The 104,205-nt window shown below is 43.7% G+C and overlaps 1 protein-coding gene and 2 long non-coding RNA genes across 5 annotated transcripts; 1 reads left to right on the top strand and 2 right to left on the bottom strand.

Annotated features, from left to right (window-relative positions):
• Positions 1-21,197: 21,197 nt before the first annotated feature.
• Positions 21,198-49,714, bottom strand: LOC145506516 (uncharacterized). Its single transcript, XR_014053990.1, has 5 exons — positions 49,233-49,714; positions 24,282-24,360; positions 23,408-23,605; positions 22,114-22,288; positions 21,198-21,331 (listed from the first exon to the last, which is right to left on the bottom strand). It is a non-coding gene; the product is annotated as an uncharacterized LOC145506516 (long non-coding RNA).
• RXRG (retinoid X receptor gamma) lies at positions 32,933-88,031 on the top strand. Of its 3 annotated transcripts, none has more exons than XM_081491345.1 (10): positions 32,933-33,113; positions 52,001-52,248; positions 67,245-67,389; positions 69,708-69,887; positions 77,165-77,325; positions 77,442-77,571; positions 79,074-79,206; positions 80,526-80,617; positions 82,139-82,244; positions 87,738-88,031. In XM_081491345.1, the coding sequence occupies exons 1-10, from the start codon at positions 33,065-33,067 to the stop codon at positions 87,883-87,885; spliced, it is 1,392 nt and encodes a 463-aa protein (XP_081347471.1). In that variant the 5' UTR covers positions 32,933-33,064; the 3' UTR covers positions 87,886-88,031. The 3 variants fall into 3 exon arrangements, with proteins under 3 accessions (XP_081347471.1, XP_081347473.1, XP_081347472.1); XM_081491347.1 differs by having other exon boundaries at positions 52,001-52,098; XM_081491346.1 differs by lacking the exon at positions 32,933-33,113 and adding an exon at positions 46,602-46,907.
• On the bottom strand, positions 43,832-46,052 carry LOC145506517 (uncharacterized). The gene is made up of 2 exons (XR_014053991.1): positions 45,856-46,052; positions 43,832-44,741 (listed from the first exon to the last, which is right to left on the bottom strand). It is a non-coding gene; the product is annotated as an uncharacterized LOC145506517 (long non-coding RNA).
• Positions 88,032-104,205: the final 16,174 nt, after the last annotated feature.

Raw genomic sequence — 104,205 nt, forward strand, 5'->3', positions numbered from 1 at the left:
ATTATAATAATATTCTAAATAATAATAATTAGTCTAATAATAACAAGAAAGTCTAAAATTATTCATATTAAAAATGTATGGAAAAATAAAGATAGCTTGGTGAAAATGTGTGGTGTAAGTCCCCCAAATTAAGGCCCAGTATTATGTGTTACCTTGGCATCAGGTGAAACTTGTAGAGTCTTAAATGGCCTAACTGCAAGTTCCCCTCCCCACTCTGCTCCCACAGATTAGGTTTCATAACCAAACCACCCTCTTTATCCAATAAACAAGGTACACTTCCTGCTTACCCCTGAGTTCTCAAGTGCAACTCCTGTGGGGTCCTTTGTGGTATGTGGCGTCCTTCCTTCCAGGACCGTGAGTGTATGTGATTAATAAACTATCTCATCTGCCCAGTATTAGTTGTCATATGTTCAGTCATCCCTGTAACCCAGGGTGGACTCCCTCCCTTACCAAGGAGATAAGAGGAGATTATAACAAGATGTCGAGCCTCTCGCCCTGTATTCCAGGTGTGCTGCAGGATTCTGTCTCCTCAGAGCTGCTGTCTGGATTGGGGTTTATCTCCTCCTGTTGCTCAGGATTTGGAGATCTGGGCAGGGAAAGGACAATGGGATGATAATCAGAGATGAGGAGGAAGAATACAGTGATGAAGAGACAAAAGAAGAGAAGCCAGGGAAAGAGTAAAAGAAAGAGATGACATACTTCTAAGATTCCACCCAAGGTTGGGGTATGCCCCAGGAACTTTAGGACAAAATTGACAACCTGGACATGCAATGGGCATTGAGTTAAGTGTCACAAGTTTGGAACCTGGTTCCCATCCCACCATCCAGCTGTATGGCCTTGGACAAGTCCTCTAACTTCTCTGACTCTAGATATTCTTAACCATGAATGAGACTAATAGGACTTGTGTGTCTAATACTTCCCTGGTGGCTTAGTGGTAAGGAATCCCCCTGCCAATGCAGGAGACTTGTGTTTGATCCCTATGTTAAGAAGATCCCCTGTAGAGGGAAATGCCAACCCACTCCAGTATTCTTGTCTGGGAAATCCCATGGACAGAGGAGCCTGGTAAGCTACAGTCCATATGGTCGCAAAGAGTTGGGCAGGACTTAGTGACTAAACAACAACAAACCGTATGAGAGTCAAATGTAATATTCTATGTGAGAGTGTGTAAAAAGTATGAAATCATATGCATTTTATAAACATACTGAGCTCATTACTTTAGGAATAAAGATGAAAGATGAAAGATATGGCTTCTGCTCTCAAGAAAGTTGTAACCCAGTAGGAAGTTGCAGTACATGCAGTAGTAACAGCAGTTTCCATGCCCATAGTTTCCATGGGGGAGATGTAAACAAAATGCCATAACAGGGACAATTCGACTGGAGAGTTGGAGAGATTCCACGGAAGAGGTATGATTTGCACTTGGCCTTGAAACACAAGTCATCATAAAATATCACACGGAGTGATGGCTATGGGTTTGGAATACTAGTATTTAGTGTCTACACTTACTAGTTCTATGACTGTGGGCACGTTTAAAGCTTTCTCAGCCTTAGTTGCTTGTCTTCAAAATGGGGATAATATCTACAGTTGTGATAAGAAGCAAATGGAGAATATAAGGGAAAGTGCTCCACAGAGTGCCCGTCATGTAATAGCTCCTCAATGAGTGTTGGCTGAGTCTGAAGTATTTGTTGTCTTAAGGCTGGGACTTGGTTTTGCTGGGCAGGAGTTGGATCCAAGGAGTGGTTAGGAACTTTACCAGCCCTTGGTGATTTACAAGGCACCAATAGCCTTAGTTTGAAAATGCTTCCCTGAGGCTGCTTTTTGTGCATGAGCCCTACAGCCTTCAGTCATATTGTAGACAGAGTGGTACATGGGTACCCAGTGATTAGAGCATGAGACTGCTGGGTAGCCCCTCCTCTTGGGTCATCTACTCTGGGGGCTGGGTAATGAGTGACACTGTTTCTGTGGCCTGGCAGGTATTGACAAGGATACCCCAGCTGGCTTGGGTGGCTTGCTACCTCAACATCTCCACTTGGACATATAACAAACATCTAAACTCAGTACATTCAAACCTGAGCTCTTGAATTCCACACCCACCTCCTCCACCTTCAGGTTATGGCACCTCCATTCTTCCAGTTGCTCAAGCCCAAATCTTGCAAGTTGCCTTGACTCCTCTCTTCTTCTCTCAGCTCCTATTCTGCCATCCAACTTCTCAGAAAATCCTATTGCCTCTACCTTTAGAATGCAGCCAGTATAAACCACTTATTACCACCTCCATTGCTGACCCTGGTTGGTGAATTCCACTTTTCACCTGGATTACTGCCACAGCCTATCTGGTCTCTCTCAGCTTCTGCTCTTGCCACTCCCTCCCACCCCCATACAGTTATCCCCAGTAGGGCATAATGCTAAAATTTAGATCATTTCAGTCCTCACTTAAAATTCTTCAAATGCCCCCATTTCTCTCAGAGTAAAGTTTAGGGTCCCTAAAATGTCCCACAAGACTGTTTGTGAGCCCAGGACTGGGCTCCTGTTTCCTCTCTGACTTCGTCTCCTGTTGTCTCCTCTTGCCCTCTGCTCCAGCCACTTGGGCCTCCCCCTGTTCCCTAGAGCCTTTGCTCTGGCTGGAAAATGTTTCCTTCAGATAGCACTATGTTAACTCCCTCATTCCTTCAAATCTTTGCTAAAATGTCAACTTCTCAACAAAGCTTGTGACAATCCTATATTTAAAATAGGAACCGCACACCTCCCTGTCTTCACCCACCATGCTCTGTCCCTGATACCCTGCAATACTTTTTTCACACTCATCACCCATCCTATCTCTTCATTTATTCTTATTTTAAAAAAAAAAATATTCTCCTTCATTTATTCTTTTGGCTGTGCCATATAGCCTGCGAGATCTTAGTTCCCCGACCAGGGATTGGACCTGTGTCCCCTACGGTGAAAGCACAGTGTCTTAACCACTGGACCACCAGAGAAATCCCTACTTCTTGATTATGTCCACTTTTGCTTTTCTGTCTCCCTTGACTAGAAATCTAAGCCAAAAGAAAGCGAGTGACTCTCTCAGTTGTGTTCACGAGAAATCCAGATGCCTCGAACACTTCCTGGTTGCTGATAAGTATTCGTTTGCTGTGCTCATCCTCAGCCTCTCTCTGTTGCTAGATGGCACAGCAGAGAAGATCTGCTGACAGAGGAGCCCATCAGTGGTCTGGATTGCAGCCCCCATTTCCCTTGAGGTATGTTCCAAGAGTGAACTGACTTACCCAAATTCTCAAGCTCAAGTTGAAGGCTCAGCCCAGTATGGACCTCAGGTGAGCTGATACCAAATGAAACTTTCACTTTTCTGAGGCCCCCAGGTTGAAAGAGGGTTGGTGTGAAAGGCAGTTGGAGCAGCAAGGAAGGGCTCCTGGGTGGTTTGGTGGTTCAGGCACCCCTGCTTGCCCTGAGTGGTGAGTTCGTCACATCTGTAGGATGTACCCAATGTAGCTCTCTCTTTTCAAAACCCAGCCCCCATCCATGCCCACTAGTTGTATGAGCCTCTGGTGGGCATCCCTGATGATTCAGTGGCTGAACAGGGTGGGGGAAGATTTAAAACATCAGAGCTGATCTTGTCCATGGATGGGTCTGGGCTCTGAGTGGAGCACAGAGGAAAGCGGGGAGAACTCTGGGACCCCTCACCCCCACTTCTAAACCATGGATTTTCCATCTGTTCAAAGGAAACAGTAAAGCCTGCCTGTCTCCCTTTCAGCATCTGAGGATCAAGTGAAATAATGTATATGAAAATGTTCCAAAAAGAATAAAGAGCTTTGCCAGGATAAAAAAAATTTTTTATTCCAAATGATAAGTCAAAGTGAGATTTCTAATAAGTCATTTGCGTGGGCTGTTCTTTTAAATCCTGTTTATTTATTTTTTTTAAATAAAAACCACCCCACGCCTGCCCTATCAATGAAGGGTGGGAGTGTGCTGCACAGCTTCAGGCCATCACTAGTCTCTCTGCAACTCGGCCCTTCTCTTCTGAAGCAGCTTGCTCCCAGCGGGGGCATGCTGTTTGGCAGAGAACCCTCCAGCTGGCACAACCCCTTGCCTGGCTGTGATGGGGCTGTAGCCTTGCTGAACCCAGGATCCACACCCCTTGGTCATGAGGTTGAAATCACTTGCCTCCAGAGCTTCACTGACATCACTGGGAGACAGAAGGAAGTTGGGTCAATAACTTGGTTTGTTCAGGATCTGAGTGGGCAGCAGTAGAAAAGAGGAAGGAAAGTCATATTGGTAAGACTTCTCTTTAAGCCATCATTACTTTGGACCATCATTACTTTAGGCCTCATGACATACTTGTGTCTCTCTAAGGTATGTTGTTATTCTTATTTGAGAAAGGAGAAAACTGAGGTTCAGAGAGGTTAATAACCTGTCCCAGGCCACACAGCTTACTGGTAACTGGCAGAACCAGCATTGGAACTCAGATCTGCCTGGTTTAAAAAGCCATGCCCTTCCCATGACATGACAGAATAGTGGATGGGGCTCTAGCTTTAGCTCCTTGCCTTAGATGTATGCTCTTAGGCAAGTCATTTAAACTTCTCCCATCTGTTTTCTCAGCCACAGAAGGCAATGATAACTCTATCCCTCATTGGAAGTTGTGATATTCAAGTGAAATAATATATGTGGAGTGATCTGAGTATTGCAGGCTGTTTCATGCAGGCAAGGAATTACTGTCACAATTTCAAAGGTGTTGCTTTCATCCGGTGACTCTCTTGCTCAAGATCTTTCAGTGAGTTACTCTTCCCTGACCCAAATGAAGACTCTGGCCTCCCAAGATCCATCTTTTGTGTTATCTGTTGTTACTGTCCTCTCCAGCTAGCCTTGTTTTTGATCTTGTAAATGGCATATTCATTACCTGAAATGTCCTCCCTGCCACCTCTCTGCCTATCTGGCTCTTTCCTCACCTTTAAAATGTGTTTGCCTCCTCCAGAAAGCCCTCCTTTGCAGTCTCACCTGGCCATGCCATGTGGATTCCAACATGCTGCTGGGCTGCTGGGTATAAGTGCTCTTCAGTCATTTCATAAGCTTGAGCACTTCTCTTAAGGAGGTTTTGGAGTCCTGCAGGCAGAGATCATGGTTCTGTGTTCTTTGTCCTCACAGTACCTTGTGCAGGACTTAGGACCCACGAGTTCTACACTCAGAAAATGTTGACTGATGGACTGATCCAGGGCACTGGACCCATGCCTCTATTGCCTCTTGTTGTGACAGGTCATGGGAAGGTCTGGCAGCTCTTCCAGTCATCCTCCTGCAGCTCCCAGCTGTTTTCTGGGAGAGCTCACACCATGCTTGCCTGGAGCTGTCACCCCCTCCCTTCTGTCTGGCCAGACCACTCTGTTCTTGCAGGGCCAACCCCCAAGAACCCAAGGACTCTGTCCAAGTCATCTGCCCTACTCTGTACTCCTTTCCAGGCCATATCTGAGTGCTGGGTTATGTTTTGGCTTATCTTCCAAAAACCTTGAGAGGATAGAGCAGCCTTGATCATCCATGAGCATGTAGTAGCTGCTTATTATACTTTACCAGGACTGCATATTGATCTCAAAGGAGAAGAGTCAGTTGAAATCTTCACACCTAGATTCCAGAGTTTCCCAGGTGCCTTTTATTATTCAGAATGAAGGCACAAGTACCCCAAAAGAGGGGCGGCAACAGAGAAAGTATGGCTCTGGTGTCAAACACGCCACTGGGTATGTTACCTTATTTCTTAGAGCCTTGATTTCTCAATCTGTATATTGTGGATGACAATAACCCAGATATTCCTAGGTTGTAGTAAGCATGGCTTTAAATTCCATCTTGAGTTTTCTCTTCAACACCATTGTTCGGGGCTCTGCTGATATTCCTAGGTTGTAGTAAACATGGCTTTAAATTCCATCTTGAGTTTTCTCTTCAACACCATTGTTCGGGGCTCTGCTTCAGTGACCCCTTTTAGAGTTTCCCTATACCCCAAGGAAATCTCTGGTCTTGTCATAAAGCATTGCGCCCTGTTAATCACCTTCCTAGCCCTTCTTACCATCTACAATGATTTTATTTGTGTGCATGCGCAGTGTCTGTTTCCCTGGTAGAATGTAAGCCCCATGAGGGCAGTGTTGGTCTCACTCACCATTGTGTCCCTGACTCATAGGTAAATGCCTGGCACTTAGTAGATGTTTAGTCAATTTTGGTTTCTTTTCTTTCCCTTTCTCAGTAAATAGCATGTTATCGGTCTCCAAGTCAGGAAGATAAAGGCTCTTTATAACCTCTAAGAAAGCTCCTGCAATGACATGAAGGTCCAAACAGGCACATATCAAGAAGAGGCTCCTACACTATAAAACCTTTCCTCCAGAAAGAGGAGGATCAGTGGGTGGTGGGGAGGGACAGGTGCTGGTGACCTTTTCATCTGAAGCAGAACGCTTGCCCCGCTTCCACTTAATGAATTGGTTTGGGGGTATCCTCTGCTTCAGCAGCTGGTCACTTGGGATCTCCAGGCCATAGGAAAGTCTGGACTGTACCCACCTGGCAACAGGAGAGTGGCATTTCTGGGGACAGGAGCCTGGTCTTGCCCTCCCCCTGTGCCCACCTCTGTCTTCCCAGTGAGCACCAGACTTCACCCTCCCTGGGTCTGCCTTGGTCATGGTCAACACAGTGGCCCCAGAAGAAATGATGAAAGCTCTGACCTTCCTTGCCCAGTGTAGGCACAAGTATGAATATAGGTGTGAGTATGAGGGTGGGAGAGAGTGTTCATTAAAATGTTTTTTTTGAGAGAAGGAAAGTGGGAGAAACAGAACAGAAAGGAGAGGGAAAGGCAAAGCCAGGAGGAGGACAAAGGGGAAGGTGAGGAAGGAAGAGAGAAATGTGGGGACAAAGGACTTTTTATTTTTATTAGATCTGAGGAAGGTTTGAACTGGTAGAGAGGGAGAGTTTGAAAATACAGAAACACGGGCAAAAAAATGCTACTAACTAGAGCAGAGTCCAGGGTGATCCCAACCTGTCCAGGATGAAGGGGTGTCCTGGGCGTGGGGAGAAGCACACAAGGGACTTCTTCCAGGATGTCCAGCAGGGCTGGCCAGGCAGCAGCCAAGAGCAGCTTTGCTGCAGACTAAGAACAGATTACTAGGAGCCCGACATGATGTGAACCCAGACCACACCCCATGTCAGCTCCACCCCAACAAAAGCGCATTCTTCACACTGGAGATGTGAGATTGGAAGTGACCTGACCACGCTCATTTTCCTCACATGAGAAACAGGGATGGTGGGTTGGATGATGTGCTAGGGGCTCTTTAGCCCCCTGAGAACTGTGAGACAATGGTATAGTTGCTTCTGCCAGGTTTAGTAGCCTGGCTAAGGTCTGCTGGCAGGAGAAAGCATCAGGGACTCCAGGGGGAAAATCTTCAGGCAGAGCTGCTTCTGGCTGTCAGTGGAAGCCTCTTCCCATCCTGCTGTGGAGGACAGGGCTTTGGGACAGCGATCCACATGTAAATGTAGACGGACCAGTGAGTGGGCACATACAGGCTTCTCCTCCCTCAGGAAACCCTGCCACCTCCGTGAGGTCTGGGTTAGCCCAGCGCTGGCACAGCAGTGTCCATTGTGATTTCATCACAGCACCATGTGGTAGGGGCTTGAAGTGACAACAGCAGGAAACGAGGGGGAGGAGGGGGCTGCTGAACTGACCAGCTTTCTCAGTTATTCCTTTACACTAACCAGTTTGGGCTTAGTGAGCACCTGGGGCTCTTTAGTTTGGGTGGGGGAGGAGGTCCCAAGAGAGGTGCTATTGGCCATCCTTCAATTTGGGCAGGTGGGGACCTCAGTGATGTATGTGCAGATAAGAAACAGATGTAACTATTTTCCAAGCTGGTGGTACAGGTCATGCCAATTGCATGAGGTTTTAAAAGGAAGCAAAGAGAAAATAAATAAGATGCATGGGTCTGTGGTAGTGTTCATGTGTGTTGTATGTTGGAGGAGGTGACTGAAATCCCCAATCAATAAGGTAATTGAGTTATTTCTATCAAGTGTTTAAGGCTATTACTTTGAGTGGACACAGGGCCGTTGGCTGTGTTTGCTGCAATCAGCTTTGGACTCATTGGGCATATTGATCATCCAGTACTACCTGGTGTTCTTAAAACATCAGCGAAACTCTTCCCCTCCACCTCTCCTCCACCCTTCTCTCCCTCCCAAGGCTTCTTAAAAGCAAAAGCACACTTCTCTCTGCTGACTGGGTTGCAAGTTTTCCACTCCACATCATCATCATCTGTTCTAAAAGCAAAATGCAATTTTCTGAGAGTCTTTACACTTCTGTGCACACACATACACATGCACACACAGCCTCTGTACTCAACAATGTGCTTTTTAGTCTAGGAAGGAGCAGAGACAACAGGTCCACTATAGTCCTACAATATCCCAGGGCAGGGGAACCATTCCCAGTCCAGCCAGAGACATTGTCCCCATTGAGGCGCCTCTCCAGCTCTGGGCAGCTCACAATCCCAACCTTTGTGACCACCAGAGAATCGTGGCCTGTGCCCGTCCCCTCGGACTCCACCCTGCTGGCCTCCAAAGGTCACTGGCAGTGATGTCACGGAAAAGCATGCGGCCAAGAGAGTCTGTCTTCGGAAGGAGTGCTGGAAACTGTTGGGTGACCCCTATCTGCCCAACCCCCAGCCTTGGGCCCTGGAGAGCTTCTGCAGCTTGGAGGCAGTGCCCCGGGGACACACTCCCTGAGTGGCTGGAGTGGGGTAGTCCACTGAGGGGCCTGGTGCTCTGCCATCTTCTCCACTCCCCATGTACGCCCAGCCAGGTCAACAAAATGGAGGACCGAGCAAGCTGGACCCCGAGGCCCTCTCCCCAGACCTCCAGCCTCTTAACCACTTTAGCTCTCTTCTTGCACAGCTGGGTTTGGCACCACTGCTTTGTGTTCATTGCCTTTTTGATTCTCTTTCCCTTGTATCACCAGCAGGACTGACATACATAGATTCACCTGTATACACACACACACACACACACTGATTACCCCATAAGCCCACTCTTTATCAGCCTCATCTAACCCCGTCCAGAGGATGCACTTCTGGGGGCACTCCGCACAGTTTCAGGTTAACTGGAGCTGTGCACGTCTCCCTGAAAGTCTGGGGACACAGGAGTCATGAGTGCTCTGGGGGAAGAGAGGACCCCCAAAGAAAACAGCAAAATGTATATTAAAATTGCATTTTCTGGCCTCTGTGTGTCCTAAGTATTTCACATACATCATTTTCTACGACCTTCTTAGCCATGCGAGGAAGGAGGTGCTTCTGTTGTATTTTAGTGCTGAAGAGGCTGCAGCACTGTGGTGACCTCCTATGATCGCCTGTGTCCCAATCTGTGACATTTTCGCTAACCTCCATCGCCCTGTCTTCCCAGAACACTTTGCACCTCTAACTTTTGCATTCTAAGCATGACCAGAGCTGCATTTTAGGACAGTCACGGAGTTGGTGGCATGGAGATGGGTTGGATGAGAGAAGAAAGCCTCAGAGAACATTAGGAGTCCGCTTTAACCATTCCAGAGAGAAACTCAGGTGGTGAGGCAAAGAAGGGTTCTGGCTGATCTTGGGGACAGGGTCTGGAGGCCAAGACCACCAGATGTACAGCTGAGTTTGACTCCAGGGTCTGATTAGGGGAGGTCAGCGGCAAGGTATGATTAAGGAAAGTTTTGCCTCCTGGCAGGGGACTTTCCTAAAAGACCTTAAGAAGACCCTTTCAACCCGTTAACTGATTCGGTTATGGTGCAGGCATTCTTCGGGTTGTTCAGAAGGCAGAAGCTCTAAAATTAGAAAGCATTATTATTACTGATTAAATTTCTTTCCACCTACAGAATTTTCTGAAAGTAATAAGAAGAGGAAGCCTGAGTCTGTGCTGAAGGGTTCAGGGAGCAGAGATGTATTGAGAGGTGATGAGAGAAGAGGGATGGCAGGGAGAAGGTGAGGCCAGGCAGGTAAGGAGGGGGTGAAGCAAAAAGACATCACTAAATGAACACGGTGATGGCTGAAGGGAGCTTTCATTACGTATCGGTGTTCAGGGGAGGTGCACACGGGGAAATAAAACATTAGTGTTTCTACTGAGGCCACTGCCTCGCTGTAGGAGGACAGAGGCCAAGGGATTCAGGGCTCTGAGCTTGCCTCTGCTTCAGGGCGAGGCACGAATGTCCCCCTGCTCTGACAGGTGTGCAGTTTCTACCCCCTTTATTCTTCTGCCTCCTGAAGTATGTAATGCTCATAAAAATTCTGAGGAGGGCACCCATGGTGATTAGGCATCTATAAAGTCATATGCAGAGATGAGTTCGAAGGAAAGAAATGGAAAATACTATATTTGTACATTTTAATGATTTATTTTTGTAATTTTGTTTACAGTTGGAACAAATGAAACAACAGAAAATGAGATCACCATGCCAGTTCATGGCCCATGAGGGTTGTGCAATCACTCCAAGCCCAGTTCTGTTCCTGCCGAGGGAGATTCTAAGTACAGAACAGTAAGCATTTTGATGGGAGCTGGAAAACAGAAAAAGTGTAGTGTGGTTTCTATAATGTCCTTGAATATCTGAATCACTTAATAAATTGATCTTTTTGCTTACATTAAAAAATAAAAAGATGGTTCCCTCAACTGAATCAGCATCAGGTCCTACAAACCTGGATCTCTGCCTTAGAATAATTTAGAATGCTGTTAATGCCTCTTTCTAATGACGTGAACAGTCCGAGTCCATGTATTTCCTGTATTTTCTCCTGTATAACCTGGTTCATTGTCCTGAGTGCTCTCTTCCGTCATCCCTCTAGAAGTATTCTCATCAGCTTGGAAGACATCAGGACTTTAAAGTCAGGCTAGAAAGCTGGCTCTTCTCATAGCTGGCTTGGGCTACTGACCTCTTAAATGGAATTATCCCAAATTGCCATTGACTCATAGGTAAAAAGTGATGGGATACCAGCATTTTCACGTGATTTGACATAACAAGTCCTCTGAGTTTCTTCTCCAAAATGGAGATGATGAAGGAGTTGTTGTTTAATGAGTGTAGAGTTTCAATTTTACAAAATGAGAAGGGTTCCAGAGATTAGTTGCCTGACAATGTGAATGTACTGTTAAACAAACTTAAACAGAGTAAGTTTTAAAGATCTTACTGGCTTTATTCAGTGATTCATGAATCAGGCAGCATCCAGTTTAGCAGAGAGAAAGGAGCTCTGGGCTGCTGTACAAGATGAAAGATTTTATAGGTGGAAGGGGACAGGAAAGAGAAAGTTATACTAGGCAGAAAGCAGACTGATTATAGTGAGGTTACTTTCCCTACAGGGGGTGGCAGGGGTTCATAAGGTAGATTACCTACTTAATGCTCATCAGGTTGGATGGTTTAAGATTCCATTTCTGGGAGAGTGGAAACTGTAATTGAGTCAAGTCTGGGTTTGGTGACATGGGGCTTAGCATGAGCAACTTCATTTGGGGGCCTGTTGTCTTGTTTTTAGCAGTGAATAACACGGCCAGGCTGTACACGTGAAGTGGTATATTTTGTTATTGTGTATTTTACTGAAAAAAAAAAAAATCCAGAAACTTCCCACTAGCTATCTATTTTACATATGGTAACCTGTGCTCTGTGACAACCTAGAGGGATGGGGTGGGGTGGGGTGGGGAGTGGAAGGGAGGTTCAAGAGGGAGGGGACATATGTATACTTATGGCAGAAAACCAACTCAACACTGTAAAGCAATTATCCTCCAATTAAAAATAAGTTAAAAAAAACAGATAATAAAGTCTGTCTCACCCGATGGTGGTGAAGATGGACTTGATGTGTATCAAGTGCTTTCCTGGCACAGAGTAAACACTCAGCTCAATAAATGTTAGCTTTTATTAGTATTAACAGTTTGTCATTCCCAAGATTGGCATTCTTTTTCCCTAGGCTAAAATCAAGTTGTCCCTGTAGTAGTTTGGGAAGGAAAAATCTACAGGGAATCATTATTTAAGAGAATCATCAAAATATTCATTATCAACATTAGGGTTTCCCTTAAGCTAGAATCTGCACCTCTTTATAATAGTAACAGCTAACACTAATCTTAACCTAAATGAGCCCATTTTAGCCACACAAAACTCTAGGGAATGGGTATAATTATTTTCATCACTTGTGTGAAGTCACACAGTTAGTAAGTGACAGTCCAGATAACCCTGTCTCTAATTTTTTTTCTTATTCTTTAATTTTTATTGGAGTATAGTTGATTCGGCAGGCTTCCCAGGTAGCTCAGATGGTAAAGAATTTGCCTGCAGTGCGAGAGACCCAGGTTCGATCCTTGGGTCAGGAAGATCCCCTGAAGAAGGAAATGGCAACCCACTCCAGTATTCTTGCCTAGAGAATTCCATGGACAGAGGAGCCTGGTGGCCTATAGTCCATGAGGTCGAAAAGAGTCAGACATGACTGAGCAACTAACACATACACACACATAGTTGATTCATAATCTTGTTAATTCCTGTTATACAGCAAAGTGATTCAGTTATTTTTCTAAAAAATATCTTTTTTATCATAGGACATGTTTTTCATTGGAGGATAATCACTTTACAACATTGTAACCACTAAATCATATAGCCTACACCCAGCCTGCCATTGCTTTAGAGTCTTCAGCTTAGAGCCACTTTTCAGGATTGGTTCCTCTTTATCTGTGGCTGGCTAAAATCATTAGGCCTTATTCTCTTGCAATGCCAGATTTGCAAGACGTTTGTATTTCAGATGTAAGAAGGGCACAGCTGGAGGGGTTCTCACACTGGGAGGAGCCTTAAGGTGCTCCATAGGTGGCTCATTACTCATAAGACTGCTCTATTCAATATGCCTTCCCCCAGAGCTCTGTGTCAAATTTCTTACCCCAGAAGTCCTGTTTGTTTAGTTTTGCATGTTCTTCACCCACTAACATACATGCAGAGAAATAAACACTCGAGCAATATAGAACAACTGAAAATGAGAGTGAAAGTGTTCCTTCCCCCTCCCTCACTTATGCCTACACTTAATTACTTGTTTCGAGTTCTTCTTGTGACTATTTCCAAACTTTAAATGCTTTTTTTCTTGTTTTCTTTTTCAACTTGAAATAATATTTACTGATTTTTCACTATGATACAGGAAAAACACATCTCATTTGTAGTAACTGTATCTCTCTTCCAAATTTTGCTTTTTTGTTGTTTTTTACTTACGTAATTTGAAATAATAAATTTAAGTTATTGTTTTTAAAAGATTATGATTCAGTATATCTCAATTTCAGACAATATTTCCTGATTCTAAACTGTAAAATAAGGACTTCAGTGCCCACCACATTCTAACTTCTGTGTTTTATCATTTTTACATTGCTGACATGAAATATTTACATTGTTCTGTAACTACCATTAGGGCTTCTGTGTTTTGTTTATATGTTGATTTCATAAATTAAAATCAACTAATATTTCCATGATAATTTGCATGGGTGCTCGGTTGTGTCTGACTCCTCGCGACTCTATGGACTGTGGAGCCCACCAGGCTCCACAGTCCATGGAATTTTTCAGGCAAGAATACTGGATCGAGTTGCCATTTCCTTCTCTAGGGGATCTTCCCAACCCACAGATAGAACCGCATCTCTTACATCTCCTGCATTGGCAGGCAGATTCTTTACCACTAAGCCACCTGGGAAGCTCATTCCATGATGATTATGCAAGTATTATTTTCTTCAGAGTCAGGTATTTGTGATTGGATCCATAGAAAAGATGCAATTCTATCTATTGTTGAAGTAACTGAACAAAGAGGCATTAGACTGAGGTGACCCTAATGCTTTGGCAGCCTACTAAACAAACCGAAATTAAGCCAGAGTCAACCCCTGTAAGTGCGCTTGTATCTGAGAAAGTGACACTCAAGGACAACAATCACAGTTAACTAGCCTTTCCCAAATAAGTCAACCATTCAAGCCTTAGCCAGTCAAATCCTTTCCTTCCTTCTGTGTCTGCCCTATAAAAGCCTTTCCCATAGTTCCCGTCAGCCCTGCACCCCCTACCATTCTCAGTTTATCTCTGCCTGATTCAAATTTATATTTGCTCAAATAAACTCTTCAAAAATTTAATGTGCCTCAGTTCATCTTTTTAACACTATGTTATTGAAACTCCTCCATTCAAAAGTGACTGATCCCAGAATCAGTCAGATGCATTCTGTTTTCATACATTCTTTTTTAAAAAGTTGATTTATTTTTTTAAGGATCCACCTGCGATGCATGAGACCAGGGTTTGATCCCTGGGTCTGGAAGATCCCTAGAGAAGGGAGTGGCTACCCACTCCAGTATTCTTTCCTGGAGAATCTCGTAAACAGAGGAGCCTGGTGTGCTACAGTCCATGGAGTCACAAAGAGTTGGACACTAGCTGAGCAACTAAGCACACATACACATTTGAGTGTGCCAGGTCTTAGTTGCAGCATGTGGGATCTTTTTGCACTTAGTTGCAGCTTGTGAGGTCTAGTTCCCCGATCAGGGATCAAACCGAGCCTCCCTGCATTGGGAGCCCAGAGTCCCAGTCACTGGGCCACCAGGGAAGTTCTTGTTTTCATACATTCTATCCATGCTCAGAATCATGACAGTTTCATTTTTGTATATTTGGATTGTGACTTTCTTAGACAGCTCTTGGCTAATTTTATTTTTTCTGGTATTTCTAATTACTTTTCTTGTTGTTCAGTGATATTCTTTTACCTTCTCAATAAGATCATCCAGCTTCTAATTCCTGTGACTTGTTACAGGACAGTTTCTTGATTCTTTAAGGTATTTCCAAAGCTCTGTCTTTCATTTCTAATGTGCTTCATTACTTTCTAGATCCTCTGAAGAACTGTCACTCTAGGATTTCATTTCATTTTACATTTTATGTCCACTCTCTCTGGGTCCCACGTTCACCACTCTTAGATTTCTGTTCTGCCTGGCCGAAGTATGCTTTCCAATGATTGTTACAGAAAGGTGCACTGGATGCCAGCTTTCTCAGTCTTTGTCCCACCACCCCCACCCCTAGTCCCTAATTTGTTTGGCTAGAGTTCTAGGTTTAAGATGATTTTTCTCTCTGCTTTAACCTCTAGTACACAATTTTAGTGGTGACAAGCTGTTACACGTTGTTCTATAGATAGCCAATTTTATTTTTTCCTAACCTATTTAGGATCTCTTTTGTCCTTGGAATTTCTAAATTTTAACTGGGACATATTTGGGTGATGGATCTAGTTTGTGGTTTTTGTAAGTTCCAGGCATTTGTCCTCTTTTCTTTCTTTTACTATTTTTTCCCTTCTATTTTCTCTGTATTCATTTTCTGGAGTTCTCACCAAATGGATGGTTTTCTTACTGTACTGAGTGACGAAGTCCCTTGATTTTTCTCTGATATCTTCCATCTCTTTGTTTTTTTAAATCTATGGTCTAGAGGATTTATTTGAATTTGTCTTTCACCTACTCTATTGACCTTTTCTCTTTAGCAATTGTCTTTAATTTCCAATAACTATTTCTTGCTCTGCGAAGGTTTTATTTTTATAGGGGAACTGTTTTTGCTTGATGAATAATATCTTCCTGAGTCTCTCTAAACATACTAGTTAGAATTGTTTTAAAAGTTTCTATTTTGTTTCCTTTGGAGTTTTTAATTTATCAAGATTCTTTTGTGATGCTGATTTTTTCAAATACCTAGTGATCCTTGGTTGGAGAAGGAAATGGCAACCCACTCCAGTGTTCTTGCCTGGAGAATCCCAGGGACGGGGGAGCTGGTGGGCTGCCGTCTATGGGGTCGCACATAGTCAGACATGACTGAAGCGACTTAGCAGCAGTGGCAGCAGCAGTGATCCTTGGAAGTTTACTCATATTTTTTGAATGAAAGAGTAAATGGATTAATTTCTGAAGCCAGCATGAATTTCCTTGGTGAATGTACGATCCTGTTTTCTTATCAGGCTTCTTTCTTAAACAGAAAACAATTAACATAACGAGATAAGTAAATATATATTTTTTATAATATTTGATGAGAATAACAGGGCTTTATGAAGGAGCATAGCTGGGAGATCTAATTTAGGTTGGAAAAGTTTTAGGGAAGACTTTTTTGAGGAGGTAACATCCATACTGGGCTCTGAAATGTGGATTGGAGTTTTAGCCAGGCAGAGTGGATATAAGGGCCTTCCAAGCAGAGGAAACAGCATGTTTAAAGGCCCTGGGAGCAGGAACAGATATGGCATATTTTAAGCATTGAAAGGAGAACTGGATATCTATGACACACACAGTGATCAAGGGCAGCAGTCCATTATTTTAGGGTAAAGAAGTAGCCAGAGGCCTGGTCATGGGACCTTGAAGATCAAGTTATAGTAAGAGGTTATTTTTCAGTGCAATGATGAATCACTGACTGAGTTCAAGCATGGTAGTAACATGATCAGACTCATGTTAAAAACATCCTGGCTGTTGTGTGGCTAATGGAATAGAGGGGTTAACAGTGGAAACAGGGGAAGAAGTAAGGACATTTTTGTAGTGGTCCAGGCAGAAGGAGATGGTAGACCACCATGGGCACATCAGAGATGAGGAGAAAAACTGACAGGATCAGATGGTGAAAGAGCGATAAGGAGCAAGGAGGGAAGCAGTCGTGGATGACTGTTGGACTTCTGGCATGAGAAAAGTGGTACATAGAGATGCTGTGTGGGAAGGAAGACCCTGGAAGAGAGGCAGATTTGGAGAGAAGATCATGAGTTTAGTTGGGTTATGTCAGGTGTAAGATGGTTGTGAGATATCCAAGTGTAGTTGTCCAGTAGTCTTCTGAATACTTGAATCTGGAGAAAATGGTGCCATGGAGTCCCAAAGAGCCTGCTTCAAGAAGGGAGGAGAAAGGTCAGCATATAGAGTGCTGTCCTGCTCTCCAAGAAACAGCTGAGACATGTTAATTCGAACTTGAAACAGAGATTTTTGATGACCTTAGAAAGAGTGATCTTATTAGAGGGGTGGCCAGACTATGTGGATTGAGAAGCAAGTGAAGGAGAGTAGATAGACAAGAGTGGGAGTGGAGGAAGGATGCTTAGACAACCCCTTGGAGACTGGCTGTGATGGGTAAGAGAGGACAGCAGCTAAAGGAATGCAGTGTAATACATATTTCCACATCATTAGACTGTGAACTCTACAAGAGCAGGGTCAGTTTCTTTTTATGCTTCTTTCTCTTCTCTTTCCCAATAGTGGAACATGGTAGATGATCAAACCAAGTTTATCAAATCTATTGTAATATACAAAGACTTTCTAAGAAGAACCACTCTAAAACAACCTAAGTGTCCATCAACAGATGAATGAAGAAGATGTGGTACATACATACAAAGGAATACTACTCAGCCATAAAAAAGAAACAGAATTTTGCCATTTGCAGCAACAAGGATGGACTTGGAGCACACTATGTTAATGAAATAAGTCAGACAGAGCAAGGTAAACACTTTATGATATTGCTTATATGAGTAACCTAAAAAATTCAATGAACTAGTGAATATAACATAAAAGAAGCAGATACACAGATATAGAGAACCAATGAGTGGTTACCAGTGGGCAGGGGAGGAGGAATACAGAGGTAGGGGAGTGAGAGGCACAAGCTGTGAGGTATAAGAGGGGCTCAAGGATGTATTGTACAACACGAGGAATATAGCCAATATTTTGTAGTAATTGTAAATGGAAAATAACCTTTTAAAATTGTATAAAAATAAAAAATTTAAAAAAGAGAGCCATTCTGCTGTTCCATGGCAGGCAGAACTGGCTCAATGCTTAGCCCCCAGTACTGTTGCTGAGACTGATCACAGGTGCACGTAACAGCAGACTGTTGATAGCTATGACTTGTGTAAACTGTCTCTGTCAGCCTGGTCTCTTGGGGATTAAGCTGCTGAAACTTCTATTAATACTTGGAAAAGATGAAAAAAATCCAGCGGGCCTGCTGGGTAACCCCAGGTACTGGATTTAGAGTTGAATGGTCCTCTCAAGATAAGAACAAGGCTTCCTTATTTTTACTGAGTACCTGCTATGCAATGATTACTGTGCCATGTGCTTTCATATGTTCTCTCATCTTTTCATGACTCTCTCATTTTCACAACTATCGTTTACCTTTCATAGATAAGAACAGGAAGACTCAGATAGAGTAAGTGTATTTTCTAAGATCATATAGCAAAGTTAGAATTTGAACCTAGGTCTTCTGATTTCATAAGACACACACCTTATGAAGGCATATGGAAAATCAGCAGGACAGAAGAGGAATGAGATGGGTTTTTAATCGTCCATGAAACTTGCTGGTGTATCTTTTAGTTGACTTTTGAGGGACATGAAAAACAGATGGTAATTAAATAATCATGGATGGGGGAGAGTGGAAGAGAGAGGGGGGAGGGGCAACTGAAGAGATTGATTCATTAATGGGATGAGATAGTCTAATATAATTCAGGTGAGGCGACCCTGAGAGGCTGTGCCAAGGGGATGCTCATAAAATGTTGCTTTTTGTCTCCAACCTTGTGGCCTTTTTAGGAAGGTAAGGCTTTCAGGCTCCTTTTGTTTATTTGTTCTGTTGTTCCATAGCTATTTGCCTTATGAAATCAAATGTAAGGAGGAAAGAGGCTGTGATTTGTTACATACCAATGGCAAAAGCAAGCAATTCTGAAGACTGAAGAATAGTTTTGCTCAAAATGTTAAAATATTTTAATTATTTTTCTCATTGTTAATATAATAGGTAATAGGCAAGGTTAATAGGTTTGTGGAAGAAAATAGAAGTCATCTCAAAATTCCATGATCCAAAGTTAATCATTGTTCACATTGTGCTCTATTTCAGGCTAAAGAATATTTTTCTAAAAATCCAAAGCTCTTTTAAATTCATATAAAATCTTTAAAGAAACCAGTAGGCAGTTCCTTCTTTTTCCTGCAGGCACATTTGATCTTATACTACTGCAGGACGGGAAGTCTAGTTTTTCTTAAAAATTCATAGAAAAGAATGTTCTTAGCCAGCCATGGTACTAGGACCCTGGTACCATTCCTGTGGATCCCACATCCTACATCCTAGTAGCCAGGGAGCTCTTTCAGTTTCCCAATCTAAATCTCTCCTCTTCCTCCTACCCATCTCCTTTAGTCCTGGCAACAATACAAACATCTATGTAAACACAAAAATAGCAACACTCAGTTTGCCATTGAGGCAGCTAATATTTCAGCCATAAGATGAGATAAAATCAAGAAGGGACTAAGCTCTCTTCACCATCATAACTGTCTCAGGATCTCAGTTATAAGTGAGGCACTAGCAAGAGGTAAAGAGAAAGCAAAGGTTAAATAGCAGACATTTAGAGACCACCGGAAGAGGAAGCTCTTTTAATAAGGAGATCATAAAAGTGTCTGTGAGCAGATGTTCTTCTCTTTGAGAAAACCCAGTGATCTCACAACTGGCTAGTGCCAAGCTGGGCCCAGAACCCGAGATATCAGACTCCCTGGCAAAAGCTAGTGCAGATAAAGTGTCCTGTCCATCGCCTGCAGCATAGACGACTCATTAGGCATGAATCTCCTTCCTTGCCCATCTAATATGCTTTCCATTGCACTGGCAGCCTTCCATGCTGTGCAGAGTCCTCAGTTGACAGGGTAATTAAGTTTAATGATTTGGACTTCAGCATTGCAATTGATCTATTAACAATGTACAAGCTTTCTAGCCCCCCAAGTTGCTAGGACTCATGGAGAACATCAACAACCAAGAGGTCATGCCAAACAGAGATATAAGAAAACTTCTTAAAGCCTTCTGTTGGTGAATTAAAAACAACCCAAAACAAAAAACTCATGTTTCTAATTTTTTAGTAAAATCACCAAAAGTCTGATTTTATCTGCACTTATGCATGTATTTATATCTTTTTTAAAAATGTCGGGGCTACCAGCTTAGGTACATGGGGAGATCCTAAACTGCAATATCAGCAGAAAATCTGGAGATGCTCAAGATACTCTTCAGCTAGCAGGGCCCAGACAGAAGAAGCTGCCTGAGAGGCAGGAACCCCAATACAGTTTGTTCCTTCCCTTTGGTGCCTACTCTGTGTCTATCTACATTTGCATTTACCTCCACCCCCATACTGTGTGCATCCCCCCGCACCCTGGTTCGCAACTGCAGGCTCCCTATTCTTATCAAAAGCTATTCCACTTCTCCAGATCATGTAATGCCCGTTACCATAGCACCCAGTACCTCACATTATTAAAACAATGTCTTTATTAGTAAGCCTGCTCCTCCCTGGAAGCCGGGCGCCTTGGAGCCCATTTGACAAGATGATGGACCTGTGTCTCAGGAGGCTTAAAGGTTTGTCAGGGGGCAGGACAGAGGGGCCCAGAGAGCTCAGACCTCACGCCCTACTCCTGGCTTGTACTCTGCTATCTAGAGATGCTCCCAGCCAAGTCTCATTTCGTTGCCTTTTCCTTTTCATCATGCACTTATAATAATTATACATGTTATCACATGTCACATTTTACAAAAGGCTTTCAAACACATCCTTTCTTTGAATCCTCACAATATCTCTGTGAGCTAAGAATTTTGTGTTCATTTTTAAAGGCTGTGCGTGGATGCTCAGTTGCTAGATCATGTCTGACTCTTTGCAACCCCATGGACTGTAGCCTTCCAGGCTCCTCTGTCCATGGGATTTCCCAGGCAAGAATACAGGAGTGGTTGCCATTTCTTTCTCCAGGGGATCTTCCCAACCCAGGGACTGAACTCACATCTCCTGCATTGGCAGGCAGATTCTTTACCACTGAGCCACCTGGGAAGTCTTTTAAAGGCTGAAGGTACTGGAAACTGACATTTCAGAGCAGTCTTGACTGTTGCAATTTGTACAGACTCTCAGGGGCAAAGTGAGGAGTCAAAAGCTGATTCTTTGCTGTCTCTACAACTGCTTCTCTTCTAGGGGATCAGCAGATAGACAAATATTCTAAGTCTTTTTGCAGAAAGGATGCTTAGCAATTATATGTTGATTTTTTGACTAATGTGTTTGCTTTTGATTCAAATGTGATGTTACTGACCCACCATCACTTGCTTCCTCTCCTCTCCTCTCCTTTCCTCCCCTCCCCTCCCTTCCCTTCCATTCCTTCCTTTCCCCTCCCATCTTTATCCCTTTCCTTCCTTTTCCTTTCTTTTTCTTTTTTTGGCACATACTATGAACAAGGCACTGGTGGAAGTGTTGGGGAAGGACAAAGAGTGTCCTCCATCTCCATATTCTTAGACAGTGAAGAGGGGATGCGATGTGTTGTCATCCAGCATAGCTTGTAATAAATGCCATTCATCCATTCACCAGCTATTTTTTGTCTACTAACTTTGTCCCGGAGTTCACTGGTGAAAAAACAAAAACAGATGTGGGCCTTGCCCTCTTGGAGCTTCTGTCTGTGAAGAGAGCAGGTGTTAAACAAACATTTATGCAATTATTTAATAGTAATCGTGATATGTGCTGGAGAGGAAGAACGGGTGCACAATAAGAGCATAGAAATGAGGCTCTGACTTGGCTGGGTGGAAGGGCTGGGGGTTGCAACGTGGAAAACTTCCTAAGGAAAAGAATTTGATCCAAAGAGGTGGGATGATATGCCTTGCCTCTGCCCCATCTCTGCCCCGAAAGAAAAGTGAGATCCTGGTCTCATCAAAATTAGGCCGAGTCTGTGGTGGAGGCTCAGGAGACAGCGTGAATTAAAAAGGTGAAAGCAAAGGGCAGGAGGGATGGGTTTTTAGTAGCAGCAAGTTCCATGATATCAGTTGGTAGGAATGCTTCACACTGAGAAGATTCAAAGGTCACATGACTGAGCTGGTTATGGATCAGGACCGAGAAGTCCAAAAGGCTGGGAGGTGGGGGTGGGAGGTGAAAGTTTCAAGGGCAGGGAGAGAGAGAAAGAGCTACAGATAGCCACACAGAAGAGGGGGAGAGAGCATGAGCTGGGGAGGATCAGCAAGAGGCAGCATTTAGGATAAGCTAGAATTCAGCTAAAGGGGTTAGGTAGTAGAGACAATGTTATCCCAGAGAGTGAAGCAGCCTAAGCAAAAGTCTGGGAGCAAAGGAGCGTGCAAGGTGTGTTTGAGGAAAGAGTACACGGTGTGTATTTCCAGAGTCTGGAATGTGCTCAGGCAAGAGGAGGCTGGAGGTGCTGGGGAGGTGGGATGAGACTCAGTGTAGATACCTTTGTGGGCAAAGTGGAGCTGTTTGGAGTGTTCGATCTGAGGAGTCACCTTGGCACTGTGCATTAGGATGATTAATCTGCCAGGAGAGCACAGGATGGATGGACGGGGGGTGGGGGAAGGTGTCAGCTTCCTTTCCACCTCACTCACAGTGTCTTCCTGGTCTACCCTGGCAAACTGATCAATAAATGGAAGTTTTAAAGCAGTCTTCTGCCCACCCTCCAATGGGAAAAGGGTGATTCATTTTTAGCACTCATCATGATTGCTTTTCTTAATTGCCAGGCATGACGGATCCCTCCCTGAAGTATTGAGAGGGTATATCACTGGCCTTCAAACAGCTGGGGAAATAATGGATGTTCAAGAACTACTTGTTGGATTTATTGAGTTTCCTCCCTTTTTGATTTTGCTTTTTGTGGCCTGAAGTCCTTGGGAGTTATTTTTACCTGCCAGGTTGTCAAGGGGAAGTCCTCTCTGCTGCAGCTGCCTTCTCCGTCTCTGATTTCACAATCCTTCCAGTCTTGGCTGGCGGAGGCCAGCAAAGGGCTAGATAGACCCAGTGCATCACCCCAGGCCAAAGGGGGAGGGGTCGATAGCAGCTCACACATAGGTCTTGACTTGGCGTCAGAAAGGCTCCAGTCCCTAAATATCTGTGCCCCAGGCTGCTGATAGTGCTGAAATTCCACCTTGAGAGTCATTGATGTTTGGGTGACTTCAGAAATAGTGTTGCATCCTTAACAGCTGCTCATGGACGAAGTCATAGGCAGCCAGCATAGCCTTCTACTTTCCGTGCCATTGCATCAGCAAACTGCTTCTCTATCTGTCCCCAGTCCCTGCCAACCCTGCAGTTCCTCTAAGTCAATCTCTTTAACTGGAGATCTTTTGGGATTGCTCTATGTATAATAAATGCTTCAAAATATTTCTTGTCTCTTGGGCTTATCTCTCCCAACCAAGTCTTTCCAAGACCTGTAGCTGCAGGGCAGCACCACCTGACTCCCACCTCACCCCCACACGCAACCTATTTTTCAGAACCTTTCTCTGACCACAGGCTGGGCTTCCTGCTTGCCAGGAACAGAAGGTGGGACAGTTCAAGAGTTGCATCCCAAAGGTGAAGTGAAGCATAGGGGAAAATGCACAGAATTTAGAATCAAAAGAATTGGTTCTCGAGTTTGATTCCACTACTTAAAAACTGTGTCTTTAGGAAATCAGTTAGTTTGTGAAAAGGCAATCATGCTGGCCTATGAAGTAACCAGGAAGGGTGCATGAATAATCTCTAATGCTAAAAGGTGGCACACATACCCAGTCAAGATTTGCCCTTCTTCGACACCATTCTGTAAGGCTGTGATCCTCAAATTTCACTGCTCATAGGACTCACTTGTGAATCTTGTTAAAGAGACACATGTCCAGGTCCTCCCTAGCAGTCCAACAGATAAGACTCTGCTTCCACTGCAGGAGGCATGGGTTCAATCCCTGGTCAGGAAACTAGGATCCTGCATGCTGCATAGCCAAAAAGAGAATAAATAAATACATAGATAGATGAAAATGTATTTTTTTTAAAAAAAGAGAGACACATGTCCAGGTCCCAAAGATTCTAATTCAGAGAGTCCAAGCGGGGCTCAGAAGTCTTTGTATTCAATAGGCTGCCTCCCTGCCACCCCATATGAATCTGATGCAGATGTGCCTGGACCCTCTGAGCAACCTGCTACAGCTTCTTCTCTTCTGGGAGTTCCGTGGTTGATACTAGCAAAACTCGCACTACTGTCTCCTATAAGGCTAATGTGTGTGTGTGTACTTAGTTGCTCAGTCATGTCTGACTCTTTGCGACCCCATGAACTGTAGCTTGCCAGGCTCTTCTGCTCATGGGGATTCTCCAGGCAAGAATACTGAAGTGGGTTGCCATGCCCTCCTCCAGGGGATCTTCCCAACTCAGGGATTGAACCCAGGTCTTCCACATTGCAGGCAGATTCTTTACCATCTGAGCCACCAGGGAAGCCCATAAGGCTAACATGATACACTAAATACAGCAATTACTCAAACTTTGTCTGATATTGCTAAATACTCTGACTTTAAGACCTTCCTTGTGCCACAACCCAGTACCCTCCCTGCTCCCAACCCCAATCAATCATCTTTTGTCTTTAGCTGTTTCTATTCATTTTTGCTACTGAACAGTTACCTGAATGCTGGTGGTTAATGCAGTTCTTATACAATTTCTTCTGAAACTAAATTCTTTCTGGCCTTTTGGGAACAGCTGCCTGGAAATAAAGGTGGTTATAGTGTGTTTGGCTTTTGGCAGGAAGAGGACTACTTCTCAGCTGACCACTAACTCTGAAAGCCTTCCCCACTAGGGAGAAAATCATTACAGCAAGATGCATTCTCATGTTTTAATATCCAGCATTCTTTCTGACTGCAGTTCCCTTGGATTTTGCTTTTAATAATATTTTGTGCTTGTTTTTAAATATGCTATAAAAGCACATTGTAGAGTATCAGGTGTTATACCCATGGGAAATTTCATTACTACTGCTTATATAATTGTAAGACCCTCCTATGATATGAATGCCTGAACAAAACAGGGTCAGTTTCACCTAAAACCTCCTTTGCTGCATCTTACACGTTTTGCTCAGTGGATCTTGGAGGGGGCAAAACAGAGATTTTTACTGCCATACCAAACCTATGCCTGCTGCTGCTGCTGCTGCTGCTAAGTCGCTTCAGTTGTGTCCAATTCTGTGCGACCCCATAGACGGCAGCCCACCAGGCTCCCCCATTCCTAGGATTCTCCAGGCAAGAATACTGGAGTGGGTTGCCATTTCCTTCTCCAGTGCGTGAAAGTGAAAAGGGAAAGTGAAGTTGCGCAGTCGTGTCCGAATCTTAGCGACCCCATGGAGTGCAGCCTACCAGGCTCCTCCATCCATGGGATTTTCCAGGCAAGAGTACTGGAGTGGGGTGCAATTGCCTTCTCTGAACCTATACCTAGGTGCTCCTAAATGAAAACCCAGTCAAATATAACAGACACTTGCCCTTCTGTAAATATAGCTCTACAAGTGGTGGGGCCTTTGGGCTGTGCCAAGGTTAATGGTGAGCTTCCTAATGTCCCTGTCTGCCCCGCCCTGCTCAGCTGCTAGCAGTGATCGTCTGCCTCCAGCAGTCACTGGACGGTATATTTAGAGCCTCTTCCCCAAGAGTAAGTGTGATCTGAAAATAGATTGCTTGGCTTGTGTGTGATTGGGTTGCAGCCTCCAGCTCTACACCTGAATACACGTAGGTGGTAGCCAGCTCAACACACGTGGGTTCAAGAGAATCCAAGTGACAGTGGCCTGCTCTTGAGGGCTGGGCTCTGGTCGAGTATTTTTCCTCCCTCAAAGGGACTTGAACAGGCCTTTCTGAGGTCTGGGGCTGACGTCCACCTCTTTGGCTGGGACTCCTTGGATCTGGACCCAGTCTGGATTAGAGTGTCCCATATTTGCATGGCTGGCCTCTCTCTGCAAGGGGCCAGATGTTTCCCTCTGGTCTCAGCCCTATTCTTCTCTCAGCAGGATCACAGTTGTTCTGTATCCTGAGAGCTCCCATGTGCTTTGCAGCTGTGGTTGAGTTGTTTATGACAGGGAGGGTTTTATGATCATCATTTGACTGGGAACCAAGAGATGGAGGCATATCCATAAATGTGCCTTCTACCTTGAAATTTTTATGACAATGTTATTTAGTTCGGAGTTAAGGATCACTATAAGTTACCCTTAAACTCTCAGCTCATAGCTCCATGCGAGCAGGGAGAGAGCCTGTTATGTTCATAGTTATAATCTCAGCATCCATTCAATAAGCATTTATCAAACCCTTACTGTGTACAAAGTAAAATGCTAGATTCTTTGATAATATAAAGATGAATAAGAGGTTCTCCTTACAGTCAGGAAGAAGATTCCAGTTTAACGAGTTATGATACAAAAGGAAATTCAACTAGTGCTGTAATAAATATTTAAGCAAGTTTTTTTGGAAAGCAGTAGAAGTACTATTTGCAAAGGAAGATTGACAGAGAAAACGGCCTTTAGATAGTGCCTTTAACAAGTAAGATTTTGACAGCAGACAGGGTGGGGTGTGAGCATGTCATGCTGAGAATACGGTGCCAACAAACCTCAAGTCAGTATATGCAAGTCTACACAGCAGATGGCCTCAGCCACCACATCTCCTGCTAAGCAAGAGCTCCTTGGGTTCATAAGCCCCAATTGTATGTACTAGCAGATGGGCAAAGTGGATCTTATTGGTTCCTTGGAACTATCTTGGGAAGTGGTTTCTCATTTTCTGCTGATGGGTTCTTCTTAGCCTCTTGTTGTAGAAAGGTTCTCTTTCCTTAAGTCAATAGCTCCCAAGCTCATCTGCATGTTAGAATCTCCTGGCATTCTTTTAACAGTTCCAAAGCACAGACCATAGCCCCAAACCAACTAAATAATCTCTGGAGGTATATTGTTTAAGTATCTAATTTTCTAATTTTTCAAGCTTCTTGGGTGATTCCAATACACAGACAAGTTTGGGAATACCTCCCTTAAGGCACATTTAACTCAGTCAGCTGGTTTTATCAATGGTTAGAGCAGTTAGCTACAATACAAACATGGCTGGTTGCAGAGCCATGGATGACACCTTGTATCATATAGTGTGTACTTTTGGACACATTTCAGGCCTTATGGAAATGGCCCAGTTTTTTATGATAACTGAAACAGTCCTAATTTAAAGCTAATCATCACTCTTTCTGAATTAGGTACCTCATTTCTCTCCTCAAAGGATCTTATTCATCAAGACTGATGTCCTGTACTAATGCCATTATGGAGCCTGTCTATACATGAGCCTGTGATTCCAGAAAAAGGAACTCATGAAAACGAAATTTGGGCCATAAAGACTGTTGGGATGTAGGAACAGTGGCCTCCTTTTGTCTAATGCCCTGAGATCTCAGCATAATCAATGAACTTAATTATTCACTAGTCTCACATGTACTAGATTTCTATTACGTGTTAGACTCTGTTGTAAAGACTTATGGGGCTACAAAAATGACTCAGACCAAGTTGACTGTTATTTAAGCTTTGCTTCTAGTAGGACAAGTTTTCAGCTGCATTCATGATTATAATAACATGAGGAGTTAATAATAATGTCTGGTGACACAAGAGTGGTCCCAACCCAACCACAGACTACAGGAGTCTAGGATAGAGAGGGGTTCAACCAAAGAGCACCTAACGGCACCATGAGAATGGCCTTGGGGAATGGGTGGTATTTGGATAGAGAACAGAAAGAAGGAAATGCTATTCTAAGCAGAGGAGCTGAACGAAGATAGATTACTGGGGTGGTGCCTTGGGAAAATGACAAGTCTTCTGAATTTGACCAGCATGTGGAGGAGAGAAAAGACAAGAAAGGAGGCTGTCAGTAGTGCACAGCTGACATGGTGTGTCGAACACCGAATTGTGGGTAAGACAATGGGATGATGGAAATCTTGACGGCTAGGTCATCTAAAGGTGAGACCTGAACATTTTCATTCCTTAGCTTCTTGAATGCACCAAGCTCACTCCCTCATCAGGGCTCTTAGATTCTCTCTTTCCTCTGTCTGGTACACCCTCCCCACCCACTGCTCTTTTTTTTTCACCTTGGCTGAATCCTACTCATCCTTCAAGTCTGAGTATAACTGTCATTTTCTCAAAGAAGTCTGCCCTGACCTTTCAACTGAAATTAGATTCCTCTGCTATAGTCTCTCATCTCATCCAATTATTTTCCTTCCTTGTACTTATCACAGATTATGATGATATATTTATGTCTGTGACCATTTGTTTGACATCCACCTCTCCCGTCAGCTGGCATAAGCTCCTTGAGGTCAGGGACTTTATCTATCTTGTCCCTTAGTGTATCCCCAGTGAGTGACAGGCAAAAAGGTCTCGATAAGTGTTGGCTAAATGATAAGCAAATGAATGAGTGAAAGCAAAGAGAAAAAACAATATATGTGGAAATCCCCTTACACACACACAGAGACACATAAAATAGAAACATATCATTAATAAGAGAAAGATTGTGGTCTGGTTCAAGATACATTGGCTAGGAGTCAGAGCTGGGGGCCCAGTGTTTATACTCATTTCTGTCACTACCTAATTGTGAGACCACATCCAAAATCCAATTTGTTAGAGTAGCTATTTTTCCTTCTCTGCTGTCACAGCCTTGGTCTCAAATTCCTCATTTATAAAACTGGGATAATACAACCTGCCCTATTTATCTTCAGTATTGAAGAAAATAACTGAAACAATATACAGTCATGCAGGTAAAGTACTACACAAATATAAAAATATGAATTCATAACATCAGTGTGGAGATATTTGTGTCTAAATCTTATATTTAATGTCTATTGGCAATTGGCAAATAAGTAACTTTGGCTTTTCAATTGCGTTCACTGCAAAATATTATTTCTATTGCCATTTACTCAAAAGCAAAAGAAGAAAAATTAAGACCAGAGTTAAATCTATATTCTTTTGTTATCACGTGAATATAAGATGTCACACTGAGTCTGTGTTGAACATACTAGTGAAAACACACGCCCTTTTCCTTTATCCAGAGGCACAAATGGCTTTCACAAAAGCAGAACATACCATTTAAGGAGAAAAAATAATTACCCTTCCCAAGAAGTAAGCTCAGAATTCTCATGAATGGATTTGCTGATTCCCACTATGGACACCGAGTATTTGGGTTTTTAATTTGACATCCTAGTGAAAATTCAGGACCAGCTGGAGACACTGGAGTGAGTGAGACACAGGCTTATCTGAGAAGGGTTTAGCTCAGGATAAAGTTGTTATATCAATAATGATCTTAAACAAGGCACAGTGGTGCCAAGAAAAAATGTGGATTAGAAAGAAAAGCTACATTCATATTTTTTGTGTTTTAGGCTTAGTACTTTGTGGCTTGTTATGGAATGTTAAACCAGATGGAAGGTAACCCATAAGGACAGCAGGCTGGGATATTTCGGGTCTAATCATATCAAGCATTTTTTAATGTGAAAATAGTTATTGAGCACCTATTGTGTGTTTTAGTGTTTATGTGGAAAAATTTTGTTGGGAGATGGTAACTGGGCATGAACAATGAACTAGAAGTAGGAATGAGCATATTGGGCTCCCACAGTGAGCAAGCAAGTTAGCCAGAGCAGAAGGGACCATCAGAGAAACGGAAGAAAGAAAAGCAAGAAAATATGACTTCCTTGTTTGCATTGAACTTCTTCGTATAAAACAAACAGACAAAACCTCAAACTAAACCAAAACGTATGCACAGCTCTCATCACATCTGATCCATAAAACAAAACCAAACCCAGAAACATCAGTGAGGTTGGCAGTGTGGGTATTTTCTGAGAGAGTAAATGAGCTTGCCCAAGACCACACAGCTGGACAGTGGGGGGCCTCACGTAACTGAACCAGCACACTTTCCCTCTGTAAAGCTCAAAAGGTAGGATGAGATGGCATGGTGAGGTCTTTCCATGCCAGACTAAGGAATCTGGTCTTTATTCTGGGAGGAAAGGAAATAGACAGGACACCTAATTTAGCACAAGGGGAAGAAAGCAGAGTCCGCCACAAACTGCCAACAGATCATCCTAACACTGACCTTGGACAAGGCTCTACAAAGAGCTTGCTAAAGGATGGCTTTGGAGTACTTGGAAGAACCCTTGCCAGCACCTGTTCACCAAAAAGCCAATTATGTTGGAGCAACTCATTTCTTTCTGTGACAGGAGTACCATAGAAAATTTAGTTGGTACTTCAGTGAGATGCTTCCTTCAGATACCTCTCTGGAGAAAATGGACAATAATGGATGGGTGGTGAATTAATTTGCATTGAATTTTTTCCACTTTATTTTACAAATTTTACTTGCTTTATTATTTTTTTATTGAAGTATAGTTGAATTACAATGTTGTATTATGTTCAAATGTACAGTAAAGTAAGTCTGTTTTGTATATATATACATACGCATATATTCTTGTCAGATTATTTTCTACTATGGTTTATTAAAAGGTATTGAGTATAGTTCCCTGTGTTATACAATAGATCCTTGTTGGTTACCTATTTTAAATATAGTGGTGTGTATATATTATAGTTTGCACTGAATTTTAAAGTTGAAGGGAATTTTAAAACATATCTAACCCTGCTCTATTATTTTACAGATGAGAAAAGGGAAACAAGGGGTTAATCGACTTGCTTTGAGCTATATCATCATCATAATCATCATTATCATTATCATCATCAAAATAGTTTACATACATAGCTTACACATTTACTGTGTACCTGCATATTCTAAGTGTTTAATACATATTGGCTTGACAGATGGCTCAGTGGTAAAGAATCCACCTGCCAAGCTGGAGATGTGGGTTCGATTCCTGGGTATGGAAGATCCCCTGGAGGAGGAAATGGCAACTCACTCCAGTATTCTTGTCTGGAGAATCCCATGGACAGAGGAGCCTGGAGGGCTACAGTCCATAGGGTTGCAAAGAGTCGGACATGACTGAGTGACTGAGGATGCATGCATGGCTGGTTTAACCCTCAAAACAAACCTATGTGGTAATGGAGGCTCAGAGAGAGTTAGTAACTTGACAGTATCATGAGGTTATAAGCAATGGACCTGGGATTTGTACCCAGCAAGGATGGCTCCTGAATTGGTACTTTCTTTTTAGGTATAGCCTCTCCAGCCCATAAAACTAGCAAGTGACAGAACAAAGTGTCAATGGCACTAATGAATGGACTTTCTAGTGGTATGCTGTAAGATGTCCTTGTTATGTCCTTTTCAATGTTGTTACCCATGAGTTGGACAAAATATGGAAAGCAGTTCATCAGATATTCAGAAGTCATTCTATGGGGAGAGGATTACAAAATACACTGGACAAAGGAAGCAGGATCTCAAAAAATCTGGGATGATGAATGAATCTAAACATTGTCATTTCAGAGGAACATAGGAAGATACTGCTTGTTGATTCTCAAACCAATTGCCCAAGAACGGAATGGGGAATGTGCATAAAATACAACTTGCGGGGAGGGATTTATCAATTCCTACATGAATAAGCATGTGACGCTGCCCAGAGCTAATGCAATTTAGCAAATGATATCCCATGTATGTTTTTCACTGGTCACGTCCATGCGGGTCTCAGCTGATGTTCTGAGACCAGAGACCTGCTAGGGGAGCTCTGGGCAACAAGACTCTTCACAGCCTGATCTTTCTTCCTCCTTCCTGACCTGCTCTCGGTCTGACCCTCCATCTTGGCCTCCTCCCCTCCTGCCATCCTGACTCTGTTCCTGCCTCTAGCCCTTTATTCTTAGCTTTTGTTCTGGGTTCTTCTACCATGTGAACCTTGTTTTTTATTTCCCCACCATGGGACACTGATTTGACTGCCTCTATGACTGTCTATGTGCAGTGCTGCACTGAAGAAAACCCTCAGAGCTCAGATTATGACCCTGACCTCTGGTGGGTGTGCTGATAGCACTCCCATTGCCCTTCCAATACATACACCATGAGGAGAAGATTTGGACCATATATGGAGTACTGTATCTCCAAGTCTGGCTGACCCCTTTCCCTACCATAAGGATATCTATGTAAATTGAAGTACATTCATAGAAAAAGGATAGATTGTGAATAGACTTGAACAGTTGGTGATATGTGAAATGAATAAAAGAGACAAGAATGCCTAGAGAATGTAGATTATGGCCTTGGGAGATTTGTCTCCGAATTTGTAGATGATTCTATTGTGAAAGACCCCACAGGCTTCTCTTGTGTGGCCCCAGGGAGTAGCCTAGAACCTGTGGGCAGAAGCAGCTGGGAGGAGACAGATTTTAGTTCAGTGAAAACTTTCTCATGAGCTGTTCAGAAATGGAATGGAATGAAATGATAGTGAGCTTCCCATTACTGGAGGTGTTCAAGTATAGGTGGAGCAGTGGCTTGTCAGGAAAACTGTATAGCAGATCCAAACATCAAAGGAATGCATAGACTTTATGATCTGTGGGTTGGTTCCACCAAAGAAGCTCTGTGTCAGTGAGGACTCAATGGCACTTTTTGAACAGGCAGCCTGATGACAGTGGTATATAAGGTGAATGCTTCCCCTCAGTGACACATCAGGGAAAGACCACCTGTCTGTCTTCCCTACCTGTACTGTGTTCTGTGTGAGTGAGCTCTGGCTCCTAACTGCCCTTCTCAAGCTTCTACCATTAGAGCACAGAACAATGCTTCCGGCCACCAGAGCAGGGGGTGCTTACCCCAAGTCTAAGGGCCACTCTGGATTAGTTTTCCAAAGTTGGGGAGGATCTCTCTCACTCTTGGCCAATCTTGGGTTTATTGAAGGGGTCTGTTCTCTCTTTGCACCATCCCCACCTCCTTTCCCAGATAGAACACCAAGTGCATTGGATAGCTAGAAGCCAAAGGGAACAAACCCTTCTTAATAAAACCCCATTGATTTTTTGGGGGGTGTGCAAGGCAAAGAAAAGACATCGAAAGAGTCCCCCCACCACGCCACTTCCCCCTCCTCTGTCCTGACCTACTCTGGGTCAGTCACACATCGATTGGCTTCCTAGATAACAGATCGTGCCACCGGTGGGGACCTCTGGGGACCAGCCGGGAGCTGTAAGAGTCGCACGCAGCAGCCCTGCCCCGACTTAATCAAACTAGCAACAGGATCTGCCTCCCGCGGCAGCGCGGCGGTGGCAGTGTGGCAGCGGCGGCGGCGGCATTATGCGTGATTACTGACAGGCACCAGCTGCTGCCGCCACCGCCGGCTCGACGCACGATGTGGACGCTCAGATCTAGAGGCAGATTCCTGACTAATCCCAGAGGGCTGGCCCAGCCCGAGCTGCCCGGGCTGCTAGGAAGCGATGACCACTCTTGTTAGCCCAAGTTGAAGGGAGCCCGGCTGCGCTTGGGAGCAGGGAGAGGCCGAGCCACTGAGCAGACGCGCCCGGGAGGACTATGAACTGAAGCGTCAACATGTATGGAAATTATTCTCACTTCATGAAGTTTCCCACAGGCTTTGGAGGTGAGTATTTCACACGGCTTCAACGCCGGGACCGTCTGGAGAGACCGAGCGGAGATGGGGAGATCCGGATAACTGGATTAGGATTGAATTGGAAAGGAGGGCATATGTGTTTATCGGCGTCTCTAGTGTGTTTCCGTGTGAGAGTGTGTGTGAGCGCGCGGGCAGGAGTGAGGGGCACGGATGGGGAGAGGGAGGGAGGGAGAGTGGGAGAGAACGGTCCGTAGGTGAGGATCTGTTTGCACATGCGAATGAGTGAACAGATGGGAGGATATGGGGATAGTCTAAGGAGAGCCTGAACCAACATGCTTGGGAGTATGTCTGAGACAAAGGTAGACTGAGAGCATTGTTCTAACTCAGTGGGTTTGTGGGGGTGTGAAGAATGGAAGAGGTAAGAGGAAATGACTGGATGAACCTAGTACCCAGCTTGCCATGAGAAAAAAAAATGAGGAAAAGGTTTTGCCAATATTAAGGGTACTTGGGATACTTCGTAACAACAGACTGATTGTTTTATTTAAAAGCAGATTTCTGTAGAATTGAATTTTTTTAAAAAAGAAAACCTAGTGCTTTAATTTGCTACCGTGTTTTCCTTCCTCTGTTTTCTCCCCTTTTGATTTGCTAATAGGCTCTTGTCCCCTCCCCTGCTGCTGTCCCCAATTCCACTTCCAGGGTCGCTGCCACCACCTCCACCCTGAGGGTCGAGATCTGGGTGTGGTGGGGGGGGTGGGTGTCTGGGCTCTCATAACAGAGAACAGGCAGCTGGAGCTCCAGGTTGCCAAGCCAGGCAGGGCAGCCAGGTGGCACTTCCCAGGGGCTGCCCTCACACCCAGGCACTTTGGTCCCAGGGCTCCTTTGACTCAGTGACAGAAGCAGCACAGTAGCGCAGCTTCGGGTAAATGGGCCTCACAGCTGACCAACTGCCTCTGACTTGTCAGCTGGTGGCAGGAGATTTGGGTTCTTAGGAGCCAAAGGGGAGAGCAGACGCTGGCAGGCACGACAAAGCAGAAATTCTTTTTAGGTCTTGAGAACTGAAAAGTCCCTGCCCTCCCCACCTCCTGTGAGGACAGATAGGCAATTCATCTGAAGGCTTGGGAGCAAAGCTTGCCTATCCCACTGGGCATGCCCCTCCATAAGGTGTGGTGGGACATTGGAAGTGGATGGGGTCCCTGTCCTGGAGACATTAAGCCAGGGTGTTTGCTTATTTATTCGGGATGCATTGGGCAGTTTTTATGGACCAAGCATGAAGTTAGGTGCTAATACAGATGTTCATGAGATATAGTCTGTACTATTTGTATTGGGCAAGCTTGTTATTACCCAGACACATTGTAATACTGCATGGTGTGTGCACTACTGGTTGCAGAAGGAGGTTGCTGCTTGGATCCAATGGGTGAGGGACCCTGGACACACTTTCTGGGGGAGATAATGTTGAAGTTACTGGGGCCAGTCTTGTGACATGACCCAGTGAGTGTGGTGGCCAAGGCTGTGAACTGGACATCTGATCTTCAGTATACAGTTGGGTGTTGTAAAAAGCCTCCTTGACTCCCATTTGGTCCCATTCTCAGCTGAGAAGCACTTTTTCCTTTTCCTTCTAAGTTCAGTTGTCTGAAGAACGTGCCTATCCATGAGATTCTTGGGACCCTTGAGGTCTGTGGGGTTATGGCTTCTTAACTGCCAAGGAGACCCTCTGAGATGGTTGGGGTGAATAAAAGGGTTAAAGGTGGACAGGTGTAGGAAGAGACAGTCTGGAGAAAGAAGGTCTAGTCCAAAATTCACTGGGAGCTGCTGTCTGGAATCTTGGGATTGTAATATCCTGAGACCTCAAAGAGCATCTTAGTCCTCTCTTAATATAGATGTGTAAACTGAGGCCTCAAGGAAGACAGTACCAGTCTAAGGTTATATGGGTTTGAGGAGCAGAGCCCTTCTAGAAAAGCCCCTGAGTCAAACTTCTAATAGTGTTCCTTCTATCTGATACAGTGAAAAGAGCATGAAAGATATCTATCTATCTACATATATATATATATATAGAGAGAGAGAGAGAGAGAGCTGCTGCTGCTGCTGCTAAGTCGCTTCAGTCGTGTCCGACTCTGTGCGACCCCATAGACGGCAGCCAACCAGGCTCCGCCGTCCCTGGGATTCTCCAGGCAAGAATACTGGAGTGGGTTGCCATTTCCTTCTCCAGTGCGTGAAAGAGAAAAGTGACAGTGAAGTCGCTCAGTCGTGTCCGACTCTTAGCGACCCCATGGACTGTAGCCTACCAGGCTCCTCCGTCCATGGGATTTTCCAGGCAAGAGTACTGGAGTGGGGTGCCATTGCCTTCTCCGAGAGAGAGAGAGAGAGAGAGAGAGAGAGAGAGAGAGAGAGAGAGAGAGAAAGAGAGAAAACTGAGTTTGGTGCCTAGGTTTATTCCTTACTTACTAGCTGTGTGACCTTAGGCAAGATATTGAACCTCTCTGAGCCTCATCTCTAAAATGTAGTTTAAAATCCCATCTCAGACCATGGTTGTGAGCATTAAACGTGCAAATGCTTGAAAAAGCAGATATAGAGTGTTGTCTACATATTTGGTGTTTAATAAAAGTTAATATTTTTGTCCCCTCTATTCTGCCCAAGTACTAACATGCAAATTAATTTAAAAATCAAAAATTACTGTAGAATAATGAATTAGGAACCTGGGGAAATAAAATTAAATTCGTAAATACCCACATACGTTGGTGGTTTAAATTTTCGTAATTGTGGAAGCTCTGGTATTTAGTGTAATTAGGTTTCAGATAAAAGGAAACACAATGGCTGGGCCATGCAAGAGTAGGCTGATATAACCATGTGGGGGCGGGGGGAAGGATTATCTAGGCTGTTGAAACGTCTGCCCTAATGCTCCTTTTCTTCCCCATTCCTGAGGGAGAACGATTATTTTGTTTAGTTGTACTGATGTTTCCCATCGTGTTTGTATTTGCCGGTTAAGAAGCAGAAACTTTGAGCAAAGGCAAGGTCCCCATCTGTAGGAAGGTCTGCCTGAGAGTTTGCAGAGGTGAGAGAGCGGGGAGGGAGGGAGAAGGACCCACCTGCAGGCACTGGGGAGACCTGAAGTCTGAAGCAGACAGAGCCTACACTCTCTCACTCCTTTTGCCCCAATGAGGCAAGTTGCACCACACATATTAAATGATTTAGTGTATAACCTCTGCCCTTTTATATATTAGCAAATGGAACCACAGAGGGCTTCCATGATTTCTGAGAATCTCTAGGGAAACAATGTCACCCTTGGGAAATAACACCTGGGATTTGTGTCGGGGCTCTGCTTACCAGATATCAGACCATCCCCCCATCAGTGAACCAGACACTGGGCAAACTGGCTGCAGGGTGGGGACTAGCTGGGTTGCAGTGGCCCCACCAAGGTGCCCACTTGCCCAGCTCTGGTCTCTCCCGTGTGATGAGGTAAGAACCTTTCTCTTCTTCTTTTCTGCCAGCTGCCCAGTAAGAGATTTGTTTGCCTGGATGAGACAGTTGCAGCCTCTAAGAAGATGGCAGAACAAATCCTGTAATCCCCCTTCCAATTGTGCAGTAATCCTCAGGGTGAAAAGGAGATCAGGGGAGAGGGGACTTGTCTCATTCCATTTAACAAGCACACAGTAGCACTTACTAAGTGCCCACTACCATTGTAAACACTTCACCATTATCATCTTATTTAATCCTCATGACAACTCCTTGAGTGGGTATTACTACCATCATTATTACACTCCTTTTATAGATGAGGAAACTGAGGCATTGTAAGCTGCAATAACTCATTTTAAGATCCCAGAGCTGGAAAATGGCACAGCCAAGGCTTTGAACCCAGGCAGTCTGGTCCTGAGTCCAAGCGGTGCTGAGCTGCCTCTTACAACTTCTATGGGCCACAGAGTTGCCACAGGAAGCTAAAGCAGCAGCACATCCCTTGAAGGGATGAGGAACCCCAAGCCAGTCACGCCACAGCCTAGCAGCTATAGACACAGGAGCCTGGCCTTGAGGAGTAAAGTACAGAGTAACTTAGCAGTCACTCAGGTGCAATGGTGGCCTCTGGAGAATTAGTTGCTGGCTTCTTCTGGGGGCCTGGGTCTTCCCTGACGGCTCAGATGGTAAAGAATCTGGCTGCAATGCAGGAGATCTTCCTTGGGTCAGGAAGATCCCCTGGAGAAGGGAATGGTTATCCACTCCAGTATTTTTGCCTGGAGAATCCCATGGACAGAGGAGCCTGGTGGGCTACAGTCCATGGGGTTGCAAAAAGTCAGGCTCAACTGAGCAACTAACACTTTCACTTCTTCCCTGGGGGCCTACTGATTTGTAAGAGCCCTACACTACTGAGTCTGACCACTTGTGTAGAATAGTCCCCTTCTTATGTAAGAATAGCCATAGAGGAGGGGTTGATTTGGAGGTGTGTGTGTGTATGTGTGTGTCTGTGTGTGGAGGGCAATATGAGGATGTGGGAGGAGGATGTGTGTGTGTGTGTGTGTGTGTGTGTGTGTGTGTTTATGTGTATGCCAGAACATATTTTTCTCCTCCACAAATGTGTGGGTGGCTAATAGGGACTTACCATGGAGGTAAGTGGTTAGGGTTTATGTAGGAAGGAATAAATGTTTATGAGATTTAGGAAGGAGTATATTTAGTATAAACTATTTTCTGAAACATTTACAATCTTACCAAGAGATAGAGAGCTGAATAGCAACTGGGGGAAGAAATTATGCAAAGAGTAATCAAAATTCTCCACCTCTTCCTTCCCCTCATTATGTAGCTTCTGTATCTGCAGAGAACTTAGCCACCAGAGTTGGGTGGCTGGGGTGCCAGGGGCTCCCGGAGGAAGCTGCTATTTTTTTCTCTTATTTGAAAGTAGAAAACACAGAGGCCCAGGGAATCTAAGAAGTGAATGTTCTAGAATGCCTGGGTTTGCGTAGCTCTCTTGAGACTGACCCAGGTCTTGGTTCAGTGGCTGGTTATGGTCTCTGTCACCACTGCTCAGCTCTTCTGTTGTGATGGGGAAGTGACTGTGGTCAAACGTATAAGCTAATGCATGGGGATGTGCTGTGTTGAGTATGTTTGCCCACCCCTAGGGGGTCATTCCAGAGAAGTTTTGGTACTCTTTTGATTGTCTCCCAGTTAACAGTGAATAACAACACTAGCTCTAAACAGCTCTTCACCCCTCCTCTACCCCCTACTCCCACCCCAGCTTCCCTGCAAGAGCTGAATCTTTAAAGCCAGAAAAAGACTTGTAGCTCATCTGAACTGACCCATCAGTTATAGATGAGGACGCTAGGGAAAGCAGGTGGGGCTTGCCTGGGACCTGTGGCTACTTATGCTCTATAAACTGGGTTCTCCTGAGCCTCCTTGGGGGCCACCTGGGGTGGCAGAAAGAAATATGGAGGGAGGCTAAGCCACAGAGAGCCCTCCCCTCATGGCTTGGTAAAATAACAATACTACCAACTATACAGGGTCAAGGGTTAGCATTCCACAGTGTAGGGATTCAAGAAAACAAAGCCTGGAAAATTGTAAACACACAATAAAAGTTTGTTTCTCTTCCCTACTTCAGAAAACCTGGAGACTATGGTAGTACATTCAACTTAACTTTTGTATGTAGGTTTTTCTTAGAGGAGGCATGCCTGCTCTTAAAGTGTCGGACTGTGCACTATGAGAGGCTGACAAAGTGAAGTAAATAAGGCATCAATTCTGGGCCAGTTACAGAAAATTATATTTTAGCAAATCATTCCAGGGCAGACACTCATGAGATCTGGCAGAAAGAGGGCAGTGACCTGGGACCTCCCATCCATGTAATCTTTAGGATACCCTCACCCCAGGCCAGTGTCCTTAGTGAGTCATATTCCCCTGAGTTTCCTCAACTTCAGATTGCACAGCCTGGGGCTGCTGGTTCCTTTTATCAGATACTGTAACTGAGAAAGGAGCCAGGGAGTAGGCAAGAGTTTGCAGGTTCAAGACCAAGCTCAAATTTCTGTTGGGATTTTAGAATTTAGCATGTGAACTTAAAAAATGGAAAAGCTTGTGATCTTTTACTCAAAATACATTTATAAGAAGTCAGAGGAATAGTAAAGAAAGTGCTTAATAAATATGTTGGGATGTTCCTTCTAGGCTGGTTGCCTGGGTTGCATTTCTGTGACTCATCATCTCTTTTGTCTCTCCTTTGGTTAGTCCCTAATGTCATGGGGAAGCAATCGCTTGGAAAGCTTGTGGCTCATGATACCTGTGTTTTCTCAGTCCCAGTGACATAGGGAACAGAGCAAAAGTTAGAGATCACCAGGAGGGAAAGAATATTCCAGACTGCTCCAGGAGTGCCTGTCAATCTTTCATTTAGCACACTTTGGCTCAGCATCTGGTTTGTGCAAGGGTTGTATAGGACACCAAGAATTAAGACCTATCCTCTGTCCTGAAGAAGTATATAAAGCAGTTACAAGCTCTGAGGTCTGTAGGATAGTTGGAGATGATTTATTCCTGGAAATTTCTTTTGGGGCTGAGGTTAAGAGAATGGTCCAAGGAATTTGGGTATTTAGGACCTGAGAACAAATAATACCATGTCCATTACCCAATGGTAACATTGCACTAAGGACATGGTTCTCTGTATTTTTAAATTAATTTTTATTGGAGTATCAGTACAGTTCAGTCGCTCAGTCGTGTCTGACTCTTTGTGACCCCATGAATCACAGCACGCCAGGCCTCCCTGTCCATCACCAACTCCCAGAGTCTACCCAAATCCATGTCCATCGAGTCGGTGATGCCATCCAACCATCTCATCCTTTGTCGTCCCCTTCTCCTCCTGCCCCCAATCCTTCCAAGTATTAGGGTCTTTTCCAATGAGTCAGCTCTTTGCATCAGGTGGCCAAAGTATTGGAGTTTCAACTTCAACATCAGTCCTTCCAATGAACACCCAGGACAGATCTCCTTTAGGATGGACTGGTTGGATCTCCTTGCAGTCCAAGGGACTCTCAACAGTCTTCTCCAACACCACAGTTCAAAAGCATCAATTCTTCAGTGCTCAGCTTTCTTCACCATCCAACTCTCACATCCATACAGGACCACTGAAAAAACCATAGCCTTGACTAGACGGACTTTTGTTGGCAAAGTAATGTCTCTGCTTTTCAATATCCTATCTAGGTTGGCCATAACCTTCCTTCCAAGGAGTAAGCATCTTTCAATTTCATGGCTGCAGTCACCATCAGCAGTGATTCTGGAGCCCCAAAAAATAAAGTCTGACACTGTTTCCACTCTTTCCCCATCTATTTCCCATGAAGTGATGGGACCAGATGCCATGATCTTAGTTTTTTGAACGTTGAGCTTTAAGCCAACTTTTTCACTCTCCTCTTTCACTTTCATCAAGAGGCTCTTTAGTTCTTCTTCGCTTTCTGCCATAAGGGTGGTGTCATCTGCATATCTCAGGTTATTGATATTTCTCCCAACAATCTTGATTCCAGCTTGTGTTTCTTCCAGCCCAGCATTTCTCATGATGTACTCTGCATAGAAGTTAAATAAGCAGGGTAACAATATACAGCCTTGACATGCTCCTTTTCCTGTTTGGAACCAGTCTGTTGTTCCATGTCCAGTTCTAACTGTTGCTTCCTGACCTGCATACAGGTTTCTCAAGAGACAGGTCAGATGGTCTGGTATTCCCATCTCTTTCAGAATTTTCCAGTTTATCGTGACTTACACAGTCAAAGGCTTTGACATAGTCAATAAAGCAGAAATAGATGTTTTTCTGGAACTCTCTTGCTTTTTTGATGATCCAGCAGATGTTAGCAATTTGATCTCTGGTTTCTCTGCCTTTTCTAAAACCAGCTTGAACATCTGGAAGTTCACGGTTCATGTATTGCTGAAGCCTGGCTTTGAGAATTTTGAGCATTACTTTACTAGCATGTGAGATGAGTGCAACTGTGTGGTAGTTTGAGCATTCTTTGGCATTGCCTTTCTTTGGGATTGGAATGAAAACACATTTTCCAGTCCTGTGGCCACTGCTGAGTTTTCCAGATTTGCTGACATATTGAGTGCAGCACTTTCACAGCATCATCTTTCAGGATTTGAAATAGCTCAACTGGAATTCCATCACCTCCACTAGCTTTGTTCGTAGTGATGCTTTCTAAGGCCCACTTGACTTCACACTCCAGGATGTCTGACTCTAGGTGAGTGATCACACCATCGTGATTATCTGGGTCATGAAGATCTTTTTTGTACAGTTCTTCTGTGTATTCTTGCCATCTCTTCTTAATATCTTCTGCTTCTGTTCGGTCCATACCATTTCTGTCCTTTATCGAGCCTATCTTTGCATGAAATGTTCCTTTGGTATCTCTAATTTTCTTGAAGAGATCTCTAGTCTTTCCCATTCTGTTGTTTTCGCCTATTTCTTTGCACTGATTGCTGAGGAAGGCTTTCTTTTCTCTCCTTGCTATTCTTTGGAACTCTGCATTCAGATGGGAATATCTTTCCTTTTCACTTTTGCTTTTTGCTTCTCTTCTTTTCACAGCTATTTGTAAGGCCTCCTCAGACAGCTATTTTGCTTTTTTGCATTTCTTTTCCATGGGATGGTCTTGATCCCTGTCTCCTGTACAATGTCACGGACCTCTGTCCATAGTATAGTTGCTTTATAATGCTGTGTTAGTTTCTGCTGTACAACAAAGTGAAGCAGCTAATAAATATATATCCCTTCTTTTTGGATTTCCTTCCCATTGAGGTCACCACAGTGCATTGAGTCGAGTTCCCTGAGCTAGGCAGAATGTTCTCATTAGTTTTCTATTTCATACACAGTATCAATGGTTTATATAAGTCAATTCCAATCTCCCAATTCTTCCCACCCCACCCATTTCCCCTTGATATCCATACATTTTTTTTCTATGTCTATGTCTCTATTTCTGCTCTATGGTTCACAATATTTTAAAATAACTACAATCTTTAGAAGACAGTCCATACTGAGAGTCTAGGGAGAGCATGGACTTTACAATGGCCAAGTGGTTAGGGAATCTGCCTGCAATGCAGGAGACACAGGAGACGCGGGTTTGATCCTTGGGTCAGGAAGATACTCTGGAGGAGGAAATCGCAACCTACTCTAATATTCCTGCCTGAAAAATCCCATGGACAGAGGAGCCTGGCAGGATACTGTCCAAAGGGTCACAAAAAGTTGGACACGACTGAGCGACTAAGCATGCACTAATGACACACTGAACTGATGATTTGTTTGGGGCTTCCCTGGTGGCTCAGACAGTAAAGAATCTGCCTGCAATGCAGGAGACCAGGGTTTGATCCCTGGGTAAGGAGGATCCCCTCAGAATGTGAACAAGAAGCCTACAGAGACAGAGAAAGAGATTGAAGTCATGGATTCAAGAGCTGGGTGTGGGCAGAATTGGTGTTCAAGGACTTCAAGAACAAGGGGTTAGAGGGGGCACTGTCAGTCAGTGCCTGGAGCTCCTCCTGGCATTTGTCCTGATGGGCTGGAACATGGCGGACCAGTGCATGGATCTGCTTTAAAGGGACAGACAGCGGGTCCTGCTTGGTGGAGCCCCTACTCTCCAGTAACCCCTTGTGCCTCCAATACGCTGCTGCTGCTAAGTCATTTCAGTCCTGTCTGACTCTGCGTGACCCCATAGATGGCATCCCACCAGGCTCCCCCGTCCCCGGGATTCTCCAGGCAAGAACACTGGAGTGAGTTGCCATTTCCTTCTCCAATGCATGAAAGTGAAAAGTGAAAGGGAAGCCGCGCAGTCGTGTCTGACTCTTCGCGAACCCATGGACTGCAGCCTACCAGGCTCCTCCATCCATGGGATTTTCCAGGCAAGAGTACTGGAGTGGGGTGCCACTGCTTTCTCTGCCAATATGTTGGGGATGGCACAATATCCATCTGTGCCAGCAAGGTTCAAATTTGGTCCTGGTAGGAAGGGTGGTATGTAAGCAAAATGCCATTAATTACGTGCAGAGAGGCTGACAGAAATTGTGCCAGACTAAACCCTGATTCTAGGTCTTTAATAATTCACAACAGCTACTCAAAAGGGTCCATTTATCATTCTAAACCTCAGTTTTCTAATCTGTCTAATGAGGATAACTTCTTCCCTTCTAACTACTCTGAGTCAGTTTGAAGCTTGGATGAAACAGATAGTGGCCTCCAAGGGCCTGCTGTATCTGTAGCACCTAGCAGGGAGGACGAGATGGTTGAATAGCATCATTGACTCAACGGACATGAGTTTGAGCAAACTCTGGGACGTGGTGAAGGACAGGAAAGCCTGGTGTGTTGCAGTCCATGGGGTCGCAAAGAGTCGGACACGTCTGAGTGACTGAACAACAGCAGCATGGAGCCTGGTACACAGTTGGGAGCCCTCATGGGAATACACAGCAGACAATTATGAAGAGTTTTGCGAATGTAAGGCAGTATGTACTGGATTGAATAAGCTTGGACATGGGAGCAGAAGACCCAGGGTTTTTGCCCGACTACACGACCAAGTCATGTAACTTCTCTAGAAAATGAAGTGGTTCCTCAAGTCCTGAAAGTCTGGTTTCTACCCCAAAACAACATGGCCTTACTAATTTATGATATTATTAATTTGGAATGGTGATTAAATTGATCATGGCAGGAACTAGTCTGTATTTGCACATTCATGAAAAATAACAACAAAAAAAGGTTTGTTAAGCAAGTAAGAGTGTGGAAGTCTTGAGCCTCTTTAAGTTACATTGGTTTCTAAGCAATTTAAAAAGAAAGCATAGTAGAAATCTCATTAGCATATTAATGGGGTGTTAATTACAAAAGAATCTTTTAAAGCAGATTTTATAAAATCCCCACTTAATAACCATTAGCTTGTGGTACTTGAAACACAAACTCTTCACGTGTGTTACTTAGAAGTAATAAAATTGTAATTTAAAAGTAATCTGCCAACTTGTCACAAATTTAGACTGATTTTTCTCTCAATTGATCCAAATGAGTGAGGTTTTGCTATAATTATATATAATGCTGGTAATAATGAGGCTGATTATCAATCTTTGCTGCTTTTCAGTACCTCCATCATTGCAGGTTTTAGGGAAAGGGGTGGGGATGGAGGGAGAAGGAGGGATGGAGGGGAGAGTGGAGGCAGAGAGGGAGGAGGGGCTGCCAATCTCGCCCTCCCCCTCATCCAAACGCTGGAAGAAGCACCCCCAGCCCCACCCAGAGCAGCCCACCAGCCCTCCTGTGGGGCCTGCAGGAACCAGGCCCCGCCAGCCCTCCTGTGGGGCCTGCAGGAACCAGGCTGTGTGGGCTCAGGCTGGTGGGCTGGTTGGAGCTGCACGCAGCTCATCAGCTGCTGCATTTGTGTCCCCATATTCCTGCTGAGAGGCCAAGCAGGCTGAGCCACAGGGGACAATGCTTGCCACCTCCATCATGTTTCTTCATTTCCCCACTGAGAAAGCCAGAAAGGACGTTGGTAGCAGAGAAGTCTTCCCGTTAAAAAATGCCGTTTCTGCTTATGCTTCTCGCTCAGTAAGAATTCAGCTGATAATGTGATATCCACATCTGTTAAAAAGTAGAGTTCAATGCCTGTAAAATACTTTCCCGTCCAGTCTCAGACGAGTATGTGAAAGTACTTTTGAAAATGCCACAGCAGTTTAAATATAAGAAATGCATATTAGCCAGTCCCGGGCATCTGAGTGCCCCTTCTGTGGAAGAAAGAGAGAGGAAAAAGCTGAGTTGAACTGAGGGCTGAGTTTCCTACCTGATGAAGGAAACCAGAGCTTGGGTTTGATGTGAGGGGCTGGAGTCAGAAGGGAAGTATCTTAGTCAGAAAGTGCCAGGTCATGTACACACTACTATATACAAAATAGGTAACTAATAACGACCTACTGTATAGCATAGGGTACTCTACTCAGTACTCTGTAATGGCCTATGTGGGAAAAGAATCTAGAAAAGAGTGAATATATGTATAGTTGAATCACTTTGCTATACACCTGAAACTAATACAGCATTGTAAATCAACTATACTCCAATAAAAATCTAAAACAGAGATTACCAAGTCAGAATCCTGAGAGAGGCCACAGTTGGGTTAGAAAGGGCAGAATTGGGGACAAAAATTGGGCCCGGGGAAGCTAGAGGAAGGAGCAATCATGTTATAAGGAGCCACACAGCCAGTATAGTATATGGTACGGCTGGGATTAAAATCCGGGTCTGCTGCCTTTCCCCTAGAATCAAATGTATACTACTCATATACATTTGTATACAAATGTATAATGCTACTTGTATAATGTACTAGCCATGTTCTCTTGGACAAGTTATTTAATTTCTCTGTCCCCCAGTTTTTCATTTGTACAATAGGGATGAAAGTTGGTAACCTTAAAGGGGTTTGTAGGGATGAATTAAGTCAGTATATGAAAAGTGTTTAGATCTATGTCTGGCTCATGGCAATTGCTTAATAAATATTATCTGTTGTTTTTACTTAGCAGAGGAGATGACGTTTAAGTGTCAGTTGAGTGTCTTCATATTGCAGGCCTCCCTACCTCCCTTGCAGCCTGTCTGTGTATTATGAGCCAAGCAGGGAAAAGATGTGTGAACAAGTTTCCCTTTGACTAGGGAGAACAAGCCAGGTTTCTGAATATTCTATGACTGTTAGGCTTATGTAGCACATCCCTCCATTAGCGAAAAGGAGGCAGGTTGGTTGTGAGATTGTGTCCACCGTGACAGAAAGTAGATTGGGATAGGGCCCGTGACGTTCCCTTGGTTTCTAATGGAGAGTCCTGACTCATAGAAATAGCAAGGTTTGTTTTGTTTTTTTTTTACCTCTGTCCCCTTCCCTGTGGCTGGGTGTTACCATTATTGATGATTCATCCTAAGTTTCCATTCCATCCTGAGGATGGGGCAGTGAACTCTCTATCCAGGCACAGCAGTTAAGGGGTAGAAACGCCAAGGCATTTGTTTCCTTGTCTGGCCAATCAGAAAGACTCATGCTTGACATTTTATGTTTACTGGCTGAGGATGAGGTTGCTAAGCAACTTCCTTGTCTTGGTTGAATTCTGTAGTTCTAAGTACCTGGGCTTTTCTTTCTCAATAAGTGCCCCCTCAACACACACATGCAATTTGTTATCTAGAGATTTCAGAGATTTTCATTTTGGTAAACATAAGGAACATAGATTTCTCATGCAAATGATTTCTACTGATGAACTCCTTATATGATCGTATCAGTTAACAAAAGAACTATTACATTCATTGAAAAAGAAAGTGTTAGTCTCTCAGTAGTGTCTGACTCTTTGACCCCATGGACTATAGCTTGCTAAGCTCCTCTGCCCATGGAATTCTCCAGGCAAGAATACTGGAGTGGGTTGCCATTCCCTTCTCCAGGGGATCTTCCCAACCCAGGGATTGAATCTACGTCTCCCACATTGTAGGCAGATTTTTTACTGTCTGAGCCACAAGGGAAGCTCATTCATTGATCAGTCAACAGAATTTTTTGACCATCTACTGTGTTCCAGGCACAGTGCTAGACATCATAATGATAATTGTGGTGAAATTTAAAATATGTGGTAGCCAGTAGGGCACCAGGCATTCAGAATGAAAGTTAGCATAGAGCAAATCTCCATGTTGTGATGGATAATGGGGAGATCTGCAGGGTCCAAGGGGAAAGGTTGAGGTTGCTGGGATGACGGAGGGGCACTCTGGGCTCAGAGGAGTGGTTAATATTATGAACAACTGGTATGTTTGGACTAGAGCCTGATGGTAGCTGTTCTTAATAGAACATGTACTATTGCTGTGGCTTGGGTTAAACTCTATTTACACGATCTTCAACAATGGTATTCAAGCCAGACATAGGTCTCTCTCACCCCCTTTATAGTACGGTAAGTAATTGTAACTGCTACCCGTGGGCTAGTGGTCTCAAATGGTTTTAGCACCTCTGAGCTAGGTATGCTGCTAAGTCGCTTCAGTCGTGTCTGACTCTGTGCAACCCCATAGACGGCAGCCCACCAGGAGCCCCCATCCCTGGGATTCTCCAGGCAAGAACGCTGGAGTGCGTTGCCATTTCCTTCTCCAATGCATGAAAGTGAAAAGTGAAAGTGAAGTCTCTCAGTCGTGTCCGACTCTTAGCGACCCCCTGGACTGCAGCCCACCAGGCCCCTCCGTCCATGGGATTTTCCAGGCAAGAGTACTGGAGTGGGGTGCCATTGCCTTCTCCGTATACCCCAATTTATGGCTGAGGAAACTAGTCAGAGAGGTCAAGTTCCTGGCCCAGGTTTATATGACTGGAAAGTGATGCAACCTCCATCCAACCTAGGACGTTTGGGCAGCTTCAGAGTCTTGTATTCCACATAGATGTCCCCCCGGATGCCCATATGATGCACACACAGACTTCAAAAATCAAACACTTTGCAGATTCCATAACCTCTTTGGTTCCTGGTGACACCGTCAGCATCTCAAACTGCAGTCTGGAATCCCAAACAGCCTGAAGGGTTAACACGGTCCAGCTGATGATGACAGGGACCCTTTGGCAAGTGGTCCATGCTCAGACCATTCCAGACCACCACCACCTTCACGTCCTTCTTTTAGATGCCAGTGAGCTATGTCCTACCCATCTCAGTGTTCATGGAACAGCATTGGAAGGGATCTTAGAAGCCACTAGGTGCTGACTTCTTATTGGGGAGAGTGAGCCTTGAAAAGATGAAAGGCATTTCTTTGGTATGTTGCCAGGAGAGAAGAGAAGGTCCAGAGAAAGTCAACTATCCCTCTCCCATCAGATGAATTAATTTCTATAAAAGTTATTGCTGTGCAAAGAGAATGAACTCTGCAGATTAGAGATTTTGTGTATTTCCCAGGCATCTGAGAGTGGGCACAGTATGAGGGACTGATGAGGGTCTATAGGGCATGTGGTCAGGGAGCAAACAAAGATGATAGGCTGTGGAGGCTGGGAAAATTGGGCTCCCAGCCTCTGCACAGGAGCCAGATAGACTTTGGATTTGGACTAGAAACCAAACTTCTGGAAAACTTGTACCAGCTGTATTTCCCACATGGCTATGGAAAAAAAAAAAGAAGTGAGAGCTGAAGAAGCTGGTAAAAAATGTCCTAGATAGGAATGTTTTAGTGTCTATTTGGGAGAATGGATTAATTTTCCATTGAACAACACTTTCATCATTATTTTCCACCTTTTCTAAAAGCAAAGCTATTTATTTCTAAGCAACAGTGGTCATTCATTGTGAGAGGCAAAGAATAAAAATGCATTTGTGAAGATGTGTTTGTCTTTTTGAATTTTTCTTATAAAAATATGGTTATAATGTAGCCCATCTCTTCTGGGCCATTGACTCAACAGACATTTTAAAGGCCATGGTAAACCAGACTTTAACTGGCTGTTGCATTCTGTCTCAATGTGCCATTACCATCACTGAGTAATTGAGGAATATTCTGATTGTCTTAATTTGTATTATTATTAATTATAATAAAAATAATGTAGTTTAAATTTCAAATCTCTCTCACATCCTCTCATTTTATTCTGGAAACAATTTGTGAGTTTCCCCAAGTCCATATTTTCATATTTTTTGTACAGCTCATGTTTCTTTCTTTTTTTTTTTAAATGATCAAGCTAGTCAATACTTTATTTTTACATGTGGAATAAAAGCTAAATTCCATATCTGTCTATATGTATTAGATGTTACAAATAACTACACATAATAATAGCTGCAAAAACATTAAATCAGTGTCTTTATATAACTGAATCACTTTGCTGTACACCTGAAACAAACACAACATTATAAATCAACTATACTTCAACATAAAATAAAATTTCAAAAGAGTAAACTTAATTCATGAACACAAAACAAAACAGAACTGGAAATTTTATGATATTCTCCATTTATCCCTCCTTATCAATAGCAAATTACAGTTCATGTTTCTTAAACATCATTCCTTTGCATACTGTTTTCATGATATTCAACATATCGCATGTTCTTGTACATAGAAATTTTCTGAGGTCAGTTTATTTTTTTTGAAAACTTAAATAGTGGTTTTTAGGAAGATAATTTTACATCAAAGATGGAAGCAGAGTCACTTGCTATAAACAGAAGGAGACAGTAAAAATGAATATAAAACTATTAATATATTTTAAACGTTTGCCTACATATCACTTAAAACACCACCTCAGATGTTCCTTATCACCAGTGTTATAGGCTGCATACCTTGGTAACTCTCAGATTGATGACTGTGTGAAGGAAAATCTTGTTCCTGTCTGTCCCATAGCTCTGGGCTGGTATGAAGCACTGGACATCACGCTGGGGACGTAGAAATGAAAGGCACAGTCCCTGAGAGCCATTTCAAGTAGAATATGCAGGGTCCTTGGGTCAGTCTTGGAAAGCCCATGCAAGAAAGGGACAGTCTGCTTCCCTCAGATGGCTTGGGGAAGGACATCTGCCATGCCAGCAAGTTCACGGCTCCTCGCCCATCAAGTTGAGCAGGCTCCTAACTCACCTGTCTCATGTTATCTTAGTGGCAGGCTCACGGTGCACATTGGCTTCTTCAAATGTCACAGCCTTCCAGGGCTGCTGAAGACTCTAAAATTGTTCTTTTTAATCAGTGACCATCTGGGAAGAGTTTTGGTTTTTCTGGCTTGAGCTCCTGGAAGTTGCCCTCTTCTCCCTCCTTCAGATGAACTTTCAGCTCCAGATCACTTCATAATTGAGTCAACTTGTACTTTGTTATGTGGTGGCTCTCCACATCATCTCTGCTGTCCTTGACAGAGCACACAGGAGACAGCATGGGCTTCAGATTGACAGTCTGAATCTAGGATCTGCCACTTGCTACCTGGCTAGTGCCAGGAAACATGCTAGTCTCTCAGTTTAATGGAAAATACAAGGAAATAAACAAGCTGTTACTAACAAAACAGAAAAGGGCATCAAACCAGATTAAGAATACCAGGGAAGACTTCCTGGAGGAAGTGATACTTGAGTTAGACCTTGAAAAAGAAATAAAAACTTCTAGACAAAGGAGGTGGGGGCAAGTGATCCCAGAACTTGGAGCAGCATGGGGGTGAGGCTAAGCCTAAGTTGTCATTCAGCTATAAAAGGCTGAGATGATCTTCCCAGCCCTATTGTCAAGATAGAATGTGTTAAAGTACGGAAAGTGGTAGAATGAGTTAATGTATGGAAATTGCCTGATGTGATTTAGGACACACAAGAAGTATCTTACCTGTCCCTTTGAACCCTTTTGCCACTTCTCTGTGGACCCACAGCGTGTGGTTCACCTCAGTTGTGGTACTTAGAACATGGCAATTGGGATTCATCTGTTTATGAGACAAGTGTCCCTGATAGACTGAAACTCCTGGAAGGTTCCAGCCTCCTCAGACACAGGAGTGACTGTTCTCTCTGCAAGTAGACCTTAACTAAGCTAGGAGAGTGGGCTTCCCTGATGGCTCAGCAGGTAAAGAATCTGCCTTCCAATGCAGGGCATGCAGGTTTGATCCCTGGGTTGGGAAGATCCCCTGGAGGAGGAAAAGGCAACCCACTCCAGTATTCTTGCCTGGAAAATCCCATGGACAGAGGAGCCTGGCATGCTACAGTCCATGAGGTCTCAAGAGTTGGACACCACTTGGAAATGAAACAGCAATAAAGCTAGGAGAAGCTCCAAGGGCAACTCCAGGTTGACATTTTTCTAGTGAGATATTTATGTTTAAGAATCACTGCACAGTTACACCTCTGATGCTCCACGTTCCCCTCTAGAATGTGAAGAGAGTACCCCCTCTCTGCATCCTAGTCCTAGTACTGTGTAAGTACCATCAAGGTCTCTGAAAGGCTTAAGACTGCCCTGTAGTTTGACTCCAGTAGAAAGTGGAGAATTGGATGACTTCTCCAGCAGGCCATGCTTACTGACCACCTCTCCCCATAACCCTCTTATGTTCCGTCCATGAGGACAACATGGGTGCCGTGGGAAAGCCTGGCACCTGCTCATTCTGAGTCTGGTCTTGCACGCCAGCCACACTGGGAGCCAGCACTGATCCATGGTGGGCTGCTCTGTTGTTCTCTGAGCCTCTGCCCTGCTGCCCTAAAGTTCACAGCTCCTCTCTTCTGCAGAGAGTGCTCCGTGCTGGGCTCCTGAGATGGAAGTTGGATATGCTTCTTTTCTTTTATCTTGAGTTGCACCTAGGAGGGAACTTGGGCTCAACTTATCTAGGAAAAAGGTACCAGATGTCATCTGTCCAGAGACCATTTCACAGACACTTGTGGCCACAGCTTCCTGTCCCCAGAGGAGAAACAGTCTGGGCAGGCCTGGCCGCACTTGCCGCTGGTTAACCCTATACTCTAGAGACTGGATAAGAACATTATGGGAATAAAACTACAAAAGCTACAGACAGTGAAAGGCATGATAACAGCCTCTGCCTTCCCCGTGGTCATAATGGAATGGTTCCCAACAGCAGGCACGGTGTTTCCTTCAATTCTGAATCGCTAGCATCTGATGTGGTACCTGTACCATAATAGATGTTCATTACATATGAATGAAAGAATTTCTTCTGACTATAGAGGCTCAGCCGTACCCTTGTTCTCAGAGCAAAATGAGTTTGAGCAGGGAATTCTGGGAGCAGCCCGGACACCTGCTCACTCCATCCCCCACCTGGGAGTTTGGTATGGACTCACCTTCCCTGTCTGACTGGCTCAGGTCACAGTCCTCCAGGCCTGCGGACTTGTGGGTTATGTCCCTGTGGCCCTGATTGTTGTTCTGATACAATTCAAGGTGAATTCCATGTGGTGTACCAGAGAACCTGTCCTATAGCAAGTCCTTTCTCCTTCCTGGTCTTTGTTGGCCTTTATTCTATCAGCTGTGAGAGTTCACAGGTGTGCAGCTATGGCTGGAAGAAGGGGAATGATACAGAAAACAAAAGGAGGGGACTCGGTCCTCACACCCCATTCCTGTGCTCCCCTAGCCTCCCATCACCTTTGTTTTTTTCTCCTTACAGGTACTCCTGGCCATACTGGCTCCACGTCCATGAGTCCGTCGGCAGCCTTGTCCACAGGGAAGCCCATGGACAGCCACCCCAGCTACACCGACACCCCAGTGAGTGCCCCGCGAACTCTGAGTGCAGTGGGGACCCCCCTCAATGCCCTGGGCTCTCCATATCGAGTCATCACTTCTGCCATGGGCCCACCCTCGGGAGCACTGGCAGCCCCTCCAGGAATCAATTTGGTTGCCCCACCTAGCTCTCAGGTAGGTGTGCGTCCATCTTCTTCAATGTCTTTCCAGACATCTTTAACAGTTTCATCCTGGTGCTGAGCCAGCACTCAGTAGGTGCATAATGCATGCTGGTGAAGGAATTGGGTTGACTGTGTAGGCTTCCCTCCTGCAAGGCCTTCACTGAGTGTGACCTCAGACAGCTGCAGAGAACTGACAATGCCTCATGGTCCAGGAGTTTTGATGGTTCAGTCCTGGCTGTAATTTCAACATCTCTTAGGCCTGTTTGTCTTCCATGGGATGGATCCCCTTGATCCTTCTCAACTCAATACTAGGTATTTTTCAAGTCAGTGAAGTGCCTGGTCCTTTTCTACATACTGTAGGTGATACTGAAATGATCAGGATGTGGTCTTTGCTCTCCAGGAGTTTACCATTGAGAAGCAGGTATTGCACACGGATAAATCTAAAACAAGGCAGACTGTGTTACATACATGTTATCTCTGAGACAGAGGCAAAGATTGTGGAAACTCAGGGGGGAAAAACCCTCACTTTAGTTCCTAGTGCCTTTTGCTGCAACAGAGGCAAGGATGTATATGTGTGGTAGACATTGTTTGGCTGCTTTAGGAAAACTACAGGTTGGCCAGATGCTGTTTATTTCCTTCTAGCAATGTCATACTGAGATCATCAACCTTCACTTCTTGTAGTAGTCAGCTATTGCTTCAATGATGCTGCATAACAGCAATTCCCAAATTGCCATGACTTACAAAAACACACAATTATTTTCTTATAAGTTTATGTGTTGTCTAGGAAAATTTTAGATACCCTGGTGGCTCAGGTAAAGAGTCTGCCTGCAATGCAGGAGACCTGGGTTCAATCCCTGGGTCAGGAAGATACCCTGGAGAAGGAAATGGCAATCCACTCCAGTATTCTTGCCTGGAAAATCCTATGGGTGGAGGAGCCTGGCAGGCTACATTCCATGGGGTCATAAAGAGTCGGGCATGACTGAGCCACTTCATTTTCTTTTTGGGCTTTTCTTGTGGATCAACTGGTAAAGAATCTGCCTGCAAAGCAAGAGACCTGGGTTTGATCTTGGAAAGATCCCCTGGAGAAGGGAATGGCTACCCTCTCCAGTATTCTGGTCTGTAGAACTCCATGGATTGTATAGTCTGTGGGAATGAAAACCACAATCACAGAAAACTAATCAAACTGATCACATGGACCACAGCCTTGTCTAATTCAATGAAACCATGAGCCATGCCGTGTAAGGCCACCCAAGATGGATGGGTCATGGTGGAGAGTTCTGACCAAACGTGGCCCACTGGAGAAGGGAATGGCAAACCACTTCAATATTCTTGCCTTGAGAACCCCAGAAACAGTATGAAAAGGCAAGAAGACAGGACACTGAAAGATGAACTCCCCAGGTTGATAGGTGCCCAATATGCTACTAAAGAGCAGTGGAGAAATAACTCCAGAAAGAATGAAGAGACGGAGCCAAAGCAAAAACAACACCCAGTTGTGCATGTGACAGGTGATGGAAGTAAAGTCCAATGCTGTAAAGAACAATATTGCATAGGAACCTAGAATGATAGGTACATGAATCAAGGTAAATTGGAAGTGGTCAAACAGGAGATGAAAAGAATGAACATCGACATTTTAGGAATCAGTGAACTAAAATGGACTAGAATGGGTGAATTTAACTCACATGACCATTATATCTACTACTGTGGACAAGAATCCCTTAGAAGAAACAGAGTAGCCCTCATAGTTAACAAAAGAGTCCAAAATGCAGTACTTGGATGCAATCTCAAAAATGACAAAATGATCTCTGTTCACTTCCAAGGCAAACCATTCAATATCACAGCAATCCAAGTCTATGCCCCAACCAGTAATGCTGCAGAAGCTGAAGTTGAATGGTTCTGTGAAGACCTACAAGACTTTCTAGAACTAACACCCCAAAAAGATGTCCTTTTCATTATAGGGGACTGGAATGCCAAAGTAAGAAGTCAAGAGATACCCAGAATAACAAGCAAATTTGGTCTTGGAGTACAGAATGAAGCAGGGCAAAGGCTAACAAAATTAGCCTTTGAGACAAGAGAAGACTCTACCCATGGATATCAACAGATGGTCAATGCCGAAATCAGATTGATTATATGCTTTGCAGCCAAAGATGAAGAAGCTCTATACAGTCAGCAAAAACAAGATGGGAGCTGACTGTGGCTCAGATCATGAACTGCTTATTGCCAAATTCAGACTTAAATTGAAGAAAGTAGGGAAAACCACTAGACCATTCAGGTATGACCTAAATCAAATCCCTTGGGATTATACAGTGGAAGTAACAAATAGATTCAAGGGATTAGATCTGATAGACAGAGTGCCTAAAGATCTCCGGACAGAGGTTTGTGATATTGTACAGGAGGCAGTGATCAAGACCATTGCCAAGAAAAAGAAACGCAAAAAGGCAAAATGGTTGTCTGAGGAGGCCTTGCAAATAGCTGAGAAAAGAAGAGAAGCTAAAGGCAAAGGAGAAAGGAAAAGCATACCCTTTGAATGCAGAGTTCCAAAGAATAGCAAGGAGAGATAAGAGAGTCTTCCTCAGTGATCAATGCAAAGAAAAACAATAAATGGGAAAGACTAGAGATCTCTTCAAGAAAATTAGAGATATCAAGGGAATATTTCATGCAAAAATGGGTTCAATAAAGGACAGAAATGGTATGGACCTAACAGAAGCAGAAGATATTTAGAAGAGGTGGGAAGAATACACAGAAAAACTATACAAAAAAGATCTTCATGACTGAGGTAACACCACAGTGATGTGATCACTCACCTAGAGGCAGACATCCTGGAATGTGAAGCTAAGTGGGCCTTAGGAAGCATCACTACGAACAAAGCTAGTGGAGGTGATGGAATTCCAGTTGTGCTATTTAAAATCCTAAAAGACGATGCTGTGAAAGTGCTGCATTCAATATGCCAGCAAATTTGGAAAACTCAGCAGTGGCCACAGGACTAGAAAAGTCAGTTTTCATTCCAATCCCAAAGAAAGGCAATGCCAAAGAATGTTCAAACTACTGCACAATTTCACTCATCTCACACGCTAGCAAAGTAATGCTCAAAATTCTCCAAGCCAGGCTTCAACAATATGTGAACCGTGAACTTCCGGATATTCAAACTGGATTTAGCAAAGCAGAGGAACCAGAGATCAAATTGCCAGCATCTGTTGGATCATTGAAAAAGCAAGAGAACTCCAGAAAAACATCTGCTTCTGTTTTATTGACTACACCAAATCCTTTGACTGTGTGGATCATAATAAACTGGAAAATTCTTCAAGAGATGGAAATACCAGACCACCTTACCTGCCTCCTGAGAAATCTGTATGCAGGCCAAGAAGCAACAGTTAGAACTGGACATGGAACAATAGACTCGTTCCAAATTGGGAAACGAGTACATCAAGGCTGTATATTGTCACCCTGCTTATGTAGCTTATATGCAGAGTACATCATTTGAAATCCCAGGCTGGATGACGCACAAGCTGGAATCAAGATTGCCGAGAGAAATATCAATAACTTCAGATATGCAGACGATACCACTGTTATGGCAGAAAGCAAAGAAGAACTAAAGAGCCTCTTGATGAAAGTGAAAGAGGAGAGTGAAAAAGTTGGCTTAAAACTCAACAATCAGAAAACTAAGATCATGACATCTGGTCCTATCACTTCATGGCAAATAGATGGGGACACAATGGAAACAGTGACAGACTTAATTTTGGGGGCTCCAGAATCACTGCAGATGGTGACTGTAGCCATGAAATTAAAAGACACTTGCTCCTTGGAAGAAAAGCTATGACCACCCTAGGCAGCATATTAAAAAGCAGAGACATTACTTTGCCAACAAAGGTCCCTCTAGTCAAAGCTATGGTTTTTCCAGTAGTCATGTATGGATGTGAGAGTTGGACTATAAAAGAAAACTGAGCGCCGAAGAATTGATGCTTTTGAACTGTGGCATTGGAGAAGACTCTTGAGAGTCCCTTGCACTGAAAGGAGATCAAATCAGTCAATCTTAAAGGAAATCAGTCCTGAATATTCATTGGAAGGACTGATGCTGAAGCTGAAGCTCTAATGCTTTGGTTACCAGTTGTGAAGAACTGATTCATTTGAAAAGTCCCTGATGCTGGGAAAAAGTGAAGGCAGGAGGAGAAGGGGATGACAGAGGATGAGATGGTTGGATGGCATCACCGACTTGATGGACATGAGTTTGAGTAAACTCCAGGAGTTGGTGATGGACAAGGGAAGCCTGGCGTGCTGCAGTCCATGCGGTCACAAGGAGTTGGACACCACTGAGTGACTGAACTGAACTGAACTGAGGAAGGTTCTGTTTCAGATGCTGGGGGATCTAGTCTAGGCTGCAGCCTGGGTGCAGGTCAGCTCTTCATGTCCCGACTACAGGAGAAGCAGCTTCTTGGGTCATGCTTCAGGAGTGCGAAAGTCTAAACCAAATAAGGAAAATACAGTGAAGTCTCTGCTCACATCATGTCCCTTGATATCCCATTGGTCTAAGGAAACTGTATGACTGCCTCCAACACTGGTTGGACAGGGTATAATTTGTGCCTGTTTTAGTGTAAGGAACTACAAAGACACAATGCAAAGGATATGAAGAATTAGGAGGAGTGAAGCATTAGGAATAATAATCCTGTCTACCACACTCTCTCACTGTGCTGGTACCTCACAACTGGGGTCAGGGTCCCTCTTGTCCCAACCACCAGCACGTCTAGCAGGAGAATTCGTAGGTCTTATAGTCTCTTTTGAATTTATAGTTTGAAGAAGAGACAAGGCCCCCGTTGATTTAGCATTTCTTACTGCTACAAAGAGAATTTCAGAGACTCTCCCTAGAGAGAGAGAGTGTGCTCAGAGTCTAAAAGCAAAGCCATGCAGAGTCATAGAATTTTACAGCCAGTAAGGACTTCAGAAAGCTTTTGTCTGTGGATTAAAGAAACTGGAGAAGACCTTATCAGTTCTCTAGCACAGGGATTACAGGAGCCAGGGGCCAGGTAACACAGTGGGGGTGAATGAGACTGGTAGGGGCTATAGAGAGCCCCCCACTTGAAGCCATTCAAATTCAGAGACTTGAAGTATTTCATGGCCAAGCAGAGTACTTCTGTGGGTCCTGTTTGGCCAGTCCTTTTAACCCTAATTTGTAATCTGATGGCCCTCACCTGTAGGATCTTTCTCAGCATACACATTTCTCCCTCATCCCATATTTTGGCCCTTGTGTGAATTGTGAAAGCCCCACAGAGGATTCTAACTGCCCCATCCCTGCACAGCTGAGAACCACTAATTCCGTCGAGGCCCCTCATCCCACATAGGTTCAGTGGGCTCAGGTGACGTGTCCAGCTTCACACGGCTAGTCACAGCAGAGCCGGGGTTAGACCCCAAGTCTCCACACCCCACTCAATCTCCACAATGCGGCATGTACTCATAGCTATGGTGTCTTCTGTCTTAAACACTGACCCCAGGATCTTCCCATTGGCTGCCAAGGATTAAAAGATGAATAATTAGTGGTCCCAAGGAGTCCTGTGGGGCACATGGCTCATCACGCTGATAGATTGCAACATTGTGTAGGTGTAGGGACAGAACAGAAGGGAGCATGGAAAAGGGACCTGAGAACTTCCAGTCTTGCGTTCCGTGAGAGGGTCAGCCACTCAGAGGAGCGGAGACCAGACAGCAGTGGGAAGGGACATGGATTTATGCCACTCTCTCCCACTGTCATCAGCAGATCTGGTGATACTCTACCCTTTAGAATGTGGGACCTTGAGGAGATTTGTTTATTCATTTTCATTCATGTGAATGGATTCCAGGAGGGCAGGTCAAAGTCAATAGATTAGAGACAGAAAGAGAGATTGAAGTTCTGGAAGTAAAATTTTGCAAAGGACACTCACATTTATTCAAATAACTATTTAGCAGGATCTACTCTGTGTCACTATTTGACACTGTCCTAGGTTCTAGGGATAGGCACTGAATAAGTCTTTACTTTCATGGCAATTATACTGCAGCAGGCAAGACAGACAAAAACCGAATGAATGAACCAGATAGTTTCAAATGACCATGACTATATTCACGAAGATATAAAACAGGGTGAGGTGATGACCGATGACAGGGTTAGTGGGTGGGGAGGGGGCAAGCCACCGGCCCTCCAAGCCTGCTTTTAGACACACTCCAGTCTCATCGAGCCAGATCTGGCCAATAAATTCAGCTCCACAGCCGTGTGAGTGGCAGGGCCGCTATTCCTGGACCATATGTCTGTACAGAGGGATAGGGGTTGAAAGGTCAGCTGGAAGCTCTGGTCGTGGCCAACTGGGTTGTGTGCAGAGGCCGAAGCCAAGTTTGGCTATGAGAGCTGTATTGAGCTTGCCAGGCACTGGTGAAGCTCAGCAGCCCCAGATACAGGGCAGCGTTTGGGGCTTGGTTTCTGGAGCCTCGGGGCAGCGACACTTCGCCCAGTTAACTAGGTGACACGGGACGTTCAGGGCCTTCAGTGTTAGCCACCGCGGGCTGGGAACGCTCTGGACAGACGATTCCTCTGTGTCCTGCCTTTCTTTCCCGGGACTGAGGCTGAGTGGAATTCATGTGGGACATGTTTTCTTCTGTGACCTGAATCTTGGGTGAGTGTGATTTAGGGGTGAGGGGGAAGAATGAGGTGCTCGGTGTGAGAGCAGGCCGGGTGTCCTGCTCTGTGTTCTGCCTTTCTGGTGCTTGAGCTTCTCTTTTTGCTCTTGTCGGATTTTCAGTCTTGAGAAGTAAAGAGAACTGAACTGATTATTCCGGAGGCAAGGACCGTGTAACCTTTCACAAATCATCACTTTGAACTCATATTTATCTCAGTTCCTTTTTCTCTATTGTGGGGTAACACACTTTGCTCTGATTACCCTACAGAGATTTTTTGTATATATCAAACAAGATGTGGACTTAAGAAATCACTTCTTAAGTGTTTATGATGCTTTATGGCCATAAGGTGGTATTATTTTTACTATTATTATTATTATACCCAGGTGGTATATCAGGCACCAAGGTGATGAATGTTATATACCTATGTGATCATTAGTCCAATGTGTGTTCTTTGTTGTTGAAAGGTTCCAGAGCAGTTCATTTCAACAAGCATTCATTACACTAAGAACCGGAAATTTAAAAAATGTACAAGACTGAGTCCCTGGCCTGGGGAGGATCTAAGTGGAGTGAGCTGTTTCCCAAAACAACACGTATATAATTGAGGAGATATTTATGCAGCTTTCTGACAGATGATCTAGATTACATTTTCCTGTGTGTGTGTGTGTGTGTGTGTGTGTGTGTGTGTGTGTGTGTGTGTGTAATGCTGTATTTTTGTAAGTTTGATGTCTGTTGGCTGGACTCTGAATCAGGACTTGCAAGTCTTTGGACGGCCCCCACCTCATTCGCCTGTCCCAACCCTGCTGCCTGACCTCGGTTCTGTCACTGATAATTCCTGCCCAGGTAGTGACTGATAACTGAATTGTTGCCCTTTCAGACGTTTGTATTTTTACATAGATTACTTTGATAATAAAAGTTGCAAATGTGAGACTTCCCCAGTAGTCTCCTGGTTAAGACTCTGCACTCCCACTGCAGGGAACACACGTTTGATCCCTGATTGGGGAAATAAGATCTCACAGCTGTGTGGTGTGACCAAAAATAAAAAAATAATAAAAATATGGTAAAAATTTAAAAATTTTTAAATGTTAGAGCTAGAACAGATCTTGAAGACCATCTTGTTTAATGATTTAAAAAAAGCCATAAAGTCTTCAAGTGAAAGCATGTTTGGAAGCCATTGCACGTTAAGTAAAAACAGGTCTGGTGAACTCGAGGTAGGAGATGTGAAAACTTCTTACTCAACCTCCCCACTCCCTGCCACACATATTCTCAGCTTGGAAACCACTGCTTTAGTCTTTACATAAGTTAGTGCAGTCTCTGAATGAAGTCATCCTGTCAATATCACACAGCAAGGAAGTGGCAAGTCCAGGCTCTGTACTTTTCACAGTGAAGACCCTCACTTGACTAAAGATATGCCCCTCTAAGGACTCCACCCACTGGAAGAGGAGTGCCTGCCTGAATCCTGCCTGGCTGGCCATGTATCTGCCTTGAATGGAGTAATTTGGGCTGAAAGCAGCTCAGAAATGTGGGACCCGATGTTTGGTGATGGCTCCAGGGCTTCTAGGATGCATTCAGTCCTTGGCTGAGAGTCTGCAAATGGAAGACAGGTCAGCCAAGTGTGTTTCTCTCCTTTTTCTCAGGAGCAGCCAGCCGCCTGGTAAATCCCAGCTGTGAAGTGCTCACTTGAGCAGAGCTGCTTCTAATAGAACAAGACAGCTGGAGCTGTGGGACTGGGACCAGGCAGCTAATGGGTTTGAGCTCTGGTGGCTGCCTTCAATCTCATCTACCATTGCTCTTAGCCCACACAAACCCCAAGCCAGCAAAGAGACGGACAGAGGAGAGGGTATCAACCCACCTGTCCCCACCAGCACCTCCCACCACCATCCAACCCAGGAAGAGGAAGAGTTTTGGAGAGGGGCTGCCAGGAGACAGTGATCAGATGCAAGTCTACTCCTCCGGGGGCTCATTGCCTATGAGGTGGGGGCTGGAAGCAGCCAGGGCAGGGATGGTCTGGGGGCTCCTGCCACACAAGACAGACGAGGTGGGGAAGGAAGAATGATAAGCTGGGATCCAGAAGTCCAGGGATCCAGCTCCAACATGTTAGATCTGGGAAGGTGCCTAACCTGGTACACGCTGCTGCTGCTGCTGCTAAGTCGCTTCAGTCGTGTCTGACTCTGCGAATCCACAGACGGCAGCCCACCAGGCTCCCCCGTCCCTGGGATTCTCCAGGCAAGAACACTGGAGTGGGTTGCCATTTCCTTCTCCAATGCACAAAAGTGAAAAGTGAAAGTGAAGTCGCTCAGTTGTGTCCGATTCTTAGCGACCCCATGGACTGAAGTCTGCCAGGCTCCTCCGTCCGTGGGATTTTCCAGGCAAGAGTACTGGAGTGGGGTGCCATTGCCTTCTCCGAACCTGGTACATGGGCAGCTGCAATAGCCTCGGGTGTCTCTCTTCTCTTCCTTCCTTGTGCTGCTGCCTCATTCTTTAAGGGCTTTTTTCCTTTGCTGGAAAACCTCATGGCTCCTCATGGCCTCTCAGATTAAATCCACTCGCTTTCCCTGGGCAATCAAGCCTCGGGCTTGGTTACAGCCCACCTCTCAGTCTCATCTCCCGTCCATCCACCGGACACAAACAGTTGGGTTTCTCTCCAGGCCTTTGTTGTCAAAACCTTTCACCCACTGGCTCATTCAAATACCATTCTTTTTTTAAAGTTGTCAAGTCCCAGATCAAATGCTCCTTCCTTCAAGACATCTTCTCTAATCTCGCTTGTGATCTTCTTTCCTAAATTATCCCAACCAGCTTTTTATCTCATTGATGGCCAGTTTCCTGAGGCAGTGCCTGCATCTTCTCTTTTGTATCCCAGTAGGACCTATGAATGAATGAATAAATGAACCACTTTATGGTTCAGTTTCCTCAGTTGAAAAATAGGAAAACCTCATAGGGTTGTTGTGAGGATTAAAATAGTTAATTGGCTCTGAGCAAACTTTCCTTGGATGGTAGCACTGAGTAGCAAGAACAATAATTACTGTTCTGTGATCACTGCAGACTGGAGAAGGTGGAGCTGGTCCTACTGGAGATGGGAGTGGGAAGGGAAAGTGGGTGAGGGTCTTCTGAGCCCCAGGTGATATTGTCTTCCTCCTTATTCCCATAATCTTTCTTATCTATTTCAGGATATGCAGACAAAGGTCAATTAGAGAGCTCTCTAAAATATTTCCATTTCGTGGGATGGATCTAACTTTCCTTGAGATGCTCAGAATTCCTAGCACATAGCAGAATGTTGGCTCATAACAAACATTCAAAATCTGAATTAACTGGATTTTATTGGAATGATAATAGCTCCAATTTATGGAACATCTACTGTGTACCAGGCATTGTGACAGGCATTTTACATTATCATCTCATCTAATCCTCCCAGTGACTCTGTAAGTTAGGTATTACTATGTTCATCTTACAGACAAGGAGACAGAAGGTCAAGGAAGATAAATAAGGAGGGATGTTGACCTGGGACCCAGGACTTCTTTGAAGTCATGCAGCTAATAAGGGCAGCCAGGGAGTCAATCCCAGGGCTGTGCGATTTCAAAGCAAATTTTCTCCTCTACATCAGTGTTTTGTAACCCTGGACTGCCATTAGCATTATCTGATCAACTTAAAGAAATGCCAATACCAATGACCCTCAGACCATTTCTTGGTGTGGGACTTTGGAATTAAATTTTTTCCAAAGCTCCCAGGAGTACATTCGGCAATGAGAACCACTGTATTATACCAAAAGAAAAAAAAGTACTGAACATAAATTCTAGATAGCTTGTCTTAGCCTTGTACAAAAAGGAGGGAGGAGGAGGAAGAGGGGGGAGAATTCTCTCATCACATATGTGTTTTCATCTCTCACACAAATTAATTTTTAAAAATTCCTGGTGACTGTGATTTCTTTCAAAGCAAGGCCCTGAACGCTATCTTTTCTTTTTTGCGTCCCTTACAGCATTTAATCCAGAACCTCTGCCTACCTCCTGCTCAACAAATATTTGTTTAGTGAATTGAAAAGATAGTAAATTTTGAAGGAACCTAACTCAGGCTCTGTTACATTTTATGTTTTATTGATCATTTCTTCTGTTTCAAAGGCCTTAAATAGAGAAGAAAATCCTACCTTTGGTTCAGTTTGGGAGTTGCAGTCACTTTGGTTAGGCAATGTGATTCAGAATTCATATAGACCATGCCAAAGTCAGTGAACCCTCCATAAAATCCCCAGGTATTCACCAGGTGCTGCTGCTGGGCACTTGAACACATGCACACTCAGCATCACCTTTGTTTGAATTTACTTGGAAGTGTTCTTAGTTTTTGTGTGTGTTCTGACTCCTCACTGAGATTGTGACCATTTTTGAGGAATGAGAGACAGATCTAGATTTTATATCTCCCTTCACAGTGTCTAGAATGTTGACCTCTACCCATGGGTACAGAAATACTGCTGACTGGATGACAGACTCATGTTTATTTAACTTTTCTTTGATGAACAGAAAACAGGTAGCAGTGGCTTCTCAGTCATCTCCATTAGAGTACCAAGAGACATGGAGTTGGTGGTGGTGAGGAGCTAATGTTAACTTGTGCTGAGGGGTGAGCATCTCACATTGTTCCTTTTTCAAGACATTCAGTTCTACCAATTCCCTACTGATCCCAGAGAGACAGCAGTGAGCGATCCTGCAAAGAGATCTTAGCTCCTTGCCCAGGAATTGAACCTGGGTAACCTGGATGAAAACCAGGAATCCTAGCCAACCAGGGACTAGAGGCTAGAAGTAAAGTGGCCCTGGCTCTTGCCCCTGTTGGAAAGCAAGAATGTTTCATGGAGGCAAAAGCTGTAAAAACAAGTACAAAGTTTATTAGAGACAGCATAATATGTATGGGAGAGCACACAGAAAAACAGTTTATTTAAGACAAAAGTAAGGAAGAAATACACACCCAGAAAGAAAGAGTATGAGCATCCTCTCTAGTGAGGAGGAGCACAGTAAGTCTGAAGCTAGGCAGAAATACACACCTGGAGAGGAGTGTGGGCACCCTGGATGAGGAGGAGAGCAGTAAAGAGGTGATTTAACTCACTTGTGTAGGGCTGTCCTTCTGGGCCTTTGTGCGTGTGCTCAGATGCTCAGTCGTGTCTGACTCTTTGCGACCCCATGGACTGTAGCCAGCCAGGCCCCTCTGTTCAAGGGATTCTTCTAGCAAGAATACTGGAGTGAGGGGCCATTTCCTCCTCCAGGAGATCTTCCTGACCCAGGGATTGAACCGACGTCTCTCCTGTCTCCTGCATTGGCAGGATGATTCTTTATCACTAGTGCCACCTGGGAAGCTTGTCTTTGTTTACGCTGGCCAATTATCTTGTTACTTTCTTCATATCTGACTGTTCCTAGGACCCGCCACAAGATGTGTTCACAACTTTTTGCTAAGATGGATCCCACTGCAGAGGGCTGTGGGTGCATGTTCACACTTTTTATGGCATGGGCCCCATGGAGGTCCCTCCCATTTTGACCCCAAGGAGGCTTCCTGCACATGTGCAGATGGGGAAGTCTTCCTTGATCTCAAGAGTGAGCACCTTACCTCTCTACTTTAGCAGAGTTCAGCTCTTGTCATGGCTTTGCTGTCTGAGGAGGCCTTACAGATAGCTGGGAAGAGAAGAGAAGCGAAAAGCAAAGGAGAAAAGGAAAGATATTCCAATCTGAATGCAGAGTTCCAAAGAATAGCCAGGAGAGATAAGAAAGCCTTCCTCAGCGATCAGTGCAAAGAAATAGAGGAAAACAACAGATTGGGAAAGACGAGATCTCTTCAAGAAAATTAGAGATACCAAAGGAACATTTCATGCAAAGATAGGCTCGATAAAGGACAGAAATGGTATGGACCTAACAGAAGCAGAAGATATTAAGAAGAGGTGGCAAGAATACACAGAAGAACTGTACAAAAAAGATCTTCACGACCCAGATAATCACGATGGTGTGATCACTCACCTAGAGCCAGACATCCTGGAATGTGAAGTCAAGTGGGCCTTAGAAAGCATCACTACGAACAAAGCTAGTGGAGGTGATGGAATTCCAGTTGAGCTATTTCAAATCCTCAAAGGTGATGCTGTGAAAGTGCTGCACTCGATATGCCAGCAAATTTGGAAAACTCAGCAGTGGCCACAGCACTGGAAAAGGTCAATTTTCGTTCCAATCCCAAAGAAAGGCAATGCCAAAGAATGCTCAAACTACCGCACAATTGCACTCATCTCACATGCTAGTAAAGTAATGCTCAAAATTCTCAAAGCCAGGCTTCAGCAATACGTGAACCGTGAACTTCCAGATGTTCAAGCTGGTTTTAGCAAAGGCAGAGGAACCAGAGATCAAATTGCCAATATCCACTGGATCATCGAAAAAGCAAGAGAGTTCCAGAAAAACATCTATTTCTGCTTTATTGACTATGCCAAAGCCTTTGACTGTGTGGATCACAATAAACTGTGGAAAATTCTGAAAGAGATGGGAATACCAGACCATCTGACCTGTCTCTTGAGAAACCTGTATGCAAGTCAGGAAGCAACAGTTAGAACTGGACATGGAACAACAGACTGGTTCCAAATAGGAAAAGGAGTATGTCAAGGCTGTATATTGTCACCCTGCTTATTTAACTTCTATGCAGAGTACATCATGAGAAATGCTGGGCTGGAAGAAACACAAGCTGGAATCAAGATTGTTGGGAGAAATATCAATAACCTGAGATATGCAGATGACACCACCCTTATGGCAGAAAGCGAAGAAGAACTAAAGAGCCTCTTGATGAAAGTGAAAGAGGAGAGTGAAAAAGTTGGCTTAAAGCTCAACGTTCAGAAAACTAAGATCATGGCATCTGGTCCCATCACTTCATGGGAAATAGATGGGGAAAGAGTGGAAACAGTGTCAGACTTTATTTTTTGGGGCTCCAGAATCACTGCTGATGGTGACTGCAGCCATGAAATTAAAAAATGCTTACTCCTTGGAAGGAAGGTTATGGCCAACCTAGATAGGATATTGAAAAGCAGAGACATTACTTTGCCAACAAAAGTCCGTCTAGTCAAGGCTATGGTTTTTTCAGTGGTCATGTATGGATGTGAGAGTTGGATGGTGAAGAAAGCTGAGCACTGAAGAATTGATGCTTTTGAACTGTGGTGTTGGAGAAGACTGTTGAGAGTCCCTTGGACTGCAAGGAGATCCAACCAGTCCATCCTAAAGGAGATCAGTCCTGGGTGTTCATTGGAAGGACTGATGTTGAAGTTGAAACTCCAATACTTTGGCCACCTGATGCCAAGAGCTGACTCATTGGAAAAGACCCTAATGCTTGGAAGGATTGGGGGCAGGAGGAGAAGGGGATGACAGAGGATGAGATGGTTGGATGGCATCACTGACTCGATGGACATGGGTTTGGGTAGACTCTGGGAGTTCGTGATGGACAGAGAGGCCTGGCGTGCTGTAGGTCATGGGGTCGCAGAGTCGGACACGACTGAGCGACTGAACTGAACTGTCCTTGGAGCCTGGGTGAGAACAATGCTTGATTTCTACCCCACTTGACAAACATCAGCTGTCCAGTCTAGAGGCCCATCGTTCTCCAACCTCACTACCACATGCTGGGTTGATGTCAGGTACTGGGAAGTGCTGGTCTTTGGTGCTAAAGATTTTATATTTTCATGGAGGTTATTTTTTTCCTTATAGATGAGTTCAAAAGTATGATCAGGGGCTTTTAAGCAAATTTTTAGTGCTACTGCAATGATTTGGGCGTTTGGCTTAGTGTCTTAAGTAGGTTCACTGAGATGACCACTACCTATTATCTCCTCTTCCATTTTACGGCAAACATCTTAAGTGTGCATGTTATTTACCTTTGTACTACAGAGCCTGGCTTGGTGCCTGACATAATGAGTGCTTGTGAATGTCTGTTGATTCACTAAACAAATGGATTTGCATATTTTGCTTGGTTTTCTCAGAGTCTAAGTCTTTTTTGCCTGAGGGCTATATCTCCTCTTGGAGCACTGCTGCATAGGCAAGAGGTAGTTAATAAAAAATTTAGAAATACACAGACTTGTCCTAAGTGTGCTGTTCAGTGTGGATTTCTAGCTCAAATAATACATGAGTAAAATGAGTTAAAGTTGAGAGCTCTGATGTAGATATGTTGTGATTTTCAGTTTAGGTTTTGGCATTTAGAAATGACTTAGTTCCTATATGTTACTCTTTTTCTCCCTTAAATTCACATCCTTGTAGGCAATTTTAGATACTCTGTACTTGGAAACTGCTTCTTGAAATAGAACCAGCTTTTTTTCCCCAAGGAAGGCCTTGTTTGTTTCTGCCTTGGGGTTTGGGTTTACTCTGGCTCTGTGTTTTATTGTATCTTTTTCTTTTTTTGAAGCTAAATGTGGTCAACAGTGTCAGCATTTCAGAGGACATCAAGCCTTTACCAGGGCTTCCTGGCATTGGAAACATGAACTACCCATCCACCAGCCCGGGATCTCTGGTTAAACACATCTGTGCCATCTGTGGGGACAGATCCTCAGGTATGTGCAGAAGCAGACAGCTGACACCCCTCCCAAGTGCCCCATGCAACGGGCGTCCCAAAGACGACACCTACTTCCCACTTGGCTCCTTTGTACCCAATGAGAAAAAAAGAGTCCTTTAGGATGATACAAGTTGGGGCCCAGGCTGTAAATTTCTGTCACCACAGTCTTGATGAATTTAAAGCATGATTTCACTTTAGGTGGTTAGATTTATAGGAAACATTTCAGGAAGCTTCTCTGGAGTTACTGTGTTGCATGTGTTTCTGGGATAAAGAAATGGTTGTGATGAGCAAGTATTTTAATCTAGAGTCTCTTTAATTTTAAAAAAATTATTTTTATAATTCTAAAAATAATATCTTAATGTATAAAATATGGGAGAACTAGAAAGTTATCAGTGAAAACTAAAAAAGTTATCTATAATGTTCCCAACAAAGAGAAATCCTTTGCTATTTTAGCAAATTTCCTTCTACAACCTTCTAGGCTTTTAACGTGTTTCCCTTGGTGGAGATTATTGTCTTCCCTGATTTTATTCTCTTTATCTTCTTCCACTTTTGCCCAAATTATTTCTTTCCTGACTTCTTTTACTACCTCTCCAAAATTCCTGCCCCTCTACTCCCCATCTCAACAATTTTGATGATAATTGAATCTCTGATTTGATGAAAGAGAAGATGAGGAAGATTTCTATGTCTGTCTAGGATGACTGACAATATTTTCTCTGCTTTTTATTGCCACTAAAGTCATTGCAAAATGTCGCTCCATTGAAAGTTCCCAGTGCCTGGAACTTAGCTACATGGCTAGTGTTTGCTTGTTCTCAAAAAGTTGTTCCCAAATTGTGCAGATTTGGCCATTGCCATAGCAACAGAATTCCAGCCACACCCTGATAGAGAGTTTTTTTCTGCTATAGTTTAATTGAAGTTGGGCAGTTCATTCACATATGGGAGAACCATGGAAATGATAAGTTGGTTCCATGTTTCTTGATGTTTCTTCAGAGCTGAGAGCATTATTTGTTATTCCATGAGTTCAGTAAATTGGTGTAGTCAGCTTATTAGACACAGACTAACTTCAAGAAGCAGGCTATCTCTAGCCACCATTGCACCTTAAAGTGGCTTCCTCTGAAATATAAGCTTCTGGGATCCAGATATTAACATTGGTTAGTTCTCAGGGACTTCAGAGTCACCAGATTAGAAAGTCATATCAGGTCTATAACTAAACTGCATCACATGTCACACTCAAGAATCAGACATAAATTTGTTTTGCATAATATGTCTCATTATATTTTTCAAGTCTCACAATTTCAACCAATTGAGCACAGCTGCCTGATGTGTAATATTGGGAAGACGTCTACCTAGAAAAACTCCTTTTTAAAAGTATTTATTTTTTTGTGTGCTGGGTCTTAATTGGGCATGTGGGATCTTTTTAGTTGTGGTATGCAGGATCTTTTTTTAGTTGCAGCATATGGGATCTAGCTCCCTGACCAGGTATTGAACCTGAGCCCCTTGCATTCGGAGTACAGAGTCTTAAGCCACAGGACCACCCAGGAAGTCCATGGTGACTGATTCGATGCCTGTGTGGTCATGTGTGAGGTGACTCTCCTGACACAAATTAGCCATCCTTGGCTGGGGTCGTGGAAAACTGGCTGTGTGGAACAGGTAATAAGGGCAATGAGACAGGTAACAGATTATCCTGGATCAAGTAAAACCACCTTCCATCAGATCTTTATGTCACATCTCAAGGTTACATGTCATGTTATGCCGTAAAGATCATATAACAGTTTATTCCTCTGATAGGCAATAATATTTGAAAAACTTATAAGTTAGTTTCTTGTACATAGTTTATGATAAAGGATAATAGTTTGAAGTGAGATTCTTAAGTCCTTGGACTTCAGTTATGGAGAAATATGAGTTAACCTGAGGTTGTTTCCCTGCTAGATAATACACAACAATCATAAATAGTTTTATTTTTTATGTACACTAATGTCTTGAATGAAGGCAGAGCATTTTGCTTAACTAAACATAAGAATTGCCCTATTAAATAAATGGAAGCGAAGTCTTAGGTCAGGACTTTTTAAATAACATTCTCTGGAATTAGTGATTCCAGAGAATTGCTTTTAGAGGGTAGACACAAGAAAGGGCATATTTACTCTGCCTTGGTTTGGTTCTTGTCATCAAGCTTGCATTCTTCACTAGTTATTCTTTGCTTTTGTTCCCATTGCCGAGGTGATATGCTAGTTTTTCTGGGGAAATCCAAGAGGTTCTTTTGAATCAAAGACCCAGATAAACACAAGAACAACTTATGGAATGTCCTTTTCTTGTGACCAGGAAAGCACTATGGCGTGTACAGCTGTGAAGGCTGCAAAGGGTTCTTCAAGAGAACCATAAGGAAAGACCTCATCTACACGTGTCGGGATAATAAAGACTGCCTCATCGACAAGCGTCAGCGAAACCGCTGTCAGTACTGCCGCTATCAGAAGTGCCTGGTCATGGGCATGAAGAGGGAAGGTAAGCTTCCCGCTCCCCTGCTCTGCACTCCGGGGAGAGAGCTGTTTGCATATACGTACGTAGTGGAAGCAAGTGCAGAACGTAGGAAAGAGTCCTGCTAGGCTGGACTATGTGAACAAGTTTGAAGCAGAGGAGGGAATGACTTTGGGTACCATGATTTCTCAAGTGCTGCAACTGAATGCCTCCTGCCCTGGTAAGTGTGTATCCCTAAGCAAAGTGAACAGGAACATCTTCCTTCACCATTCTCACCTGTCCTGGACCTCAGATGATGGTCCAAACGGGACCCACTCTCTTCCTTCCAATATCCAAGCAATGTTAGAGCTGAGGTCTCAGGGTGCTGGCCTACAATGGAGCATCAGACTGACCTTCTGGGCAGAGCTGACTTCTCCCCTCTAATCCTCACCCTGGGGAAGACTGCTGGTTTGATTAATCTCTCTGGGCTTTTATAACCTTGGTCTGCTATAAATCCTCAGAGATTGGTGTATTCCAAAGTCTTTGGGATTATTGGCATTACCAATAATCAGACAGCCTTCTCATTCAGAGGGATCATCATTGTGTACTTTTAAAATGTTAAATCTTTCAAATTTACAGGGTAGGTTAGCTGGGTTGTAGTAGGGAAAAAAATCTGAACGTGCTTTCTGTTTATTTACAAGATCAAAAAGTCTTTCCGTTAAGTAACACAAATAAATCAAATCAAGACGTTAATTAGCTAGTGAACTCAAGAGGTACATGGTGTAAATGGTAAATCTTAATAGATTTAAGAGTAAAGAGGTCTAGCCTCTGTCTCTCAGAAATGGGAACAAGGCATTTTTGTCTTTCCCAGGTGACTCTTTATTCTTAAAGAACTTCTTTTCTATGAGGAGGGGGGAGGCTGGCTAAAAGGACCAGTGAAAAAAGGGTTTGGACCCCTTATAGGAAAGAATCCTACCAACAAGGAAAAAATGGCACTCTTAGCATGTTTGGGATGGAGGTGGCCCTTAAGAATAACTTAATAACCCTAACCATTCTGAAAGTGAAAGTGTTAGTCACTGAGTTGTATCCAACTCTTTGAGACCCCATGGACTGTAGACCACCAGGCTCTTCTGTCCATGAAATTCTCCAGGCGAGAATACTGGTGTGGGTGGCCATTCCCTTCTCCAGGGCATCTTCCCAACACAGGGATTGGACCTGGGTCTCCTGCATTGCAGGCAGATTCTTTACCTAACCATTCTATAGCTGAGGAAATAGACTTGGATTGGTGGAGTGAGTTTTCCAAGGTCCCAAGGATAGGTGGGAGAAGGAAATGGAGACCCACTCCAGTACTCTTGCCTGGAAAATCCCATGGAAGGAGGAGCCTGGAAGGCTATAGTCCATGGGGTCACGAAGAGTTGGACACGACTGAGCGACTTCACTTTCACTTTTCACTTTCACGCATTGGAGAAGGAGATGGCAACCCACTCCAGTGTTCTTGCCTGGAGAATCCCAGGGATGGGGAAGCCTAGTGGACTGCCGTCTATGGGGTCACAAAGAGTCGGACACGACTGAAGCGACTCAGCAGCAGCAGCAGCAAGGATAGGTGATAAACAGAGACTGGAACTTCTTACTTCCAGGTCAGAGCTCAGCTCACATCTCTTCTCCTACCAGGGCAAGAAGGAACTGTGGAACTAAGGGTGGACTCTCACTCTGATATCTATCAAGAATCTCAAACTGACAGACCCGAACCTGCCCTCTCAGCCTGTTCATCATATGGTTCTCCCCATTTTAGGAAATAACCATTTTTCAGCTACTCAGATCAAAAGCCATTATTGAATACCTCTTTTTTTCTCATGCACCACATTCAATGGGTGAGGAAATCTTGTCTCTTTCTCAAAATATGTTAAGAATCTTTCCATGTCTCACCATTTTTACTATTATTGCCAAGCCACCGTTTTTTGTTTTTTTTTTGTAATAATACAAATAGCCTCCTAAGAAGTTTGCCTGCTTCCATCTTTATCTTCCTTCAGTCTATCCTTATCAAAGCAACCAGAGTGAGTCTTTGAACAAGTGGGTCAGGTGAAGTCTTTCTTTCACCAAAACCCTCTAGTGCCTTCACTTCTTACTCAGAAAAAAGGCAGAGTCCTGTTATGACTTCAAGTCTGTACTTGTCCGGCTACCTGCATCTTTCTGCTCCAGCCTCAGGGCTTTATACTTCCTATTGTCTGCTCCTGCCCTCTTCCGAGTGTCTGCATGGCTCACTTATCTTTACTTGTCAACTTCTTAAAGTTTTGCCTGACTACACTGACTCAAATCACATCAACCACCCCTAATACTTCCCAGTTTATTTCCTACAGCATTTATTACTATCTAACACATATTTAAATTTTGTCTACTGCCTGTCTCCAGAAAGACAGGGGTATTTTTCCTGCCTCCCTGTCCCCCACTGCTGTATCACCAGGGACTAGCCCATAGTAGATATTTAGGAAGTAATTGTTGAGAGAATCGATGAGTGGTTTAAACTAAATATTGGAGTCAGATGTTTTAGTAATTCAGGTGCTTCTAAATGATTCATTTGCTCAGTCATTCATTCATCATGTATTAACTGGGTGTCTACTTTATGTTTGTGTCATACTTGCTGTAGAGGGGTCAACGATTTTTTAGAGTGGAACATGTACTGTGAAAAATCAGATGGTAGAGGCTGTCTTCTCTTTACCAGGATAGAATTGATTCTCACTCTTTGTAGCTTCCACCACTGTGACAGTCAAAGCATAAAATTAATGACCCCAAAGTGTGTCTTCCATCAGCATAGAGTGTGATTGCTACTGACTGAGAATCACCTATATTTGATTCTATTGCTTCACAGTCTAATTCTGTCTCTCAAAACTCAACCTGAATATTTCCAGCTCAATTAGGGTCAGAGTGGTTCACAGTGAAAATTATGGAAAATGTAGTTCTTTATTTTAAAAAAGTAAGTCAAACAGGGACATGTGGATTATAACAGCCTGGGCTGTCCTTTTTTAAAAAAAATTATTTATTTTAATTGGAGGGTAATTACTTTACAATACTGTAATGGTTTTTGCCACACATCAACATGAATTGGCCATAGGTATACATATGTCCCCCCGATCCTGAACCCTCCTGCCACCTCCCTCCCCACCCTATCCCTCTATGTTATCCCAGAGCACTGACTTTGGATGCCCTGTTTCATGCATCAAACTTGCACTGATCATCTGTTTTTCACGTGGTAATATATATGTTTCAATGCTATTCTCTCAAATCATTCCACCCTCTTCTCCCACTGAGTCCAAAAGTCTATTCTTTATGTCTGTGTCTCCTTTGCTTCCCTGCATACAGGATCATTGGTACCATCTTTCTTAATTCCGTATATGTGCATTAATATATGGTATTTGTCTTTTCCTTTCTGACTTACTTCACTCTGTATAATAGGCTCTAGATTCTTTTAAACCTAGTATTCTGATTCATTATTAGAAAACTGCATCCAGTTTTGGTTCCTGAATTTAAAAAAATAATGTGGTAAAACAAGAGTGATGAAAAGCTGAATTATTAAAAATTAGAAGTGGAAAAGGGCTCTTTTGGAAATTACTAAAGGAATTCATACTATTTACCCTGACAAAGAGAAGGCAAAGAAATGAATCAGTTCCTCATCTCACTATATGAAGTGTCACTTTTAAAAAGTGACTGGACAGCCTTCCCTTTGCCACTATCATTTCTGGTCTTTATTTGCAAAATTTAGGGCTCAATTCATACACCTTCTTGTGGATAAGAATAATGAAATTCTGGAACCGATAACTGAGTGATACTATGGAATTTATATTACTAGAGAGTTGGACAGATAGAAAGAGACAAAATTGGCATGGGCTCAGAATTCACCTGTCTAGGATCAGGGTGCATACTGGGGTGAAGCTGAAATGGACATTTGCTGTTGTCTGATGTAACAGATGTGCAGATGACACCACCCTTATGGAAGAAAGTGAAGAAGAACTAAAGAGCCTCTTGATGAAAGTGAAAAAGGAGAGTGAAAAAGTTGGCTTAAAGCTCAATGTTCAGAAAACTAAGATCATGGCATCTGGTCCCATCACTTCATGGGAAATAAATGGGGAAACAGTGGAAACAGTGTCAGACTTTATTATTTTGGGCTCCAAAATCACTGCTGATGGTGATTGCAGCCATGAAATTAAAAGACGCTTACTCCTTGGAAGGAAGGTTATGGCCAACCTAGATAGCATATTTAAAAGCAGAGACATTACTTTGCCAACAAAAGTCCGTCTAGTCAAGGCTGTGGTTTTTCCAGTGGTCATGTATGGATGTGCGAGTTGGACGGTGAAGAAAGCTGAGTGCCGCAGAATTGATGCTTTTGAACTGTGGTGTTGGAGAAGACTGTTGAGAGTCCCTTGGACTGCAAGGAGATCCAATCAATCCATCCTAAAGGAGATCAGTCCTGGGTGTTCATTGGAAGGACTGATGTTGAAGCTGAAACTCCAATACTTTGGCCACCTCATGCGAAGAGTTGACTCATTGGAAAAGACCCTAATGCTGGGTAGGATTGGGGGCAGGAGGAGAAGGGGATGACAGAGGATGAGATGGTTGGATGGCATAACTGACTCGATGGACATGGGTTTGGGTAAACTCCGGGAGTTGGTGCTGGACAGGGAGGCCTGGCATGCTGCAGTTCATGGGGTCACAAAGAGTCGGACACGACTGAGCGACTGAACTGAACTGATGTAACACATTTATTTTCTGAAAGAAGAAGTGGAAGTTCTGAGAGGCTAGAGTCTTGCCTAAGCTTGCATAGCAAGCTCATGGCAGAGCTGCTGTAGGACTGGGACCCTCTGGCATCCAGGCCAACAAACAATCCTCAGCATTCTGGGATAGTCTGTTTCCACAATTTTTGGTTTGGGTAGTAAGAGAATGGATTATTTTGATATCCCTGTGGATTTATTAATCCAACCAGCCTACAGCCTTGGAGGTAGTAAAGAGGGGTTAGAGGTAGGTTCAGGAGACAGCCAGCCTGGGTCTATCTACAATGCTGACTTCATTTTCTAGCTCTGTGACCTTAGGCAGGTTACCTAACTTCTCTGTGGTTGATAGCTCTTCAGAGGGTTAAATGACATATAATCTATGAAAAATATTGAGTACAATTCTGACACAGAGAAAGAGCTTGATAAATTTTGGCTATTTTAGTACATCTCAATAGATATATGTTGGACTAAAGAATAATCCTGTTTTAGATCCCACTGTCCGCTAAATGTAGCCTGATGTATGGAGTAGCAATAGCTCAAAATGTCTGTCCATAGAGAATTTCCTCCAGCCAGAGATACTGGCCTCCTATTGATGACAGTAAGATTCATGGCACAAAAAAAAGAGAAGTGAATAGAAAAGGGTCACTCAATTAATGACAGAATTGGAATTAGGATCTAATTCCCTGAAGCCAAGGTCATTTTCTTTGAAGCTTGAAAGTTATTTTCCTTGAGTGTTACAAATCTATAGAAGAAATCAATTGAGGACCACAAAAGGAACTTATATTGCTTTCCCCATCTTTTCAAATTAAGACAAATAGAAGCCCATTAACCTATCTTAAAAAATTAATACAAGAAGTATTCAACTTTAACCAGCAAATCCAACTGAATATAAAAACACATATGAGAGTTTCTGTATGTTGTCAGTGAATGAAGGCTAACAGAATGGACAGAAAGAAAGGACAAGGGGAAAAGAGAAACAAGGAGAGAGAGGAAGAGGTCCAAAGAGGGGGTGGAGAGAGGACCAGAGCAGAGTCCAAGAGTGTAAAGAGAGACCAAGGGGAAGAAAAATGCTACTTTTTTGACTTTTAAATTATTACTTCATTTAATCTTCAGAAAACAATCTAGGTTAAGTACTACAAGCCCCACCTTACATATAGGGAAGCTGAGGCTTTGTAGGCTGAGTAACATGTCTGATGCTACTAGCTAGGAAATAATCAGGCCCATTTTGAGAAGGATTTGACTCCAAGTACATGATTTTTGCTCTTCTGCTATTTTCTTGTCTTTGATCTCTTTCTCTCCTGTTTCTTCTTTTTCTTAATCCCTTGCTTTAATCTCTCTTCCTTTTCTTCCTTTACTCCTTCCTTCCTACCCTCCTTCCCTCTCAACCCCTGAGTATTATTGTCAACGTGAGGCTTCTTGGTGCATCTCTGTTCGAGATTGTGATGTATCAGCTGTGTCTGTGAGGCAGACCCTTTTCTGACCTACTTTGACAGATTGATAACATCCCTTGCGTGACAAACTAAATGTCCAGCATCTGGTACCAGTTCATTCTGCAGTCTCTGTAGCTTCTTCTGCCCTCAGAGAGTAGGAGGTGCCTGGGAAAGTGGATGATGGGGAGGGAAGGAGAGGGGATGAGACGTAGAAGTCTCTAATGGAGTAGTTCTCACTGAGGTCCCGCTTAGCCACTGTTTAGGGTATAATTTTCTTGATTCTTGGAATTTAAAAAGATGTGTGCTAATATTGAATTCTGTTTATTGCTACTGGGAAAAAGATGAAAACTAAAGCTATTGAGAGAATAGAAACTAACCCCATAGAGACTGTCCTCCCAATGAAGAGGACAGAATTGGGGAAGGGGTCTGGCTGACATTCTCAAGTACAGACCCAGAAGGTTCTAGAAGGAAAACCCTAAGTTTTGGGAATCTGAGAAAATTCCAGCCTCCACCTCTGCCTGTGTACCCGTCTTCACCCCCTAAATCATCTACTGATTCTGAAATGTCATCTAGGTGACATTCCTCCACCCTTCTGCTTACTAAATGCCCGCATGGCTCCCTACAGATCTTCCCTGACAAGTCAGATCAGGTGATGTTGTGTTCAGGCTGATGCACTAGGGGCAGACCTAGTGGGACGTGAATGCCAAGGATGATGCATAGGATCTGACAGAGGGAGTTTTTAGAGTAATGTGCTTGTTACTTAACTATTGCGTGCTCATAGTTTATTAGAGGTAGCAGGTGGAGGAAGGACATGGCATACAGCATGCAAGGAGATAGTGGTTCATTTAAAGAAAGGGCAAAATTGTAGGTAATTAAAGCTTAAAATGCATACTTCTTAGAGAGGTCACCATAATGAACTGGAAAGAATATGGACTAAAAAACCACAGTTCTGCACAGGCATAAGCAAACACTCTGCTTTTTTGGTTTCATCTGTTAAAAGGACAATGTCCTGATTCACTACCATGATGGTGCCCATTTTACAGATGAGGAAATGGAGGCTTAGGGAGGTAAGTAAATTTCCCACTGTTGTCCTGGGCACATGGTAACATCTGCACATCCTTGTCCCTGCCAGCTGTGCAGGAAGAAAGGCAGAGAAGCCGGGAGCGGGCTGAGAGTGAGGCAGAGTGTGCCAACAGTGGCCATGAAGATATGCCCGTGGAGAGGATTCTGGAAGCTGAACTTGCTGTTGAACCAAAGACAGAATCCTACGGTGACATGAACATGGAGAATTCGGTAGGTGGTCTTAGATCTCCATCCAGCTGCCATATCTTAGATGGGGCTAGACATGGGCAAGGGACATGTTTGAGTCTTAGAATCTGTCCCTTCAGATTACTTTGTTCCTTTTTTAGACTAACGACCCTGTCACCAATATATGCCACGCTGCTGATAAGCAGCTTTTTACTCTCGTTGAATGGGCCAAGCGTATTCCCCACTTCTCTGACCTCACCTTGGAGGACCAAGTCATTCTGCTCCGGGCAGGTAAGTGATACCAAGGATCCTTTCTTCTTGGGACAAGCACTTGGGTTGCCATTTTGCCCTTGGGATTCTAAAACAAGTGACCTGATGGAGTTGAACCCATCCAAGCTGTTGCATCTTGTTAAGACAGTATAACCCTATGTGAGATTATTCAAGGCAATGGCAACCCACTCCAGTCCTCTTGCCTGGAAAATCCCATGGACGGAGGAGCTTGGTAGGCTGGAGACCATGGGATCGCAAAGAGTCGGACACAACTGAGCGACTTCACTTTCACCTTTCAACTTTCATACATTGGAGAAGGAAATGGCAACCCACTCCAGTGTTCTTGCCTGGAGAATCCCAGAGATGGAGGAGCCTGGTGGGCTGCTGTTTATGGGGTCGCATAGAGTTGGACACGACTGAAGTGACTTAGCACAGTCTCTTACATTTGGATGGCCCTCTCCCAAACTTTTCATTCCCAAACAAAATAGTTTGTTAATGGAGGGAAAAGACTTTTTCTTTTTTTGATAGTTAAATTTTTTTTACACAATGAAATTTGTATTAGTTTCTACATGCATTTTATTATCAGAGAAAAATAACTTTTAAACACACACATAACAATTCAGAAAAAGGCAAGTTAGTAAGAAGCGGAGACTTTTCTGTCCATTGGGTTTCTTAAACTGCTTCCTAGAATCCTTATAGTGACCAGGAATGAACTATTTTTCCATGCAAATTTTACACAGCCTTTATAATTTGCATTTAATTTTCAAAGAGAGTTAAATATTTTTTACTGAAGACAATCTGAAGCTCTGCCTCATTATTATTATGAAATTGGAAAATAGAGATATTCCCATTTCACAGATGAAGTAAGGGAAGCCAAAGATTTTTGCTCAGGCGGGAGCAAAAATGGATTCCAGGGTCCCTTCCTATTTTAATATTCTATGTGCTGTAATCTCTCTCGCCTCCCATTTCTGGGACACTGTAGTTGACATATGCCAAAGCTCCTCTTTGTCATGGAGCCAGCAGAGAAATTTCATGAAGATTGGCTGAGCCTTGGAAGCCAGTGCACTCATTTCATTCCTATCAAATAATAAGCGATCCCTGAGTGTTGATGGAAAGCTTCATGCCATGCTTGGTGATACTAGACAACGCCAAAGAAATAAAACTAGGTTGTCAGTTCCTGGGGGCAGAGACTGCAAGGTATGCTTGCTTTATCCACCACAGCAGCTAACATAGTGACTATTTAGGTGTTCAATCCCTATCTGTTAATGGACTGGGGAATAAAGAGTCCTTGTTCTCAAGCTACCATTCTAGGCAGCATAGGGAGAGACTGGGGAATGGGCATAGCCCCAGGTCAGGAGACCCCAGTCTTACTGTTCGTTTCTTCACTAATTAGCAGTATTGTCTGGAACTGGATTTCTGATTCTACTTTTATTCCAAAGGATAATGATACATGCCTTGGATGACTATCCATGGAGCAAGAGTGCGGTCAGGTTTCCCTCAAGACCACCTTCTTATCCTTGCAGGGTGGAATGAACTGCTGATTGCCTCCTTTTCCCACCGCTCGGTCTCTGTGCAGGATGGCATCCTTCTGGCCACGGGATTACACGTCCACCGAAGTAGTGCCCACAGTGCTGGGGTTGGCTCCATCTTTGACAGGTGGTTCTCTTCTGCTTCCAGCATGTGTGTGTGTGTATACATGTGTGCATGTGTGTGTTTAGAGTGGATAGCTTAATCAGCTGTACATATATGGTGGGAAGCAGAGACCATTAAGCACATGAAAACAGAAACCTGGGGAATGAGAAAGTGATTAAAAGAAATGTTGATTCAAGGAGACAGAGCCAGTGAGAGGCCAACAGAGTTACTGGCAGATGAAACCCTATAGGTTTCCAAGGAAGAGATGGTGTTATTGACATTACCTAGGAAGATTGGGTTTCCTTCGTAGCTCAGTTGGTAAAGAATCTGCCTGCAGTGCAGGAGACCTGGGTTCTATTCTCGGGTCAGGAAGATCCCCTGGAGAAGGAGGTGGCAACCCACTCCAGTATTCTTGCCTGGAGAATCCCATGGACACAGGAGCCTGGCAGGCTCCAGTCTCTGGAGTTGGACATGACTGAATGATAAGTAGCGGTGGGGAGTTTGAACTGCTTATCCTAGAGGGCTGGGACAGGAATGAAGGCTTAGAATCTGACTTTAGGAGTCCAGGAAAGATGAGCTAGGGTTTTTGCTGGATTCTGCATCAGATTCTCTAGGGCAAGCCTGCTGAGGGAGCAATGGCCTCAGTCTGGGATTCTGTGCCCTTAGGGAAATTAAGCCAGGTGATTTAAAGAGATGAGAAATGAGTAGAGATGAATGACTTGGGGCTGACAGGATGGAGATGTACTAGGAAAGGGAAGGGTTAGCTTGAAGATGGTCTCCACCCAGTGCCAGGGACCTGTGGTCCCTTTCCAACCCCAATATAAATGGTCTTCCAGGTCCATATGCATGTCCATCTAAGACGCCTCTATTCCTTCCCTGCCTTTTCCCACAACATGTTCCACACATGGTTTTCAGTGGACTTAATCCTCTTGATGGTGCCTGGAGATTTCTATTGTGTCAGTGAACACCGTCCTCTGCTGTGTTCTTCCAGAAAAGCAGTGCCCTTGCTCTGCTTTGCTTGTTGCATTTCTACCAATTTCCAAAACCTCTAGGCTGCTTTTCCAGCCCCCTCTCTGAGTTCCTTGCCTCCTCCTGGGACTTTGACTGTGTCAGTCGCTGGCTGTGTGTTGTTGCTATGTGTTGTTTCTGTGTCTGCTTCTTCAATTAAACTGTGAGATCAGGGCCTGCGTCTGATTCATCTCTGTGCCCCTAGTACCTGGCGCATTGACTGGAAAATGTGGGAGTGGGTGGGTACATAATAAATATTGATTGCATTCACTTTATCAGTCTTTGGTCTGGTGCTCATGATTTTCTCACTACCTGTCATTGTTTCCTGTGAACAGAGTTCTGACTGAGCTGGTCTCCAAAATGAAGGACATGCAGATGGATAAGTCAGAGCTGGGGTGCCTGCGAGCCATCGTGCTGTTTAACCCAGGTGATGGCGTCTTGCTTAGCCCTCCTCCATGGTCAGCCCCCCATGCTCTGATGTTCTTTGGCCCTCTAGCTCAGCTGAGACAGAGAGGGGAGAAGGCAGGGCCAGGAGACCTGTCCGTGGGGAGGACAGAGTCACCTCTGCATGGCCTCTGCTCCTTGAGCCATCTTGAAAAGTGTCTCAAACAAGCATGGAGTGTGCACGTTGGGGGTCAATGGGGAAGGTGGGAGATGACAGAGGCCTAGGATAGTAAAGGAGGTGGTAAAAAGTGGTCAGGTTCTCCAGGGGGTGACAGAAACTAGTGAATAAATAAGTGCTTCCATCTTTCTTCCCTAGGTGGACAATTTTGAGGTACATTCTACATACCTCCTTAGAGGGTCCCTGTGAGATTGAGTCCCAGTTGCCCATGGCCACGATCAGTCCAATTATGTACTCTTGTGTTGGCTTTTCTTCCTTCCCTGCTTTTTCTTTTTTCGGTTCCTCCCTCCTCTTCCCTGGGTCACTGCCTCAAGTAAACTACTTCCGTGCCCGTCCACCCCCCAAAAATAGTAGTCAGGTTCTGCATATATTTTTTGGCAGAACTTGTGGGATTTTGCTGATGGATTGTACATAGGATATGAAAGAGAGGCATTAAATATTTTTGTTTTCCTGAACAATTGGAAAACAGTTTTAATTGACTGAAATGGAGGTTCTAAGGGTGGGTGGCTAGGAACCAGGCCTTTGGATGTGAAACTCTGAGATGGATGTAGATGTCCAAGAGTGGCTGTTCAGGAAGCAATTATTCATGTGATTCTGGAGTTCAGAGGAGAGGCAGGACCAGAGCTATACCTTTGAGAGCTGTCAGCCTATACCTAGCATGGAAAGCTCTGAGACTGGTGTGAACTCATCCAGGGAGTAAGCAGAGGCAGAGCAGAGGGCTGAGGACTGAGTCCTGGGGCATGGCCACATTTAGAAGTTGTGGAGAAAAGAAAGAAACAGCAAAGATGCCTACGAGGGAGCCTTGAGTGAGACCGGGAAGAACCAGAGAATGATGTCCTGGGGGCTCAAGGAGGAAAAGCATTGCAAGGAGGAATAAGAGCTCAGCTTTCACCAGAGGCTGCCATGGGTCAGGAAAGATGAGTATTCAGAATTACATAGTAACTGATGCATGCACTTCATCTCTTGAATTAGGTGATCAGTTAGTTGAAGCAGGACACAGGTATGTCTGGTTTTTGTTCCCTGTCTTTTCATTCAGCCCGCACTTAGCACAGAGTAAACACTCAATAAATATGTAAAGGTAGTATATGTACAATGGCCCAGATAAAAGGAAACTCTCCTCCTTGGAGTCAGCGGTGGGTACCTTTGCTTCAAGAGTTTATTGGGTAGATTGCACAAAGCACCAGCTCTGTGTATTTCAGAATGCCCCTCATCCAGCGTGTCTCTAGTAACTCTATAGGAGGTGGCCTATATGAATGGGGACAGCCTCTGTAACAGGGGGTTCCACAGAGGTGTGTAACCAGAGGTTTAATCAGCTGTCTTTTTCAGATGCCAAGGGTCTCTCCAACCCGTCTGAGGTAGAGACTCTGCGAGAGAAGGTCTATGCCACCCTCGAGGCCTACACCAAGCAAAAGTATCCAGAACAACCAGGCAGGTGAGGGAGTCCTGAAAGAATGTTAACAACAGTAGCCATTAATAAATAGTGATGTTCAGCAGGCTCTGTCTAGATTTTTTCACAACCAGCTCAAAGCCACTCAAACATTAGCTTCATGAAACTGGAGGTCTTGTCTCTCTTGTATATCCACCATTCACCACTCTAGCATCACTCTAGCACTCTAGAGCCTATCAGCATTCTTGGCAAATAATCCTCATCTTTAAATGTTGAGTGAACATGCAAATGAGTGAATAATTGTGGAAGTCCTTATCTCTAATTTCTAAAGAGGTCTCAAGGCTCAGAAAGGGTAAGGAACTTGCCCAGGGTCACAGAGCTGGTGCATGGTATAGTGAGATGTGAACACAAGTGTGTTTGACTTCAAAGAGCTTGTGTTTGCCAATGTGACTGCACTGCTTTCTGCTTCGCCCCAATGGGAGCTCTACTGCAGTAGAAGGTACAGGCTTTGGCAGCCAAGAGAGGTGACCGCTGGCCTTGAGGGCGCCATCTGTAGGCTCTGGCCAGGTCCTGGGTCTGAACCTCTTGTCTGAAAAAGGAGGACATGGGTCAGAAGATCTCTGAGGCCATCTGCCAGTATTCCTGAGTCATTGAATACTTTGCCCAAATGTTTCCCCCAAGTACAACAGAATAAAACTTTTCTTACTTGGTTACCTCTAGTTAAAAAGAGAGAAAAAGATCCACAAATCTCACAGAAAACTGAAAATGAAACTGAAAAAAACTCCCTTAAAGGCATTAGTTTGCTTTTAGAATTAATTATATGTGTTCCCAGTTCTCACTGATGACTTTTATTCCCCTATGAAATCTAATTTCTATTAGCCCATTTTTCCTGGATCATAAGCCACTATCAGTTGTCCAGAAGAGGCTGAGCTCTGTTTTTTTATCACAGGAAATGAATGCGTCTGAGTGAGTGGGATCCAGCCTGTTGGTACAATAAATGTGCAGGCCTTGTGTGTTAGGGAGAGTAAGTTGTGACAGCAGACTTCCCAGTGTCAGCAGTTGAACATATATTTATTTCCTCCTCACAAATCAATCCTGGGTGGGTAATCAGTCTAGAGCACTGACTGTTTTCCACACCGTCACTCAGGAACCCAGGGTTCTTCCTTCTTGGGGTTCCATGGTCCCCTAGCCCTGCTGTGTTTGTATGCTGATGGTTGACGAGGAAGAGGAGGAGGGGCGCAGAGGTGAGACTATGAGCAACTCCTTGATCTGGAAAGGGCCCATCTCCCTTCACTCACTTCCATTGGCTAAAACTCGGTCACACGGCTCATCTGGAGAATGTATGCAGCTAGATGCCAAGGAAGAAGGGGAGAGTGGATTTTGGTGGGTGCCTGGCAGTCTCTCCCGTACCTGCAGTGGGTAAGATTGAAAAAACTCTACCCAGCAAGCAGGGCCTGGCTGCCAACATCAACTCAGCCTCTGGCCCATAGGAGCAGACTGAAAATCCCGTGCTGGTGACATTCACTGAATCTCCCAGCTGTGAGGCAACAGTACACATGGTTTTCTGTGTGTGTGCACATGTTGTGTGCCAGGCATTAGAACTAGGAAAGCTCATACTCATCCTTTTCCTCTTTAAAAAACAAAACTGTTTTTTTTTTTTTTATCTTATTATAAAAGCCAAGCATGCTTTTTTAAATAAGGAATGTATCTAAAATGTTCATGTCAATGTATGGCAAAACCAATACAATATTGTAAAGTGAAAAAATAGATAAATAAATTTATAAAAAAAATAAAATGTATTTTAAAATGTATTTATTTTTATTATTAAAATGAATGTATATAAAAATACATTAAATGTATTACAAATGAATGTATTAAAAAATTAAAAATTTACAATATTGATTGTAAATTTGAGAGGTATAGTTCTAGTAGCTTCACTTATGAATATATGTATACTTAGAAATGTATAGTTACAGATCTGAAATCATTTGGTTCAGTGTACTTCTTTCCTCCCTTAGCTATTTTAGACTTTTTTCACATATTGAAAAGCACAAAATTCTTGTTTTCAGTGATTTTGTAATGTTTCAGAGGATAAATGGATCCTAATGTATCTAGTCATTGCCCTGTGGTTGACATTTAGGTTGTTTCTGATGAATATCCCTTTGAAAACTTTGGAACTTGCCTGTTTTCCCAGGAGAGGGACTGCCAGGGGCTTGAGTTGCCTCCAGGCATGAGGGTGAAGTGCCAGCACTTGTTGCCTGGCCTAAAGCAGGGCCTGGGGGTTCAGGAAGTAGGTGCAGAGGATACATCTTGTATGTCCACTACAGCCTGGACAGACGGTGACCACCCTGAGACTGAGCAGGTCCATCAAGACGTTACTTGGCTCAACCAGGTAGGAAGTGTGTTAAAGGCTGCTTACCTCTGGTTTGTGAAATGGCAGACAGTGTTCTGGCACTCAGGGCCTGTCAAGGCCATTTTCTCGGTGGTGGAGGGCTGCCCCTCTGTGGAGACTTTTCAGAAGTACACCTTGCAGGGCCGAGTTCCGCTTCCTCTAGCCAGAAAGCAGAGATCAAAACTCAGGAAAGGGCAGAGCTTGCAGGAACATTCTCTCTCTCACACAGTAGGTACCCTCAAAGGCCTTGCTGCCAAACGTATCAGTGAGAAATGAGACTGCCACCTGGTGGCTGTTGTTGATTAATAAGTGTGTTTATTTCTACAGACTTGATCTCAGCTTCTAAACCTGGGACAGACAGCAAAGACAGCCGTGTTACAGCATGGTTAGCATTTTTTTAAAATATATTTTATTGATAATGCTGTGTTAATTTCTGCTGTACAGCACAGTGATTTTAGTTATACACATGGCTATTGTATATATATGTATATATATACATTCTTTTTCATTTTGGTTTATCAGAAGATATTGAATATAGTTCCCTGTGCTAATCAGTAGGACCTTGTTGCTTATCCATTCTGTGTATAATAGTTTGCATCTAAAATGGTTAGTATTTTACATATTGTAAAACTTTGGCATTTTTAGAGTAAAAAAAAAAAAAAACATTTTCAGAGATGATCGCAGCCTAATTTTACACTTTATAAAAAAGGGTAAAGCCTTTTCCTTTGCTTAATTCCATAAAACTTCCATTCGGAGCCACAAGCAGGAGCTCAGCCTCCTTGTTCTTTACCTGATGGCCTTTCCACATCATGGTGATACCATTCAGACGCACTCAGATGCTTCCTAATCAAACATTTTGAAGGTGTGTGCTGGCCTTGATATAGACCTTTAATTTTTCTATATAGGAAGGTAATTCTTACCTCTTAAGATGGTGCTACTTTATTTTTCTTATATTGCCACATTTCTTTAAAACTTCTTTTGGCACAAATATAGACCTATATGCATTTTCAAGGAGTATTAAAATTCCAATTTGAAAATTTCTCACAAAGTAGTGTTGTGACTGCCAGGGAAGATCCAGCCCAACCAGAAGTTGCTGATTTAAGGCTGTAGTGGCTAACATGATTTTGGTTCCTGTACTTTTTTATTGAAAGTTGTGAGTAGAGTTATTTAATTTCTGGTCATTATCATAAATAACATTACAAATACGTATCATTGGCAAAAAGGACTTTGAGAGATGAAGAAAGGCCACAGAAGCAGGTTGGAAATGTGGCTTGATTGAGGGACATGTTGGAATGAGGTTAATTCTTCACACACTAGTCTCTCTCCCTTTGTTGAGCCCTACAACTAAAGGTCTTTAATTATAGAAAAGTGTGAGTGTGTCTACACATGCCTATGTGCCTGAGTGTTTGTACCAGTGTGTGAAGGCAGATGAGAATGGAGGAGAATATGTGTGCTTAAATGTATATGTGTGTGTGCAAGCTTCTGTGTGCGAGGGTGGATTAGATTGTGAGTGAATGTGTGTGCACAGATCTGTGTGTGAGAGCAATGAGGGTGTGTGTGTGTGCACATGTGAGGGAGGCATGTGTGAGTAAGTGTGTATGCATGCATGTGTGTATTATCTCCCCTAACAGACTATGGGCCCATAAGGGGCAGACACTACTGTTTTCTATCTCCCTCTCTTCCTAATTTAAAGGTAAGCACATCCATGTTGATGCAAATGGCATTATTTCATTCTTTTTATGGCTGAAAAATATTCCATTGTATATATGTCCCACATCTTCTTTATCTATTCCTCTGCTGATGGACGTTTATGTTATCTCGGCTATTGTATATAGTTCTAATATGAACAATGGGGTGTATGTATCTTGTTGAATTATGGTTTTCTCTGGATATATGCCCATGAGTGGGATTGCTGAGTCATATGGTAACTCTATTTTTAGTGTTTTAAGGAACTTCCATAGTGTTCTCCATGGTGGCTAGAGATTATCATACTAGGTGAAGTAAGTCAGACAGAGAATGGCAAATATCATATAATACTGCTTATATGTAGAATCTAAAAAAATGATACAAATGAACTTATAGAACAGAAATAGACTCACAGATGTAGAAAACAAAGTTATGGTTACCAAAGGGGAAAGGGGAGGAGGGATAAATTAGGAGTTTGGAATTAACAGATATGCACTACTACATATAAAATAGATGACCAACAAGGACCTACTGTATAGCACAGGAAATTATATTAAATACCTTGTAATAATCTATAACAGAAAATAAGCTAAAGAATATACATGTATATATACATATGTATAACTGAGTAACTTTGCTGCACACACCTGAAACTAACACAACATTGTAAATCAACTATATTTTAATAAAATTTTTTTTTATAATTTAAAAAAGAAAGTCACATTTCTTAGGCAAAAAATTAAACAAAGGTAAGCAATAGACTAAGAAGCTGATGTTACAAAGTGGTTATAAAGTGGTAACAAAAGTGTAACTGAGGCACACTGAAGCCACGTTGCTTAAGGTAAGTATATCGTGAGGAAACGCATAGTCTGGTGAGGCGATCAGAACTGTTGGTCCTGAGAGCAGAGGCTCCCCCTGGATCGCAGAACCTATTGCAGTGCCTGATGCGTGGTTTACCAAGCTGTGGATGCACCTCCCAGCCCCGTGCTCCAGTGGCTCGAATGCCTGGAGCACCTTCCCCGATGGTGACAGCCCCAGTGGATTCAGCACATCCATGTGCTGTGTTCTGAGTGGGCAGGTCTTCCCAGGAACCTCTGGGCACAAAGAATGTAAGGAACACCTCATGGTTAGGATTGGCGCTGTGAGTCATCGCAAGCAGACTAGCTCTCACCTGCCATGAATGGGGGTGCTGAGGGCAATTCTGGGCTGTGACCACAGAAGTTAAGAGTTCCTCAAGAGGTCACAGGATCCAACTTCCATCTAAAGAAACTAAATGAGACCTCAAGCCTATTTCTGAAGCTCTCCCAGATTAGAGATTCTCTGGCTGCATTAGATTCCCCTCTCAGGCTCTTTCTTCTGATCACAGATTGGTCAAGAAGACCAAACAAGCGGCCTCATGCCAGCAGCTGCCCCGTGCATGCTGGTCCCCCAGTTCTTAAGGTCTACTCGCTTCCCTGCAGGTTTGCCAAGCTGCTGCTGCGCCTCCCAGCCCTGCGTTCTATCGGCTTGAAGTGCCTGGAGCACCTCTTCTTCTTCAAGCTCATCGGGGACACACCCATTGACACCTTCCTCATGGAGATGTTGGAGACCCCACTGCAGATCACCTGAGATCACCAGCCACCAGCCTGCCTGCACAGGACTAGCCCGGGCAGGTGTGTGTGGACCCCCACCCTGTACATGTTCCTCCACCTCCCGCCCTGACCCCAACCCATTCCCCAGACATGATGCTTATAATAAAGAAACCTTTCTACACATGTGACTTTTATAGGTGGAGTTTTGTATAGATGTTAAACATAACCCTCTTTGCTATCTAAGGGGATGGGGATCTTTCTGGAAGTTATTGGGAAAACTAACCAAGCCTCTGTACATATAATGGTTTAAGTTATTTTTTCACTTGCCTTGGAAAGCCAATGAATGAATAATAAAGTAACGTATGTGATATTGGCACTGCTTGGAGCATAGGGTGAATTATTATGCTGCAAGGCAGTTATCTCAGATACAGGAGGAAAAGTATTGGAGGTTATGAATAGGGGTTGAGGCAGGGGTCCTGAAACCGTGAATCTCACAGTTAGATGCCCCAAGTCTAAGCTGGGCACAGCCAACTTTGCCCCAGGGTAGCCTCTGGAGAGATTGGGAAGAAACATTGTCTTTCAGAGTCAGCTTGGATTTTTTTTTTGCTTTTTCACTCCTAAGAATAATGAGTACTAATAGCCTTGTCCTGATTGGGGGCAATGGAGTATAAGGACAAGAGAAGATGTTCTTTTTTTATTTCCAATTTATATTTTGTATTGGAGCATAGCTGGTTTAACAATGTTATGTTAGTTTTAGGTATACAGCAAAGTGATTCAGTTATACATACATATATTCTTCAAATTCTTTTCCTATTTAGGTTAGAGAATATGTTCTTTTTATGGGGGAAGATACTGGGTCGTGGGAGTCCGTGGGAGGTGGTAATGGATTCTGATAATGGTAAAAGAATGGAATTTTTGTCCTTAACTAGCAATAATAACGGGCTCTCCTGGTGGCTCAGACAGTAAAGAATCTACCTGCAATACAGGTGACCTGGGTTCAATCCCTGGTCATGGCTACACACTCCAGTATTCTTGCCTAGAGAATCCCCATGGACAGAGGAGCCTGATGGGCTGCAGTCCATGGGATCGTAGAGTCAGACATGACTGAACGACAAAGCACACACACACAGCAATAATAATAAGGAGACCAGAGTGCACCAAAGTTGTTTTCCATCATTATCTAACACTACATATGTAGCCTGTTCCTTTTCAAAAAGGAAAAAGAGAGAGGCTCTTCCAGCTTCTAGCCTGTGATCTCCTAGTGTCTTACAGCCCTACTATCTGCTGGATGGTGAGCTCACTGAGGGCAGAAACCGTGTCTAATTGACATCACAGCCAGCCTGTCTTCTTCTAGTCACCTTCCAGCATCTGCAGGAACAGAACTTAATAGATACACAATTCTGTGCCCCTTAGGGTTATAGAATGTACAACCTGAACAGCTGCACATGGCATTCCTCCTTACCTTTTTCATACCACCAGAACCTGACTCAGGATCTGGCATGCAGTGTGCACATATAGGGGCTTCCCCAATAGCTCAGTGGCAAAGAGTCTGCCTGCAATGCAAGAGTCACAGGAGGCGCAGTTTCAATCCCTGGGTCAGGAAGCTCCCCTGGAGGAGGGCATGGCAACCCACCCCAGCATTCTTGCCTGGAGAATCCCATGGACAAAGGAGCCTGGTTACAGTCCGTAGGGTCACAAAGAGTCGACTGAAGCGACTTAGCACACACGCACATAGTAAAAGTTTGTTTTGAACTGAATTCCACACAACTGGAAAGAATTCCCTGAGGGGCTTTGTGGATGACAGATACCTCATTCCCCATTAGCAACTCATCCTCTCAAAAAAAAAAAAAACAAACAAAAAACCCCAGGGCTAACTCTCCAGTCCAGATATATCCCGTCAGTGATCATACAATTTTGAAGAAATAAAAATTGCTTTATTCCTGGGAAAGAAAATTTGGGGATCCCTTGTGTGTGCTTAGTTGCCTTTAATTCCATTAAACAATGGAATTAAAATCTTAATTATGATGTTTTTAATCTATATTTATTTGTAAACCATGATGGAAACGATTGGGGTGGGAAGAGACTAGAGTTTGATGGTGGACTCCCTGATCTCTTTCCTCCACCAGAATAACTCACTGGACACTTTCAGCTGCTTAACAGGTAACGTGGGGCTTTCATGGAAACCCACCAGGCCCCAGGTGTGGTAACCCAAGTTCTATTCCAATCTTTGATCCCTTCCTCATTGAACCGTGTCTCTTGCTTGGAGCACAATTCAGGCTGATGAAGGCCCAGCAGGGCATCTAAATGTCCATCACATGGTGTCTCCTGGAATTGCTGTCACAGAACCCACTGAACTTGGCTAAAGCTGGGCAGGCGTCTCTTCTCAGGCTGGTCTTATGACATTTGGGGTCCCTAAGGCCACCTCCCTCCTGACCTGGTTCCTCTCACACCTCAGGATGAGCAACTGAGTAGATGTTCAAACTTCCTTAAGGTTCTGGTCCACAGCAGCCCAGGAAGCTTCTAGAGTCCACACCTCTGAAGAGAGAGACTTCGCTCATTCAGTTCATGTCACGGTTAAGAGAAGTCAGCTTTTGGGGAGAACAGATTGTCCCAACAATGTTGAGTAACTTTCCCTGAGAGTTACAGCCCCATACTCCCTAGGCTGACTCACACAGACAGCAATGTTGGAGGAGTCAGTTTTGTGTTCCCAAGAGTTCTCATAGAGCTGGGCCTCAAGTCTCCAAGGTGAGAAGTGTGGATTCTACACACAGTCAAACAGAGATCGGCTCTTACATCCTCCAGCTGGTGATCTTGTGTTTGGGGGAATGCTTTGTTGACTATGCCAAAGCCTTTGACTGTGTGGATCACAACAAACTGTGGAAAATTCTTCAAGAGATGGGAATACCAGACCACCTTACCTGCTTCCTGAGAAATCTGTATGCAGTTCAAGAAGCAACAGTTAGAACTGGACATGAAACAGCAGATTGGTTCCAAATCGGGAAAGGATTGTCACCCTGCTTATTTAGCTTATATGCAGAATACATCATGTGAGATGCCAGGCTGGATGAAGCACAAGCTAGACTCAAGATTGCTGGGAGAAATATCAACAACCTCAGATATGCAGATGACACCACCCTTATGGCAGAAAGTGAAGATGAACTGAAGAGCCTCTTGATGAAAGTGAAAGAGGAGAGTGAAAAAGTTGGCTTAAAACTCAATATCTGGTCCCATCACTTCACGGCAAATAGATGGGGAAACAAAGGAAACAGTGACAGACTTTATTTTTTTGGACTCCAAAATCACTACAATTGGTGAATGCAGCCATGAAATTAAAAGACACTTTCTCTTTGGAAGAAAAGCTATGACCAACCTAGACAGCATATTAAAAAGCAGAGACATTCCTTTGCCAACAAAGATTCGTCTAGTCAAAGCTATGGTTTTTCTAGTAGTCATGTATGAATGTGAGAGTTGGACTATAAAGAAAGCTGAGCACTGAAGAATTGATGCTTTTGAACTGTGGTGTTGGAGAAGACTCTTGAGAGTCCCTTAGACTGCAAGGAGATCCAACCAGTCCATCCTAAAGGAAATCAGTCCTGAATATTCATTGGAAAGACTGATGGTGAAGCTGAAACTCCAATACTTTGGCCACCTGATGAGAACAACTGACTCACTTTAAAAGACCCTGATGCTTGGAAAATTGAAGGAAGGAGGAGAAGGGGATTACAGAGGATGAAATGGATGGCATCACCAATTCAATGGATATGAGCTTGAGCAAGCTCTGAGAGTTGGTGATGGACAGGAAAGCCTGGCAAGTTGCAGTCCATGGGGTCACAAAGAGTCAGACATGACTGAGCAACTGAACAGACTGACTGGAAGCAACCTAAGTGTCCATAACAGATGCATGGATAAAGAAGATGTGGTATATCTGTACAAGGGAATACTACTCAGCTATAAAAAAGAACAAAATTTTGCCATTTTCAGCACCATCAATGGATTTGGAGGGCATTATGCTAAGTGAAGTAAGCTAAGTCAGACAGAGAATGAAAAGTACTGTATGATATCACTTATATGTGGAATCTAAAATAAACTATTGAGTATTACAAAAAAAGAAGCAGACATGGATATAGAGGACAAACTAGTTGGGTAGAGGGGCAATATAGGGATAGGGGATTAAGAGGTACAAACTATTGGGTATGAAATAAGCTAAAAGTATTTATTGTACAGCACAGGGGAAATAGCCAATGTTTTATAATAACAATAAACGGAGTAAAACCTTTAAAAATTGGGAATCACTGTATTTTACACATGTAATATATACAGCAACTGTACTTTAATAAAAGAAAAAAAGATGAGCTGATACTGTGACTTTTACTTTATACTTCTTGAGCCTAAATTGATAGATTTAAATTTAAGAGGAGATTTCTTGAGAATAAAGGGTACTCGGGGGTGGTCCTGTGGCTTTACCCCACCACTTCAAGGGGCCCAGGAGGGGGAAGGGACCCCCACATCCAAACCTAATGAAACAGACAGAAAAGAACTCCCTCACTGAGACTGGACATGGGTACCCACAAGAAGGGGAGCCTGGTCCCTTGCTCCTAGCTGGATGCTGGATGCTGGCTAAGTTGCAGAAACACAGGGACAGCTTGATGGGAGCGAGAGAGTGCCTGGAAGGCCTGAGGAATACCTGTAAACATACAGACTGATGCATTCCTGTCGACCAGAGCACTCTGAAGACAGGAGTCCATCTTCCTCCCAACTCATGTCCCTGTGCTCCTGTCAGGCTACAGGAAGGGGCTTGAATTCAATGTGAAATTGAAGTTTGGATTCCATGGGATGTTTCTACCACTGAAATGAGGTATTTTGAGCATTGCCTGGGGCACCATCAATGGGGAAAGAATGAAGATGCCACAGGGCAGTTTGGGGGCTGTCTGGAAGAAAAGAAAATCTTTCCCTGTCTATCTTTAGAGGTTTTACAGTACGATGTGCCTTTGTGCTAAGTCGCTTCAGTCGTGTCCTACTCCTTGTGACCCTTGGACTGTAGCCCACCAGGCTCCTCTGTCCATGAGATTCTCCAGGCAAGAATACTGGAGTGGGTTGCTGTGCTCTCCTCCAGGAGATCTTCCCAACCCAGAGATCGAGCCCGTGTATCTTACATCTCTTGGATTGGCGGGCAGGTTTTTCACCACTAGCGTCACCTGAGAAGCCCTTGCAACATCATAGCACCGGTCAAAACCAGGACCCAGACATGCACCACCTTGACTCTACTTTTTTTGATTGCCTTGGCAACACCATGCCACTTCCCCCTTGGAGTCCCCTTGGAATCAACCCAGATGGCCCATCTTGAGCCCTTTGACCAAATACACTAGCTGTAATGATTTCATTTCGGATTTGAGATGAGCCCATGCTTTTTAGCAGGACAACAAATGTGCCCCAAGGCTAGGCCCCAAAGCAAAACTTGCTAGCTTTCTCTTTCTTACATGTCCCCCAGCATTCACCTCCTGCCAGGGTAAACTTTCTCAAACAGTCTGCTGGTGATGTCTTTGCTCAGATGGTCTTCTCTGCCTGGCATGACTACTGTGTCAGATTCACTTATCCAAGTCTATTCATCCTGTAAGGCCAGCTCAAATGCCACATCTCTAGGAAGCTTGCCCTGGTCACTCCATATTTGCAATTTTTCATTATTTTGTGCCTCCTTCTGAGTACATCTAACATAGTACTTGGCATTATTGACCATTTGTATGTGCTATCAACTTGTAAACTCCTTGAGAGTGGAGATCATGTCTGATTTAACTGTGTACATATCAGATCTGAGCAGACTGCAGGGTGCTCTTCAATACACGTTTAGAGGAATCGGTACCTTTGACTTCATTCCCAATAGATGGTAGCCCATTGCAAGTAGGAGTCCTGTAGCAAGCCCAGGAGCCCCATCATTGTAGCCACAAGCCAGAAAACCAGTCTTGGGTAGACTGTTAACAGAAGGTATAATGTCCCCACTGTCTTCTGAGTTACTCTTCATGACACATGACCAAAGAAGTTGAGGCATGTTCTTTGCCTTCAAGGAACTTGTAATTGAGAAAAGGTACAAGGACCACAGGATACTAAGAAATGAAATGCCTATAGCACTCTGGAGTTCACAAAACACATAAAAATCTGTGATTGTAATCTGGCCTCAGGGTAATAGGCAGGGGAGCTCTTGCTATCTCCCTTTTAAAGATGAAGAAACAGACTCTGTAGATCCATGCCTCGCCCCAGGACCCACAGGTGGGCAGAATGAGGACCTCAGCCACCCTCAATGATGATGCAATGCAACTGCCACTGAACTCCAAGAACTCTGGTCCTTTATCTTCAGCACTACCTTTATATCTGATAGCCAAGAAGTCTACATAGATTAAGAGATTGATAAATACAATGTGCGTGCTCAGTGGCTCAGTCATGTCTGACTCTTTATGACCCCGTGGACTGTAGCCCGCCAGGCTCCTCTGTCCATGGAATTCTCCAGGCAAGAATACTGGAATGGTTTACAATTTCTTTCTCCAGAGGATCTTCTTGACCCAGGGATTGAACCCACATCTCTTGCATCTCCTGCATTGGCAGGTGGATTCTTTACCAACTGTGCCCTAATAAATATAACAAGCAAGCAAAATAATAGGGAAGGGTGTTTTTAATAAATGTGAAACTTGGACAAACAAATCACATTGAAATTGTCAAAATTTTTGCTGAAATGATATTTTGTTTGGATCATTATCTTTTACATTTGTCTTCAGAGCTGGTTTAGAGGCCACTAAAAAAAAAAAAATGGTCTCATGGTTCTACATCAAAAACTCATGCATGCACCTCAATGTTCATTGCAGCTCTACTTAAAACAGCCAGGACACAGAAGCAACCTAAATGTCCATTGAGAGAGGAATGGATAAAGAAGATATGGTACATACACACAATGGAATATTACTCAGTCATAAAAAGGAATGAAATAATGCCATTTGCAGCGACATGGATGGACGTAAAGATTGTCATACAGAGCAAAGTAAGTCAGAAACAGAAAGACAAATATTGTATAATATCGCTTATATGTGGAATCTAGGAAAATGGTGCACATAAACTTATTTGCAAAGCAGAAATAGAGTTACAGAGGTAGAAAACAAACTGGTTTCCAAGAGGGGAAGAGGAGAAGGGATGAATTGGGAGATTGGGATTGACATATATATACTACAGTGTTAGTCGCTCAGTCATGTCCAACTCTTTGTGACCCCATGGACTGCAGCTCACCAGGCTCCTCTGTCCATGGAATTCTCCAGGCAAGAATACTGGAGCAAGTTGCCATTCCCTTCTCCAGGGGATCTCCCTGATCCAGAGATTGAACCCAGTTTTCCCACATTGCAGGTAGATTCTTTACCATCTGAGTCCCAGGGAAACTCATTAGTTATCTATTTTATACATGGTAGTGTGTATATGTATAAAACCTACTGGATAGCACAGAGAACTCTACTTAGTGCTCTGTGGTGACCTAAATGGGAAGTAAGAAATGGAGTATTTCCTGCCATATCAGTAAACAAGGATGTAACAGTCATTAGCAATTGCAGCCCTCCAATATGAGCCCTAAGGGCACTCAGAAAGGAAAAGAAATCATAGATGGATGTGATTTAACAGCCATCAGGCTGCAGCCACTTCATATGGTGAGCCCCAACAAAGCTCAAGGTGTGAAAACACACAGGATACTAGCCCCAGATAGCTAAGATGCATATGAAAGGAATTATTTCAGTGAGCCCAGACACTTGCATCTTCCCATACATAGAAAAGTGCTAAATTCCTTAACTTGAGATATCTGGTTTCTTTTAATTAATAATAACTTTTTGATGTTCCCATGACCTGCCTTTTGTTGTAGAACTTTTATATATCCTGGCTGCCCCCACCCCCTCATCTCCTCAGAGCAGTTTTCTCAGAGTTACTTGAGATACCATCACCCTGGCTTGAACTCCTGAAAATTCCCACAGAATAAAACATAACTCTCAACCTTTTAGGTTGTGACTATTTTTTTAGATCAACAGAAAGTCAAAAGATAGGGGATAAATGTATTCCTACTTTGCTCTACAGCAGAAATTGACACAATAGGGTAAAGCAACTATACTCCAATAAAAATTACTTTTAAAAAGCTCACTAAATGACAACAACTACAATAACTACCAGTGAATCCAGAGTCACAGGTCATCCTCATCTACCCAGAGCTCCTTATACACCAGGCTCTGTACTTTCATACCTCCAGGTTTATTTCATCCCTTATTTAACAGATTTGGGTCTGAATGACATCTGAATGTCTTTTGGCTGCTTCCGAAAAACCAACAAAAAAAAATCAGTAAACCCTCTGTGAATGTTAATTTGCCACCACTGATGTAATTCAAAAGACTGGGACTCAGACCTTGGAGGATCCGTCCCCTAAATGGTCTCAGGGCTCCAGGCAATAAACCAATAAACGCCTTCCTCCAGTAGAGAGATTGGGTCCCCAGATATGGCGTTAGTTTAGGGCGTTCCTAGGAGGGCCTGAGTAGCGAAAAGAATAGACAGCACTTCCCTCCCCCTTCCCCCAATGCAGACAGGAAAGCCGAATCTGGGAAAGGACCCTGTGTGAACTTGCGAAGAGGTCGAGCTCATTCCCAGCCAGGGAAGAGAAGCTTTCACCCCTCTCCATGGAAAACTCCATGAAAATCTCTCCCGTGACAGTTTTGGAGTGCACAGGCCCCTCCGACCACACTTAGCTGGCCCAGGTCCAGGCCCCCAGGGGAGGATCTTCGCGGTCAGAGCAGCTGCTGAACGCTTTCAACCCGCTCAGCCCCAGTTGGACGGTAGGTGCCAAGATTGTTTAGCCCTGGGCGCCCTCTGCTGCCGGCTCAGGGCATCACAGTCACTTTCCCGGGAAAGCGGCAACCAGGAGGGGCGGGACTTTTAAAAGAGAAAACAAATAGTTTGAAAAATAAACCTCAAATGGACTGAAAAGGTCAAACAGACATTCACTCAATGGAGATTTAGCTTTGGAGAATGAGGCCCAGTAGAGAAATCTCAAAGGAGAAAGGCTGGAGAATCTCATGGAGATTGCTGAGAAAAGAGGGGTCCATCTAAGCTGGGAAGAAATCATCTTGGTAAAAGGGGTTACAGACCTTAACTTGCTAAGCCGCCGGTATTACATATGAAGTCCAAGGACGAGGCCACATCAGGGATGATTCAAAGCTGGTTACTCCTCAGTCACTACTCAGCACAACATCGGATGTTTCTGAGGCAGCATCGACAGACTGCTTTCTCAGAGGTAGAACTGGAGATTTTGGAGGGTGACTGAATGTGAGTTTTCAATGGGACTGTGTTATAGGATCTGTTGTTTTTTTCTCTGCCACAAGCCAGTTGCAGTGTAGAGTGTAAAAGTGCTAGATCACCCCTTCCAAAATGTGCCAAGCCAGCTCTGGGCATTCTGAGCAAGCTGAAGTCACAGCACACTTGGAGGCGGCAATGCTAACGTCAGGCTACCTAGTGGAAAAAGCAAAGGACAAGACGTAAGAAGGCTGGGGTCCTCTTCTGGTCACAGGCAGCAGGCTCCTTTTCTGACCTTGGAGAGTCACTGGACCTCTTAGGACTTCAGATCCCTTCTCGGCAAAGTTAAAGGTTTTGATGAGATGAACTCTAAGTTTCCTTCTACCTCATTGAATCAATGTCTTAGAAATTGATTGATCTTCTATTCCATGACCTCATAAGGTAGTAGGAGATCACCCTGATCTCTCAGCACCGATTCTAGAGAAAATTCTAAAATATCTTATATCTTAGAAAGCCCAGAATCTAAAGTATAAAACAAACAGATTAAAGATTGTTGAATTATTAACTGAGCACCTGTCCCTGCTATGGGTTTGGTGTTCTGTCAGATGAGAGAGCGGTATAGCTGGTTTCTAACCCCGGTGGACAGAATTTTTTTATCCTCTCAGGCAACTGAAAAGCAAACCATTCACGGCACCTCTGTTGTTTCTTTCTCCCCTCATCTGCTATCTCAAGTAGAAATCCTCCCAAAGGTACCCTCTTCTTATGCATTTCTAGTAGCTCCCTGAAAATTCACTTTCTGCTTTGTTCTGTCTACATATGACATCTATGGAAATTATACAGTATTGTTTGTATGTTTTAAAAATGTACATGAATGATTTCTTTGCTATCAATCTCCTTTTGATCCATCCTCCTTTGTTTTACTCAGCATTATGCTTTAAGATCCGTCAGTGACGTTCTGTGTAACTCTAGCCAATTCCTTCTGATGGCTGCACATTATTCTGGTAGAGTCGTCGTTGGTCTAGAATCCTTTCCCATGACAGGTACTCTTGTTCAAGGCTCCTTGTTTACCTGTATGGGAGTTTCTCTGGAGTATGTACAGGGGTAGGACTTGCCTAATTGCAGAGTAGTCACATGCTTATTTCACTTATACTTCTACCTCGCTCTCTACGAATTTCACCAATAAATGCTACCACTGGAGCTTGAGTGACCCATTTCTACACATCCTTCCTTTCATTTGGTCAAATTCTTGATTTTGTCAAATATGTTGCACATCAAGTGAGATCTTTCTCTGAATTTCCTTTCTTTTACTACTGGAAAACCTGAGCTCCATTCAATGTTCTTATTAGCCATTCAGATTTCCTCTACCATGAATTTCCTATTTACAGTGTTCTAAGGGATGCAACCAAATTCTCCTTAGTGATTCAAAGGCCCCCAACATTCTGAAAATTGGTTATTTTTTTTTCTTTCTCACAGGAAACCAGTGGGCTCAGCAAGTTGTTCCTGTTATCTCTTTGCTTAAATAAATTACAACAAGATTTATATGCAACTTCCTCCAAAAGATAAATTTCACATCTTGGCAACAAACAGAATATATCATGCATGCACAGATCTTACAAGAAAATTCTGGTTCAAAATTGGACCAGGTTGCTGTTCATCACAGCTGCTTAAGAACAGAAAGGAGGCTGCTTGTTTAATGAGCCTCAGGTGACCAATGGGATTTTGACTAATTGTGATCACTACCAGTCATTGCTACCCTAAGGGGGTATTGAAGTAACCATCCTCACCTTCTGAAGGGGACACACAGGTACAGGTAAGGCCCCTAAAACTGTTTGGGGGAAGGGTGCAGGTTTGCTTGGGCACAGGAAGTAAATCACAAGAAAAGGACTGACATACAGATGATAAATCTAGGGGTTGAATGACAATGTGTTGGGTAGAGAACAAGGAGGAGACTGAATTAAAATTTGAAAATATCCAAACGTTTCTGCTTTGCTTCTTATCTTAATTAAAAATTAGGCCTGGCCTGCGTCACTCTTTTTTGGCAAATGCCTAATACATATGTCCTTCATCCAACTTTCTATTTTGTTTTTCGATGTTGCTTATTGAGTGGCAAGGGTTCCTTAAATAATTTATGTATTACATCTTTGAAAACTATAGATGTTACAAGTACGTTCTCCCAATCTAATATCATTTATTATCTTGAACAGAATCTTTAATTTTGATGCAGTCACATCTATTTCCCATTTTATGGTGTGCAAATCTGGAGTCTTGTTGGAGAAATCTCTTTCTTCCCAAAGTTAGTGAAACATGTTCTCATTCTGAAGTATGTAGGAAATTAACCTAACCACAGACTCCAGGAGCCAAGTGAGAGTCCAAGTATCTGCTTTGTAAGGGGTAGATTTGGACTAGAGACATGACAGGCCTTTCTTCCTGAATTAAAGATGTCCAGATCCACAGTGCAGGCTGACCTGGTTTACCCCAGCCCCTTCCCGGTGAAGAAGCTGGCAAAGGGCACCCCGGGTGGTGAGAGTGGCCCTGCTTGAAGGTCCATCCCATGGATCTGGGGAACACATGGCTCATACACTTGAACATACTCGGCACCAGGCAGCAAGTCAGGGCTGTGCTGGTCCACCTGGCCCAAGAGGTAATGAGGCTGAGCGAATGTTGACTTGCTCATTCCCACTAGTCAGACTAGTCACCTTCCCTTCCATGAGGAGGAACAAGTGACAGGGCAGAGAGGGGAGCTAGAAAGTTTGTCCAGTTTACATCTCTGGTCGAGAAGCAGAAGGCTTTCAGCTCTGGGCTGGGATGGAAATGTGAGATTAGGAAGAGAACAATTCCTTTCCCTAGATGGACAGAATATCTTCATATTGCAGTTGAACAGAATGAAACCCGGGGATGTCAATAACTTGTCCATGGTCACACAGCAAGTAGTACAGCAAGAATTTGAAACCAGCTCTTAATTTCTCCTCTGTGACCCTAAGCAGAAGGATGGACTCTGATCCCCTCCATGCTGTATCTCCCTCAAATCACTGCCTCTCAAGATACTGGAGCCTCAGTGGTCAATTCTCACAGTGGCCTGATCTTACTCCTGAGAACTCAGAGAGCAAAAGGACTTGTCTCAAGCTGCCAGCAAATCAGAGGTAGAGGATGAGTGTCTTCCAAACATATAATGAAGGTTCCACCCATTGCTGGTTGCTCTTAGCCTTGAGTTTTTGTTCTGAAGAGAACCAGTATAAACAACAGAGACCCAACTCAAGCTGATTTAAGCAAAAAAAAAGGGGAACATATTTTCTCCACAAGCAGAAAAGTCTAAAGGCAGGTCCAGCTTCAGGCATAGCAGGATCCAGACACCTGGTTGGTGTCTTTTGAATTCCCTGTGCCATCTCTTGGGTCTGCCTTTCTCTCTATTGAAACCATTCTTGGTAAGCTTGACCAAAGATGACTTACCAGGAGCTCTCACTGGGCATCCTGGCAGAGCAGCAACCCCCAGAAAAAGAGAAGAGTATTTCTCTCACCTCCTATTCCAGTATAAATCCTGAAGCAGGCATTCACAGCCTCTAATTGATTGGATTCGAGTTCCAGATACACTTGTAGGGATGGTCGTAGAAAGAACAACACTTGAATACAGGGGCTGAGAATGTGCAGGGGTAGCTTCTAAACTGAAAAGAAAAATGAGAGATGGTCACCAAAGCGGTTGGGAATGGATGCTGAAAGACCAAAAAGAAAGATGACAACACGATTGGCAGATTCAAGCTGCAGTCACCCGTGTGTATGTGTCTGTGATTACCTCTGCTGTACTCCCAGGCACCTGTGTTGTACACACATGCTCTACTGGACATTGGACCTGGTGTTTTATATATAGGACCTCAGTCTATCCTCCATGCACTTCTGTGAGGTGGGTACCACCATGAGCCTCATTTTGATGAGGAGGATAGCAAAGCTCAGGAAAGTTATATTACTAACTCAAGGTCACATAGTAAGGAATGGAACTCAAACTCAAGAACGCTTTCACGTAAGTCACATACCATTCACCACTATGTAGCCTCCTTTGCAAATAAGACAGCTAATCCCAGGAAAAGAGGACTGTGTGCATTCTGCAGATAATATGTCTCCCTGTCCCTCGTTGCCAAATCGTAGAACAGAAAGCGCAGATCCATACTTTCATTGCCTATGATTTCTGTCTTGAAATTCTGGATTTCTGCTCTACTCACAGACACATCCTCCCTTGGAAAAAGCTGACCACCCATGTGGGAGAGCTGATGTTGTAAGGGGACAGCTGTTTGGGGGCTGTTCACAGCCATAGACACACTTTATTTATTTTAAAGCTGGAGAAAGATATTCTCCTCTCAAGATGCCTGGTTCCAAACTGGCTAAACCACTTTTTGCTCAAACTTTCCAAGCAGTTTCATCCCTAGGGTGGAAACAGAGCATGGAATGATTTGGAGCAAAAGGACAATTTGGGGACAATTATGAGTGAGTGAAAACAGAAGGTTATAATAGATGTTGTCTTTCAACCCTTAACTCTGGCATCTTGTAACCAAGAATTCTGTCCCTCAGGTTTTGGTGGTGGGAACGTAATGCTGAGCAGTTGTCTGGAACTGCTTCTAGATGTTCAGTAATTAGAAACAGGAGCACTGACTCAGGAGCCCATCAGTTGGGTTTCAGAGCACCAATTCACATAGGAAAAAAAAGTGCAAATGTGCAAAGATTAAAGTTGAACAAAAATGAATAAATATTTCCTATGGATTTGAAAAGTGACTTGCAGTTCTCCTTTCAAAACTGAATTGTCAACTATTAATGTAAGTTAGTCCTATACAAGGAATGAGCTGGAAGCAAAGTTGAAAATTTTTCAGTAATGACGAGAAGGCAAAATCTCGCATGTAGGGGCATGTGGTCAATTCAGGGAGGCTGTGTGGTTAGGAGGAAGTCAGGTGACACCCTAGGAAGTTGTCTGCAAAAATGTATGTTGAAATTTGGTCCAGGATGGGATCAGACATATTTCCATTTCCTTGATGAGATTTAAAAGTTGGAAAACACCCAGCTATTGTCCATGACCTAGACACAGTTTTCCTGGAGGCAAAGAAATGCTTTTTGAGGTGTTCTTTCTAACTTAAGGATTCTTCAGAGCCTGTCCATCATATCATGGGTGCCACAGCAAGGAGCATGTGGAGAATCTGTGCACATGTACTCACACATACACAGGCACACACAGAATGTGATCATTTAGACAGCCAGGCTCCTGTGGGATACAGTAGAGGAGCGAACAGAGGCTTAGATGGAAATAGGAAAATTTCCCACAGTGTGGAGCCAGGCTGTCTGGGGTTTCCCACCCAGGTAGGAGTGCATCTTTTGTAGCAGCTGCAGACGTCACAGCCACTGTTTTCTCTCTGGGAAACCAGGGCAGATGAAACCAAGTGGCAAGTAAGATGTAGACTCCTGGATCTTTATCTGTCTCATATATCACTCTGCTCCATTCTTGGGAATACTTTGCGAGCAAACATGGCCAGAGCCTGGCACACTGCTAGTCTGTATCTACTCTGCAAATGTCTATTGAGGGAATAAATGATACCTCTCAGACCTGGGGTAAGGGCTCTCTTCTGGCAGTCTCCTGAATCTTCAGCTCAGGGATTATTGAGCGATGGAGTGCTGGAGACTGGGACAGAAAGGACTGCCTACACATTGAACTTTGGGTGCCTGTGGGAGGAACCACCAACCTCCCCCCCAGGTGGCTGACTGCTGCCTAGTTCACATCCATTCTTTGTACTCAAAGGGCTTGCCAGAGCTTGAACCCATTAATAGAGAGGCCAGAAGGACCTGGCCCTGATGCTCAGCATTAGGTGCGGCTTAGGAAAAATTTAAGAAATTTAATATTCATCAAACACACATTATATATAGAACAGACATTTACTCTATGTGAAATTCTATGCCCAGTAACAGGGTGATACATAAAATGCTATTTTATTTATTAAAAAAATAACTGAATCTGACACCACACTTATGGCAGAAAGCAAAGAAGAACTAGAGTCTCTTGATGAAAGGGAAAGAGGAGAGTGAAAAAGTTGGCTTAAAACTCAATGTTCAGAAAACTAAGATCATGGCATCTGGTCCCATCACTTCAAGGCAAATAGATGAGGAAACAGTGGAAACAGTGACAGATTTTATTTTGGGGGGCTCCAAAATCACTGCAGATGGTGACTGCAGCCATGACATTAAAAGATGCTTGCTCCTTGGAAGAAAAGCTATGACCAACCTAGACAGCATATTAAAAAGCAGAGACATTACTTTGCCAGCAAAGGTCCATCTAGTCAAAGCTATGGTTTTTCCAGTAGTCACGTATGGATATGAGAGTTGGACTGCAAAGAAAGCTGAGTGGCAAAGAATTGATGCTTTTGAACTGTGATGTTGGAGAAGACTCTTCAGAGTCCCTTGGACTGCAAGGAGATCCAACCAGCCCATCCTAAAGGAAATCAGTCTTGAATATTCATTGGAAAGACTGATGGTGAAGCTGAAACTCCAATACTTTGGCTACCTGATGTGAAGAGCTGACTCATTTGAAAAGACCCTGATGCTGGGAAAGATTAAGGGCAGGAGGAGAAGGGGATGACAGAGGATGAGGTGGTTGGATGGCATCACTGACTCGATGGACATGAGTTTGAGTAAGCTCCGGGAGTTGGTGATGGATAGGGAAGCCTGGTATGCTGCAGTCCATGGGGTCGCAAAGAGTCAGACATGACTGAGCAACTGAACTGAACTGAACTGAATATGGGTTGTATGGTATACATAAATGCATGGGGAAAAAATAGAAAGAGTGTACATTGTTAACAATTGTTACTACCAGCAGTAGAGTGGAATTAGAGATTGTACTAAGGTGTACTTTTCACCTTGTTTATTTCTTTTCACAACGAGCATGCATTTATATATCACTTCTGATTCTTCAAGACATTTGTCATTTTTTGTCATTAAATACTTACAAATGTATATGTATTTTTCTGTCTCCCTCATGAAGACAGGAAAATTATTTGTGGTGTGTCAAGGACTTGGGGGCACCTAAACTGTTTACCTT

This window comes from Giraffa tippelskirchi, chromosome 5 (genome assembly GCF_054371585.1).
Source record: "Giraffa tippelskirchi isolate mGirTip1 chromosome 5, T2T-mGirTip1v1.2.pri, whole genome shotgun sequence".
In the NCBI taxonomy this organism is placed as follows: domain Eukaryota; kingdom Metazoa; phylum Chordata; class Mammalia; order Artiodactyla; family Giraffidae; genus Giraffa; species Giraffa tippelskirchi.

What these genes read in the sequence shown, in the direction of transcription:
- RXRG (XM_081491345.1), top strand. Translation starts at nt 33,065, where the DNA reads ATGTATGGAAATTATTCTCACTTCATGAAGTTTCCCACAGGCTTTGGA. An exon ending in AGTCATTCTGCTCCGGGCAG is followed by an intron (nt 77,572 to 79,073) that starts GTAAGTGATACC and finishes TTATCCTTGCAG; the next exon opens with GGTGGAATGAACTGCTGATT. An exon ending in TATCCAGAACAACCAGGCAG is followed by an intron (nt 82,245 to 87,737) that starts GTGAGGGAGTCC and finishes GCTTCCCTGCAG; the next exon opens with GTTTGCCAAGCTGCTGCTGC.